Genomic DNA, 144,179 nt, shown 5'->3' on the forward strand with positions numbered 1-144,179 from the left:
ACTATAACCATCTCATTCAATGTGATATGGGTAATTTATTGAAATGGATTTTCTGGGGGCACCTGGGTGCCTCAGTCCGTGAAGCATCTGCCTTTAGCTCAGGTCATGATCTCAGGGGCCTGGGATCGAGCCCCGCATTGGGCTCCCTGCTCAGTGAGGAGTCTGCTTCTCCCTCTCCCTCCCTACCCCCACTGCTGCTCATTCTTTCTCTCTCGCTCACTCTCTCTCTCAAATAAATAAATAAAATATTTTTAAAAAGGAATGTATTTTCTGTTTATTTTTATTTACTTACTTGAGCGATGAGGACCACACAGCACTGGGGGTTCTACTGTAGTATGGGATAAAATGAGAGTACCTCCCATCTGGGTCCTCTGACTTGTACCATCTACAAGATGAAGAGAGAAACTTCTTCTTCCTAACTCTTTTCCTCTGTTTAGTTTAGAGAGAGGCAGTCTAACAAACTTCTTGGCTCTTCCTACAGTTTGAAAGTCTAGGGCCATGAGAGTTGCCTGCTGCTGGTGGTTATAATTGACCTACGGACCCCCTGCTGTCCAGAAACAGCTTGCCTTTGCAAATCAGCTTAGCCACCCAATTAATGAATCCTTTCAAACATGTTGCAGGCACAATAATTAAAGCCTTTATTTTTCCCCTTTACTAGAGAAATTCCTCCGGTTACAAGTGTGCACCAGCAGGCCACCCAACTCCCTCAGACACTGACTGGAGGTAAAGGAAGAGTAGAAATGTGCTTCTGGACAAAGCTTCCAGTATTTGGGGTGTCTTTGTTCCTCCTACTCAGCCTCGTTCCCTCTACTGAGACAGAGAGACCCTCGAACCAGGACAGCAGCAGCGCCTGGAGCCCAGGCCACCTGATGGAAATACTGCGAGCTCTCTCTGCTGGTGACCCCCCACCCCGGAACCATTCTGGAAGCCTCATCCAAACATTGCTGGAGAAAACTGGCTGCCCACGGAGGACGAAGGCAATGCAAGGAGACTGCAGTCTGGTTAGTGCAATAGAATATGGGATCAGGTGCCAGGCAGGTTCAAAGAGGAGCAATGGATTCTCTTGCCATTTATTTCAGTAAAGCAAACACTAATGCAGTACCCAAGTGGGCGGCGCATTGTGGTATAATAACTCCCATGGTCAGGATATTGGAAGCCATTGAGCATTCCGGGTATAGCATTTAAAAACACGGAGAAGTACTTTTATTAAGATGGTAATGTTTATGAAAGCCTGTCTGCAACCCGCATGTTAAAGGGTATTAAGTTGCAAGTGTGAACTTTTAGTTCTCTCTTCTTTCTGATTAATTTTTTTTTTTTTTTTTTTGTGGTTAGAGAGAACTTGTGCATCACTGGTTACACGCTATTCCTTTTTGAGAGTATAATGATAGTGACAAGATATTTGTCAAATGTTGAATTTTTAAGTACTTTATCCTGGATCTTGATTGGTGTTTTCTAGTATTTTACATGGTAGATCGCTAATGAATTGCGATAATCATCCTCTTAAAAAATCTGAGGGGCGCCTGGGTGGCTTTTTTTTTTTTTCCACAGAAAGCTGAAAAATAATTTATTCCAGTAGATGGCAGAAATAAGAAAGTCATCCTGAAAATATACTTTGGTGTAATTCTGTTGGGACAGATATTCCCTCTGAACATGCTCTCCTACTGACTGCCTTGTCTTGTGACAGTTTTTAAACACTTTGCTGATTCCCATGTTGTGACCAGGCAGGAGTCATCTTCAAATTCACAGGTGCCAAGGAGAGAGCAATGTATTTCTCAGTCAGTTAGGCATCTGATTCTTGGTTTTGGCTCAGGTTATGATCTCAGGGGCTGTGAGATGGAGCCCTGTGTGGGTTCTCTCTTCCTCTCCCTCTGCCCCTCCTGCTCATGCTCTGTCTCTTTCTTAAATAAATAAATAAATAAATAAATAAATAAATAAATATTTTTTAAAAATGACACATCTGAACTGGGAAAGAGAAGTGTTGTAGACGGAGCTCAAATGAGGCCTATGGCTCATGGGCCACGATTCCCAGCCTTACCTGTGGCTCTCAACCCTGTCCACACCTCAGCATTGCCTGGGCAGCTTTCACCAAATACTACATTGGGGCTTCTTCCTCCCTCCGTAGATAAGATTTAACTTGCCTGGGATGAAATTTTTTAAAAAGCCTCTACAGGCCGCTTCAGTGTAAAATCTGTTTTAATGTAGAATCAGAATGTCTCCGTGAGGGTGGAAGGATCCACAGGGACAGCACCAGAGTCAGGAGCGTGTATTGTAAACGATAGCAAATGGGAACAAATGAAAACCCATTCACCATCCCTTTCCTGATGGATGAGACTTTTTTTTCAGAATGAACCTACAAATAAATGAATAAATAAATAAGAAAAGAAGCAAATAACTGCCTCCAGAAAAAAAAAATTGGCAGATTTTCTCAATCGTGCTTAGGTCTAGGGGAAACATTTCCTGGGCCAAGTGTTTTGTTTTGTGTTTTTTGGTGTGTTTGTGTGTGTGGTTTTTTTTTTTTTCATGACAGAGGGTCTTACTAATAGAGAATTTTTCTCTGCTCTGTACAAACAATAAATAATTCAATAATTAGTGAAATTCCCAAGGGCTCCCAGAGAAAACATGTGTTATAATAGGCAACTCATCTGTGATGACATTAATTTATATATATAGCAACATAAGACTTCCCCATGGAAATAAGTAGGAGTCATATCTTATTAATGTCCTCTGAGAATTTGCTTCAGGGAAATGTTTTCCCCTAATGACATAAAGTGCCTTATTAAGGCTGATTGAATATTAGTCTAGCTAGTGAGAATGTAAACATGCAAAATTGTTCTGTTTTTTTGGGGGGGGGGCAGGGCAGAGGTTGTTTTGTACTTTTTGTTTACTGTGACATTAATTTGGCCAACTTAGCTTCTGTCTAAGCTATGTCTTTGTCCCGGGAAGTGAAACACTTGTCTTTAATAGTCTCCTTGCTGCTGCTATTTCTCTGTGGAAAAGACTGTGGTTTAAAAAAAGAAAAAAAAAAAAAAAAAGCAAATTTCTACTTCACCTGCTCAGAGGGCTACACTTCACCTGAATCACCCATAAGCAAGGATCCCTACGAAATCTCTCCATCTCATTCATAAAAAGCCAGGGAGAAACAGTGTCCTAGGGCTTTACAAACAACTGCAGTCTAGCACAAACCACAGGGCTTGAGCTTGTTGTTAAATCTCTCTTATGTCTTTTTAGGGACTTTTCCATTTAGAGGCAGGGTGTATATTAGAAATTCTCTGATAGGGGACTCTTGGGTGACTCAGTGGTTGAGCGTCTGTCAGCTTTCAGCTCAGGTCATGGTCCCAGGACCGTGGGGTCGAGTCCTGCCTCAGGCTCCCCATATGGAACCTGCTTCTCCTCCCTCTGCTTATGTCTCTGCCTCTCTCTCTCCGTGTTTCTCGTGAGTGAATAAATTTTAAAAATATTTTTTAAAATTCTGTGGTAAAAAGGGGGTGGGTGGGGTGTAAGTTCCTATCCCTAAATGTCTGAAAAAAAAGAGGGAAGTGGGGAGAAAAAATGTTTGCAATTGTATTTTCAGACTTAGGTAAAAACTGAATGGGAGTGTGTGTGTACATAAATCAATCTGAAGTATCTGAAAGCACTGTGCATTTAAAAATAAATCCATTCAAGCTTTAGCCTTTGAAAATGGATAGTCTTGCCTGATCATGGCCCTTTTTTCTTTTTTTAATGAGAAGGATTAAAATGGAGTTTTAGTGAACTTAATGAGGGATTAAGTTAACTCTAAGAGAATGAATTCCACTTCAGTTATGGTGAGAACCATGAGCTTACATAGGTTGCAGACATGGTGAAGGGATAAGAACTTGGATGTCTGGAGTCAGCACGGGGCCCAAATCCTTGTTCTGGTACCTTCTAGTTGATAGGACATATTGAACATCAGTTCTCTCATCCGTAAGACCCAAGTGCTGGTTCTCTCCTCAGGGAGCTGTGTGTGAGGACAGCTGGGGCAGGACAGCTCAGGCTCTCTCCATCCCCTCATGTTTCCTATACATCATGGGCATTTCCAACCCCTGGACACCGGAGCAGTGCTGGTGAGGTACCTGCAGTGCTGCCAAGAAATGGAACCTTCCTCAGTATCAACATTCTGCCCATCCCCAGACCTCTCCCCTCTCTGTCCCAAGGGTTAGGGGTTTTTATCCAAGATCTCTAGAAGATTCTCAGATACATTCAAGGTAAAGAACCACTACTTTAAGGTCCTGCATTTCATTCAACCTCCCTTCCCCCATTTGTCATTTCTGTTATAGGATAAAAAGGGGTTAGCTCAAGTTTTATCTTAACTTTTTGATCTAACAAATTTTTATTACCCTAAGATTTATCTCTGTCAGTCAGAAATGCCACAGAATTTGGTCTAGATCCACAAAAAGCCAGTGTCTGCCATCAGCCAACATCCTTCCAACTCTTGGTTTGTCTGGAAAAGGAAGAAATGTAATTTCCCTTTTATAGTCGACACAATCCCCCAAAAAGACCTTACAAAAATCTTAGAACTTGAAAAAAATCCAGTGGATTTATCTATAACCCAAAATCAAATTAAAGTATCTTTGGATTTAAAATCTTTAAAGTTTATCCTACAAGTCTGATAACTGTCCTATTAACGTAGAAGAAAGATTTCATATCGCTTTTTGTCAGTAAAGCTTTCTTAGCATTAGCAATGAACAAAACTGAATGAAGCAACTGGGGAAGATGATCTGATTTGGCTAAAGGAATCCAGAATCTGTGTTTTTACCCCCCAAAACCTTGTGCTTCCACCTGACAAGATTTTAAAAAATCGATGGATTATTCCTGAATGAGTCCATTCTTCTTTAACAAAGACTCATTTCACCAGACGGATGACGGATCTCAATGTCCATGGGGTGGAAGTATTTGCAAAATTTTACTAAATATTCTCTCCCCAACACAACTTAGCCACTCCTAAGATCCCTAACAACTAAAACAAATCTAGTGACAATGAGTTGGAAAGTCCAATCCCCCACCAATCCCCATAGTGCTTCTTGTCATGTCAAAGTCTGTTAGCCCCTCTGATGATCCCTATAATTGTCTTTCCTCAAGCCACTGCCTTCCATACAAAAATAACTTCTTAAGAGTCAAATATCCTAAAAAGGCAGAAAAATTTCAGCCCACAGACATTTGATTCACAACTGAGCTTTATTTGAGCAAGCCTCAAAAAATTAAAGCAAGGTTTAGGCAACTTCTGTTCATTCAAGATGAAGGAAACTTCTAGTTAGAAAAAATGAGATGCTCCACAGCTATTTAAAAATTTTCAGTTACAAATCAATTTACCTTCCATGTTATATGCTTTTCACAAACCATATCTTACCCTATCCTCTGTTGCCCCAGGCCACATCCCTCCTACCCCAATCCTAGAAGGGTATGTTGAGAAGGAACCACAAATAGAGAGGGATCTCGGGCACCTCTAATGGGATGAAATGTGGCTGCGTACTCTTGTGTGTGGTCAAGCAAACCCTGGCCACATGTGTCTGGTCTGGTGGCCTCATGGAAGTCCCACTTCTCGTGTCACTGGCACTCTTTTTCCAACCTACCCAGCCTCTTCAAACAACCTGAGCAGAACTTGAAAGTCTGTCAGCAGGAACTCCTTCAGTCTTCTAGTTGTACTATGTTCTCATTGATTTATATTACAGCCTTACCTATCTCTTGGTCTCCTAATTGACCTCTTTTTCTATCAAAGAGGAGGGAGAGAAAATTACTAGTTGAAGGGGCTGCACATGAAGTACATAGGTGTGTCTGTAGCTTAGTTCTTCAAGGCACAAAATGAAGGGATAAGAGAATAAAAGCCTATCTTTGGTGGGGGGTGAGGGGATTAAGATTGGGCCACCACTGTTAGCCTTGTGACCTTAGGTACATTACCCTTTCTTAGACTTGCTTTTCACATGTGCTAGAGATATAACTTTCTTATAGAAAGAAGACATAATTCATGCTGGATTCTGTGCAGTGTCCTTGCATACTGCATAGAAATGTACCCGTTATTCACTATGCATTAAATAAATGGGTAATTGGTAGTCTCAGTGCTTAACATTATGCAGAAATATTTGGTGGGTTATCAAATAGGCTGGAGATATTTTGTTTTTCCATTTTAAAAAATGGAATGAGGGACACCTGGGTGGCTCATTGGTTGAGCGTCTGCCTTAGGCTCAGGGTGCGATCCCAGAGTCCTGGGATCGAGTTCTGCATCGGGCTCCCTGCGGGGAGCCTGCTTCTCCCTCTGCCTATGTCTCTGCCTCTCTCTGTGGCTCTCACGAATAAATAAATTAAAAATTTTTAAAAAATAATGAACTAATATTCTTACCATCAAAAAATTTGTTATCTGACATTTTTTCCAGAACCAATTAGATCTATTTACTGAGGAATACCTTGGTACCTAAGGTGTTTAGCACTGTTCTGGGCACATGGCTTCCAGTAAAGGATAGCTAACACTATCAATAGTTTGGTTTCAGGAGGTTATATGTTACAAAGAATGGCTTTATTACCCTTTTGTTTCAACTGATTCGCCTGCTTGAGTCTTGGCGTCAGCCCTGCCAACAGCTACCAACCCATGCACTTTTCTTGTGGGCTAATCAAGAAACAAAAGGGCTGGGTTGGTTTTAGTGGTGGAGCTTAATGGTCACAGTGAGTTAGTCTTGTTGGGAAGCCCGGGTCCTTCCGTTTGCTGAGTTCTTATCCCAGTACACTTGAACCAGAGAGAGAACAGAATCCATATGGCTTGTGAAGAATGTGATTAGTGCTTTGTTTTAGAGACAGATGACATGTTTCTTCCTGACTCAGATAGTGTGTCCCAGATGTTACCCAGTGGGACACACAGCACATATGGAATTAGGATACCTGAAACTTCCACCTCAGAGAATAGATTAAAAGATGTGATAGTAAATTGTCCCATAGTGGGAAAAATCCCTCTGGGGCTCAGGACAGGCATCCCTGCATGCCTTCACTCTGAAGCTGGTACTGTGCAGTGGGACACTCCTGGGATCCTAGGAGAATTTTTAGGAGCTCCTCACTGTCTTAAGTAAGACCATTCCTGTCTTGCCAGGAGAGCTTCTGCTCCACAACCCCGTGTGTATCTTTTTCTCATTGTCCCATCACATTACCCAAAACACCTTCTGCCTCATAAACTTCCCTGATGAGACTTGCCGGGCATCTGGCTGTGGGTGTGAAACAAATGAAGCATCATGGAAGTATTTTTAGCAATTCTCTTAGGTAGGATAAAGGCGAGGCAGATGGCATTCATTCATTCCATTTCACGCCTTGTAATTGCCAGGCATTGTGCTAGATGCTGAGGATAGAACTGTGCACAGACAAAACCTGGCCCTAATGGACCACTTATTCTCAAGGGAAAAGACAAACGTGGAGAGAAAGTAATTATAGAACACTAGTGCCACAAAGAAAATAAACATGCTATGTGCTGGGGCTGCCACTAGCTCCATGTGACTGTTGGGCACTCGATACATGGCTTGTCTGAATTGAGACATGCTGGGAAGTGTAAAGTACACTCCAGATTTTGAAGGCTTAGCATGGCAAAAAGAATGTCAAGTAGCTAATAAATAATTTTTAAATGGTGATGACATGTTGAAATGATCATATCTTGCACATGTGTTTCAACAAGGTGCATTACAGTCAATATATTATTAAAATTAATTTCACTTTTTAAAATGAGGCTACTGGAAAATTTAAAGGGATGCATGGCTCACCTCTGTAGCTTGGGTCATGTTTCCATCGAACAGTGCTACAGTGCCACACTGGAGAACATGGGGCAGGGGTTGGAGCTTTCTACTTTAGATACGGTGCTCGGGAAGGCATCTCCAAGGGGGTGTCACTTTCAGCTGAGATCTGAGAAATGAGGGGAAAGAAGATCTGAAAGGTGGTAGGAAAGGGCTTGGTGGGACTGATGGAAAAGGTCAGTGAGAGAGGTAGGGGGAGGTTAGGATGAGGTAAGGGAGGTAGGTAAGCAAGAGCCAGACCAAAGAGAAAGCTGTGTGGAGCTTGGATTTCATTCTAAATGCAATGAGGCATTACCTTAAAAGCCAAAGAGTCAACTGGTTTTAGTCAAGCCAGCCATTAGACAATTGGAGATCGGAGGACTACTGTCCGGGAATAAGGCACCACTGAGGTATCAAAGTCCAACCAGGACTGTCTTATCTGAAGCTGAGTGTTGGGCCTGCCCCCATGCCCCTCCTATTTATAAAATAATAGGCAGTGGCGATCCGGTGGTCGTTAGTGTTCCAGGACTATCTGCTAAACTTTGTCTCTACTTTTGTTTTATTTTTTGTTTTCGGAACAGTGCTTTGAACCAGATGCCCTATTACTAATAGCTGGAGGAGATTTTGAGGAGCAGCTCCAAGAGGAAGTGGTCCAGAGAGTTTCTCTTCTCCTTCTCTATTATATTATTCATCAGGAAGAGATCTGTTCTTCCAAGCTCAACATGAGTAATAAAGAGTATAAATTTTACCTACACAGCCTCCTCAGCCTCAGGCAGGATGAAGACTCCTATTTCCTTTCACAGAACGAGACAGAAGATATCTTGGCACTCACCAGGCGGTACTTTGACACTTCTAGAAGCCAGGTAAGAAGGGGGAAGGTGCCAACTGGCTTTGCTGCTGAGATACGGTCTGAGAGCCTCGTTTTCTGTCACTTATTTATTCCTAAGACAGTCAAAGGCTTCTAAGAGAGGTATTTGTGGGTTTCAGTTATGGGGTGGTAAGTGATGTCATTTAAAATTCTGAGTATGAAAGGGGGAGATGTGATGAGTAATTATTGTAAAATAAGTTCCAGCCAGAAGGTGGGTGGGTGGGTGGGTGGGCAGGAAAGCCAGGTGACAGGGCAGCTCTCTTCTCCCGAACACGAAAGTGAGTGATTCACAGCTCCTGATCATTCTCCAAGGGCTGACCCGTGGTGGGGAGGGCACTGTGCCTATTTGCCTTGCCTTCTGGCCAGGGGAAAAGAAGGCAGTACCATTTGAGAGAGATGAATTTATCATTAGTCAACAGCTTGCAAAAAGCATTATTCATGACAGTCAGCACAGACAGTATCTCTTCTGCAGCTTTTGATTCGTGCTGCTTATGTTCAAGGGATCTCTCGAAGTGGTTTTCTCCTCTCGGGGCTCCCACCGTGAGGACCTGGGCTCCTGGTCCCTTCTGGCCTTCGTTACCGTTCCAGCAAAAGCTGGCCTTTCAATTACCTTTATCAGCTTTGCAGTGGGGAGTTTGAGCAGATAAAGTGCTCTGAACATAAAAAAAAAAAAAAAAAGAAAGAAAGAAAGAAAAGTTTTTAAAGCCACATTTTCTTAAAGAACTAATTGAGCAGCCTCTGGCACATTTTGAAGAGTATCGTGAAACGTGATTTTTTTCTCTTGAATTTTTCATTGACCTGTGTCTTTGAGCTGCTCTAACAAAAATATCATCGACTGAGTGGCTTGAAGGCAATAGAAATTTCTCATAGTTTAGGAGGCTGGAAGTCCAAGATCAAGGCACTGGGCAGATTTGATATCTAGTGAGAGCCCCCATCCTGGTTCATAAGAGGGATGGTTCCCTCTTAAGAGAGTTTCACCTCTGGCAGAAGGGGTTGGGAAGCTCTGCAGGGTCTCTCTTATAGGGCATCAATCCCATTCATGAGGGCTCTATCCTCATGACCCAATCACCTCCCAAAGGCTCCATCTCATAATATCATCACAGTAGGTGGTAGGATTTCAACATGAATTTGGGGCAGGAGAGGACACAGACATTCAAGCAATAGTGACATGTACAGGTGAATTTGATTTTTAACCTCCATTCTGGCTCCTGGGAACCCAAAGGTATCTGTGCAATCATGCTGTGGCCTACCAGCCAGCAAACATAACCTCCGTTTGCCATAAAAATGTTAATTTCTCTTGTGCTTGGCACACAGATGGAAAGACCGTTTTCCTAAGGGCTGTGTGAGCATCACTTTGGTAACTCTCATTTCATGAGTCTCAAAATAGGGCCATATTTTTGTTTCTACTTCCAATTGAGAAAATGGGTTCCTTTCTGGAATTCAGTTTCTTCTTAAATAAGGAAATAGGCCCACATATAATTTTTTCAGTGCAACATCTATATGATACAAGATCGGTTCAAATTAGCCAACAGGATTTTAGTCATCCCATCTGTTACTGCGTTTTGATGCAGATTAAATGGGAATGAAAACCCAGCACTTAAAAGCAGATGGTGTGTATATATTCAACGCAGATTTCTGGTTATCCAACACATACTGCAAATACCTGGGCTTCCAAGTATATGTGAGATTAAACATTCCTAGAACAGAATAAAATAACTCTATTATGTGTCGACCTACTTTCTCCATCTATTTAGTCAAGGATTCGGATCTCTTGTTGAGTTGCAACCCTTGCTAGGCCTTAGACCAGTTGTCTCCGGAGGCTGGCACTGTCATTCTTTAGCCCATACACGTGGGCCGGAATGCCCTTAGGAATCATTAGTCAGTCAAGCCAGTCTTTTACAGGAGGCTGGGCATGTCAGTGGAGGATGCCACTCTCTCCGACTAGAGAGTGTGAGGTCACAGAAGGTGCTGGTAGACCAGGCCCACTACTACCAGCATCTCTAGTTCTTGGTCTGCATATTCAGTCTCCATATGTAAAGCCCTAACAGCTGCTCCAGGATGCAGCTCTACACAGTAGTGCCCTAATCTGGCCACCCTCCCTAGTAGACCAGAATGTAAATATCCCTCCATTCCTTCCTTTTTTTTGTCCAACTACTGTTTTATCTCCTTGACACAGTCTCTTGCTTCCACCTCTCTCTGTTCTTTCTACTGTTTGCTGTTTCCATGATAAATAAACAAGGATCTGTACAGACTTCTCCACTAGCCCTGACTCTTATAATGGAGGCATAGTGGACGGTGTTGCCATCATACAGTTGGCAAACCCAGAAACCTGAGCCATTTTTAACTTTTTGGACTCCTTCACATTTTCTTCCAAGTCCTTTGTAATATTTCTTAAGTACATCCACTTCTTTTCATCTCAAGTGCTACCATCTTAGGTCAAGAAGTATCTTGGATTAATCAGTAACTTCTTAACTAGATTTCCTGCTCTTAAATTGAGCCCTGGCAATTTATTTACTACTTTGCCACCAGAGTGGTATTTCTATAACCTATCTTACTGTATTATTCTTTTGTTTATAACATTAATGGCTCCAGAGGAGCCATTCCCTTTAGGGGGAGTTTTCATTACACTGAATATAAGGCTCTTGTCACCTCTTCAGCCTACTGTTTATCAGATGCACTACTAGACACTGGGACCAACAATAATAGTGCCAAAGATTAGCCGACCATGTCCTAAATGTACCAGCTACTATATTAAGAATTTCTCACGCATTAGCTTATCTAATCTTAATAACCTTTGTGGTGGGCAGCATTGTCCTTTTCTGCTGATAAAAAATATGAAGGTTAGCAAAGTTCATCATTTTGCCCAAGGTTACTCAGTTACAAATAGCAGAGCTAATATTAAAGCCTTTTCTATCTGTCCTAAGCACTATGTGATGGAACTGGCTTTGATGGTATGAAAGTCCCATCACCATCCTCCGTTTCCATTTATTTCCATGTATAAGGGGAAGAGTATTTAAGAGCATAGGCTTCGGAGTCAGATGTGCATGCACACTGAGACTCTGTTACTGGCCAGGTGATCTGTGTAAAGAGTATCCACTGCACAGAGCTCTGGGAGAATGAAAAGAGGACATAACGTAATGGACTTCTCATAGTGTCTGGCACATAACAGGGACTCAATAAACGGTTGGATGAGTGAATGATATGCTAGTGGAATGCAAGGAAAGATTCTCGCTTTCCAGATGCTCATGATTCAATTGAAGAAAATTGATGTACACGTGGAAAAGATCCTAGATCCTATGGGAGTTCAAAGAACACAGACTGTGCTAGCTCTGATTTGCACTTAGCATGCATTGATCTTGAGAAGAAAGGCAAGGGTGAAAAGAAAAGTTTTCTGTGATGACTCAATGCACCAGAGCCAGGATGAAGTCAAGGGCGGGAATATAGATGTGAAAGTCATTACACTGCGGGCTGTACTTGAAGCTGGAGAGAAACAATTCACCAACTGGACGGTCATGAGCAGCAAGAGATCTTCTTGGAGAAAACACATCTCTGAGGGAGTAATGAGCAATGTTAGGTAAATAAGCATCCGTAGGATGGGAGCTAGAAAATCCAGTGTTGGGAGGATAAAAGAAATGGGTATTTTCCAAACAGAATTCTGAGACTAGAGAATGATGGTCATCATGTTCCTACAAACAATTCAGACCTCTTCAAGGTGAAGAACTATTTCTTGTCTTTTGGAGGAAATCCTAGAGATACTTGAATCACAATAACTTCAGAGGTTCAAACTTTTCTCTTTCTGGTGTATCTGATTTCAGTGTATGGAAACCAAAACGCTGCAGGAAAAGTCTGGAATACTGAGCAGTGATGGTGCTGATGAGAACACACTTCCTCAGCTGGCAGTGACTATCATCGCTTTGTCCCTGCAAGGTGTTTGTCTGGGGCAAAGAAACTTGCCTTCCCCAGACTATTTCACGGAATATATTTTCAGTTTTTTGAATAGGACAACTACTCTCCACATCTCGGGTAAGGGTGCTTTTCATGAATTTCACTGCCAAGTCATACCTACTAAATGAATTGAATTATTTGTTGTTGTTGTTGTTTTTTTTTTTTTTTTTTTTTTTTTGGTGTCAAGTTGTATAAATTCTTTATATATTTGGGGCATTAACCCTTTACCAGATTTTCATTTACAATTATCTTCTCTTATTCAGTAGGTTGTCTTTGAGTTTTGTTGTTTCTTTTGATGTGCAGAAGCTTTTTATTTTGATAAAATCCCAATAGTTTATTTTTGCTTTTATTTCCCTTGCCCCAGGAGACATTTCTAGAAAAATGTTGCTATGACCAATGTCAGAGAAATGACTACCTGTGCTCTCTTTTAGGATTTTTATGATTTTCAATCTCACATTTATTTCCTTAATCCATTTTGAGTTTATTTTTGGGTATGGTATAAGAAAGTGGTCTAGTTTCATTCTTTTGCATATAGCTGCCCAGTTTTTCCAAGACCATTTTTCCTATTGCATTCTCTTGCCTCCTTTGTCAAAGAGTAATTGACCATATAATCATGGGTTTGCTTTGGGGCTTTCTAATCTGTTCTATTGATATAAGTGTTCATTTTAGTGCCATTACCATTTTGATTACTATAGCTTTGTAAGTATAACTTGAAATCTTGGATTGTGATCCCTCCAGTTTTGTTTTTCTTTTTCAAGATTGCTTTGGCTATTCAGGGTCTTCAGTAATTCCATAAAAAATTTAGTATTGTTTGTTCCAATTCTGTGAAAAATCCTTTGATAGGCATTGCATTAAATCTATATACACATTTTAATAATATTTGTTCTTCCAGTCCATGACCATGGACTGTCTTTCCATTTGTTTGTGTCATTTTCAATTTCATTCACCAAAATTTTATAATTTCAGAGTACAGGTCCTTCACCTCCTTGGTTAAATAAATTTATTCCTAGGTATTTTATTATTTCTGGTGCAATTGTAAATAGGGCTACTTTCTTAATTTCTCTTTCTACTGTTTTTTATTAGTATATAGAAATGCAACAGATTTCTGTATAGTGATTTTGTATCCTGCAACCTTACTGAATTCATTTATCAGTTCTAGTTTTTTGGTGGCGTCTTTAGGGTTTCTATATATAGTATCATCCAATCTGCAAATAGTTAAAGTTTTACTTCTTCCTTACCAATTTGGAAGGCTTTTATTTCTTTTTCTTATCTGATAGCTGTGCTAGGGCTTCCAGCACTATGTTAAATAAAAGTGGTGAGAGAGGATATCCTTATCTCATTCCTGACCTGACGGAAAGCTCTCAGTTTTTACCAAGTAAGGATAATGTTAGCTGTGAGTTTTTAAATATATGGCTGTTATTATGTTGAGGTATGTTCCCTCTAAGCCTACTTTGTTAAGGGATTTTTATCATGAGTGGATGTTGTTCTTTGTCAAATGGTTTTTCTGCAGCTATTGAAAAGATTACATGGTTTTTATTCTTGCTCTTGTTGATGTGATATATCACATTGACTGCTTTGCAAATATTGAACCACCCTTGCATCCCTGGAATAAAGCCCACTTGATCATGATTTTTTTTTAAAGATTTATTTATTTTAGAAGGAGTGAGTGTGCTTGTGCAAGCAGGGAGAAGGGTAGAAGGAGAGGGAGAGAATCTCAAGCAGACTCCCTGCTGAGCATGGAGCCATACTTGGGGCTCAATCTCAGGACCCTGAGACTGTGACCTGAGCCAAAGCCAAGAGTTAGACATTCAACCAACTGAGCCACCCAGGTGCCTCAGTAAATGATTTTTTAAATGTATTGTTGGAATCAGTGTGCTAATATTTTGTTGAGGATTTTTGCATCTATGTTCATCAGAGATACCAGCCTCTAGTTCTTTTTTTTCTTTGTGGTGTCTTTATCCGGTTTTGGCATCAGGGTAATGCTGGCCTCATAGAATGAATTTGGAAGATTTCCTTCCTCTTCTAGTTTCTGGAATAGTTTGAGAAAAATAGATGTTAACCCCTCTTTAAGTGTTTGGTAGACTTGCCCTGTAAGGTTGTCTGGTCCTGGAAATTTATCTATTATTTTTGGTTGTCCAGCTTGTTGCCATATTATGATTTTTCATAATATTCTCTTAAAATCCTTCATATTTCTTTGGTGTTGGTTGTTATTTCTCCTCTTTCATTGCTGATTTTGTCAATTTGAATATGATCCCTCTTTTTTTTTTAATCAAGAGTCTCAAAGGTTTACCAATTTTGTTGATCTTTTCAAAGTGCCAGTTTCATGATTTCATTGATCTGTAGGGTTTTTCGTTTCTAGTTTGTTTATTTCTGCCTTAATATTTATTATTTCCTTCCCTCTACTGGTGTTAGGTTTTGTTTCTTCTTCTTCTTGCTCCTTTAGGTGTAAAATTTGGTTGCTTAATTGAGATTTTTCATGCTTCTTGAGGTAGGCCTATATTACTATAAAATTCCCTCTTAGAACAGTTTTTGCTGCATCCCAAAGATTTTGGATGGGCTAAGCCAAGAATGCATTTGGATGCGCAGATCTCCAGAAGTATATAGGGGTGAAGACATGGTGTTAGCAAGGCTTGCCTGGGTCTGCTGTGGGAGAGGACCTGGAATGGAGGCCTGGCTGGAGGGAGTGTGTTTGCAGGGGAACAAGGGGCAGGGCATGCTGTTTACAAGTCACACAGTGAATGGAGGTGCTGCACTGGGCCCCCCATGTGTCTGTGTGTCCAGAATGGTGTGGGGAGGTGATGGAAGGAGGGAATGGCACCCACCAGCTCCTTTGTTCCTGGAAAAGTCTCCCAACAATCCCTGCTCCTTTAGTTTGAGCTCTGAGATTAATAAACAAATCTCTCCTGTGTGCTCCAGGTATTTTTCAAACAGCTGCTTCCATGCTGTATCATAGTGGGGCTATTTACTGGGCTGTTTAAGGGCCGGGACCGTTTCCTCTTGCCCTCCCAGTTCTCCCAGTTCTCCCAGAGCTGAGCCTGCTGATTTTTAAATTTCCAGGTTTTAAGCCCCACTGATTAGAAGAACTTGTGAAATCTGATCCCTCTGGTTTTCAAAACTGAATATTATAGGTATTTGTCTTCCCTGAGTGGGCTCCTTGGTGAGAGAATCTCTCCTCTCCTGCTGATCCCTCCCTCCTGCAGAAGGCCCTGCAATCTGTTTAGCTCCTCACCACGTCTCCACCCTTCCTACCCTCTTCAAAGTGGCCCCTTTCTCTACATTTAGCTGTGGTCAGTTCTTCTAGTCTTCAGGTCATTTTCTAGGTTATTTACACTGCTGTGTTATCCAGTTGTATCCATGGGACAAGGTGAATTTAGGGTCCTCCTACTCTGTTGTCTTCCCCAGAAGTCACTTTTAAGTGTTTTTTAAAAAATATTTTTATTATAAAGATTCTGTATAATAAAACAAAAGTGACATACAATAAAAATATAATATAAACAAAAGCAGAAACAGTAATATAGTTAACCCCCATGAACACAGGATCTAAATCTCAACAATTGGATAATCTTGTCTTTTATTTGCCTCTACCCTTTCCCATCACTTGATTATTTTGAAGCAAATATTAAATGTTTCTGTATGAATCTCTAATAGAGAAGAGTTTTTAAAAGCACATTATCACCAATATCATAACTAAAAAATTCATACTGATTCCTTAGTACCACAAAAAAGTTCATTAATGTGCAGTTTTCTGATTTTTAAAAAGTATTTTTTTAAATCAAATTAAATCTAAATAAGGTTCACTAAATGTGAATTGTTGGTGTATCTCTTCAGTTTCCTTTATAGATAACATGCCTCTCTCCTGACTCCACCTTCTGAATTTTGTTGCAAATATTTTATTGGAAGAAAAGGAGGATTGTTTATTGTGTCTGGATTCTGATGACGGCATTTCTAGTCATCTAACATGTATTTCTTTGTACTGTGTTTCATGTAATTGGTTACAGAGGTTTGATTAGGTGGCTTATTTATTTGGGGGATACTATCTTATAGTCAGTACCTTCTCTATCAGCAGGTACATAACATCTAGTTGTCTCTCTCTTTTTGGGAAGTCATAAGGTATTGATGATAATTGTCTAGATTGATTATTTATAGCTAATGAAATGATATTCTTCTAATTTACTCATTTATTCTTCATTTATTAGTGTAATAATTCTGTAATGGAAAGCCTCCCCTCATCACAATTTCATTTTATCGAACTTCTTAAAGTAAGAATAAATTCTTGATTCTTTACCACTTTTCAAAACAATAACATTTCCTCACATCCTTCAAAGGAGAACCATGAACATTTTATATCATCATGATTTCATATCTCTCAATCTATTGTCATTATTATCCTAATTAGTGTTCATATTGTTTTCTCTTTGCCCAGTAGAATCATATTCAAGTTGACTTCTAAGACTTTCTGACAAAACTCTTAGGACATTTTGAATCTTCCTTGTTCTCTACTATGATATATTTCAGGTTTATCTTGTACATTTCCTGTCTAGACTTGGAATCAGTTTTTCTGTAATTTTTTTTTATTTTTAAAGATTTATTTATTTGAGAGAGCATGAGTGCATGTGCATGTGCACTTCAGTGGGGAGATGCAGAGGGAGAGAGAATCTGAAGCAGACTCCCTACTGGGCATGGAGCCAGATACAGGGCCTGATCTCAGCACCCTGAGATCATGACCTAAGCTGAAATCAGGAGTTGGATGTTCGGCCAACCAAAGGTGCCCTTTTTAATCTTTGTATAAACAAATTAAAGACTTTTTTAAAAAAGATAGATTTATTCATTCATTCATTCATTCATTCATGAGAGACACAGAGAGAGAGAGAGACAGAGTCATAGGCAGAGGCTTCCCTGCAGGGAGCCTAATGCGGTACTTGATCCCGGGACTCCAGAATCATGCCCCGAGCTAAAGGCAGATGCTCAACTGCTGAGCCACCCAAGCATCCCAGTCAGACTTTTCTTTTAGTGCTTTCTGATTTTGACTTATAGTTAAGAAAGTCTTCCACATTCCTAAGTTTTAGACGAAGTCACCTATGTTTTCTTCTAATATTTGTATGTTTTCATTTCTCATTCATTTTGGATTAATTCTGGTATATGTTGTGAAGAATAAATCCAGTTTATTTTTTTCTATATGACTGTTCACTTTTTTTCTATATGACTATTCACTTTTTTATACTTATTATTTTAAAAGCAGTGGAAATTATTTCCTCCACTGATTTGCGATACCACTTCTATATAATACATTGATAAATGCAATTAGATCTATTTCTGTTTCCTATTCTACTGTCCAGCTTGTCATATTTATGTGCCAATACCATACAGTTTTACTTATAGTGGCTTAATAGTATATTTTACTGAAGATAGCCTTCTTCATTGCTCTTCTTTTCAGCATATTCCCGGCTTATTTTTCCTTCCTAACAAACATCATCAAAATGTCACACTCTGGAAAAAAGCATTGTAATATTGCATCTTTATATCCATGAATATAGGATGTCTCCATTGTTCTTGTCTACATGTGTGTTTTTGTGGAGTTTTTACTCTCATAGGTTTTAGACATTTCCTGCTACATTTATACTTATGCTTTTAACGTTTTTCTTGGTTTTTTTAAATGGTGTCCTTTCTTTCATTATATCTTCTAACTGGTATTTGTACATATCAAGGATTCTGATTTTCGTAGACTAATTTTATAACCTCCATTATTAAATCTTTTATTTTTACATTTTTTTAGGGTTTTGCCTCTTGCTTTCCAATTCTTAAGTCTTAATTAAGTCTCTGCTTGCTTTCTTATTTAAATAGTACTAAGGATAAATAGTAAATAAAACTGTGGGTAGTCTGCATTATTATCATGTTTCTCAATTTGAAAGAAAAGCCTGTAGTGTTTCCTGAGTTTAGAATAAATGAGAAAAATATAAATTTGTCTTTTATATTAGCCTTATACTTTATACTTATATTTTTAGTGCTCTTCATTTCTCCCTATAGATTCAATCTATCATTTAAATCATTTCTTTTCAGCCTGAAGAACTTCATTGAATATTTCTTTTTTTAAAAAAAAAGATTTATTTATTTATTCATGAGAGATACAGAGAGAGAGGCAGAGATACAGGTAGAGGGAGAAGTAGGCTCCATGCAGGGGATGTGGGACTTGATCTCGGGACTCCAGGATCACGCCCTGGGCCAAAGGCAGGCACTAAACCGTTGAGCCACCCAGGGATCCCCTAATTTAGTATTTCTTATGAGGCAAGTCTTCTCTCAATGAACTTCTCATTTATTTTTTATCTGGGAATTATTTTATTTCACCATCATTTCTGAAGAACTGTTTTACAATATAAAAAATCTTGATTGACAGTCTTTTCTATTTGCACTTTGAGTATGTGATTCCACTACTTTCTGGCCTCCATTGTTCAGATGGGAAGTAAGCTACTGATTGTATTGATGGTTCCTTTTATGTGATGAATCATTTTTCTGTTGCTGCTGTTAAGATTTATCTTTTTCTTTGACTTTCATCAATTTGGCCTCAATAGGTCTAGGTGTGGATCTTTTTATATTTAACCTTCTTGATGTCTGATGGACTTCTTAAGCCTTAGATTAAGGTTTTTACATAAATTTAGATAGTTTTTGACATTATTTCTTCCAATATTTTTTCTACAACTTTCTCTTCTCTGATTGCCATTGTATATAGCTTGGTATACTTACTGTTGTCTATGGTCTCTGAGCTTGTTCTTTTTGAAAATCTTTCCCTCCCTCCCTCACTTTTCAGACTGGATTATTTATATTAATCTATCTTCATCTTCAGTAACTCCTCCTTTTACCATTTCACATATGCTGTTGAGCTTCTCTAGCGATTTTTTTCATTTCACTTACTGTATTCAACACCAGAATTTCCATTTGGACTTTTAAGTAATTTTGAATTTCTTATTTATTCTATTTGTTGACTTGTTGTCACACTTTAATTTTTTAAATATGCTCTCCTTTAGTTCCTTAAACCCACTTATAATAGCTGCTTTGAAGTCTTTTTCTGTTAAATCCAACACCTGGGAATACTTACAGGCCTATTTAATTAACTGTTTTCCTCCCTAATTCTGGGTCGTATTTTCCCATTTTTTTTTTTTGCAAGTCTTATAATTTTTTTTTTCACTGAAAGCCAGTCATTTAAAATAAAATATTGGGGATGCCTGGGTGGCTCTGTGGTTGAGCGTCTACCTTTGGCTCAGGGCATTTTCCTGGAGTCCCAGGATCGAGTCCCACATTGGGCTCCCCACATGGAGCCTGCTTCTCCCTCTGCCTGTGTCTCTGCCTCTCTCCCTGTGTGTCTCATGAATAAATAAATTTTAAAAAAGTATATTGTAGTAACTAGTTTCTAATTTTTCCTGTCATTGAGGATAACATTCAGGAAAATTCAAGGACATTGTATTCATAAGCAAGATGATGGATAAACCCAAAGAAATTCACCATTATATTTAATTATTCTCTGTGATCAATTTTTAAAAGCCTAGAGCTCTACTAAGGGAAACTAAACTGTAATCTATAAACTGGCAGCCATACTGCAGTATCACTAGAAAACAAAGTCGGCTTATCTCTACAACCTGAGATCCCTTTCATTTCCTTTCTTGTTTCTGCATAAATAAATCCTTAAAATGAAAATCATTTTATTGACTTAATCAAATTAAAGTTGTAGTTAATCTACTAAGGATGTATATAGTACCTCAAGGAAATAAAATTCTTAAGGATTAGACCAGTCCTATCTTTTGTTTGCAGTTTTATAGGGAACATTCAGAAAAAGAGGTAGTTGATTTAAGAGAAGTTATTTTTTACAGGAATTGCCCATTGTATCATCCCTACGAGATAAAAATGGTGGGATTATCTTTGTAAGGCTGATTTAGCCCCAAAGCTTAAAATTGTGCAAAGGAATCAATATTCCCATGAAGTTTAAGTGTTCTTTTAGTATTATTCAGAGTAACATCTTGACTTTTCATCAGAACCAAATCTATTTAGCAAAATATCTATGCTGTGGCCATAAGAAATTATGATTATCCTAAGATTCACCTGTCTTTATTCTATGTGACGCCAGATTTTGTATGAAATTTCTAGAACTAGAGCAACTCCTCAATACTCTCTGGACCAAAAGTACCTGTATCAGAAAAGATAAAATTCATCAACTTCAAAGGAAACAAAACAACCTAACAATCTATGATTGGGGCTCTAATCTATCTGTATCAATGGACCAAGAGTCACATGATGGTTCCATTTCCTGGTATGAGGTATGGTCATTATTCTTATATCACAAGTTGCTACTGTCAATGTTGTAAAAGTTCTATAAGACTTGTGGAAAATTTAAAGGATAATGTGTATTTTCTTAAATGTAAAAATACTCTATTTCTAGAGTGGTCATGGATTTTTCCTTCTATAAATAGATCTCTGTATGCATAAACATGAGGCCAAGATATGTAGGAAAAACATAGAGTATATATAGGTATAAATATAAATAAATGTAAATATAAATATACTCTTTCCTCCCTTGTGTCTGTATTGAATGCATAAATAATTAATTCAGCAAACATACTGAGTATTTACTACCTACCAGTCACCATCATGGGCATTAGGGATACAGTGGTGAACAAAAATAGGCACAACTCCTTTGGAGCTTGCCGGATAGTAGGAGGATATAATTTTTCATATATATTTACAATGATGAATGAATGCTTTAAATGCAGGTTAGGGGACGCCTGGGTGGCTCAGTGGTTGAAAGTCTGCCATCGGCCTAGGCCGTGATCCCAGGGTCCTGGGATCAAGTCCCAAATTAGGCTTCCTGTATGGAGCCTGCTTCTCCCTCTGCCTATATCTCTGCCTCTCTCTCTGTGTCTCTCATGAATAAATAAATTAAATCTTTAAAAAAAATTAAAAAATTAAAAAAAAGAAGTCTGATGACATCAAAATAAGGATATACATATATTGAAGCTTTATATAAAGGAATAAAGATATGTTAAAGATTATTGGCTGGATAATCCAAATTTTCATTCTATTTTATTCTTTATTAAAAATAGTTTGGGTTTCAAATTCATAGAATATAATGAGTCACCATCAAGGACATTTGTATGTTAGTGATTTCAGAAGAAATATAAAACAAACAAATGACCTAAAAAGCCCAGGAACAGCAAATAAAGATCAAGGGCACAGAAGCTTATAATAGAATATCCTTACTCTAGGAGAAGGTAGTCTAAGACCAGAACTATTCAATTTCTTGACAGTGACCTGGGGAAAGAGATGCATGGCACTCCGTTCATGTTTGTCTCCTCACTACTTTACCTACCAGTCAGGCACTTTTCAATGAGAATATTGCAAAGGACTCATCATCAAAAGTTTATTGCCAGTTTCCCTTTGTGGTCAGTATTTTTAATGATGAAGTAATTCTATTCCATTAGTAACAAACGGTGCAAAAGAGAATATTGTCTTTGGCACAAATTTTTTTGACAAAGGGAAAAAAAAACACACCAAGTTTAGCTTTCTGTTCTTGCTTTTTGTAGTAGAAATCTTTTGGAGTTTTGCCCAGTCCTTTTCTGAGAAATGCCTTCCTCGCCCACAGGCGTGAGGCTGGCAACCATGTCTGAACAGTATGATCCCACCTCCCATCTCGCCGGCAAAACTGAGAGGGACGTCTGACCCAAGAGAGCCCATCTGTGGCTTTGCTGAAGCAATCAGATCTCTGTCGGGACTTGCAGACTCAACTCAGTCTTGGGTTTGTGGGCTGAGAGGTCACTTCAGAGTTGGGGCTTATATGGCCATGTGTTTACTAAGGGAGAGAACACTAGACCACGAAAGGAAATAGATATATTCAGAGGGAAACAGAAAGGAAAATACTTGGCCCCAAAAAGAGAGAGACAGAAACATCCTTGGTTCTGGTTTTCTAGCTTCAAGTTGAGTTCCTCCTGAAGGGTGGCTAGTTTTTCAATCTTAGACATCCTTAGTGCCTTCTAGTGCAATCTCCTCTTGGTTCTCTCTGGTTCGAGTTGGTTCCCTTCCCTACAATCAAACATTTTCTAAACAAGATAAGACATTTTTTATTCATGGATTCAGCCCCACAAAAATTACACGGGACAGCCCAGCAAATATGTCATCATTTTCTGATCAGTGATGTGCCTTTGTTAAAAATCCCTGCATTCTCCAGCAGAGCAAACCACACGAGCCTCGTAAATGAATGATTTTCTTCAAATACCTCATAGATTTGTGACTAAAGCACAAAAAGACATTGCGCAAGGCTCTGATTTCAGTAGAAGACGCCATTTGTGCTGGTGGAACTATAGACACATTAAAACTCTTAAATGTAATTTTTGATACACAAAATCAGCCCCAAACACTTCTGAGATACACAGATTCCTTGTAGCAAATTTGAGAGACCTAGTGCATTTGTTTATCTATAATCCTTATCTCTTATAAAGATGTCTATGCAACGTAGAAAAACTGCAAAGATTTACATAAGCAGCGGTAGAAAATAATAACTATTTCAATTATTTTTGTGGAGATGGGAGGTCAGTTACAAAGATATCCATATTATTTAGTGTTTACACACACACTGGTTGACACAGCATTCACTTTTTAAATTATTTACTTTACTTTTATTGCTTTTGAAAATATGTGTTGCCTACATAGGCTTATTAAATCAGAGAATATTAAAGGCAATGATCTCATTACCTCAGAGCTCCTGTTTATCATATAAAATCTTGATTTTGTTGATACAAAGCCGTCCCCACTGAAGAGCAAAAAAAAGTATCAAAGCTTCCTTAAACTGCTGGTTAGAAAACCATTCAACACATTGTAAAATACAGTGCATGTTTTCAGAAAAGATAAAAGGGTGCAAAACTCATACTACATAATACTCAAAATGAAAGTGAGATACAGCTGACTTTGATTAGAGGTTTAAAATAATCTTGGGGGATCCCTGGGTGGCGCAGCGGTTTGGCGCCTGCCTTTGGCCCAGGGCGCGATCCTGGAGACCCGGGATCGAATCCCACATCGGGCTCCCGGTGCATGGAGCCTGCTTCTCCCTCTGCCTGTGTCTCTGCCTCTCTCTCTCTCTCTCTCTCTGTGACTATCATAAGTAAATAAAAATTAAAAAAAAAAAAATTTAAAATAATCTTGGGAAATTATATATACACAAAAGATTGCAAAGGGAAAATGTAGCAATGGCTTCTTGTGTCCTTTTTAGCCATTCTGTTTAGTTCTGACTTCTCAGGAATGGCAATTGATGGGAAGTTTGTTTGCTGAGATTAGTAACAATGATGTTTTCCCCATAGTCTTGCTTCTCTGCAGGGCAACTGGTGGAGATATTTCTACAGAACAGCCTTTCACCCATTTCCAAGGAGGACTTTAAGCGAATGAGTCCAGGAATTATCCAACAATTGCTCAGCTGCTCTTGCCAGCTGCCTGAGGACCAGCAAGCAAAGCTGCCACCGACCACTCTGGAGAGTAAGTTGTAGTTCTTCCCCAAGAAAGTTAGTGCACGTAACATAATAATGACAGTGACCACAGGATACTTATATATCAAACACTGTTCTAAGCATTTTACATTCCTCAACTATTCAATCCTCACAAGAACCCTGAGCTAGATAATAATAATATCTATTTTGTAGATTAAAAACAGGCACATAGAAGTTAAGTGACTTGCCCAAGGACACACAGCTGATAAGTGACAAAGTTGGGATTTAAACCCCAGGAAGCTGGCCCCAGAGTCCTCGTTGTCAGCCATTATGCTACAATACCATTCATTGAATATTTTCTATTGTGTGTGTAAGTTGCACAAACTGATTTTGTCCTCTATGTATGACTCAGTCATGGATCAACGTCAAAGTTCCTAGCTAAGAACTGACATGGTATAAGAGAAAGACCATTAGTGATAGGATCAGAAATTCAAAGTTGAGTCGTGCCTTCTATCTCCAGCCAACTCTGGGATCTTAAGCCATCTCTATTTCCCTGGGCCTGTCTTTTTTTCTGCAGGGTGGGACAGCAGTGATACCTCCTTACTATCCTTTCACACATCATGACACACATAAAAAAACGAAGACATGCTGTGGTAAACCAAAGAGCTCTCTGGGGTGGAAGTGACCATAGAGGGAGGTGCCAGGCTCCCAGACCTGGCTGGAATCCCCAGGAAGCGAAGAAAAGATATTTGCATTCACCTTACCCCACTGAATCACTGTAGTAGGTGAGCTCTGCTGTAGGGCCTCACAGGGTAGCTCTCAGTTTCAAATGGGAATAATGTGTATAAAAAATATGTTCTGTAACTTAAAGCACTTTAAAAGAGAAAAAGCGGCCTAAGAACATCCATGATGGATAGCAAAAATGTGACAGTTAACACCCGCACCCTTTAAAATACTACCAGCAATCTGAGAGCCTATGAATGCTTTTTCAGAGCATTTTTCTTTCTCTTTGAGATAGTCTTGCAATGCCCATCAGGGAAGAACTGTCCAGCTATGCACTTCTAACACACAGTGAATTCTGCAGCATCAAGTGGTTCATTTGAAGATTTTATGTGAACAATAACCTGCCAGACCTAAATATCTAAGACTCCACATTCCCTGAAAGGAAAAAAGCTTCATTAAAACTGAACAATTAAATAATTCAGCACCTGGTGGTCCGCGATGGCTCAGAAATGGGTAAGGGGGACAGACCATGGTATCTAGGAGCCTCCATGAGGATATTTACATGGCCATCACTTGCTGCGGTATCCGCTACATACGGACTGCTGCAGAATAGCTTTATGAACTGGAAATTGGTGAAAAATGTTTATCTTTCTAATGGATGTCTAGACCCTTCTGGAGAATGGTCTTCCTGAGAAAAATTCAGAGAAATCACACGTACTATAGAACCCCCAAAAGCATTGCTGTGCTCAATTTAAAATGTTGCATTTGTAACTTAAGGGAAAGGCTTAACTATAGAAAATGTGAGATGAAGACAGAGGCAGGGGAGAGGTTATGAAGAGCAGTGTTTGGTGTGCTGGCACCTGACCCCTAATAAGCATAACCTTTACAGGAAAGACTGTTGTGGCCAAGTATAACAGGTTTCAGACCTGTTCGAGGGAGTTGCTCAAGAATGGCTAGGAATTCAATTATTAGGGAATGTTTTCCATCCCACTATTGTAATGATGGGAAACATTTATATGGAACCTGTCTGCAAGCTGCCTGACTCCAGTCAAGACGCCATGACACCTCTCTGAGGACCTGGGGTAATTAGCAGCATCCGTGGCCACCAATGGCAGATTTTATGGTTTTCAGGCTATCTTTGCCACACAAGAGCAGGTGAAATCTAATTCACAGAGGACCTAAACAGATTTCTAAGCTCTAAAATTAGGAAATACCCTTTCCTCTCCAATACCACACCGTGGATCCCTTCAGGACAAAGGGGAGAGGAGTAGAAGAATCAAAGGACTGAAAACTTTGCCTTTTGCCTGGGAAGTGCCACACCCTAATTTATCCTTGTGAATTCTCAACATTTTCTGATCTTTTGTAGCTATCATAAAAATGTGGCAACTTTGAATTTTATTAGACAATCCAGGTGCTCATGTTAAACTTCAAATGTCTTTATGTATTCAATGAGAAGAATGACATTCCCACATAGAATCTATTTGTGGAAGAGTGGGATATGAACCTTGGTTAAGTAGCTGGGATGTTTTTATAACACAGATATTTTTACTAAGTCAGAATAAAATAAGACCTCTAGGTGAGTATATGAGGGTTCCAAACCATTTGTTATTTTTTTTTTTTAGTTTTTAATTGTGGCTAAAAAATTGAAACTGAGATGAAACTTAGCCATTCTTAAGTATATAGTTCAGCAGTATTTTCACATTATTGTGCAATACATTTCTAGAACTTTTTTATTTAGCTTGCAAAACTGCAACTCTATATCCATTGAACAATTGTCTTGTAGAGGTTCACTAGAAGTGAAGGGGTGGTGGTAAGCCTGGGAAAATTAAAATTTGAAAGTTTTTTGCTTCTTTTGAGTACACTGCCAACTCTATTTTAATATTAGACTCTTATAATTTAGAACTTATGATTCAAAGAAGTCCTCCTAAAAACGTAAGACCATGTTACCAGCTAATATTAATACAATATAATGTAGAGGGTGAACCTTCCAGAAAAGTATAAGAATAAGAATAGAATACTTTTTATTTCAACAAACTTTAAGATGATAGTTTCTTAAAATCTATAATGGGCTTTAATTAGTATGATAACTGAATTTGATTTAACTTATTATCTGCAGTCACTAAAGGAAATGATAGTTTAATTTTGTAATTACCTTCCTTCACTGTTTACAAATCAATTTGCCATGGCTTATAAGTAATTTCTAAATAAGTAGAAGACAGAGTATTTGCACTGAATATTTGCAACCAAAGGAAAATGGCGGCCTGGAAAACTCTTTATCCCCCAATTGTTTATACAGTTGACCCTTGAACAACATGGGTGTGAATGGCACAAGTCTACTTATATGCATATTTTTAAATATATATACAGTACCATACTGTGAATGTATTTTTCTCTTATGATTTCTTTTCTTTTTAATTTTTATTTTAAGTAGGCTCCATGTCCAACATGGGGCTTGAACTCATAACCCTGAGATCGAGTTGCACGCTCAACCAACTGAGCCAGCCATGCACTCCTCTTATGATTTTCTTAATAACATACCCTCTATGAGGATCCCTGGGTGGTTCAGCGGTTTAGTGCCCTCCTTCAGCCCAGGGCGTGATCCTGGAGTCCCGGGATCAAGTCCCACATCGGGCTCCCTGCATGGAGCTTGCTTCTCCCTCTGCCTGTGTCTCTGCCTCTCTCTCTCTCTCTCTCTCTCTCTCTCCCTCTCCCCCCCCCCATGTCTCTCATGAATAAATAAATAAAATCTTAAAAAAAAATGCCCTCTAGTTTAACATTGTTCAAGGGTCAACTGGACCCTGAAAGCCATTTTTTTCTGTCTCTTTTAATCTTTTCTCTTTCCTTCTTTGCTGCTTTGTCCTTCATACATATTTGCTTTTGTTTGAAAAAAATCTTAAAAATTGCACTTCTTGAATATTTTTTGAAAATTTAGGAGCCTAGAAACATGAGATAAATTTAGAGGTTATAAAAAATTATTGCAATAATTTAAAATGTAGGCTGTCCAGGGGCTCCTGAATGGCTCAGTTAAGCATCTGCCTTTGGCTCAGGTCATGATCTCAGGGTCCTGGGATCAAGCCCCTGTGTTGGGCTCCCTGCTCAAGAGGAAGCCTTCTTCTCTCTCCCCTGCTCCCTCTGTGCTTGATCTGTCATTTTATGCACCATGGATAATAAACACTTTTGACGTTATGAATAATTTTGAGAACTTTTGGAAGGTTGTACTTCCCTTGTACAGAAACATAAGTCTTCTAGGGCCCAAACTACATGCTTCCTCTGTAACTCTGCTTCCTTGACTTTAGAATGTTTAAGTGGGATTCAAAGGAAATCTTTACCAGTGTATGGCAGCAGTTGCTGTGGTTTATAGTGAAAGAAGTTAATTTCTTTGGTAGTGAGAGGTAAGCTAGGTCCTCGCTTGCTTTACTAAGGAGTCATTGGGGTAACTTCAAAGCGACAAGATTAATGGCGAAAGTCTTTTCATTCTTTTCCTTGAAAAATAAGACCTTTATACTCATAGAACAACTCCATATCCCTATAAGCTGTACTGTAAGATGGATTCTTCTGGCATTTTCACTGGCTGGGGCTCTGGTAGTGGATGATGAGCACTGACTCCTTTGCAATCTCCATTTGGCTTAGAATATGGCTACAGCACAGTGGCCGTGGCTCTGCTCACACTGGGCTCCATGCTCGGGACAACGCTGATTCTGTTCCACAGCTGTGAGGAGAACTACAGGCTTATTTTACAGCTGTTTGTGGGCCTGGCCGTTGGGACACTTACTGGGGATGCTCTGCTCCACCTTCTCCCTCAGGTAACTCTTTTCTGTTTTCAATGGTGTGCTTCTAATTTCCATTTCCATTTTATCACTGGAGATGTTGATGCAAAATTTCACAGTGACTTGGCCAGCGTCTTCCTTGGAAATAAGTATTGTTTCCCCAAAACACTTATAGGGGAAAAGAGAACCAGTCCTTAGGTTCACCACATGTTATTGTTATTTTTGAAATAGACCAAAAAAGGGTTGCAGATGCAGATTCCTATTAACAAAATTTCAGGAAATATTTACTACTTATCTGTTAAATGAAAATGAATTGGGCTGCAAGATGTTGGGCTGAGTTTTCTCCAGTTGTTCCCAACTCTCATCAGATCCCTTCTCTGCCCTCTCTGCTGCTTTTTTTCTGTCCCAGAAGACTGCTCCTCCTCAGCTTCCTTGGGAGCTGAATTTTGTTTGGATTGAGCCAATGGGAGTCACAACAGAAAAGCCAGGGTAGGAAGAGAGAGAGGCAGGGATATTTCTTCCCCGCACTCCTGGCTCTGTACTTGCTCTAGAAGCAACTGATTACCTACAAGACTACAGCTCCCATGGGAGGCTCCTCCCCAGCTCCACCTCCCACTGAGCTACAGACTTTAGTTCCAACCTTCGCCCTTTCTGCCCTAAGAGAGGAAATGGTTTCCTGAGGTTGCTAGCTTCCAGGTGTCTCATTATCCCTTGTTCCAACCCTTGTTGCCCACACCTCTGTCATTGCCCCATCAGTATTGTCTCTTCATTTGAACAATCAAAATGAATTTCCTTTTTTTTTTTTAGCCTAATAACATCTAGATTTACCTTAAGAAAAACATAAGCACCAGGAAGCTGGCTCTTTGCTGAATTCTTCTGAGGCTCTTTATTTGTCAGAAATGAAAGGACAAAGACCTGAGATGCAAGAGTTCAGACAGAAGGGGCTCTTAGATGAGGTTACTTCTTCCCTCTGAAATCTCTTGGGACAGTTAATGATGGGCAAATGAGCCATCTCCCCTCTTGCAAAGCTGGAGATGTTAAAAATTTCCACAGGCCTCTGGCAATTTCCTACTGGGTCACTGTTGTTGCTCAGGGGCTCAATGATTATTAGATGTTCTGAAAATCACAAAGTGAGCATTGGAAAATGAAACAAACCATTATTTGTTTTAATTTCCCCTGTAATCTAATTTTCTGGAAATATTTCAGGGTTTATTGGCTTGAGGCAGTGGCCGAAGACTTTTCCTAGGTCCCTTTCGTGGTTGCAGAGCTATTCGCTGCCCAGGATCTGCAAAACAGCAAAAGGGTCTTATGGCTTCCTGTGCCTTCCCCCACTGCCCATGGGGGACATGTAACTCCAGACAGCAGGCATGGACTTGGGGGTAGGAGGAGGGGCTGGGGCCCTCAACTGGTTCTGCAGAGACATGTTCCAGAGAGGAGCTTAAAAGATTAGTTAGGTTTCATGAAAATTGGAAGGCAACTGCTTTACTTGAGGGAAGAGACGTGGACAAAAGTTATTGGGGAAAGAAAGAAAGGTGCAGTACAAATGTGGTGGAAAGCTAGAAACATCAGTGGCTCCCAACGGTGATCCATGGTTAGTGTTCAGAGGACTGCACAGAAACAAGAAAAACATGACTGCCATGATTTCCTCTTTTTCACTAGCAAAATTTACTCAACTTAAAGGTCTACATTTTATTCTGAGATTGTGGGGTTTTCTTCTGTTTTGTTTCATGAACTTACTGTGTCCATTATTTTGTGAAATTACAGTAATTACAAATATTAGATGGGTATCTTTTAGTGTCTTTACCAAAAGGAAAAGTTGACTAACATATATTGGTTTTGAGTTATGTTACATCAGAAACTCAATGTATATTCTTGCATATATATGTACACTCACTCACGTACTCATGTGCACATACGTGTATGCGCCTAAATATACATATGCGTCTATGAACACACATATGTGTACAGTATGTACTCATAGGATTGCTTTTTCCTTTTTTTACTTTGATGGTCAGTAGCATCCTAAATGTAGAAACCACTGAGCTGTTTCCCAAACTGCCTTCTCCCGGGGAGGCAATATGATACATGATGATTTACTGGCTCACAAGAAATCATGAGGTCAACCAATGGGATGAGTCAACTAAAGGAAAATTCTTAATGCATTTCTTGTATCCTTTTGTTTCCCAGAGAGCTGACAGGATTGCTGGGTACACAGTATACATTCCATGAAAGAAATCTTTCAGGCAGATTTCTTACTTATCTGAACATTTTTAAAAAGTTTTGTTTAATTACAATGGGGCATAGGGAGAATAAGCCCCAGATGAAATATATCTTTATATTTCTTCTGGATATAAAATAAGTTGATCTGTTATAAAGACTTGCTGTGCAAACAGATACAGATTAAACTCTGGGGTGGAGGGAAGGACTGAGAGTATATGAAAATTTGGTTCTCCTGTCTTTTCTCTTATACACATTTTGTTTGACTCTGATTAAATCATATAGTGGCAGTATTTGTACAACTAAAAGCAAACTTGGCTTTGAATGATTCCAGCAGTTGTCATGTCCTCCCCAGAAGGAAAGGTGAATATATTCATTACTGGACCTATTAATTAATATTGAAATCATCAAAAGTTATTTCTTTGTGTATCTTTTTTTTTTTTTTTAAGGTTCTTGGTTTACATAAGCAGGAAGGCTCAGAGTTTGGACATTTCCATGAAAGCAAAGGCCATATTTGGAAACTGTTAGGATTAATTGGAGGCATCCATGGCTTTTTCTTAATAGAAAAATGTTTTATTCTTCTGGTATCACCAAATGCTGAGGTATATTTTAAATTTTATTTATCCTGTGCTTTAAAGCTTCTTAATATTCATCTTTTATTTAAAAAGTCCATGTTGAAAAGTAGTTGACATCTTCATAAAGTTCTCTGTAAGGGATGGGACTCTGATTTCCAGAATACACACATCATTCTGAATGGCAGCTTCCCTACAAGTATGGTTATTAATTTTTTAAACCTCTGTTGCTGGCCTGTTAAGGTACTTGTTAAAACCTGCTCTTTGACCTTCGTGGCTAGTTTAGAAACAGGAGACTATTTCATGTCTGAGAATGAAGGGACCCAATGACCTAGCTACTAATCAGCATTTTGGATGTCTTTCCTACCCAAAAACATATAAACATGCAGGCAAAAACTTTGAAAACTCGCAAAATTACCCATCATTTTCTATCCTAAGAGCATTTAAAATTATAAAAACAAAGAGCTCAGAAATGGGATTTGTGGCAGATCTTTTTTTTTTCAGCTGAATAATTGCATCCATTGTGCCTGTATTTGATCAATTTCTATGTCTGTGATGAAACGTAAAATGCAATATGGTTTTTTAATGGATTTGTTTTGCTCTTACACATTATCCTATCAGACAATAGATTAGCTGGTGGGTTGGTTAAAAAGATAAATGCTTGCAAACAACTCTAGGAGACTAAAATATAGCAATTTTTCCTTCAAAGTCCTAGGGCTCTATATCCTCCATGGTTTTCCAGTTATTTTCTGGCTTTCTCCTTGTTCACGTAATTTATAATATGTGTGCTCAGGGAAAACTTTAGCAGCCTTTTAAAATATTCAGCACTTGTTTATTATTATTCCTAAATTTTATCCAAGATCCAGATTCTATGCGTCAAAAAATAAGATGGTTTTATGGATGAACAAAGGGATGATAGATGAAAGAAAGGTGGTAAAATGGTTGTAGTCAAATGTTAATTGTACAATCTTGGGAGTATTTGAGTGCTCTCATTACAGTTCTTTCAGCTTTTCTGTGTATTTGAAACTTTTCACAGTAAATAAAATGCTATAGAAATTTTCTTTTTAATGAAGCAGGGTTTTTCTTTGTCCTGGAGCTCAATGCTATAGTAATTCAGAAATTAGGAATGTAGCTTTGATTACAGTCCCTACCCTTGCACGCTCAACAACTTAACCTCCACAGAAGAGGTTCTAATCTCAATAAGCACAAAAGACAATAACAGATCCCCTTTGCCACAATAGATTAGCTTTCTCAGCCTGGGAAATTTAAGTGACAAAGTCAACATATCAACCTGTGTGTAATAATTAGAAAGGTAACCAGGATAGAAATGAGTGAAATAAATTCTGGCCATCCAAAAATGTAGAGTTCATTCAGATGGTCCTTGAATTTGTCAGGGAACTTAAAATGAGGGTTTTTTTTTAATAAGTTTTAAGCATAGAATTTCAAGACTCATTATGTTGAGTAAAATCAAAGAATGCAAATGTTTTAGAAGGTTCGAGTGCTTTAACTGATGAATGCATTTCTGAAGATATTAAGGAGTTCTAGGGTATAATATAGTTTCAATTATCATCTCTTTTGGTATCCCCATCAGAAAGAATTCAGAATTGAATTTTATAGTAAATACAACTTTTCAGTAAATACAAGACAATATAAAAACTACCACCACTCAAGTCTTTTAAAATCATAACTAGACATACCTAAAGTTTCATTCTGAAGTCATTTGGAGTACGAATGATGTTTCAGAGCAGTCCTGTGCTTTTCCAAGGTGAGACATTTTAGTAAATATTTATCATGATGAATTCTCTCAATGCTTTTTTTGTGTGTCACCCACCACTTTGGCCATTAAGCAAAGTGTTAACTAGAACCATGGAATTGACACAGGCTGCACCTGTGTTCTTCTGGCTTTGGTGCTAATTTTAAACCATCCTCATCCAGCAGGGTGTATCATTGGTTAATGGGCATGGGGGACACTCCCACCATCTTGCACTCAACTCTGAACTAAGTGACCAGTCAGGCAGAGGCAAATCTGCTTCAACACTCCAGTTGGTACGTTACTGATCTGAGGTACTCTACTGATTTGATTACCTTCTTTCCTTTATTCTCTGATCAATACATGAAAATCAGTAGGCTAGATAAACAAAATCCACTCCTGATTTGCCTTTCTTAACCATGCTAAGTAGTTTGGAAAGCTTTGCCAAGCACCCACAAGCTGTTTTAAAGGGGAAAAAAACTTTTCCACAAATTCAAATCCTTGCTATCTATACCACTTTGAAACACATATGGTCAGTCTGACACTACATTTATCTTGATCATTTTGTTTACAAGTTTTCATAAACCACTTGACCTTTAGGTTTTCCATCCTGGGTAATCCTTAGCCATGACTAGATGGGGCCAAATAATTGCTGAGCAAAGAATTAGTGCACCTAGGAGTGGGATGGTCATTTTATATGGCCGAAAAGAATTGATTCTGGCACATAAGCTGTCTTAAAATAAATGGCTTCTGTTACATTGAGTTTTCTGGGACAAATATTCCCTATGAATTTGCAAAACACAACCTTCAGTCAGGTTTAAAACAAAGTTCCCACTCTTTTTTTTTTTTAAGATTTTATTTATTTATTTCTGAGAATACACAGAGAGGAGAGAGAGAAGCAGAGACACAGGCAGAGGGAGAAGCAGGCACCATGCAAGGAGCTTGACATGGGACTCAATCCCGGGTCTCCAGGATCAGGCCCTGGGCTGAAGGCGGCGCTAAACCACTGAGCCACCTGGGCTGCCCCAAAGTTCCCACTCTTATTCTCAAAGTACCAAGTAAAGGGACAGGAAAAAATATGAAAGTAAATAACAGAAAGCTTGCCTCCTCTAACCAAGGCCTTGGGGGAGGTGTTTACAGTTCAAGGATAGATTCCTAACCAAGTAGAGATAAGTAAGCTGAGCCTGAGACATTGCCACAGCTAAGAGAAGTCTGCTAGTAGATTGTGGATCTAGAGCTAAACTCAAATATGAACAAAGCCATCCCTTTAAACAAGTAATTTTGAAAGCCTTATTATGTCTATTGCCTAAATACTAAACATGTGGCTTGGAAGAAGATAATTTCAGGCTGAGATTAGTTTTAAAATCACTTTCAGGCTGACTTTATTCCTTCTATTTCAGTGAAGAGGTTTCAGAATCCCAAGATCCGTATAAGCAAATATCTGATGCTTAGTGAGTTGAATTTTTTTATAAGATTTTATTTACTTATTTATGAGAGATGCAGAGAGAGACAGAGACATAGGCAGAGGGAGAAGCAGGCTCCCCGCAGAGAGCCCAATGTATGACTCGATCTCTAGACCTGAGGATCATGCCCTGAGCTGAAGGCAGCCGCTCAACCATTAAGCCACCCAGGCATCCTGAATTTTGAACTCTTTGAATATGCTAGCTCACTAAGAATATATTCATTATTCCTTTTGTTATTTTAGCCCTAAGATCAACCTTAAGTGAATAGAAGTAATATGAACTTTTAGGATTGTTTGGTTCAATTTCTTGGTATTTCAGGATGGAGGGGAACCCCTAATTCTCACCAATCAAGGAGTCTTGGATGCTTGCCTCTAAATTCCTTTACATAGTATAAAGGTTTTGGGGGGAAAAATCCTAGAATAAACATTTGAAATCCTGTCTTTTAAGAGAACTATAGAAATTTTTTATTTTAATCAGGCTTTCGATGTAATGTAAAAAAGGTTTTCTTGTTCACCCTGTATCTTTCGGGCCCTACCTTACTTCTCAGCCAGTTATCCCAAAATAGCCCATTATTGCATCTTTTGAGTAGCTCCTACTGTTGTAATATGTGGATACGAGTTTACTTTCTCTGTTTCACATTTTTTAAAAAGATGCTTATGCCTCTCATTAAATTTGTCTCAAAATTCTCACAACTTTGGGCAATGGAATCATGAATAAGCTATTTTTTTTGGAAATTTATTTATTTAAGTTATTGCTACACTCTACGTGGGGCTTGAGTTCATGACCCCAAATCAAGAGTTGCACACTTTTCCAACTGAGCCCGCCAGGCGCCCTTATGAACATGCTTTTAAATGGACGTGTTCTGGGATGTCTGGGTGGCTCAGTTGGTTGAGCGTCTGCCTTAGGATTGGGTGTGATCCTAAGATCCTGAGATTGAGCCCCACCTAGGGCTCCCTGCTCAGTGGGGAGCCTGCTTCTCCCTGCTTGTGCTCTCCTATCTCTCTCTCTCTCTCTCTCTCTCTCTCAAATAAAGAAGATCTTTAAAAATAAATAAATAAAAATGAAAAAATAAAAGGACATGTTCAATTGGCAGATACAGGTTTCCCTCACCATCCGAAAACAGAGCCTTCCTATGAGTTCTTTGTAAGCCAAAATGGTAAAAAAGTGAAGAAGCAATTACCATTAATTTACATGGAAAAACAGGTGAGCATCCCCAGACACAAAAAAACTTACCTGTCTTAGGACTTTTTAATATCTTAGGACCCATTTTGCTAACTAACAGGTGCACATGATAAATCAAGATAAAGCACCAATGCTCACAGATAATAGGTCAAAGTTCCAGTGGCTTGATGCCGAGATGCTGAGTGGAGTTCCTGGGGAACGAGCTTCAAGCACCACTCACTGCTGGGGTGCTGCTGCTTTAGCCTTCTACCAAAAGGAGGCTGAATGCTGTTTGTGTTTTTTGGCTTTTTTTTCATAAAAGCAAAAATCCTCTTTGGGCTTCTTTCAGTTAGTGAAAACAGGCCCTAGTGTAGGTTTTTCATAAAATCAAAGGCGTGTAGTATGAACTTAAGAAAAGCGGAGGCTACTTATGAAAAGCCTTCTTTTTCACATAATAGAATGAGAATCTGAGGCACAGGGATGGAAATGACTTTCCTGAAATTGGAACATGAGTCAGTCTCTGAAATAAAATCACATCATCTGAACTCCCAGAAGTCAATTTCTAATTCTTAATTCTCTGTCTTAGGAATGTATTAAAGAAGTTTAAAATGTATGATATTTCTCTTTTGTAAGCCTGTTGATTTACTTCCTTAATCGGCAAGATTCTTTCACTCATGGGCAAAGCCCCCAACACAGAATATTATGCTATCATGAATACTGTGAGGCATTGCATGGGTTTGTTCTCTCTCTGCAATATGTGATGTGCTTTAAGATCCGAAAATGAATCCTAGACCTGCAGTCCACCATACAGAAGTGTTAAATTAGGTCAAGAATCAAGAATAGGGTTTTTTTTTCAGCTTTTGGGTTTTATAAAGGCTTCCATAATTTAAGAGCTTGAGTTACAGCCTGTCTCAGGAGCCTCCAGCTCTGTGTGGAAGGTTCTGATCTACATAAGAGTGCTATTTTCATCTAAGGGTACACAGTGCCAAAGGTTTCCTTCTGGCCCATCAGCTTTCCCTTCTATGCTTGCCTCTGAAATTTCGAAGTTCTAGTACACCTTAGAGTATTAAAATGTTTAAAAGTCCACCTTACTCTCCAGATGTTTCACTTTTACAAAATGATGAACATTGCTGATCTCTCATCAGTTATTTTTAATTTAAAATAGAAAAGCCCAGAAGATTCACAGGCAGCTGAAATTCCTGGAGGCAGTATGACAGCCTCCAACAGAAAATGTGAGTACCACTTTTCAAGAGCTAAACGTTAAATATAGAAAGTACCACAGAAAAAGGTTATGTCTGCTTGAAAACAGTGTGTGGAAATCATACAGATTTCTCACTGGGTTTGTGTTTCATCATTGCAGCCTTTACGAGAAAATGTTTAATACTCATTTCTAGGAGTTTTTCACACACACTGTGCATTAACATCAATCTTATTCCATTCTTTAAAAATGATTTTTCCCTAAACTGTTTAAAACTGATCCTCTGAGGACTGCAATTAGTGTAAATCTGTATGTAGTTATCAAGCCTCCTTTAAGATCATGAGCGTAGCATACAGGATAGACTTGTGGAATCACTACATTGTGCCCCTGAAACTAATGTAACATGTGTCAACTAAACATCAATAAAAAAAATTCATGCTTATGTGATGATTGAGCCTTTTACTTCTTTCTCTAAGAAGTCTGGAGATTTCTGCACAGTCTACTGAAATTTAGTGCCAACATCTGTTAATGTGTGATCTTGTCACTGGAATGGTGGAGTTCAAGTGCAAGATAACTCATCAATCGTATCTTATTCTATAATTCACCTGTTCATATAAATTCTAACCAAACTTTTTCTATGATTTTTCCCTATTTCTGAATTTAATATATCCATTTGGTATACAATTTTGCTTTCAGGACATGGCTAGTAATATTTCTCCTTCTAAATGTTTAGTTCCAGGAGAGATTCTAGAATGCCTGGCACCTAGTAGGTCTGCAATGGACATTTCTTCACTATTGATTTTGAAAGCAAAGAAGAGGAAAGAAGGATACGCCCAGGCACGTTATGAGTGTGGTGGCAGATGCTAGGTCACGGAGTAACGATGGTCCTACTCAAGTATTTTGGAGGCCTCGTATCTTTCCACTTCAGATATCAAGCTTGGCATACAGAATGCACAGTGAACAAATCCAAATTTGATTACTCAACTGCCCTTTTCCAGGGACATATTGAATTAGGTTCAAATATTTGATTACTTGTTTCACATTACCTCATTGGTGGAACTCAGCTTGTGTTTCAAAAGACAGGATGTGAAAATCCTACCCACAGTCTGATTTAAATAAACAAAAAGCAACATGATACAAGGTCCAGCCCATGCTTCACCATGGAAAACCTCTGATAAGTTAGAAATGTGGAAATGAATCTGACTGCCAGGTACATAAGCAAAGATAAAATATTATTGATAATTCTGTAATAAGTACACTAGATTACCAATGAATGCTGGTCTTATCTTCCACTGAATAATATTTAAATTATCTTAAACAATATGTACAGTGTGTTCCTTGAAGTTTACATGCAAACATGTATATTTGCCTTGTGGCTTGTTACATGTCCATGATATGACATTTAGAAACCCATAATTGGAGTTAATAAAATAATGGATAACAAAAATAGGGGCGCCTGGGTGGCTCAGTTGGTTAAGCATCTGCCTTTGGCTCAGCTTATGATCTCAGGGTCCTGGGATGGAGCCCCAAGTTGGGCTCCCTGCTCAACAGAGAGTCTACTTCTCCCTCTCTCTCTGCCTCTCCCTTCCACTCGTGAACTCGCTCTCTCAGATAAATAAATAAAATCTTTAAAAAACAAAAAGGACAACAAAAATAGGTCACACTGTTAGCAGAGTATAAGTTGAGTAAAAATTTTCCACTTGAATATATGCTACAAATATCAAAAACTACGTAAAAGTACATGGAAATCACAATTTATTTGCATGCTGCAATGTTGCCAAATGTATTACTCTAACTTGTTTTATTTTCGCGAAGAAGAGCTTTATTTCTGAAAGTTGGCAGCAAAGTGACCTGATAGGATGATGATATTCTAAGAGCTTCCAGGCCATGTCAATAAGAAATCCCTGAATTCGATAATTTGATATTTATTCTGTGTTTCTATGATCATTGCTTGAAATTTTCTCATTTTAAATAAAGAGTAAAATGAAGTAGTAAACCACAAGAAGGATATAAGTTAGTTTTATAGTAATAGGTCTAAATAAGCCATGAATTTTAGAAGTGAAATGCTTGCATATATCAATAACTCTGTCTCCTGGCTGATAGTCTGGGCTATATCTGCCGTTTACTTCATTGAAGTTATTTGATGGTATGGGATATGAAATGAGTCGAACCGTATTCCCCAAATGAAACAGAAAGCCATATTATAAAACAGTGCCCCTATAGTCTTAGACCATGTAACAGAAACCAGGAGGTAACCTCTTTCTATTTTTTTTAGAAGATTTTATTTATTTATTCATGAGAGACACAGAGAGAGAGAGAGAGAAACAGAGACACAGCCAGAGGGAGAAGCAGGCTCCATGCAGGGAGCCTGACGTGGGACTCGATCCTGGGTCTCCAGGATCATACCTTGGGCTGAAGACGGCACTAAACCGCTGAGCCACCTGGGCTGCCCACCTCCTTCTATTTTTACTGAGTATATAATTATTAGAATATTGGGTTTAGTTCTAACAGCAACAACAGCTAGTATTGACATCAGGCACACAGTGGATAGAAACTGAGTAATTAATGAAGTCTTAGACTATGGAAATTGATTTGAAAGACTATTCTTATCAAATGGATACCTAAGTGGCTTATTGTCAGGATAAGTGTTACCCACGGAGTACTTTTTGAATGTATTAATTGTTCAATTGCACAAGGGGGTTATACTAATCTAAAATGTCAGGGTTTTTGAAAACAGAAATTCTGTCCATGAAAAACTTGAACCCAATTATGATCAAAACTATGATATTAGTTATTTCAGTGACTCTCTACTAATCAGATAATGTATATTAGGTAAAGGAATCCCGTGGAAACAGCTTCTCTTTATTTTATTCAACGTCCAGCTGGTCTAGTACTGAAAGTTATTTTTCAGAAAGACAAACTAATTGTTCCAAGGCTAATTTGGGGGCCAGCAGAGCTGATAGTGGTTCTGTGGAGGTCACAGCAGGAGAGTGATCAAGATACTTTGGGAGGGCCATGAGTGCCAACCAGAAAGGGGAACTCAATGAGCAGAAGATGGCAGGAATGCACTCCAGCAGACTCATGCCAGGGACAGTCTGACCCAGAGACAGTTTTGGAAAATAGCCTCCATTTTAATGACATTCTACAGGGAGGGTCCTAAATTATTTTAAAGTGCTTTACAAAAGATGCACATGGAAAGGTCATTGATGGTATTTTGGAAGGCTATAACGATGCTTCAATTTTTTTTCTTTTGGGATAGTTGAACAAAGTGACAGAACAGTGAACACTGGTGCATAATTTATCTCATTACTAGTCAGATCTGTTGAAAAAACAATGACCGTACAGCCTGAAGTGTCAATTACCATTTTTGTGTCTCCAGTCTTGACTTATTTTAAAAGCCGAAACAAAGTGGGGTTGCTTAATTTGGTGCAATTTAAGAATGTCTAGGGTGGGTGGGAAAGTTGGTTGTGTGTGAAGGGTTCCGGGAAATGTCTAGAGCCCTGTTAATGCTTCTCACACCTTTATTTGGTTCTTTAGGCAACACCATTAGCTTGCTAGCAATAATGATACTGGTTGGGGACAGCCTGCATAATTTTGCAGATGGCCTCGTGATAGGAGCGGCCTTCTCATCTTCATCTGAGTCAGGAGCAACCACCACGCTTGCTATCTTGTGTCATGAAATTCCACATGAAATGGGTAAGTCGCATAGGATCATGGCTGTCCCTGCTTGTTGAGAAGCCGTGTTTTTCTAGCTATGGTCTGTGGACATCTTTTTCCAACACACAATTGAAGATGAATACTTTCCATTCATAATTTATTTAAATGATTAGAAGACAACTAGAAAAGTAAACTTCTGTACCGTGGGATAAAATTCATTTAGACTCTTTATGATGTTTACCTAGGGTCAGAAGTCACTTGTTTTGGATTCTGGAGAGTTCTATATGGAAGAAAGTCATTAAGAGAAACCTCGTTTTAAAGAACTTTGGCAAGGACTTTAAGACCTGCATATTAAATGTGGGGAAAACATTAAGAGGGGAACTTTACCCATTATGTCAGCAAACAGGCCAATGAGATAAAATAACATTTAAATTAAAGCCAAACCATGGTTTCATCAACTTGATTTATATAAAATGTCTAAGGCCAAGCATAAAATTGAAATGACGGGTGTATGGTAGCAGATGCACAGAAGGCTCTTTTTCTGGATAATCTTAATAGCCCTGTAATTCAAATTCTGCCTCCTGGGAAACAGGAAGAGACAGACTAGGCATTTCTGAAACAGGCCCAGGAACAGCAGAGGCTGGCTCCAGGCACACACATGACCTAGAGAGGGGGCTCTTGTCAATCTTATTACCCCCACTTCCAGGTCTACATTGACCTTTTGGGCCACCCCAACCTCTGGTGTTCAGTGTCTACTGCCCGAAATCCTGTCACCAACTCACCATCCACCCTTCCTAGAGCAATTTACCCAAGAACCTTCCTGAAACCATTAAAATGTAGCTGGTCCAGGTGCTGTATACAGTGGCCTTGCTTTTTAGACATCATAATAAAACCACAGAGGAGTGTGACAGTCTATAGCAGGCCAGCAGAGACATTTTTAAGACCTGTTCATAAGACCAACTTGCAATAGAACTAAGGAACTGAGTAACAAGACTGTCTCTTTACTGAATTTCAGGTCTCCTCTATCTCCCAAACCAAGAAATAGAGGCTCTCAGATCAAAAGATCATTCTTCTTTAGGAGGAAAGGTATATAGAGAATAAGATCATTTTTCTATAATCATCAAGGCAGTAAAACATTTTCTAAAGGAAAAAATTTGTTTTCCTAACCAACTTTTCCAATGATTTTAAAATCTCATATTAAGTAGTTGTCTGTTTCCCCACAGGAGTTCTTGCAGACATAGATAACAAAAGCCAACATAACGTGATTTCGCCTGGCAAGTTTTCAGGCAAAAAGGTTTTAAAACCCTGAAACAGCAAGTCCTTTATTCTGCATTTATCTAAGTTGAAAATGTCACAGAGTGCCAGGAAATAAAGAATATGTCATGGTTCTCCCGGCGTATATTATGTTATCTTAAGGAAAAGTAAAAGGAAGACAGCTCTTGAAATGTAACTTCCTAATAGTATAATAAGAATCCTAGAGAAATATCAGAAAATGTTTTATCAACTGGTCAGTAAACTTTGCTTATAAAATGGGCCCCAGTTGCTGAAATTTGAAACAACCTAATAGCAGATTAATCCAGCAAAGTCATCAATTATATAATGATTATATTTTCTTTTTCCCTTAAATTTTAGGAGACTTTGCTGTACTCTTAAGCTCTGGACTTCCTATTAAGATTGCCATCCTTATGAATTTTCTAAGTGCTCTAACTGCCTTCATAGGACTATACGTTGGCCTCTCTGTATCCACTGATCCATGTGTTCAAAACTGGATCTTAACAGTTACTGCGGGGATGTTCTTATATTTATCCTTGGTGGAAATGGTAAGCTTTGTGGCTTTTCTATGTTGTTTTTCTAAACTCTGAAAATGTAAAACAGAGACAAAGCCATAAAATAGAAGGATAGATGAGAAGAGAAGAATATATTTAATAATATAAAAGACTAAGGAAATATTCTGTGTAATCCAAGAAAGTAAGCTGTAGGCAGAAGAAACATAATTTGAGATACAGAAAATATTGACATCCTTTTAGTGAAATTAAGTGAAATGAATGAACCCTGTAGAACTGCCAAAGAGTGATCATCAGTTCATTCTGCTCCAGCTTTGCATCTCTACATAATGCTTATCCTTCTAACTGAGGAAAGCTCTATAAAACAGCTACCTATATTATTTATGCTTTGGAAAATAGTTCAACTGAAGTTGTCATTAAATTATTTAGCTGTTTGACTTAATTAACCAACTGTATTTTTAAAAATAATGATTTCAACTTTAAGTTTTACTTACCAAAGGGCTATCATGCTGGTGAAAAGAGAAAGATTATACAATCGAGTCTCTAACATTACAACATGTGTTTCTGAGAGCGGTCCTTGCGGGCACTAATGGTAACTCTGTTATCACTTTTCATTCTCTCTAATCTCTTGAAGCTGGAAATTTTTACTTTTTTTTTTTTTTTGGCCTCTTAAATTCTGGAATCTGCAAAATAAACCAATCTTTTTAAAGGTCCCCTTCTATTAGACTTGGTACAACTTAGATGTGTTCATTTAAGTCCTAATATCCTTTCTTCTGTGTTGGAATCATGTACATGATACAGATGAATGAAAGAAATATTTAAGAGTGAAAAATCAGTAGAAAGCCAATCCAAATGGAAGGAAGATGTGTGGTTACATGAATCGTAGAGCAGAAAAGTAAAATACGCAATCTTGAAGGTAATATGTGGAACAGGACCCTTGGGATTGACTTGTGATAGGGCAAAATCTTGCTATTGTCCTGGAAGTAAGTAAAGAGAAATGTTTCATGAAGAAAAAAATCTGAAAGGCAGGAACCTGTCCTAAAACAACTAGATAACCGTGAATTCTGGAAGTAGAATTCAGTAAGAAGGCTCTTCAAGTAAACACAACCATTTTAAACCTCAGTTTAAATACTTATTTTTGGTTGTTTTTCTTAATTCTCCTGAGATTCAGATAGAGGAGGCAAATGCCAAAAGGTACTTCTGTGCTTAGAAATGTTCTTAGATATTATTTACGATACTCGGGGAGTTTCCTAATCTTGATTGTGAAGACAGTGCTAGTGGCGCAAGTTCAACCCACCTCTTCTGAGCCCCAATCCTCAAGCCAAGGTCAGTATGACAATCCTGTGAGCCTTCCACTTTGAGAAATCTGGATTGCTAGCCTTGCATGGTGGCTTCAAAAGAACTCTGTCGCTCATCACTGAATATTGCAAGCTACCTTTTGTTTAAAACGTCTGTGTATCAGTCCTCAAATTCACTCATGAGTCTCCTGATTTTGTTTTCTGCTGCTAACTTCCTCTTTATGACTCAACTGGGGGCAGCTGCTGTATTCTTTTGAAGTTTATTCTGTTTTCGTTTGTTTGTTTGTTGTTGTTTTTTTAAAGTCTGGATCTCTCTTCAACTATGATGGATGTATATTTATCTAGTTAATGCTTTTTCTTTGTTAGAGAGTCTGATCTCCCGAAACAGACCTGAGGACATTATCAGGAACCATTTTTCACGTAGAACCCTCAGCTAAATACATGATTTTCCCCCTCACTCTTTTCTCCCCTTGGTCTTGTAAGCATAAGCAATCGCTTGTAAGAAATGTGGAAGATATCCTCTGAGATTCCAACTAGAATGAATCTTGACCTTGTTGCAAATTACTATTGGCCAAGGAAAAACTGGCAGCCTGGCAAGAAGACAGGAAAGAAAATACTCTGGAGTTTCCTGGGGCTACTTCCTATAATCCAGGTCGCCTGCTCTCACGGCCTTTTGAGTAACTTCTAAACAAATAGGACTCTCACAGAGCAGCAACTTTAACCGTTGCTGTGCTCTGGGGCTGTGCCAGAGAAAATAGTTTTTTGTCATTTAAAAGGAAGAAAACAAGGTTTCAAGACTGTAAAACAGCAAAGAAAATAAATGACAGTAACTAAAGGGTAAGGGGGGGGGGATACTCTCATACACTGGTTATTTCCTAAATGCTGGAAATTTACCAAGCACCTTCTAAGCAGGGCTAATGTGAAAAGACTAGCTACATTTTTGTCTTGCTTGTTTGTTTCAAAGAAATTGGGCGTGTTATTTCAAACTCCCAGAAGAAAAAGAACTAGGAGCAAAAAGGGGGCCATTAGCCGCGAAGTCAGCAAAGCAGAAAGTCTTCACCAGGGAAATCTGGCAGCCTAAATTCTCCGAAGGGGTATGGCCTTATCCAAGCACACTGACTCTCAGAGGCATTGAATGGTTTCTAAGGGAAGTTAGGAATGAATGCAGGCCTGGGTGGCCAGAGGCAATTCATTCTGTCGTAAAGATCAGTGTGCTAGCCTGGGTTTGCCCCAAGCAGAGGCTAAAACCTTTATTTTTACTTTTTTATTTTTTTTATTGGAGTTCAATTTGCCAACATATAGCATATCACGCAGTGCTCATCCCACCAAGTGCCCCCCCTCAGTGCCCATCACCCAGTCACCCCATCCCCCCGCCCAACTTCCCTTCCACCACCCCTTGTTCATTTCCCAGAGTTAGGAGTCTCTCATGTTCTGTCTCCCTCTCCGATATTTTCACTCATTTTCTCTCCTTTCCCCCTTTATTCCCTTTCACTATTTTTTATATTCCCCAAATGAGTGAGACCATATAGTGTTTGTCCTTCTCCGAATGACTTACTTCACTCAGCATCATACCCTCCAGTTCCATCCACGTTGAAGCAAATGGTGGGTATTTGTCATTCCTAATGTCTGAGTAATATTCCATTGTATACATAAACCACATCTTCTTTATCCGTTCATCTTTCGATGGACACCAAGGCTCCTTCCACAGTTTGGCTATTGTGGACATTGCTGCTATACACATTGGGTGCAGGTGTCCTGGTGTTTCACTGCATCTGTATCTTTGAGGTAAATCCCCAGAACAATTGCTGGGTTGTAGGGTAGCTCTATTTTTAACTCTTTAAGGAACCTCCACACAGTTTTCCAGAGTGGCTACACCAGGTCACATTTCCACCAACAGTGCAAGACCTTTAAAGGCAGATGTGAAGGTGGTTCACCCGGGAGGTGATCCCAGGGGCAGGAATAAAGGGCAGGTAGAGTGGAGTAGAAAATGATGATAAGTCAATAAAATGATGCATTTTTGTAAAGTCGATCTCCACTCTGGGGGATCTGCCAACAGGACCTTCTGAGGCGGCTCCAACTCCATCGTTCAAAGCCCAGGGCAAGAGAATGAGGAATGCAGGGTGGGCTGAAGCAAAGTTCTGTGTAAAACTAATCAACAGCCCCTCGGAAATGGTCTCTGGACCAGTGGCTGAGCATCAGAGATGAGAGGATATGAGGAGCCCCCTCAGGAGCAGTAGCCAGCCAAAAACTCAGGAAAGACTTAATGCCTGATAGCTGGTGAATCAGGCTCCAAACCCTATCGGTCTGGAGGCAGTATTTGATATTCAACCATCTTTGTCCTCTAGCACTCAACTTTGATTCCCCTCATCACCTGAGGAGGTAATCTTGGCTGACCCAGAGTTCTCTCCTAGAAGGGCAGCCCAGGTCTTCCCTGATGGTTCTGCTTTGCCCTGGTTGGGCCATGCTTCCTGCCAGCCCCCTAACTTATGGTAGCCAGTGGCAATTATTCCCACCAGTTTGATAACATCTATCTCTGCTGGTTGATCTATTGGCAGGAGGGGCTCAACCCTACTCATGGGTTCAGGTTCAGTGGAAATGCTCCCTGGTGTGTTTTCAGAAACAAAGATCTGTGATCTGACAGTGCTAAACTTTACAGGAATAGGAAGCACAAATTTTATCAGTGGAAGAGCTAGCAATGATGGTGGACCATTGCTTCATGATTTCTCTTTCTGCTATTTCTCCGACTCCCTTCCTTCTATTCACTTTGCATTAATTTTCTGCTTATTTTCTGCTTTTGTGAAACAGAATAACATATCATTGATTTTAAATCTTTTCTTCCTTTATTTTTCTTAAGATTGTATTTATTTATTCATGAGACACACACAGAGAGAAGGAGAGACACAGGTGGAGGGAGTGGCAGGCTCCATGCAGGGAGCCCAATGTGGGACTCGATCCTGGGACTGTGGGATCACGCCCAGAACCAAAGGCAGATGCTCAACTGCTCAGCCACTCAGGTGCCCCAAATCTTTTCTTCTTTTAAATTTAAAGCTGTAAATTTAAAGCTTTTAAAGCTATGAATTTCCCATAAGCACTGTTTTGCCGGATCCCATGTATTTTAATATTCTGTGCTTCTAATACCAATAACTTTGAAACGTCTTTAAATGTCTCATGTAATTTTTTTCTTATAAAAGTATGGCACCTAATTGCTCAATATTTATAACTTTTAAAAGTAGCTTTTAGTTATTTAATTTAATTCCTTCACTGTTAGAGAAATACTCTATATTATTTTAGTCCTTTGAGATATTTTAAAGTATGTGAATTTTATGGCCCATTGTATGGTCTATCCTGGTAAATGCTCTCATCTACATTTGGAAAGTCCATGAGTTCAGCAGTTGTTGGACATAGAGTTCTGTGAATGTCATTTAAGTCAGACTGGTTGATGGTTTTATTCATATTTTCAAATTCCATACTGATTTTCTTTCTTCACTTGTTCTGTCAATTATGAGGGAGTGATGTTAAAGGACAGACCTATATTTGTGGGCTTGCCTATTTCTTTCTTGGTTTTATCAATTTTGTTTCATGCTCGTGAAGCTCTGTTATTGCATGAATGCACATTTAGGGTTATCATGTCTTCTTGATTGAATTGACACTTTTATCATGTGGAAAGATCCCTCTTTACCTCTAAGAAAACTCTTTATCTTGAAGTTTCCATTGTCTGATGTTAATGTAGTCACATCTACTTTTCTACTTATTGTTTGCACAGGACATCTTTGCCATCCTTTCATCTCCCCCTTTCTGTAGAAAGTAAGTGATAGGGTCTTGAGAGAGTATTCGAAGTTCTTATAGAACTGTAAGATAATAAATTTGTATTGTTTTAAGCCACTACCTTAGTGGTAATTTGTTAACATCAACCATAGAAAACTAACGTATCCCTACTACTACTCCTTAACTACCAACCCTGGTTTAGATGTGCTTGGGAACAGAGGCAGCTATGTAGGACTGTCTCATTCTATGTGAGAACTGGAAGTTCCTTCTAAGAAAAGTCTCAGAACTAAAAAGTCCTATTCACCGTCTCTAAAGTTTACAAACTTTCTCAAATAGAAGGAAGAGACAAGCCCTGGAAGTACTATTTTTCAGCAGTTTGGGTAAGAGGCTTTATTTCTAATAAATAGGATTTATTATTTAAAAAATAAATTAACTCATTTGAAAGAACATAAGAGGTTATGGCATGGGAAGGTTTATTTTGGTTCTGAAGCAAGTTTCAGACCTTTAGGCATTTTTCCTAAGGTTTTAGATCCTGCAAAACTGTTTCCATAACAACAAGTCCCTAGAAACCTCCAGGGACTATCACCACAGATGTAAGTAGAGATGTCCCTAGAATTGGCGACAATCAGAACTGGACAAGTGCCCAGGACCCAATACATGAATAGCACCCAAGCTGATAGTGGAGAGGCTATAACTCTGAGAGGTAGGTAGCAGAGAAGGAAGTGATGAGCTCACCAGTTCATGCCAAAACAATATACACCAAGGCCAACTAATTGAGAATAGACCTTATTTCCAGCCGCCTCCTCTATCAATCTCCCTAACTATGTAGTTCTCTGGATCTCTTTCCCTCCCATCTACACTTTGTTTGTTTGTTTGTTTGTTTGAGGGGATGCTCTTTTAAAACTTCTCTTCCTCTTCTGGATTATTACTAATGTTCTGACTTCTCTTACATAATGGGGGAGAAAACTGCAAAATTGAAGAGCAGTCTAGACTACCTTGTGGCTCTATCCTCTGGGAAGTATCTCCTTGGAGTAGTATCACAGACAGACTTGTGTCTAGAGCATTCTCCAATTTCTAGATATTTTTTCTTGAGTGAAAGGCAGGGTAAAGAGTATTTTGAATCTGACCTCAAGATCCTCTGCTTTTAAAATAAGCCCAAACACACAAAAATATATTAAATATATTAAACCCAGTCAATAAATAGGAATTAAGTCAGAGGAAGAGCATCCATTGGCTTCTCTATGTTTATTTTAATTCAGCAAATTTAACTAATTCATGATAGTGGATTGGGTGAAAAGGACATAACTTGACTGACAAAACAGTCAACTTTCTAGCAAGGCATCTCATCTTTTCTTAATCACCTGACTACAAAATTAAACTAAAATAGAATCCTATACTTTTAGGATACTGATTCTTTCCCACTTCCCCGTTATTCTTTATCTTCCAATTTATTGATTTTGCTGGAGTCTTGCTTTCTCAGAGAAACCTAGATATATCCAATGTAATTCAGTTAATAATCTACAATCACCAAGTTGGTTCTGGTAAGAGTCATTTCTCCTTCAAAAAAAACTATTAAGCTATCTTTTCTTTGAAGTTTGATAGTACCAAGGTGTGATACACTTTAAACAATATGCATCTATATAGAAAGCAGATATTTTATTTGGAAGATAAAAATTACTCGATATACATATTTGCTTTCAACACATATTGTACTGAAATCAATGAGTGCAACTGACATCATTTAAAATACTCTTTCTGTGGGGGGAAAATGACAAGCATTTAAAAACCATTTCAGGCAGCAAATTAATGTAATTTAACATTCACAATTATTTCTTCACAATAGCAAGAAGTATGAATCATACCAACAATTTTGAAAGATTTTTATTCTCTTTCTCTATAAATCTTTCAAACTCTATGCTTAGATATTTGCTACTGAGAAAATGGTTAATAGACCCAATTTTGATCAGTGTTGAACCCTGTGATTTCAAAAAACTTGACCACCAGAAACAATTGTATTTTTCTGCTCCTTGCATTTTTTCTCTTCTAACCAGGCTCTCAAACCATGTGCATGCATACACATCTTCCAAAGTAATCCATTTCTTAGGAAAATATTAAAATGGCTAATGACTCTCTTTCCTGAGCTATGCAATTAAGAATTTGCCTAACTAAATCACTTCCCCTAAGAAAAAAATGGAGACATGAACTGTTAAATCCAAGTTAAAAGTAAATAACATCCTTGTCTCTCTGAGTTGTTATGTGACATTGTGGTCTTTGTCTTACAACTCAGTTTTCAAAACAGGAGATTTTATTTTCTGATGTAAATGGCTCCATAAATTCCCTTGGAAAGATAAGATCAGGAAATCAGAAGTCTACAGTATCCTGTACCTGAATATTTAAATAAAATATCTAATGCTACATGTTAAAAAAAAATAACCTTATGATAAGCCTCCTCTTAACTACTTTGGTGATCCCAAGTACACAGAAGCTTGTGATCCTTGCTTTCTTGCTTGCAAGAGAAAATTAAAACTGCTCTATTAAGTTGTTTTGTGAAAAGAGCTTCTAATTTAAAAAGACAAATTCGGGGATCCCTGGGTGGCTCAGCGGTTTAGCGCCTGCCTTTGGCCCAGGGCGCGATCCTGGAGTCCCGGGATCGAGTCCCATGTCAGGCTCCAGGCATGGAGCCTGCTTTTCCTTCATCCTGTGTCTCTGCCTCTCTCTCTCTCTCTCTCTCTCTCTCTCTCTCTCTCTCTATCATGAATAAATAAATCCTTAAAACAATAAAATAATTAAAAAGACAAATTCAACAAAGGACTTGCGTCAATGGGAACAAATCTCCCAATTTTAGGAGTTGGTCAAGTAAAAATAATGATCTTTGTTGAGAGTGTTACTATTAGTAATCAAATATGATGCTAAAATAGAACACACATTTTTTTGTCATATAGAATCTGTGAATTTTATTTCAAGACAGTATTATTATTCTGGCAATTGCTTTTACCCCCATGGAATTTCTAATTCCAGTACAATTAACATACAGTGTCCTGTCAGTTTCAGATGTACAATATAGTGATTCAACAATTCTATACATTACTTAGTGCTCATCTTGATAAGTCTACTTTTTAATCCCCTTCACCTGTTTCACCCATCCCTCCCCACTCATCTCCCCTTTGGTGACCATCAGTTTGTTCTCTCTGTTTAAGAGTCTGGTTTTTTGTTTGTCTCTCTTTTTTTTTTGTTGTTGTTCATTGATTTTGTTTCTTAAATTCTGCATATGAGTGAAATCCTATTTGTCTCTAACTTATTTCTCTCAGCATTATACCCTCTAGGACCCATCCATGGTGTTGCAAATGACAAGATTTCATTCTTTTTTATGGTTGAGTGATATTCCAGTGTGTGTGGTGTGTATGTTATGTGTGTATATATATATATGTTGTGTATATATATATAACATGTATATACATATATATGTTGTGTGTTTATATATATACACAACACACACACACATACTACATCTTCTTTATCCATTCATCTATTGATGGATGAGCTGCTTCCATAATTTGATGATTGTAAATAATGCTGAAATAAACATAGGGGTGTATATATCTTTTTGAATTAATGTTTTCACATTCTTTGGGTAAATACTCTGTAGTGGAATTACTGGATCATATGGTAGTTCTATTTTTAATTTTTTGAGGACCTTTCATACTGATTTCCCAGGTGGCTGTACCAGTCTACACTCCCACCAACAGTGCGCAACGGTTCCTTTTTCTTCACATCCTCACCAACACTTGTTGTTTCTTATGTTTGTGATTTTAGCCATTCTAACATGTGTGAGATGATACCTCACTGTGGTTTTGATTTACGTTTCCCTGATGATGAGTGATGTTGAGCATCTTTTCATGTATCTGTTGGTCATCTGGATGTCTTCCTCAGAAAAATGTCTGTTCATGTCTTCTGCCCATAAAATAGAACATACTTCTAACCTTCTCCTTTAAATTACTGTCAAAAGAAATGACTAAGAAAACGAATTCAATAAGACAAAAAAAAAAAAAGGAAACATATAATAGACAAAAGGATAGATTAGGTTGAAACATCAAACTTTTATTGAATTTAAGTTTTTGGAAATTGTTAGAAGCAAGAATTGATAGAATGTTTTTCAGCAAATATTCTAAGGAAAAATTTCATTCTCCAGGATATTGCAGAAAGAGAAATCTAGTAGGACCTTCTTGAGATTTTGCAGCTGGCAAAACCTCATTCTATGGATAAGCAACCTTCCCTAACTGGTTACAGCCAGAGAAACGGCCAGGTTCCTTCAAGGAAAGGAGACATAGACTTCTCTCCATCATGTAATAGCTGACAATCGCAAAGACATTTGAAGTAGTCCACAATGCAAACTAAAAAAGGGGATTCTAATCCTCTATAATTGGATTATTTTACGGGTTAATTGTCTGAATCCATTTGGGCTCCTATAATAAAAAAACATACACTGGGTGGTTTATTTATTTTTTCTTTTTCTTTCTCCCCCGACCCCTGGGTGGTTTAAACATTTATTCTCACAATTCTGGAGGCGGGGAAGTCTAAGATCCAGGTGCTGGCAGATTTGGTATCTGGTGAGGACCTGCTTCCTGATTTTCAAATAGATGGCTGTCCTGCTGTGTCCTCACACGGAAGAGCATGGAGAGAAGCAAGCTCAGGACTCTGATAAGGGTACTCATCCCATTCAGGAGGGCTTCATTCTCATGACCTCATCTAAAGCCACACCTCCTAATACCATCACACTGGGGCATAGGGTTTCAACATGCACATTTGGAGGGAAGGAAAACATTCAGTCCTTAATATCTATGCTCCAGGACTTTGAGATCTAAACATACCACATGATTCTCACTGCAAAGTGATGATAATGAATCCTTACCAGGCAGTGAAAGACACCTCTTCTTATTAAATGCTACTTATTTTATTTTTTTATTTATTTTTATTTTTTAAAGATTTTATTTATTTATTCATGACAGACACACAGAGAAAGAGAGGCAGAGACACAGGCAGAGGGAGAAGCAGGCTCCATGCAGGGAACCCAACGTGGGTCTCAGTCCCGGGTCTCCAGGATCACACCCAGGGCTGAAGGTGGCGCTAAACCACTGAGCCAGTGGGGCTGCCCTAAATGCTACTTATTTTAATATTATAAGCTAAAGAGTTAATCAAAGCATTCCTTGTGTGTGTCTGCATGTGTGTATGTGTGTTTGCATGTATGTGGTGTTAATTTTGGTAAAATACATATAATGTGAAATTTACCATTTTAACCATTTGAGGTGTATAATTTAATGGCATTAAGTATATGCACATTGTTGTGCAATCATCACCACTATCCATTTATATAACTTCTTTCACCTTTCCAAACTGAAACTCCATACTCATTAAATACTAACTCCCTATTCTCCTTGCCCCTACTCTCTGGCAACCACCTTTTTACTTTGTCTCTATGAATTTGGCTACTCAAGGGACCTCTTTTAGGTGGAATCATAGAGTTTTGGTCATTTTGTGACTAGTTTCTTTAGCTTAGCATAAAGTTTTCAAGGTTCATTCATGTCAGCATGTGTCAGAATTTTTCCCTTTTAAATGCTGAATAATATTCCACTGTATGTGCACACACACATTTTGCTGACGCATTTATCCATCAATGGACATTGAGTTGCTGAATCATATAGTAATTCTAATTTTAATTATTTGTTTTCCATAATGGCTGCATCATTTTACCCTCTCAGTGTCTCTGCATCATCACCAATACTTGTTATATTCTATCATTCTGAAAATAACAATCCTAATGGATCTCAAATGGTATCTCGTCTTCGTTTGTATTTCCTGAATGAGAAGTGATGTTCCTCAGCATCTTTTCAGTGCTTATTGACCATTTGAATATTTTCTTTGGAAAAATGTGTTTTCAAGTCCTTTGATCATTTTGTTTCGATTTTTGTGTGAATGTGAGTTGTAGGAGTTCTTTACATACTCTGGATATTAGCCTCTTATCAGATGTGTGATTTACAGATACTTCTTCCTTCCCATGTTGCCCTTTCACTCTGTTTATAATGTCCTTTGGTGTATAAAAGCTTTAGATGTTAGTAAAATCAAATTTAATCTATTTTTATAATGTTTTCTTCCCTGAGTTTTAAACAATGTACTTAAGAAATCATTGCCAAATCCAATGTTATAAAGATTTCTGCCTATGTTTTCTTCTAAAGGTTTTATAGTTTTAGATCTTACATTTAGGTCTTTGATCCATTTTGAGTGAACTTTTGTATATGGTATAACTAAGAGTCCAAATTCATTCTTTTGCATGTAGATATCCAATTTTCCCAATACCATAACTTGAAAGGGCTGTTCTTTCCCTACCAAATTATCTTGGCACTCCTGCCAAAATCAATTGTCTGTGTTTGCAAATGTATTGCATTCCATTGGTCTATATGCCTGCCTTTATGCTAGGACCACATTCTTAATTATTGAAGTTTTGAAGTTAAATTTGAAATCAGAAAGTGTGAGACCTCCAACTTTGTCCTTTTTTCAAATTTGTTTTGGGTATTTGATGCCCTTGAGATCTTTAAAATAATTTTAAGATAGATTTTTCTATTTCTGTAAAAATATCATTAAGAATTTGATAGGAATTGCATTAAATCTGTCAATCACCTTACCTAATATTGATACCTAAGCAATATTAAGCCTTTTAATCCATGAACATGGGATGTCTTTTCCTTTATTTGTACCTTCTTGGTTAAATTTATTCCTTAGTATTTTATTCTTTTGATGCTATTGCAGATGGAATAGTTTTCTTAATATCCTTCCTTTTCAAAATGTTCATTATTCGTGTATAGAAACACAGCAAATTTTTGCGATGATTTTGTATCATACAACTGCTGAATTTTAAATTGCATTTTAACATCTCAAAAGTAAAAAAAGGTATTAGCACTGGGTAACAAATTATTATTAGAAGGACATGTTTAATATGCAGTATATTTTTAAGGTAATGTTACAGTGAATACAATTGTTTAAATTAAAGACATTTACAAGTCAAAAGAAGTCCATCATTAACCACATGAGCTCATTTCTCTTGTTTTTTTTTTTAATCACCAGAAATCTGTGTTTATTCATATTGTTTCTCTTTTCCTTCAATTTTAAGGTACATGAATGGATAAACATGCATTGATGAGAATAAATAAATAAATCTTTATTTTTTCTTAAAGTTACAAGGGACGATGTTTTCTTAAATTCTTAATGAAGACCGTATGACAAATTTGATCCTTGTGTGATTTTTCATTTACTAAAGTAACTTCCTTGTTAAATCTATGAAGTCTGTGACAGTGAATGCCATATACAATCTTGTTTACTTATCAGCACTAACATCGGTTGTTTACACTTCAGTTCATCTGAAGTTTATTGAATGCATAAGATGATCACTGCTATGAAGAAACAGCCTATGTATGGCTTTATGTTGTCAACAGTCTCAGAGAAAAGCAAGAGGGTCATGTGATTGTTCCTGCGGTTGAATACTTACTAAAATGAGTAAGTTGGTCAGCTAACAGATGAAAGACGAAAGACAAACACAAATCAGTCCACCCATTTTTATTGGATATATAAAGGCCAACAGTCTAATTTCTCCATTTTTCAGCAAGTTGTGATTTCATGGATTACTTCTTCGGAAAATTTTTTTGGAGACAGTGTATGTATAAAGAATCATATAGACTGAGTGTTAGGCTTCACAAACAGTGGGTGAAATTTGGGTGTTGTTAAGAACCATAACAAACCTATCTACCTATTCAATGGACAAACTCCTACATGTCTCTCTGTAATCATTTTTTAGATAATATGTTATTAATGAATAATTATCAAATGACCCTTCCGAAAAGCAAAAGAAAAATTAATTGATTGCCTTATTAACATTGTTGTAAATATGTGGATGAGTGAATATTCAAAAGCTAATTTTTTTCTCATGCGTTGGACAATATACAAATGTTCCAGTGCTTCTTTGTAGCAATGATGATCATTTGGGAAAAAAAAAATCTAGATATATTAGTAGTATAAGACTGTGGAAAATATTTGGAAAAAAAAATCCTTCTGTCCTGAGTCTAAATAGAAGACTTTGAAATGGCACTATCTAGTTTGTCCTAAGCCAGTAAACAATCCAGTAACTCAAAATATGCTTTAGTTTTTTCTTTTCCTTTTTTTTTTTTTTTACTATTTTTAGAATAATAGGAATGTGTGGGTGGAACAGAAGAAATACAACATGATACATAACCATTATAATTCTTCTCCCAGTAGGCCTATACCTCCAGCTAAGAGTGTTTCTTTAATTTATGTAATAACTGGGGAGCCTGGGTGGCTCAGTTGGTTAAGCTTCTAACTTGGGCTCAGATCATGATCTCAGGGTCCTGGGATTGAGCCCTGCTTTGGGCTCCCTGCTCAGTGAGGAAGCTGCTGCTCCCTCTGCCCCTCCCCAGACTGTGCTCTCTCTTGTTTTCTCTCTCAAATAAATAAAACCTTTTTAAAAATTTATCTAGTGACTTAGATAATCAGCCTTTCTTTTTTTCTTTCTTTCTTTCTTTTTCTTTTCTTTTTTTTTTTTTTTTTTGTCTGTACCATCAGCAGTAGTGGCCACTGCCCATGTGTGGCTGTCTCATCAAACACTTGAAATGTGGTTACTGTAACTAGGATATGGATTTTTTTAAATTTAGAAAAACCTTTTTTTTTTTTTTTATGATAGTCACACAGAGAAAGAGAGAGGCAGAGACACAGGCAGAGGGAGAAGCAGGCTCCATGCACTGGGAGCCAGACGTGGGATTCGATCCTGGTCTCCAGGATAGCGCCCTGGGCCAAAGGCAGGCACTAAACCGCTGCGCCACCCAGGGATCCCTATTTTTAGAGGAAAACCTATTTTTTAGAGGAGTTTAAAGTTGAGTAGAAAATACAGAAAATTCCCAAGTGACATCTGACCTACACATGCATACCTTCGCCCACTCTCAACATCCCACACCACAGAGGTACATTTGTTATCACTGATGAAACTATATTGACATATTATCACCTAAAGTCTGTAGTTTACATTTGGATTCCTGTGTGGTGTGGTGCGTTCTATGGGTTTTGGCAAATGACACGTATTCACCCTTGTCATATATAGAATATTTCCCCTGCCCTAAAAATCCTCTGTGTTCCGCCTCTTCATTCCTCCTTTTCCATTAACCCCTAGAAACCACTAATCTTTCTTTTTTTTAAATCTCTGTAGTTTTGCCTTTTCCAGACTGAAATGTAGTTGGAATTGTACAATATGTACCTTTTGAAATTGGCTTCTTTACCTTAGTAATATACTTTAAGATTCCTCCAGATTGTTTCATGGCTTGATAGCTCATTTCTTTTTTAGCACTAAATACCATTGTCTGGATGTACCACAGTGCGTTTATCCATTCTCCTACTGAAGAACATCTTGGCTGCTTCCAGGTTTTGGCAATTATGAATGAAGCTGCTATAAATATTCATGTGCAGGTTTTTGTATGAACCTAAGTTTTCTGTATATTTAGGAAAATACCAAGAAGTATAATCACTGGATAGTATGATAAGAATATGTCTAGTTTTTCTTTTAAGATTTTTATTTATTTATGAGAGAGAGAGAGAGAGAGAGAGAGAGAGAGAGGCTCCCCGTGGGGACCCCGATTCAGGGCTCAATCCAGGACCCTGTCAAAGGCAGATGCTCAACCACTGAGGTGTCCAGGTGTCCCAAGAATACATCTAGTTTTATAAAAGATTTCCAAATGTCTTCCAAAGTGATTGTACCATTTTGCATTCCCACCAGCAATAAGTGAGAATTCCCATTGCTCCAGATCAGCATTCAGTGTTGTCAGTGCATGGATTTTGGCCATGCTAATAATAGTTGTGTAGTGATATCTCATTGCTGTTTTCACTTGAAATTTTCTGGTGACATATGATATTGAACACTTTTTAATATGCTTATTTGCCACCTGTTTAACTTGTTTGGGGAATGTCTATTCAGGTCTTTTAGCCATTTTTTTTAACTGGGTCATTTCTTATTTACGTGCTTCAAGAGTTCTTTGTATGTTTTGGATAACAGTCTTTTATCAGATGTGTCTTCTGCAAAATTTTCCTGGTCTCTGGCTTATCTTTCATTTTCTTGATAGTGTCTTGTGGGGAAGAAAATTTAATTTTTTAAAAATTTTATTTATTTATTCATGAGAGATACAGAGAGAGAAAGAGAGAGGCAGAAACATAGAGAGAGAAGCAGGCTCACCTCAGGGAGCCTGATATGGGACTCGATCCTGGATCCTAATATCACTCACTAAGCCAAAGGCAGACACTCAACTGCTGAGCCACCCACGCATCCCAAGAAAATGTAATTTTAATGAAATTCAGCTTATCATTTATGTCTTTCATGAATCATGTCTCTGGAATTGTATCCAAAAAGGCATCACTATACCCAAGATCATCTAGGTTTTCTCCTTTGTTGCCTTCTAGGAGTTTCATAGTTTTGTGTTTTCCATTTAGACCTATGATTCATCTTGACTTAATTTTTGTGAAGGATAAAAGTTCTGTGTATAGACTCATTACAGGGTGTTTTTGTTGTTGTTTGGTTGGTTGGTTGGTTTTGGGGTTTTTTGGATGGCTGATAGTTCCAACTCCATTTACTGAAAAGACAATATTTGTTCCATCTTATAATTTTTCTCCTCTGTCAAAGAACAGTTGACTATATTTAGGTGGTTCTACTTCTGGCCTCTTTATTCTGTTCCATTAAACTGTTTTTTTATTCTTCCCCAGTTCCACATTGTTGTAATATATTTATTTATTTTTTAAAAGATTTTATTTATTTGAGAGAGAGAGAGAGAGAGAGGCAGAGACACAGGCAGAGGGAGAAGCAGGCTCCATGCAGGGAGCCCGACATGGGACTGATCCCGGGTCTCTAGGATCAGGCCCTGGGCTGAAGGCGGCACTAAAGTGCTGAGCCATCTGGGCTGCCCTTGTGATAGATTTATAATAAATCTTAAAGATTTATAGTATCAACTCTCCAACTTCATTCTGCTCCTTCAATATTATGGAGGCCATTCTGGGTCTCTTGCCTCACCATATAAATTCTGGAATCAGTTTGTCAATATCCATGAAATAGCTTGCTGAGATTTTGAATGGGATTGTGTTGAATCTATAAAGAAACTGACATCTTGACAATATTGTGTTTTCCTACCCATGGACATGGAATATCTCTAGATTTATTTTGTTTTTTTTCTTGATATCTTATATTAGAATTTTATACTTTTCCTCAGATAGATCTTGTACATATTTTTGAGATTTATACCTAAATATTTCATTTTTGGTGCTAATATAAATGGTACTGTGTTTTTCATTCAAATTCCACTTGTTAATTCCTCAGATGTAGGAATTGACTTTTGTATATTAATGTTGTATCTTGCAACCTTGCTGTAAGTACTTATTAGTTCTAGGAGGATTTTTTTAATTTTTTGCATTTTATACATACAAAATCTTTTTTGCATTCTTTTTATTTCCTTTTATTCTCTTATTGCACTCCCTAAGACTTTGAGTTTGATGTTGAAAAGCAGTGGTGGGGGATCCCTGGGTGGCTCAGCGGTTTCGCGCCTGCTTTTGGCCCAGGGTGCGATCCTGGAGTCCTGGGATCAAGTGCCGCGTCAGGCTCCCAGCATGGAGCCTGCTTCTCCCTCTCCTCTGCCTGTGTCTCTGCCTCTCTCTCTCTCTATGTCTATCATAAATAAATAAAAATAAATTTAAAAAAAAAAGAAAGAAAAGCAGTGGTGGGAGGGGACATCCTTGCCTTTACCTGATCTTAGTAAATTTTCTAGTTTCTCACCATTGGGCATGATGTTACCTGCAGGTTTTTTTGTTACAGATGTTCATTATGAATTTGAGAAAATTTTTCTCTATTCTTAGTTTGCTAGAAGATTTTATGACAAGTGGGTGTTGAATTTTGCCAATGCTTTTTATGCATCTATGGATATCTTCTTTAGCCTGTTGGTTGATGTTGTAATGTAGATCATATTCATTGATTGTTAAATGGACCAGCCTTGTATAATTGGATAAATCCCACCTGATTGTGGTTTATAATTCTTTCTATATATTGCTGGATTCAATTTACCGATATTTTGTTGAGGAGTTTTCTAGTTCTGTTCGTAAGAGATATTGCTTTATAGTTTTCTTGTAATGGCTTTAGTTTCAGTATTAAGACACTGCTGGCCTCATAGAATGAGTTAGGAAGTATTCCCTCTGCTTCTATCTTCTTAAAAATTGTAGAGAATCAGTATGATTTCTTCCTTGAACGTTTGGTTGAATTCAATGATGAATAACCTTTTGGAGGATTATTAATTCTTGATTCATTTTCTTAAATAGATAGAGGCATATTCATATTGCATTTTAAAAAATATTTTACTTATTTATTCATGAAAGACACAGAGAGAGAGGCAGAGAGAGAGAGAAGCAAGCTCCATGCAGGAAGCCCAATGTGTGACTCAGTCCTGGGTCTCCAGGATCACACTGTGGGCCAAAGGCAGGCGCTAAACTGCTGAGCCACCCAGGGATTCCCACATCGCATATTTCTTCTTGTGTGACTTTGGCAGTTTTTAAAAGAATTGATGGGTTTCATCTAGATTATCAAATTTGTGGATAGAGAGTTATTCATAGCATTGCTTTATTATGTTTTATTGTCTTTGGTATTTGTAATGATATCATTTTCATTTCTGATATTAGTAATTTGTGTTTTCTGTCCTTTTCTTAGCCTGGATAGAGGCTTATTGATTTTATTGATCTTTTCATAGAATCAATGTTTGGTTTGGTTGATTTTCTTTATTGATTTCCTGTTTTCAGTCTGATTGATGTCTGCTCTACTGTTTATTATTTATTTTCTTCTCCTTACCTTGGATTTAATTTGTTGTTCCTCTAGTTTCCTAAGTTGGAAATTTAGATGATTGATTTTAGATCTTTCTTTCTTTTCTAATACATGCATGCAATGCTGTAGTTTCCCTTTACTCACTGCTTTCACTGAGTCCACAAATTCTGATAATTTTTATTTTTATTTTCTTTTAGTTCAAATACTTTAAAATTTTTCTTAAGATTCCTTCATTGATCTTTGTATAATTTAAAATTGTGTTGTTTAATCTCCATGTATTTGGAGATTATTCAGCTACCTTCCTGTCATTGATTTCTAGTTTAATTCCATTATTATCTTAAAGTAGACATTGTATGATTCCTAATTTTCTAAATTTATTAAGGTGTGTTTTATGGCAAAGAATGTGGTCTATGTTGGTGAATGTTCCATGTGAGCTTGCAAAGAATGTATATTCTCCTGTTGTTGAATGAAATAGTTTATAGATGTCAATTATATCTAGTTGATTGATGGTGCTCTTTGATTAAACTGTGATCTTACTGATTTTTTCCCGGCTGGATCTGTCCATTTATGGTAGAGGAGTGTTAAAGTCTCCAGTTAGAATAGTGGAAACATCTCTTTCTCTTTTCTGTTCTACCAATTTTTGCTTCACATATTTTAACACTCTGTTGTTAAGTGCACACACATTAAAGATTGTTATGTCTTTTTTGAGCATTGAATCTTTTATTTTCATCTAATGCCACCTTTTTACTTGATACCATTCCATGCTCTGAATTCTGTTCTGTTTGAAATTAATAAAGTTATTGCTTTCTTTTGGTTAATGTTAGCATGATATATTTCCTTCTCTGTACTTTTAATCTATATGCATCCTTATGTTTAAAGTGGACTTGTAGACAGCATATAGTTGGGTCTTATTTTTTTATCGTTTCTGAAAAATCCTTGCTTTTTTTCTGTGTATTTAGTCCATTGACATTTAGAGTAATTGTTATTATAATTAGATTAATATCTCCCATATTTGTTACTGTTTTCTAATCGTTGCCTGTTGTTCTTTGTTGCTACTTTTGTCTTCCACATTTTTTCTTCCATGTGATTTTAATTGAGCATTTTATATAATTCCATTTTGACACATTTACTAGCTTATTAATTTTACTTTTTTTTTAGTATTTTAAGTGGTTCCTCTAGAGTTTTTAATATACATTTACAACTAATCCAATTCTGCTTTCAAATAACACTGCTTCATGGATAATAGAAATACCTTATAATAAGAAATTATTCTGGGGATCCCTGGGTGGCTCAGCGGTTTAGTGCCTGCCTTTGGCCCAGGGCGCGATCCTGGAGTCCCGGGATCGAGTCCCGCATCTGGCTCCTGGCATGGAGCCTGCTTCTCCTTCCTCCTGTGTCTCTGCCTCTCTCTCTTTCTCTATGTCTATCATAAATAAATAAATAAATAAATAAATAAATAAATAAATAAATAAATCTTAAAAAAAAGAAAGAAATTATTCCTAGTCCATCCTTCCCATTCTTTGCATCATTGCTGTCAATCATTTCACTATTATATAATCATACATAAAAATACACACACACGCATACATAATCAAGTACATTTTTGCTATTATTGTTTTAAATAAGCCATTATCTCTGATCAATTAAAAATAAGAAAAATAAAAGCTTTTATTTTACTTTCACTTATTTACTTTCTGATGCTCTTTCTACCTTTTTTTAAAGATTTTATTTATTCATGAAAGAGGCAGAGAGAATAGCAGATACATAAAGAGAGGGAGAGGGCTCCTGCAGCAGAGATCCCAATGCGGTACTCAATCTCAGGATGCCAAGATCATGACCTGAGCCAAACAAAGTCAGAGAGACTCAACCATTGAGCCACCCAGGTGCCCCAGTGCTCTTCCTTTCTTTATGTAGATCCAAGCTTCTGCTTTTGTTATTTTCCTCTCTCCAAAGAACTTCATTTAACATTTTTTTTTCTGGCAACAAATTTCCTCAATTTTTTGTCTGAGAAAGTCTTATTTTCCTTTCATTCTTGAAGGTTAAGTGTGGGGGTACAGAATTCTAAGTTGGTAGCTTTATCTCTCAACACTTTAAGCATTTAACCTCACTCTATTTTTGCTTGCATAGTTCCAGAGAATTCAGATATAATTCTTACCCTTGCTTCTCTAAAGGTAAAATTTTTTTTTTGGTTTTGTTTTTTTGTTTGTTTAATCTGGCTTCTTTCAAGGTTTTTTCTTACCTTTGTTTTTTTAAAGTTTGAGAATGATATGCCTATGTGTAGAGTTTTGTGTTTTTGTTTTATGTTGTTGGCATTTATCCTGCTTGCTATTCCCTGAGCTTCTTGCATCTGTGATCTGGTACCTGACATTAATTTGGGGGGAAATTCAGAGTCATTATTGCTTCTAATATTGCTTCAGGTAATAAGGTAATATTTTTTCCTCTCTCTTCTTTTTCTGGTATTTCATTACACCATTACACCTACATTACACCTTTTCCCTCCTGGTTTGGATATTGTATTTTGGGTTGTTGGGTTTTTTAGTCTTTTTTTTCTCTCTGCTTCTCAGTTTTGCAAGTTTCTACTGTCATATCTTCAAACTCAGAGTTTTTTTCTCAGCCACATCCAATCTAATAATGAGCCCATCATTCTTCATTTCTCTTGCAGTGTTTTTGATCTCTAACATTTCTTATTTATTAGAATTCCTATCTCTATGTTTTTATAACCCACCTTTGATTGCTTATGTTGTCTATTTTCCCATTAATTCCTTACCATATCAATCATAGTTTTTGTTTTGTTTTGTTTTTTAATTCCTGGTTTGATAATGCCCATTTTCCTTCTGTATCTCACTCTGGTTCTGATGGGTGTTCAGTCTCTTCAAACTGTGTTTTTTGCCTTCTAGTAATTCATGTTATTTTTGTTGAAAGGATGACATGATGTAGGGGGTAAAAGGAACTGCAGTAAATAGTCCTTTAGTAATGTAATAGTAAGGTATGGAGAGAACAGTAGCATTCTATAGTCCTTTGATTAGGTCTTGGTCTTTTGGTGAGCCAGTGCTCCCAGATGATGAGCTTCTTGTCTCCTCCCCCTTTAGGTGGATGAGAATGGCTAGAGGAGGGTGAAATTGACTATTTCCCTTCCCTAGGTATAAACTCTGATAAAACCCCAGCAGTGTAGGCTCTGATAACATAGCTTTTATAAGGGAACTCCTTGTTAAGATCAAAATCCTCTGGCATCTCAAAATGGTTCCTTTATCTCCCTCCTGATAAAAGCATGAGAGGATTCCCCCACCCCCCAATATTCACTGTGAAAATTTAGTAGAGCTCTTGGCAGAAAAATCCACAAAAGTGGAAATTAAGACTTAAGACTGGATCCCCCTAGAGTTTTTAACTTTTAGGCTTGTCTACACTAAGCCTCTAATAATTTGTCAATTACAGTTTGCTTCTCTACCCTGCCACACAAATTTCTGCTTGTAGGTTTTTGCTCAGGTAAGTTGTGATTCTCTGTATACACTTGTGTTTCTCTCCAATGTTTGGGCCAGCCATTTGACCTCACTTTTCTGTTATATCTGAAAGAGCTGTTGATTTTTCAGTTTCTTCATCTTTTTACGTGTTGAATGAATTGGTGACTTATAATCTTGTATGACATACCAGAAACCAGAGGTCTTTGATGTTAAATTTTTAAGTATATTGTTTGCGTATGCAAACAGGAAATTGCAGATTTGGGAACCAAATCATGACTTTGACTAACAAATTTCCATTTTGTTCTCAGATGTTGGTCTTCTGCAAAGACACAATTAAACTCTTCACAAATGTGACAGTAAGAGCAGTCCATGGAATATGTGCCCCAAGAGAGATTAAGCCTTATTAGGACAGCCTATAAAATAAGTTTTTGAGGTTTTCTCTCTCATCATATTTCTTAGGAACAAGAGTGGCTCCTCTTAGCAAATGCAAATGTATACCTAATTCAGTATGCACTATGGATTTTAGGGACTTTCTGAAAAGAGGGTGGTATGTCAGTTATCAAGGGAGCTTCATGAATGGAGAAGCAAATCATCTCCCTTGAAAGTGGACAATGCCAAAAACTATTCCTGAGCATTCCTGAGAGAGGAAAAATATTTGAATTACAATCTTACCTTCAAAAGAAACATCACTGAATGTCTTCAGTAAGTGAATGTTGAATATTTATATTTAAATTGTAAATTTTTCATAATGAAAGGACTTTGATTTTTTTAGTGCTTTTTTTGAAACACTGGATGCTGAACTTTCTTTTTCACTATGTACATTTATGATTCATACTGAAAGTAAATGTTGAAATATCTAGTGAGAGATCTTTAACACCAACCATAAACCAGTTTCAGATTAAGGGTGGAAGTAGACAGAGAAGGCTTTGCATGGCAAGACTGAGCTTAGAATTGTAAAGAGAGACCAAAGATCTTAGTTTCAGAGAATGTTTTATAGATCACCCTCCTTTGTGATTAGTTTTTCCTAGTACATAATTACTACATAGCACATGCCTTTAGAATTTATCCAGTTTCTTGCCTGGTGGATTCTAACATTCTCTGTGAGTATTCCTTTTAAAACTTTAGCTTGACTATGTATATAGCTATAAGCACTGACTCAAGTGTATCATTTACTTAATATCACTTTCTAAAATGTTCAAAAATTCTAATGAGCCGTTGGTCATCATATCTACATCTCAGGTAGTTAGAATTATAGGGGTCATTATGTGCAGACAAGTCAGGTACTGTGTAGGCTTGGTGCATCTCAGGGAATTTCTCTGCTGTGTCTGATTTAAATTTGAAAACAAAACAAAACAATGGCATGATAAAGGGCTATCTTTTAAGTAAAGATTTTTCTTCTTCTTTTTCTTCTCCTCCTTATCCCTCTCTCCTCACCCTCTTCCCCCTCCCCTCCCTTCCCCTCATCCTTCTCCTCCTCCTCCCTCCCCCTTTGTCGTGGTCATTGTGCCTTTCTTTCTTTCTTTCTCTCTCTCTCTCTTTCTCTCTCTCTCTCTTTCTTTCTTCTTTCTTTCTTTCTTTCTTTCTTTCTTTCTTTCTTTCTTTCTTCTTTTTTCTTTCTTCTTTCTTTCTTCTTCACCAGAAAATTACTATCATGTTTTGGCATCTGCTGATTTGAGTTGGGGAACTTGCTAAAAAAGTAAGTTACTTTCCACCTCAAGGTTTCCAAGTTTCTGGTAGAAATCTAAAAAAATATATCTTAGCTCTATCTCTGGGCAAAGGTATTTTGCTAACATTTCTTCTCTTTTTTCCTGACCTTTTTCTTCATTATTCACATGCTCTATCCAACATTTCAGCCCCTCTAGTCTTAGGATAAAAGAAAGTTAAGATCTGTAAAACTGCTCAACAAAAGAATTTAATTGCCCTCTCTTGAAATCCAGGGAAAATGGGGAGCACTAAAACTGATGTCAGAATTTTTTTTAAAGAAAAAACAAAATACATACCCTTGGAAATAAACTCTATGGATCTTTATTTTCCTTCAAAATTTACTGACTGCAATGATAAAAAAAAATACATAAGTAAGTGAAATGTGGCAGACGTTGTTGAGATTTGGCATTTTATATATGGATCTTTTAGAAAGACTTTTTGTAAGACTCTCTGGTATTTGGCATTTTGGTGTATATCCAAGAAATATTACAATTTACATATTCATCCATAATTATCCAAAAAAGAACCAAGTATTGTCTCAAAAGCAAGCTTAGCTGGACTTTCTTACCAATCTCATTTATGTGCAGACATGAAAAGTTCATATAGACAATCCAGAATAAGATGATCCATATCACAATGAGAATCTCCTTAAACTTTTTCTGAAATGTTGATTTTCTCTGTCTATTTCTATAGGCTTACAAAGTAGTCTTTTTTCAGTAGCTTTTTTCAAGTACATGTGGTCTGCCTTGAAAACAGAACCTAATAACATATCTGTTATAACAAAAGCAGTATGATATCTATATGTTGCACAATATATTTTCTCTATGTTTTTATCACATGCAATGACTTTTATGTTTAGTTGTACATTTTTAGCATTGATATTTCCACTTTTTTCTAATTAGGTAGAAAGGAATTGGTCATAATAGAGATGAGTTTCAGGTAGAATGCTGGTCTTTACAGGTCTTTGAATGTCCTTGTTAGAAGGTAGGGGAGAGGGGCATCTGGGTGGCTTAGTTGGTTAAGTATCTGTCTTTGGCTTGGGTCATGATCCTGAGATGGAGCCTGAGTTGGGCTCCCTGGTCAGTGGGGAGTCTGCTTCTCCCTCTCCCTCTGCTGCTGGCCCTGCTTGAGTTCGCTCTCTCTCAAATAAATCTATAAAATCTTGAAAAAAAAAAAAGAAGAAGGTGGAAGAGGGACACTAACTGAGAAGGCACTTGGAGAATAGAAAATGAAGAGGCCATTCCATTTAGTTTACATAGAATCTTATACAGGGTAATTTACTGACAGAGGGTAGGGGTGGGGGGATTGGGCAGGCAATGATCCACAGCAGCCGCATAGCTATTCTCTGCAATATCCAGACCTTAGGGCACAGATTATATAGAGTGAGGGGACACACAGAAGGGCATTGTCACACATACCTCAAAGGACTTTCCTGCCCCTAATTAACAGCTAATCTTTAATTAGATCTTGGGCATCACCTGTGCATCAGGAAGGAGGAATAACTATGTTATCTCTAACAGATTCAGGGGAGACCAAAACAAGCCTTCCCCAAATCCCAGCCTGGGTGGGCATTTCTAAGGTATGTATTAATCTCCAAGGGGCCTGGAACATGTAGCCCCAAAGGAGGTCACTGAGCAAACATGAACATGATGGAGGGCCAAAGATAGAGCCAATATTGTCTGCACTCCTACAGTCCTCTACAGTAATGAGATGAGCTGACTTCTTGTCCTAGTTCTGACATCACATCTATATGACTTTGAGTAAGTCATTATCCTCCTTGAGCCATTATTTCCTCAAAACTAAAAGGAGTTAATAGTTTTCTCTCCTGCAGGATTATGAGGAGTAAATGGGACAATATAAGAAAGCACATGGTAAGACAGATGTAAATGAAAGTAAGTGCTGCATAAGACTATCAGCCCCAGCATCCTGGAAGACCTCAAGGGAAAGATGAGCTGCTGGAAGGCACACCTACATGGATGGCAAGATATTGTAGAGCCAGTTCTTTGATTAAAAAGTAAAAAGCAAAAAAAAATGCCCCCCAAAAAGTAAAAAGCTGGAATCTTGTTGCAAAATTTCCCAGAAAACATTGAGTTCATGTGAATGGTGGCTCCTAGAGTTGTAAAATACTCATGATGTTTTCCTGTGGATAATGCCATCCACATACTCAGAATATAGAATTCTTGGTGTTCTTCCTGGGAGTGGGTCCACTGACATAGCCTAGAAGCCCTTATAAACACATTTATTTAATGCTACCATGTGTTGCACACTACAAACCAACAGATGCTCTATAAATTTAGGCCGGTGAAAAAAACAATAGGTCAAACAATTGTTTTAAAAATTGTGGTATTTTGATTTAGTTGGGACAGAAGCTAATTGGGATTATGAACGACATCCCAAGACACTAATTTAATCTCTGCAGTTTCATGTTGAGGCTATTAAATCTACCTAATTAAGACCTACTTCTTTCCAACTGAAGATTCTCAGTAGAAGTTCAAGGCAAAGATGGAATTAGAAAATGAGCTTTCTAATGTGTAGGTTAAGACATTGATGGTTTGAAAATATATTTCAAGTTCTATCTGTTGAACTAGAACCATTTCCACCACCATGCTTTATATCTTGTCTGTTTTTCTCAACAATTCACTGAAAACCATCATGATGGTTCAGTCAGTTATTCATATTTTGTGAGTACTTGCCCCAAAAAATCTTTTTAGAAATTACTTCCACTTCATCAGAGATGAATAGCCAGGTGGCACTAGACACAGTAGACATAAGGTAAGCTGTTAAGTCATCCATATCTTCCGATGAATATTAATTACCTTGCTTGAAAAACAAGAAGGTGAGGGAACAATGCAATGTCTTAGTGTATTTGGAATTAAGGTTAATCAAAGTTTGAGCCTTTGACATAAAATGGCATAATTGTGTCTCACAGATGGTCTGATATACAAATTATTGAGACAGAAGGAAACTGGCCACCTACATCGTCTGTCTTTGAAGTCAACTCTTGGAAATTGCTTATAGACTGTTGAGAATCAGATGTATTGGGTAATTTTAATGCCTGTATCTTGTTAATCCCTCAAGAGTACCATCAATTAATTGCCAGCTTTTTGGGAACAGTATATGGATTTTCAAAATGCCATTTAAATGTATAATAGATGATGAACCATACAGGGTTACTCTAAAGAAGCATGGTTAACCTCATGTTTAAATATGGCAGAAAAACACCAAAAGGACACATATTTTGTTTAAGGTCATCCACCCAGGACAGCATTTTTGGATCTTACTTTGCCTTTTGTTCAACTCATCCATGTTAGGGTGTGAGAGCAGGTCATAATCATCCTAATCTTAATTCTGTCAGTTTATCTAGTTAAAAGGGAGAAATACCCAAAGAGAGCACTCAGAATACTCTTGTACAGACATTAAAAAAAAATGTCAACCGAGCAAAAGAATACATCAACCTTTTTTGCCATGTACCTAAAGCCCTTGCATATTTTATATTTTTTTTCTGTAAATAATCCAGTAGTTCTCAAACAGAAGTGATTTTTTTTGCCCCCCCTCAGGGGACATATGACAACATCTAGATACATTTTTGGTTGTTACAGCTGGGGTCAGGTACAGCTGACATCCATCCGGTAGAAGTCAGGGATCCTCTAACACACAGGAGAGCCCCCATAACATAGAACAAAGAATGATCTGACCCAAAATGTCAATAATGTCATTGTCAGATTAAGTCTTTCCTCCATGTTGACTTAAGCCAGATTTCCAATGGAAATGACCATGTCGTACAAGAGATACACTCACTCTCATCTCCTCAGGATGAGGGATTCAAAGGAACGTGAGATGAAAACATCATGGGGATGAAAGATACAGCATAGGGAACATGGTCAATGGTATTATAGCCTTGTAAGTTGACAGACGGTAGCTACACTTGTGAGCATAGCCTAAGGTATAGAGATATTAATTCACTATGTTGTACACTCAAAGCTAATGGAACAATGTGTGTCAACTCTACTTCAATTAAAAAAAAATACAAAGAAAAAAAGGACACGTTGAGGTGCTTCCCCAAGATACCCACAAGAACATTCTCCTCTACATGGTGTTGAAGTCATTCCACTAACGATACAGCAGCCACTTGCCTCTCTGAGAGTCACGTACAGTCTTAGGGCATGATGTCTTTATGATTCTAAAGGTCAGGAAGACCTTGTGATCTCTTTGAAAGGAGACAAATGTGTACTTTGTACCAACCACTGCATTTAACGGCTTCATAAACCTAGCAGAACACTCAAAAATAATACTTTCAATCTGTTATCTATTTCACATTTAAGTGCTTTCTGAACACAGAAGTAAAAAGTTCTGGGTTTGCTTTCAGCTGATCACTATGTCATTTTAAGACTTCTGGCAACCCCTAGGATCCTTCTAACCACAGCCGAATGACTTAATTTATCTTACATTTTTAAATTTTGGTCAAGAGTAGGTATTAAGCATTTTGTAACTGTTTGGGGAATTTGAAAGGTTATTAAGTTCTGAATAACAGAGCCTCTCATGTTTTCCCACCAAACTTTTCCCAGCAGTGAATATATCTGGATCTTATTCTGGTTTTTTATTCTTTTTTTAGCTTCCTGAAATGACTCATGTTCAAACACGGCGACCCTGGTTGATGTTTCTCCTGCAGAACTTTGGATTGACCCTAGGTTGGCTTTCTCTCTTGCTGCTGGCTATATATGAACAAAATATTAAAATATAAGTTGAGTCTCAAAATCCTTCACAAATAAATTTATATGGCTTCATTTTGTTGCTTTTGTTGAAAGTGTCGATAGTGGCTTGTAAATTAAGTCTTTTTATCTTAGAGGAAGGGTGTATGTCTTTTAGTTCATTAACTTATTAATTTTATGATGCACTTTTGTTTTAGAATATAAATGTCAGGTTGTCCTCAATTGAGATTTTGATAGTAGAGCCCAGCACCCTGATGGAATTCATATCTTTTTTTAGGAATTAGTAAATTCTGAATTAATTCTGGTAAATTTTCAAACAATATTGTTTTGCCAATAAGGAATGTTTGAAGCAGATAGATGCCTCTTGGGATCAAATTGGCTGCAACTTCTTCTATGTCAATAATGTTTTTCTTCTTGTAAGATGATAAGCCATAAGCAAAATAAATTACAAATAAATGTAATAAAGTCTAGTGTTGATGTTATGATTTGTATGACCTTCTGTTACTGGGTGTCAGATTCTGAGTCAATCCTTATAAAACCAATATAGTATTTTTCACCTGGAAGCATTACCCACAGGCTCATGAATGCTTATAAGTCAGCAAACTCAGGAAGCCTAAAGGATAATGGGTCAGCGTCTTATCTAATCACCAAGTGAAATCTATTCTATGTAAGGAAAACTGGAAACAAAAAGGGAAGTTAAGAATTTTAAGTAATAAAGCTGCAGTGAGGCAGTAGATCAATGCATAAAGTCACACAGATTCATCAGAGTGTACTTATGGATCTAATATTACTGACAATGTGATATAGTTTGTATTTGCTTGAGGAGACCTAAACATTGTTCATGAAATGTTCAAGCAGCATTACTGACAACCCGGCAAAATTATTAAAATAGAAAATAACTCTGGCTTTAGTTATTTTTCTTGGAAAACAGTGGCCTAATATTTTTCTTTTTTTTTTTAATGATATATCTTGACTAGGGAAAAAGCCCATTTTTCTGCCAAAATGACTCATGACAATCAAATACATCTCTTGCCTCTTTCTTACTAGTAGGCAGATACTCTTTGGCATGTCCCACCCAAGCACAGTCTTTTTCAACCACCTTTATTTGATTTCAAAATGAGGCTGGTTTCTTCTTCAGTTGTCTTTAGAGCTTGATTTAATAAGGGGGCCTCATGACACAGTGCAGTCATTCACAGATGTTGGCAAACATTAGGCTCAACTAGAGGATTTATTCAAACACAGAATGTTCACCTCCATCTTGGGAGTTTCTGATTCTGTAAGTCTGGGTAGGCTTTGAGACTTTGGTTTTGAACGACCTCCAGGTGGTACCAATGCTGCTGGTTGGGCCCCCGCTTTGAGCTACACTCGTGTGGTGGAATCCAGGCACACAAAGCTGTTGCCCAAGAGCTGGTGATTCTGATTAAACTGATTAATACGGCAAAGCTCAAACCAGACCAGTGCTCCTGGGTTGAAACTCATTCCCCTTTACATCCTTGCCTGGGAGCATCTGACCAGTCAGAGGAGTCCATGGATGAGGAGTCCACAGAGAGGCACTTTTCTTTATGTTTGCCTTAAAGGTAAGCAGACCTGACACATTGAGTTTTGCCCTTCTTTTGTTAAAGAATATAGTAATTTGTAGTTGAACAAAAAAAAAATGCCTTTGTATGGGTCAACACAGCACAGAGGTTGCATACAAGAAGCACCTGGCATCATCTGTGTTTTGGTTTCTATGACCAAGTTCTGATTTTGACATTAAGCCTTAATTTATGCCAATTTAATTAGAAAAGCTCTGATAGATGACTTTATTCCAAGGTCAAGTTTAGAGTGGTTTGGGGCCAACTAAATTAAAATGTTTGATGTGAGCTACTCCATAACCTTCAAGTTAGAGTGAGTGTCACCTGACCTCTAGGATGAGGATGTGGGCATAGGTGTTTGCAGGGAGTCATGTGTTGGAATGATTGGAGGGACATCCTCCATGAGCATTTTGCAAGCCTACAACTAAGGCCTTGATTGTAAGCAGAGTGCCAGCCATCATAGGCCACCTGTAGAGGTAACCCTAAGAATAGCATGATGTAATGGCTTCTGATGGCACCTTTCTGGGCTCACGACTACTTCCTTCTCCTACCTTAGCTGGCTGTTTGCTAATCCACTGAGTAATCCAATAGTCTGAGATGGAGCTCCAGCCACAAACAATCATAGAATTGCTAGAAATTCTCTTGTTCCTCAAAACTGAGTGATAATGATAAACCTATTAGACCAACTATTTGCCTTCTAAATATGCACAGAGCCTAAATTTGGGATGGCTGAATTTTGTCATCCCGGCAAGTCATTTAAATTATGTGTTACTCACTGAGATTTGGTGTAATTGGTGTGTTCCTTAAAGCCAGATTTCTCAATAATGTTAGAGTATTTCTGTTTGCCAGGCCTAAATTTAGGATTCCAGTGTATTTCTACTTGGTGATTGATTTGTTTTGTAGTCACTGAGCTAGAAATGGTCCACAAAAAAAATCAAGGGACAAATCACACAGAAATCCTACTTGAACATCTGTCACCCACTGACAGCCATGTTTAGGGAAAGGGGAATTGGCTCCACGTCACTGTGATGCTAAGTGCAGGGCCTGGGAAGATGGTTTCAGTGCTGTAAGCTTACCAGTATGAGACTGTTATATGTATGCACGTAGAAATTGTGGCCAATACCACTCCTCCCAGAACTCACATTTTGGAGGTGAGACTGTGCCTATTTCTAAGACACCTGTCAGGATACTGCACACTTACCTGTTCCTTTCTCTTCAAAGCTGGAGGGTTTGAGGCTGCTACTCACCAGGTAGACTGGACTGCTACTCACTAGGTAGACTGGACTACTCAGTTTGGGGCTCTTGTGTGATCGTTTAAAAAAAAAATCAGGTTTTAAACTGGAATCTTGGTTCAAATCCCAGTGCTGCCATTTAGTGGCCTTATAATTTCTTTGTACAACTATGTCTTCTCATGTAAAATAAAACTAACAATGGAACCTAACTCATAGGATTGTGGTGAGGTCCATATGAGATACCTACTGCTCACAAAGCACTTAGCACAGTACCTGGAAAATAGAAATGGCTCCAGAAAGATGAAATTACCCATTGTCATCAGTTTCACAGTTTACTTCTCAGGGCTATATTTTGGGTCAAGGAAATGTCTTGTCTTGTTGGAGAAAGGAGATCAAGGCTTTTTATGTAATGTCTGAGATCCTCTGGTGATGCCTACAAGCCAGCCCCCACCAGTTCTGAGCTGTGTGCAGGTACTTTCACCTTTACTCACTTCCAGATCCAGAGAGATGGGGCCCCCTTGGGCTGACCCTCCTCCGCCCATCTCCCTGGGAAGCCTTCATCCACATGTCATAAGGCTTGCGCTCAGTGTGAGCCCCTCTCTCCTTCCCTTTCTCTCTCATAATAGATGAAAACCTGTTATGTTCTACTCCACTCATACTTCTAAGGATGTAGAGGTCGACTCATGGAGCCCTGAGGTTATGGTTACTGTTATGACTCAATCTCAACTCCGGGAGAGCAAAAAGTAGCTCAGTAGATTGCCCATGTTGCCAGAGCACCTGCTGTCTAAACAGTGAGGCCTGGCCTGTCTAAACTGCCTGACCTGCCCCCTGGCTGGCAGCACACATAGCCTCCACTGGACCCCAAGGACACCATGGACAGTGGTGCTCATCTCCCCCAGATGCTGAACATAGCCATAGTGCCATAGCTCTCTTCAATGTGGGGGGACGAGCCCCACATTCTCATACTTTACTTACATAGGCACCTCTCAAAACCCAACTAAAACTGTAGGGAGTTTGAGAGGCTAAAGAGACATTACCAAATCCAAAGGGATACCCCGCCCCATTGCTCCTTGAAGGGCCTACCTATGGAATGTATTTGCACAACCTGACTGTACCCATGCACCCACCCACCCTACCCTGCCCCCGCCACAATATCCACATCTCAGAGCAGGATGTTTGTCATATAGATCTTCCCCTGCACACTCCTCCATGCCCCACACCCAGTTTTGCAAAGTCTCTTGCATCTCAGAAGCTTCTCTTATATAACTCCCTCCATGTCCCTAATCATACTTAACAACATCAAAAAATTTCCCTCTTCCCCTGCTCACAGAGAGGGATGCTTTACCTGCGCTCCCACCAATTCCCATCTGTACCCTTGGCTTCACTCAAAATTTTGGAAAATATCTAGGATTTCTGTTTTCGAGGTATGTTGTCTCATGGTCTCACCATTCCCTTAAACATCAAGCAAGGCCGAGTGCCCATTGACAGCCTACTGGATCACATAATGCTGGTGCGGGAACTGAAGTCAACCATTTAAATCAACTCTTTGATTTTATAGTCGTGTCATTACAGCAAACGTATTTATAGCACTCTGTGCCAGACACTATTAAAAGTGCTTTATGAGAGTCATTAAATTCTCTTAAGAACCCTGAGAATGTAGGCCTTATACCATTTTCACGCTCCCTTTTACAAATAAACAAACTGAGGCCCAGAGAGGTCAGTTAACTTGCCCAAGTTACAGAGCCAAGGCAGGCTGGCTACAGAATCTGCGATCTTAATCCGTATATCACATGGCTTCTATAGAGGGGAAACTGAGGTTCAGAGAGTCTAAATGATTTCCTAAGCTCTTACCCCTGGAAAGGAATTGACATAGGACTTCATTCAGATCTCTGGCTCTAGTCTAGCCATCTTAACAATCTCCAGGCCTTGCTGGTCTTGCCCAGTCAAACTCTTTACCTGCAAGATCTTGGTCATTTGAGGTTACTTTAAAAAAAAAAAAAATTTATTTATTTATTTATTTATTTATTTATTTATTTATTTAGAGGTTGCTTTTACTACCCAATTCATGTTAATTTCTCCCCATGAGGATGTAGAGTCTAAGCAGCAAGATTTTTTTAAATTGAAATATAACTGACATATAACATATTTCAGATATACAATAAGATGGTATTTGTATGTCATGAAATGTTTACCACAGTAAGTCTATCTAGTTACAATCTATCACCACACATAGTTACAAATTTCTTTTCTTGTGTCGAGAAGTTTTAAGATCTACTCTCAGCAGCTTTCAAATGTACAACAGTGTATCGACTATAGTCACCATTCCATGTTACATCTCATGACTTATTGATTTTATAAATAGAAGTATATATCTTTTGACCACCATCATGCGTGTCTCCCACCCCCATCTCTCTGCTTCTGGCAACAACCAATCTGTTCTCTAAACCTCTATGTTTCCTTGGGGGTGTTTTTTGTTTTAAGATGCCACTTATCAGTGAGATCATGCAGTATTTATTTGTCTCTGTCTCACTTATTTCATTTAATGTACTCAAGATCTATCCGTGTTGTCAAAAATGGCAGGATTTTCTTTTATTTGTGGCTGTATAATATTCCATTGTGTTGAGTTTATATAATGAAATACTAATATATATGTAGAATATATATTATATATGTAAAGGAATATTGATATATATGTGTGTGGTGATATATACAGCCCATCACCACATAATATTTGTATGCCATCATACATATATATGTGGATATATATATATATACATACATATGTGGATATATATACATACATATATGGATATATGGATATATATATCCACATATATATCACCATATATATGTATAAATAAAAATCTCAAATTTTCTTTATCCATTCATCCATTGATGGACACAGGTTTCCATATCTGGGCTATTATAAATAATGCTACAACTAAAATAGGGGTGCAGGTTTCCTTTTGAGTTGTTTTCATGTCCTTCAGATAAATACCCAGAAGTGGAATTGCTGATCATAAGGTAATTCTATTTTAACTTTTTGAGGAATCTCCATACTACTTTCCCTAGTGGCCTCCCCAATTACATTCCCACCAGCAAGATCACAAGGGTTCCTTTTTCTCTGAAGGGTTTTCTTTCTCTGAAGAAAGGAAGGTTGGTTTCTCACCAACCCTTGTTATTTCTTGTCTTTTTCATATTAGCCATTCTGACATATATGAGGTGATAGTTCATTGCAGTTTTGATTTGTATTTCCTTGATGATTAGAGATTTTGAGCATTTTTCATATACTTATTGGCCATTTGGAAGTCTTACTTGGAAAGATATCTATTCAGGTGCTCTGCCCATTACTTAATTGGATTTTTTGCAGGTGTTTGTTTCACTTTTTTTAAAGATTTTATTTATTTATTCATGAAAGAGAGAGAGAGGGAGAGGCAGAGACACAGGCAGAGGGAGAAGCAGGCTCCATGCAGGGAGCCCGATGTGGGACCCAATCCCAGGTCTCCAGGTTTAGGCCCTGGGCCGAAGGCAGACCCTAAACTGCTGAGCCACCCAGGGATTCCCTGTTTGTTTCACTTTTGAGTTGTAAGAGTTCATCTACTTTGGATATTAACCTCTTAACAGACATCTGATTTGCACATATTTTTCCCATTTGGTAGGCTCCTTTTCATTTTGCTGATGGTTTCCTTTACTGTCCAGAGCTTCTTAGTTTTATAAAGTCCCACTTGTTCATTTTTTGCTATTTTTATTTGGGCTTTTGGTGTCAAATCTAAAAAGCCATTACCAAGATTGATGTCAGGGAGCTTACCACCTATGTTTTCATCTAAGAGTTTTAACATTTCAGGTCTTATAATCAAGTTTTTAGTCCATTTCAAGTTGGTTTTTGTATATAGCATGAGGCAGTGGTCCAGATTCATTCTTCTGCATGTAGCTGTCCAGTTTTCTCAACACTTTATTTAAGAGATCTATCTTTTTCCCATTGCGTATTCTTGCCTCCTTTGTCATAAATTAATTGGCCATATGTGCATGGGTATATTTCTGGCCTTCTATTCTATTGATCTATTGATCTGTTTTCATGCCAGTACTAATCTGTTTTGATTATTCTACCGTTATAAAAGGGTTGAAATCAGGGATCATAATGCTTCCAGCTTGGTTCTTCTTAAGGATGGCTTTGGCTATTTGGGTTCTTTGTGGTTTCATACAAATTTTAGAACTATTCTATTCTTGTGAAAAATGCCATTGGATTTTGCATGGGGAAATCACTGAGTCTGTAGGTTGCTCTGAGTATTATGGACGTTTAACAATATTACTTCTTCTAATCCATGAACATGGAATATCTTTCAACTTATTTGTGTCTTCTTCAATTTCTTTCATCCATATCCTGATAGTTTTCAGTCTACATTTTGCCTCTTTGGTGAAATTCATTCCTAAGTGTTTTATTATTTTTGATGTAATAGAAATGGATTGTTTTCTTAGTTTATCTTTCTGGTAGTTCATTACTAGTATAGAAATGCAACAGATTTCTGTATATTGTATTGCTGTGTATTTCCCTGTTTAGGGCTGTTAATATTTGGTTTATATATTTATGTGCTGCTATGTTGAGTGGCTAAATATCTGCAAATGTTAGGTGCTCTTATTGGACTGATCCCTTTTTCATTCTCTAATGGTCATCTTTGTCTCTTGTTACCATTTTTGTCTTGAAGTCTGTTTTGTCTGTTGTAAGTATAGCAATCTTAGTTTTCTTTTGGTTTCCATCTGCATGGAATATCTTTTTCCATCACTTTACTTTCAGTTTGTGTATGTCCTTCCTTCTTAAGTGAGCCCCTTGTAGGCAACATATGAATGGGATTTTTTTTTTTTACCCATTCAGCCATCCTATGTCTACTGATTGGAACATTTAGTCTATTTACATTTAAAATAATTACTGATAGGTACACACTAACTGCCATTTTGTTAATTGTTTTCTGGCTGTTTTGTAATTCTTTTTTTGCTTTCTTCTCTTGTTCTCTTTCTTGATGATTTTATGGCTTTCTGTGGGAATCTTAGATTACTTTCTCTTGCTCTTATTTGTATCTAATATAGATTTTTCCTTTCTATTAGCATGATGCTTACATTAAAAAAAAAACAAAAAACTTACATTTATAACAATCTATTTTAAGTTAGTAACAAGTGAAGTCTGAATGTATCCAAATCTCTACATTTTTATAATCCCTCTCAATATTTTATTTTTATATCACAATTTACATCTTTTTATCTCATATATCCATTAACAAATTATTGTAGTTTTAGTAATTTTTACTACATTTGTTTTTGACTTTCTATGTGAAAGTGATTAATCCATCACCTTTACATTAGATTATTCTAATTTTATCATTCATTTACCTTTACCAGTGAAAATTATACTTCCACTATTTCCCCTTCACTAATTAGCAGCATTTTGTTTCGGCCTAAAGGAGTCCCTTGAATATTTCTTGTAACGTCTGTCAGGTGATAATAAGCTTCTTCAGTTTTTATTTGTCTAGAACTCTTTATCTGTCTTCCAATTCTGAAAGAAAATTTTGCCAGGTAGAATATTTTTAGTTGGCAGTTTTTTTCTTTCAGCACTTTGAATATATCATGCCACTTTCTTCTGACCTGCAAAATTTCTGCTGAAAAATCTGCTCATATTAAATGGGGATTCCCTGTACTTAACAACTTATTTTTCTCTTGCGGCTTTGAAAATTTTCTCCTTGTCTTTGAATTTGACACTTTAATTAAAATGTGTCTCAGTATAGGTTTCTTTTGGTTTCTCTTCTTTGGATCTCTTTGGGATTCCTGAATCTGTATGTATGTGTCATTCCCCAGATTAGGTAAGTTTTTAGCCATGATTTCTTCAAATAAATCTTCTGACCATTTTATTTTCTCTTCTCTTTGGAACCCTATAATGCAAATGTTGGTTTGCTTGATGGTGTCCCATAAGTCCATTAAGCTATATTAATTATTTTTCCTTTTTGATTTTTAAAAAAGATTTATTTATTTATTTGAGAGAGAGAGATCATGAGCATGAACATGAGCAGGGCGAGGAGGCCAAGGGAGAGGGAGATGCAATCTCCTTGCTGAATAGAGAACCCCATGTGGGGCTTGATCCCAGGATCTTGAGATCATGACCTGAACCAAAGGCAGACACTTAAGTGACTAAGCCACTCAGGTGCCCTCTTTTTTCTTTTTGATGTTTTAAGTGAGTTGGTTCCACTGTCCTGTAGTTGAGTTCATGGATCCTTTCTTCTGCTTCATCTAATCTTCATCTGAAGAGGATTATGGTCAACCCTTATGTGTGTGTTTAATTGGAAACCTGTCCCTCAGGCCACAGCTGTGAAGACAAGTTGATGGGTTTCTTGAACAGAAAGACCGGTTACCTCAGTCTGTTGCCTCTCTGCTATGCTTTGTGGATTGGATGGTTAAGAACTCTTTCCCTCTTTGCTACAGTTTTGTGGGATGCACTAGCAGAAGCCTCACTGGCCACCAGAGCCAGGCAATCTAGAGATTTGTCTTGGGCAGCAGCTGTAAAAATCAGGGTGCCAGATAAATATAGAAGATCCTTTTTGGGAGAAACTGGCACTGAACTGAGGCAGAGGGAGAGCACTAATATGGTGCTTGCCAGCCTCTGTCTTTGAAGAGTATTTCACTAGGCCTTTAGCTGTGTGTTAAATTGGATGCCTGCCTCTCAGGCTGATGCTTTAGAATAAGCAAATAAGTCTCTTTCACAAAAAGTTTGGGCACTTTTCATTCAACTTCCTCTGCCCTGGGCCCTGGCATGGGCTCTGTGTAAGCTATTTAAGAACTGTTTCTTAGCTCACCGTAGGTTTGTGTGCCTAGTGGGGGCAAGCCTCATTAAACTGAAAAAAGTTTTGGGGGCTCATCTCTCAGGTAGAGCTCTTAGAGTTGGGATGCCAGATATTTGAGTCAAACCTTTCATTCCTCAGAAAAAAGGTCGGGATTGAGTTCTCTCTCAACTTAAGTTATGCTAGGGGTAAGGTTTATGGTAAAATTGTTACTCAGCCTCTCCACCCCACCTCATTATGGGTTTTTTTTTTTTCTGATTTGCCCCATATGGAGGAGTCACTCAGCTAGTTTTGGGACTTTCTTTTCAGAAGAAATTAATCCTTATGTAGTTGTAGATTTGTCTGTGGGAAGAGGTGAGTTCAGGATTCTTTTACATCCATATCTTGAATGAGAAGCTATTTATTTATCTTGTGATTTGGAGCAATATAGTAAGCAATTACAAAATGTTAGGTGTGTAAGGTCACCTAATGTGTTTATTATGGCTTAAAAAACTGGTCTCTGAGTGACTCAGTTGGTTAAGCACCTGCCTTTGGCTCAAATCATAATCTCAGGGTCCTGGGATCGAGCCCCAGATTGGGGTCCTTAATAAGCGTGGAGTCTGCTTTTCTCTCTTCCCTTGCCCCTCCACCCTGCTTGTGCTCTCTCACTTGCTCACTCTCTCTCAAATAAGTTTTAAAAATCTTTTTTAAAAAATCCTCTAAATCTCATTTAGAGTTTTCAATGAATTGCCCTTAAAAAAAATGCAGAGAGAAATACCTGGCTATCAGGCCAACCTGGAAAAGATAGATGACCCTGCGGATACTAAGTTACCCAGATCATCAGTCACAATAAAAGAATAGATAGGAATAGATGACAAAAATTCTGTAAATATTTTTTTCTGCTCGAGAGAGAGTTTCCTGTGATAGTGTTATGTGTGATGAACCCAAGTAATAAGTGCAATGCTGAGACCAACATTTAGAGAGAGTTCATGGAGATAAGTTTTGCTTTATTTTTTAATGAAGCAAGAGCAGAGGGTATATCCAGAATTATACTTTAATAATAATTGTAATAGCTATTACTCATTGAACTTCTTTATACAAGGCATGGCTTATTACTTTACCTATACTATTTCTCTTGTAATTTAAGACCCATATTAAGCCATTTTGGAGATGAGGGGCGTGAGTCAAAAAGCTTAAGTAACTTACTAAAGATTACACAGCTCATAAATGGCAGAGCTACTGTGGTTCCATGGTCTTGGGTCTTTCCACTACCTCAAACAAGGAACTCAAAAGGCAGCACTAGAAGAGGTCCTCCTGAAGTGCTGTGTGGGAATCCCCTTTCTTACACATCAACTTCCAACAATGGAGCAAGATGCCTTGGAATGAGGGGGTTCCCCAGTTGGGAAAGGCTTTTAATAAGGAGATGTGGAGCTAGATGACCTCTAAGCACCCTCAACCACCATCACCACCACCACCACCACCAAGCTAGATGCTGACAGTCATGCAAAGGCATTTTGTTGGAGGGAATGGAAATTGACAACACATTTGTGTTCTAAAGACTCAAACTTCATACTACATACAATTTAAGGGAGAGAAGCACTTTCCCATCCATTTTTGGAGCTATTTTAGGCTTGCCAACTATATCTGAGGGTTCTTTTTTTCAAATATCCAGGTTGCTATCATAGCACTCACTGAAAACTTTGAAGTTAACTCTTTCCTTGTCTGTGTTTTCCATTACACTTTTAGTTCTTCCAGGGTAAAATGATCTCTCTTATTCACATTTATACTCTTAGAACCTAGCATATCACCCACAAGGTGCTAAATAAAAATTTGTTAAAATGAACTGTCTAAAAACAAGTCAGAGCATGTCATTCCCTTAATCAAAATATTTTGTTTCTCCCTGTTGCCTTCAGGAAGATGTCCAAGTTACTTAACATGGAATACCTTCACAAATCCATGATCTGTCCTCTTTCTACTTCTCCTGTGGGATTTTCATTCCTTCTTTGTGTTTTATGTTCCAATAGAATTAGAATGCTTATGTATTTTCTTTGAGGTATTGCTGTTTCTCATAGCCATGTGTTTGCAAAGTGGTTTCCTTTCTCTGGCATGCCTTGGGTATGACTTCCTCTAGAAGTTCTCTTCATTCTTCCTCCTAGGTCTTACAAAACCCAGTGGGATTCTATCACCATCTTTTCTCCTTCCATTAACTCTCTATCATGGTACCCATGGCTCTGGCATATCACTGTTTAGACAGCACTTTTTCCCACCAGAAGGCAATCTTCTTGAGAACAGATGCTACATTTTTTTATCCTGATATTTACAGAACCATGATCTTTACCTGGCCCATTGATGGCATTCAGTAACTATCTGATGAATAACTGAATGAATCAATTAAAGTGCTTTGGCAATTGAATTGGAAATCAAACCAATATTTAAGTTTCTAAGATATTTTCAAAGTCTAATTGAAAACAAACAGAAAACATCATAGAGATGCCAAATTGCTTTTTCTTCACAGATAAAAAGCAGATCTAATTTACCTAAATGGCACTGTTAATCCCGGGTGGAGTTGTGCAAATCTTTAGGCTACAAAGAATTACTTATGAGGTTGTTTTTTTTTAAATAATGGTATACAATTCTTTTTTCAGTGTTGTTTTAATGCAAGTATTTGAGGAGGCTTTGAATATCAAGAGATTACAATTATCTCTTAAATTCTTCTCATGGAATGAAGATTATAAACCACTCTCCATATCTGAAACCCATTGAGTAGAAAAGATGAGACCAATCTAATGAAATTCCAGCCTAATCTTTTGGATTGGGATCACAAGTAGGATATTGAAAGTATTTACCTGTAGTTGTGCAAATATTAGTCTGATGTTTTTATAAATCATTATTATTTTTAAAGATTTATTTACGAGAGAGGAGAGAGAGAGAGAGAAAGAAAGAAAGAAAGAAAGAAAGAAAGAAAGAAAGAAAGAAAAGAAAGAAAGAATATGAGTGGAAGGGGCAGAGGGAGACAGAATTCCAAGCAGACTCTGCACTGAGCATGGAACCTGATGTGGGGTTTGGCCTCATGACTGTGATCATGACCTGAGCCAAAACCAAGACTTAGATACTTGACCAATTGCACTACCCAGGTGCCTCCTTTTTTGTTTTGTTTTTGTACATCATTTTTAAAAAATCTTTTAGTTATAATTCCAATAGTGTCATGAGGTGGATAAAACAGCCTTGTGCTATTGACCAAATTTTGTTTGTATATCCCCAAAATTCATTTGTTGAAATTCTAACTCCCAAGGAGAATTTTTGTAGATGTGGCCATTGGGAGTTGATTAGGTAGTGAGAGTGGAGCACTCATGAATGGGATTAGTGTCCCTATAAAATGGAGTCCATTTTATAAGGACACTTATAAGAAAGCTCACCTCACCCTCACCATGTCAGTACACAGTAAGAAGACAGCCTCTATTAACCAGAAAACATGCCTTCAACAGACACTAAATCTGTCCAGGACTTGATTTAGGATTTCACAGCCTCCAGAACTGTGAGAAATAAAATTCTTGTATGTATAAGCTACCCAGTTTACAGTATTTTGTTATAGCAGCCCAAACTGACTAAGACACTTTGGTTTTCAGGAAAGGTGATGCTAGTGAGTCACCAATAGATTCTTTTGTCAAACTCAGAGGCTACAGCTAGCTCTGGAACTCAAGAGTTGGTGTCTCATTGTTCAGAAGTTTCCTTTCTGACCAGCATGAAAAAAGATAGGTAAAACATGCAACAGGATCTCTGTTTAGATACCTTTTTTTAGAAGATAGTGATTTTAGAGATGAGAGGGGAGCATTCCACATCTTCATCATATGACATAATGACAATAACGCTCACACCACTGCCAGTGCCATGACCACTAAATAAGCACTGACTATATACCAGGCACTGTTCCAGGTGTTGTTAAGTATCATCTCCATTAACCTTAGTACAATTTTAAGATAGTTATTCTTTTTTTTTTGAGATAGTTATTCTTACATGAGTATACTGATGTTTGTAAGAAATTGGTGGGCAGTTAACATATATCTTTTAGGATTAGTATAAGAAGTACAGGAGAAAGTGCATTTGAGAGTATTTGCAAAGAGTAAATATCTAAACGAATAGATTATTTTATTCTGCACAATTTATTTAAAGAGGAGACACTCAGATTGAAGCGCATGTAATAATATTTGTCTGGTTGTCCAATTATGTTCTGCATCAAGACTATTGTTGATCTGATAAGTCAGTACATTAAAAGTTAAACAGAATTCTTCTCTGAAATAGATATATGATATGATTATATCCAACTTCATGTATAGAATCGGAGAATGCTTGGTCTGGAAGGAAACTTTGACAATTGCCAGCTCAATCCTTTATTTTACAAAGGTGGAACTTAAAATACTAGAAGGCTAGTATAATGCAGTGTGATCAGAAGTATGTTGGGGAAATACAGGTTCTGGATGACAAAATGTTGGCAGCAAGGGAAAGAGAACAACGGAAAGAGGTTTGGAGAAACTGATTTGGCATTGGAGACAAGGAGTTGGGAGTGGGAGAGAAAGCTGCCCAGACACAATATTGGAAGGGGTGCCATAGCCTCAATCTTAATTCCAGAAGCCTTCTTTCCATTTAGCATCAAAGAATCCAGACAGCAGTCAGATGGGCTGGGGTTTGAGGCTCTGACCAGGATGATGGATGAGTCACTGCATCTCAGGATTTAGACGGGTGTCTCTGAATTTCAACACCACCTCCAAGTCTCACTCTACTACTATTGGCTCATCAGAGGATTCGGGAATCCAGGAAATGGAGGTTGGGGAGTCACACTGACCTTGGCCAAGGTGTTGCAGTTGGTGAGTTGCAGAGCTGAGCCCAGAACCCAGCTCCCCTGACTCATCCTCTGTCTTCCACACTGTCTGTTTTGAGTCTACGTTCTGCTATGGTCTTCTTTCTGGAACTTCCATTGTCTCTTTCTTCAACAAGAACTTTTCTTGCAAAAGGATTAGCGATATTACTTATGTAACCCTGTAACTGAAAGAATGAGAGGTTTGAGGGATCATTCTACTCTACATCATATCACATCATGGGAATAGCTGCCCCCTCATACCACTGCCAACCCTAGGGCCACTACCTTCATTTGTGAAGCACCAATGTGTACCGGGCACTATGAGAGTATCTACTACTTGGAGGTAGTTATTTTTACATGAGTTCACTGATGTTTAGAGAACATACATAGCCACATATGGGTATCATTCAACAGTTCAAATGAATTTACTTCTTTCTGTGGTCTGTTCAGGGATCATGAAATTTGTTTATTAGTTCTGGCTTCCATAGCCTGGCATATTGAAAGAGCATGGGCTATGAAGCCTGCCTCTGATACTTATTTGTTGTGTTAACTTGAACAAATTCCTTAACCATTCTGAATCTCAGTTCCCATCTGAGGCCAGTGTAATACTTTCTGCCTTTCAGGGCAACATAACATAGTTCCTAGCATATAACAAGCAGTCCATAAATGATAGCTATAATGTCACTTCTGTTAATAATATTTTGATCAGCCCAGGTATAAGAAAATGAGTAAAGATTAAATTGAGTTCAAAAGCAATAGTAATACTAACATTAGCAACATTTGCCAAGCACTTTCTATATTTTGGGCACTGTTTTATAAATAATTACCTGTATCATCTTATTTAATCCTAACAGCGACCTTTACTACCTAAAGTTCATTATGAGAATCAAGGAGTAAATACTTGTAAATAGCTAGCATAGCAACTGGCATATAATAAAGCTGTGTGTTTATTAATACAAAAAATATAAATACTATTATTTTCCTCATTTATCAGGGATATTGACTCACAAGAGTATGTGACTTGGCCAAAGTCACACAGCTAGCAAGAGGTGAAGCTAAGACCCAAATCCTGGTAAGCCAAATCCTACATTCCTCACACGGAAGTGTCACAGCAAATAGTCCTGGTAATTCCCACAGAGTAGAAGGTTGTGTACCCTGTGTTGGAGATGAGGGTTATCTTCCATGAACTGGTTGACATGTCTTCCATGTTACCTCTTTCTCTCATCTCCTTAGATAATGATTTCTTCCAATCCCCTAATATCTAGTTCTTTCTCTCTCTCCATCTGCTTGAGTGGTCCTTTGTCTCTCAGAAAACAACTCAACCATACAGATCCCTTTACTCTTTCTGCTCACATGGAGACCATGAAAAGTTACCACTCTCTCAAGAGATTTATAGCTTTAAAACAGCACCTTTTCATCCATACCGCACCCTGCAGGTCAACCCAGATCAGAAATCTATGTGCCTTTTGGTCCCCTTCTCTGAATCTTTCCAGACTGTTCCTAATTCCCCTTTGAGCCAAATCTCTCTATCCTTTGCCCAGGGTCTCAGGTAACACATTCCTAAAAACGTGCATTTGTGTTACAGAAGTGTGGAGACATGTTACCGCCTAGCTGCCTGGGTGCAGAATGTCTGCTCATTGTTAGTACAATCCTTTCTACCTCTTCTGCTGTGTAACCTATATTGCATATGTTTGCACAGAAAGCCTCGTTTGTATTCCGAGTCTGTTATTTTGATCTGCACGATAAGACAATCACTGTCATTTGAATCCATAGCTTGCGGGGCCTCCTCTGCTTTTCAAGTACGATAAGTTCTTAAACACAAGCGAGATGAAAAACATATTGCGCTTCCCTCAGGGACTATTTAAAATGTAAAATATAAATATTTCTCCTTTGAATGTACTTAACTTAGCAAGCCTGTATCTGGTTTGTGTCCTTTCAGTCATCACACTGACACTGTGTTTGCTATTCCTTCATTTAGCTGAGTCGAAATGAGCTGGAGAAGCGAAAATCAGCACTTCAGCCCTTTCTGCGGAGCTGAGCGCAGGAAAGCTTGCCAAATCTTCCTTGATCACATAATGCCTTTCAGATAAGGTTAACTCTGCAGTAGGCCCTGCCTCGTGTTAGTGTTTTATGGTGACAGATCTGCTGGCTTAGGGTCTCCTGTTGCAATGAATCCAGTGTGAGGAAAAGCTAGCAAGACAGTTGGCCATTGGGAGGGCCATGCTCATCTCACTGGGCTCTCTGTACCCGGGGCTTGTGGTCTTTGTGGGGTGGGGGCCACCTCAAAACCACCGCCTCCCTTCCACGCCTGCCCCAACCAGGGCGTCCTGGAGAATTCCTGAACATGGAGAAACTAACAGAGTGGCAACCTCTTCCTTCCAGCACCCTTGTGCTTTGCCAACCCAGCTGCTGTCATTCATGTCAGAGGGAGGACAGTGCTTTTGTGCCACCCAGTTTTTAGAAATCTAGCACCGGCTCAGGACAGGTAAGGAGACTGAGAAATGGAGTGTGGGCTCTCTTGATTCCATTCTGCAGGTAGAGTGTGAGATTTTGATGCCTATGGGTCTCAGCAGATGAGATTTTCTATATATTCTCTTCGCAGGTCTTTCTTTTGTTATAAGAAAAATAATGAAAGAAACTTTATCAGGTGAAGGAATAAAATGTCTTTGTTAAGAGAGAGGACACTTAACACTCCAGGGGCAGCACCGGGGGGGGGGGGGAGTGACTTCTCAGTCTCCCAGCCCCTGAATTGTTTTCCTCAAGCATGATCTCATGCGGAAGCCCCCATGAGGATGAGAATCTGGGGGGACAGGGGCATGAAATATATTTAATGTAAAATTTACCACTTTAACCATTTTTAGGCATACAATGCAGAGGAATAATGTCATTCACAGTATGTGCTACTTTCATCACTTACATGTCACACTCCTTCTACCACCAGAAGCTCTGTGGCCATCAGGCAATGACTCCCCATACCTGCCACTGCCTGAGTAAACTCCAGCATATGTTTCCAAGGTTCATCCAAGTTGTAGCAGGTGTAAGAACTTCCATCCTTTTTTTCGAAAAATGGAAATATAATTAACATGCAATGTGATATTTGTTTCATGTGTACAATATAATGATTCCATGACTATGCATATCTCAGTGCTCATCATGATAAGTGTACTCTTAACCGCCTTTTCTCTTTTGTCTCTCTCATCTATTTCTTTTTATGATTAAATACTATTCCAGTGTATGGATATACCATACTTTGTTTATCTGCTCACCTGCTGATGGACCCTTGACTTGCTTCCACATTTTACCTATTATATGGAATGCCACAATCATACAAGCATCTGTTGGTGTCCCTACTTTCTTTCGTTTGGGGTATACACCTAGGAGTGGGATTGCTGGGTCATTTGGGCATTCTGTGTTTACCTTTCTTGAAGAACTACCAAACTGTTTTCCACAGCAGTTTACATTCCCAACAACAATGGGAGGGTTTGGGTTTCTCCACATCTTTGGTAAGTGGCCAACATTTACCATTTTCCATTTGATTATCATTATCATCATCATCATCATTATTATTATTGCCATCCTAGAGGATATAAATCTCATCGTGATTTTCATTCACCTTAATGACTAAGGATGCTGAGCATCTTTTCATGCACTCGTTGGCTATTTGTGCATCTTCTTTGTAGAAATTTCTATTCAATTCTTTCGCCTTTTCAAAATTGCGTTGAGTTTTTGTTGTTGAGGTTTAGGATCTCTTTATGTATTCTGGAAATATAATCAGGTATATACCAGATATATATACTTTGCAGGGTTTTTCTCCCATTCTGTAGGTTGATGCACAAAAGTTTTTAATTTTGCTGAAGTCCAATTAATCTACTCCATCTTTAGCTGCTTGGGTTTTCAGTGTCATATCTCAGTATCCATGGCCAAATCCATGATTATGAAGATTTACTCCATGTTGTCTGGAACTATGTTTAAAGACATTACTTCTCAGGCACGTCTCATATATAATCTTATTAATCTTTGTAGCAAACCTATATGGTATTATTGTGTCTTTTTGGTTAATGGAAGACATTTAAGCTTAAAATAATAATTTGTCCAAGAATGTGCATCTAGTAAAATTATAGAGCAGGAATTTGAACAGTGCTTCCAAATTCCTAATAGATATTAATTTGGGGGTTCAGAAATGACATATCATAATTTACAAGATTTCTTAGGAATTCCCCCAAATTATAAGTAATTCTTAAAATACTTCCAGCATTTTTTATGCACTTCACTCATTATCATGGATATCTAAAATTTTGTGTTTAATAAATAAGAAATATTAAGTTTAATAGTATTTATAAATTGTGACAAAAGTTCAAACATTGGAAAAAGCCAGCAAACAGCATTGGCTAGTATTCAAATAATGTAATATTTACATCTCCCAGCAAGATTAAAGAAATGCAAATATTCTTGTATAGAAATTGCCAATTTAAGGATGCATTTGCCTCTAAGACTTGTTATTTCTTAAAACATCATCCACAGGATTTAAATGAAGCATACAATGTGTATAAACTTATTAATATTTCTTTTATGTGCCAGAATGACTCACTATTAGCAGCAGGTAGAGCCAGAAGCACACCCTTATAGCAACATCTACAAGACTGACTGATTAGATCATAAATATTCCCTTCCTATGCTGATTGCTAAGCTTTCATTTTTGCTAGAGAATTATATTTTCCCCTTTCCCCAGTTTCTCAACTGACTTTTCTCAGGATGTAGAAAAACATAAATTTTCTGAGAAATGACAAAAAAAAAAAAGAATTCTTGCATGGAAACACTAATTAGAACCAGATCTGGATTTTCCCCTCAAAACCCATATTTTCCCTGTGGCTATGTCTGGCAGCCTCCCAAGAGAGGCTAAGAAGGAAGGGGCAAAGGAAAAGACCACTGGGTATTATGACCATGAGTTCTTCCATATAACATGTCGAGAGTGTTTATTGCATATATTTGTTTTCAATTGTTGTTGCTGCAAGTTACCACAAATGTAGTGCCTTAAATCAAAGCAAACTTATTTCCTTACATTTCTGAAGGTCAGAACTCCAGAATCCATCACTGGGTTCAGTCAAGGTGTCAGCAGGCTGGTTCCCTCTGAAGGCTCTGATGATTTCTTGCATTTTTCAGCTTCTAGAAGCCACTTATATTCCTTGGCTTGTGGCCCTTTCCTGATCATCAAGGCATATCACTCCAGTCTGTTTCCATGTGAGGTCACCTTCTCTTCCTACTCTAACTCCTTCATCATTGCTCTTTAAGGACTGTTATGGTTATATTGGGCCCTTTGGGTAATCCGGAATAATCTCCCTTTTCTAAAGACCTTTAAATTAATCACCTCTGCAAAGTCTCTTTTTCTGTATGAGGCAACATTCATAGGTCTCAGGAAGAAAGTGGAGGACTCAGCTCAGGGACCACTATTCAGCCTCCTGTAATGGGCATTGTGGTCTACTCTTCAAGTCAGAATACAAGGAAGATAGGGATGGCCAGAACCTGACAAGAGGTGAGCTACCTACCGCAGGGTACCAAATGTGCCCAGGTGCCAGTAGGGCTTTATTGTACCAGTGCAAATTCAAGGTCTAACAAGTACTCAACAAGCTGCTATCCTGATCAAAGTCAAGAGCTCATGAGAGGTCTTAGCTGAATTACAAAGGGTTATCATGCAAAGAATGGATCCAGGAATCCAGATGGCTGATGCTCTGAAGTTTAAGTGAACGGCCATTGACGGGAATCTCAAGAGAACCAGAGCTCCTGCGTAGGCTCAGATTTACAGGATCTAGTCTCTTTGAAGGAAAACAGAAGAATCAAGTCTGTCTGCAGGATTTACAGGGTAACCAGGAGAGCCAGTTTATGCCTGTACTGGGAATTCAGAATGTGGAAAAATGCAAAAGCATAGTTCTTTTGGCCTGAGTGTGTTAGAAGAGTGTAGGTGTTAGAAATCGCATTATCTCAGCCTGGCATGGTAAGTTTCGTGTGGGGTAGGTGAGCTGGGACTCAAGATAAATACGAGGTTCTCTATGATTATAGCTAGGAATAGGCTCAGGCAAATCAGATTTGTAGAAACAAAGTTTTTTTTTCATTCTTAAGGCTACTGAACATTTATATGTGGCATGAGTGTGTGTGTGCACACACAGGGGTATACGAACTTTAGAAAGTATATATATTTTATTTATCCGCTCTCCCAAATGATACATAGCAAGATTCCCTGTAACTTCCTGATACCAAAACCAATATTGCAATAATTATCCTCAAATCCTTCTGCTTATGGACCCAGGCAAGGATTTCTTTGATAGTATACCTGGAACAAGATTCCTGATTATAGGGTAGGTATATATGCTACCTCCAGAATGACAGCACCAGCTTACATTTCCCCCAGCAGTGCATGAGGATTCAGATATCCCCACACATCCCTGCCAACATTTGTCATTTCCCAGCTATCTAATTTTGCCAATTTATTGTGTGATATGTCCTGTCTGTGATCACTATCACATCATTGTTTCTTATGCTTTAGAGTCATGTGACTTCCCTCTGTTATAAATTGCCTCGGTGTATCCTTTGTTGACTTTCCTATTAGAATTGTTACCTTTTTCTTTGTTGATACGAAAGTGTCTCTTGTATTCTCAGATATTGATCTTCTGTTGATTTTAGCCATTACAGATCATTTTTCCATTCTGTGAGTCTATTAATTTTGTCCACAATGTTCTTCACTGCACAGCCATTTTTCAGTTTGATGTAATCGAACTCATCAAGTTTGAGCTTTATTGTTTGAAGTTTCATTTAATAACTTACCCCATTAAGAGTCGCAAAAATACTCCTCTACATTTTCTAATAACTTTAGGTCTTTAATCCATTTGTAGTCCATCTGGCTGGTGCTAGCTAGCAATTCAGGTTTACTTGCTTCTGATAGTGATACAGTTTCCTAAACTAGCTACTAAATAATCTATTCTTTCTCCATTGGTTTGTGGTGCCAATGGACTATTAAATTCCCTGATACACATGGATCTGTCTCTAACCTCTGTTTTCTGTTTTCTTGGTCATACTTTGATGCCAGACAACACTATTTTTGTTAGTGTGATTATGGTAAGTCTTAATAATTGATACATGTCCTGCTCATAGATTTTGTTTTAAGAGTAACTTAACTCTCAAAGACTTATATTCTTTTTTTTTAATTGAGATATAATTCACCTATGGTAAAATGTACCCTCTTAAGGTGTATAATCCAGTGGTTTTAGTGTGTTTGTAATCATCACTATACTCTAATAAGAACCTTTTTTCTCACCCTGAAAAGAAACTTTGTACCCACTAGCATTGACTCCCCATACCCCCTTCCCCAAGCCCCTGGCAATTTCTAACCTATTTTCCATGTCTATGGATTTACCTATTATGAACATTTTACTTAAATGGAATCATACAATACGTGACCTTTTGTGACTAGCTTCTCTCACTTTGTATAGCATTTTCAAGGTTCATCCAGGTAGTATGTATTAGTAGTATTGAGTATTTTTATTGCTGAGTAATATTCCACTGTATGGATATACCACACTTTGTTTATCCATTCATCAGCTGATGGATATTTGAGTTGTTTCTGCTTTTTTACTATCATACATTATGCTGATGAACATTCATGTACATATTTTTGAGTGAACATAGTTTTCAACTCCCTTGGCTGTATACCAAAGGGGTTCTATTGCGGTCATATGGCAATTCTGTATGTAACTTTTTGAGGAACTCCCAAACTTTTCCAAAGTGGCTGCACAATTTTACATTCCCACCAACAATGTATGGGGGTTCTATTTCTTCACATCCTTGATTACTGTCAATCTTTTTGATTGTAGCCATTCTACTGAGTATGAAATGTTACCTCATTTTGTTTGGATTTCATGTTTCTAATCACTCATGATGTTGAGCATCTTTCCATGCACTTATTGGCCATTTGTGTAACTTCTCTGAAAAATGTCTATTCAAATACTTTGCCTATTTTTTAACTGTGTTACTTGTCTTTTTATTGATGAATTATAAGAGTTCTTTATATATTCTGGGTATTATACCATTATTAGATCTAAGTTGTGAATATTCTTTTCCACTCCATGTTTTGTGTTTTTACTTTCTTCATGGGTCCTTTGAAGTTTTCCCATGTCTGTCAGAGGCTACTATATGCTTTCATTGTTCATTCCAAAAAATTTAGCATCATTCTTGCCTCTTTTCCTGCTCTTTTAACCTACATCCAATCTGTCAGGAAGTCCTATTGCTCTGCCTTTGAAGTGTGAACAGACTCTGACCCCCTCTTCACCTCATCCGCTCTTAGCTCCAGCAGCATTCCTGTATTTATCTGGATCATTTGGTAGGGTCCTAGCTCCTTTTCCTGCTTCTGCACCAACTTTCAAATTTTGTCTTCTCAGTGCAGTACTAGAATGATACAGTTACAGTCTAACTCAGATTATATCACTCCTGTGATCAAATTCTCCTCAAATTACTAAAAGTCAAACTCCTTGCAGTGCCTTAGGACACCTGCAAGTCCTGCCCCAGCTCATGCACACTTTCCCTGCCATTCACCCCTCACCCTTCACTCAACTCTGCCCTGCCCACACTGACTCCTTGTGGTCTCTCACCTCTGGGCCTTTCCACTTGCTGCTCCTCTTACCTCAATACAGTTCCACAGATGATCCCAAGATTCTGATTTTTCAGATGTTTGCTTAAATGCCATCTTTCAGTGAGGACATCCCTGTTCACTTTATTTAAAAATCACAACTTATCCTCATCATCCCTGCCATGGCTCTTCCTTTCTTGTTTCTGGTTAATTTTTCTCTGTAGCGCTCTTCTCCTTCTAATCACTGTATGTGGGGCTTGGTTTTTTTTTTTAATAATAAATTTATTTTTTATTGGTGTTCAATTTGCCAATATACAGAATAACACCCAGTGCTCATCCCGTCAAGTGCCCCCCTCAGTGCCCACCACCCAGTCACCCCCACCCCCCTCTCGCCTCCCCTTCCACCACCCCTAGTTCGTGTCCCAGAGTTAGGAGTCTTCCATGTTCTGTTCTCCATCCCTTTCTGATATTTCCTACCCACTTCTCCCTTCCCTTCTATTCCCTTTCACTATTATCTATATTCCCCAAATGAATGAGAACATATAATGTTTGTCCTTCTCTGATTGACTTATTTCACTCAGCATCATACCCTCCAGTTCCATCCACGTTGAAGCAAATGGTGGGTAATTGTCATTTCTAATGGCTGAGTAATATTCCATTGTATACATAGACCACATCTTCTTTATCCATTCATCTTTCAAAGGACACCGAGGCTCCTTCCACAGTTCGTCTATTATGGACATTGCTGCTAGAAACATTGGGGTGCAGGTGTCCCAGCGTTTCATTGCATCTGTATCTTTGGGGTAAATCCCCAACAGTGCAATTGCTGGGTCGTAGGGCAGGTCTATTTTTAACTCTTTGAGGAACCTCCACACAGTTTTCCAGAGTGGCTGCACCAGTTCACATTCCCACCAACAGTGTAAGAGGGTTCCCTTTTCTCTGCATCCTCTCCAACATTTGTGGTTTCCTGCTTTGTTAATTTTCCCCATTCTCACTGGTGTGAGGTGGTATCTCATTGTAGTTTTGATTTGTATTTCCCTGATGGCAAGTGACGCGGAGCATTTTCTCATGTGCGTGTTGGCCATGTCTATGTCTTCCTCTGTGAGATTTCTGTTCATGTCTTTTGCCCATTTCATGATTGGATTGTTTGTTTCTTTGGTGTTGAGTTTAAGAAGTTCTTTATAGATCTTGGAAACTAGCCCTTTATCTGATATGTCATTTGCAAATATCTTCTCCCATTCTGTAGGCTGTATTTTAATTTTGTTGACTGTATCCTTTGCTGTGCAAAAGCTTCTTATCTTGATGAAGTCTGTGGGGCTTGTTTTTGTTGGTCTCTTGCCGCCCCCTTCACCCCCGCCCCCTTTAGAAAGTAAGTTCCAGGAAGGCAGGGATTCAAAAGACATTAAGGTGCACAAGAACTCCTCCAGGACTTTTTGAAGCTTTTCTGTTTGGAAATCAATATGGCAGCAGTTCAAAGTGTTCGTCTTTCCTGCTTAGCATGGATTTGAGTGTGGTCCTTCCCGTTCTTCTGTGCAGGGCTGCTTCCAGCCCAGCACTGTGACTGCCACAAGGGTGAGTGCATGGTTAATTTGTTTTTGTCTGTTTGCTTTTTAAAATCAAAAAGTGAGTATGTATTTTGAATAAGAAATGGAGTCATTGAGTCCTTAGAAATCAGTTCCTTCTCTCCTTTTTCTTTGTAGGCTATTTTTAAGAAATATTTTATTTATTTATTCATAAAAGACATAGAGAGGCAGAGACATAGGCAGAGGGAGAAGCAGACTCCCTGCATGGAGCCGGTTTAGGGCTCGATTCCAGGACCCAGGATCCTGATCTGAGCTAAAGGTAGGTGCTCAACCACGTAGCCACCCAGGCATCCCTTCTACAGGCAATTTCTGATGGAGTCTGTCCTCCCTTCCCCATTTAGAAGGCTCAGCTGCTCCTTAGCAGTTCTCACACTCATTGGAACCTACAGTGAGGGGCTCTAGAGCATTAGCTTCAGGATAAATTGCTTTCTGCTACCCCGCAATTCTGCTTCCTGTATCAAGATCATTCCTTCACATTCACTCTCTGTAATTAGTATCTTTTAAATTTTATTAGTGTAGCATACATGCTGAAAGCACACAAATCATCAGTGAATGCATCAGCCAGCACTCAAATCAAGAAATCAGACACTACCCAGAAGACCCTGATGGATTTTTGCAGTTTTAGCTGATGAAAGAGACCAGGACAAGAAAACAAACAAAGAAACCATTGTATAGCACATTTTGTAGCTTTAAAACAAGACCATACCTTTTCAAAAATGAGCTCCCACTGAATGTGCCTGATATTCCTGAATTTCTGAAATAAGCACATTTGATCTCCATGCATGTTTTTGGTATACAATTTATACTAGCATTTTAGCTTTTCTCTCATTTTAAAAATAAACTGAATGTTTTATTTAGGGGGAGCTAATTTTGAATGTATGTGGTCAGCTTGTCTTTTGATATTGCAAGTGGATGGCTCCCAAGACAAGAAGTGCAGCAAGGCGCCGTCCCACTTTACTCTAAGATAACAACACTCCCAAAACCTTGTCAAACCCTAGTCCTCAAGCTTTGCCTTGGATTCAGACTCTCTCTACAGTAAGCAAAGTAGACAAATATCAATGCCCCAGAAGTGCTAAGAAAGCCTCAAGCTCAAAATATCTCACTGAGTCATTGAATTCAGCTTCCCTAAGCTTTAGGTTCATTATCTACAACCTAGTACCAGAGTCCCGAGGCTCTGTAAAATGGAAATAATCATAGTAATAATGCAGTGGAAATTAAATAATATGTTTGTAGTAGGCAGAATAATGCCCACGCCCCCCACCACCACCACAAAGATGCCCACACCCTGATCCCAGGAATCTGTGAATATGTTGCCTTTTATGTCAGGAGGGAATTTGTTGTTGATTATAGTTAAGGACCTTGGGATGGGACAGTGGCAATGGGGAATTAAGGTTCCAGGTGAAATTAAAGGTATAACTCAGCTGACTTAAAATAGGGATATTATCCTGAATTATCTGTGTGGATCCAAGTGTTGTGATAAGGACACTTAAAAGTAGGAGAGGGAGGGGGCGCTCCTAGATGGCTCAATGGTTGACCATCTGCCTTTGGCTCAGGCCATGATCCCGGAGTCCTGGGATCACGTCCCAGGAGGGACTTTCTTCTCCCTCTGCCTATGTCTCTGCCTTTCTCTCTCTGTGTCTCTCATGAATACATAAATAAAATCTTTAAAAAAGTAAAAAAAAAAAAAAAAAGGAAGGAAGAAAGAAAGAAAGAAAAGGAGAAGCCTTTGATAAAAAAAGATACTAAACCCATTCTTGGGCTCAAGCAATGTCAAATGGATGCACTCTATGTTATTGGTTACTAGGATAAAAGTGCAGACCCCATTACCTGTCACACTGATGGTTTTGACAGCCTACCAACAAGTATTCTGAACATCGGTGGCTATTGCTTTCCAATCTGCTTCCATGCATCTTTATGGAGATTCTTAAAAATAAAGATCTGGTCATGTCATCTCTGGTGTATTTAGTGACTTCCCATACGTTTTACCAAAGTCCTAAGCTCATCAATGATTTTCAAAGGACTTTACAATCTGTTTCCATCCCCTTGCCTTTCTAGAAAACTTTAGCTCTCACAGCTTGCCCACTTGAGCTTTGTGCTCTGGCCTGCTAAGATAACTAAACATGAATTGCACCTTCTTACCTCATTACTTTTGTCATACTGTTCCCTCCCCTGCAAATATCGTTCTCTACTATTTTGGCAAGTGTAACTTTTATCCAACATTATCTAAAGCCTTGGCAGTTGAGCCCATCTACAAGTAGCCTCCCCTCTGAATTCACAGAGTATGTCATAGTGCTCACCTGTTGCCTTCTAAAACAGTGATTTTCCTACTGCCTTAACTTCTCTAGAACATATAAAACTTGTAGGGAAAAAACATGGGAGTTGGGGGTACAGTAACTTACATACTGATAAATCTCACAAAGTAGCCAGAGTTATGTCTTCCTCTCCAGTACCCAGGGCCACATACAGCCATTCAGATTTAAATTAGTCATATTTAACAAATTAAAATTTCATAGTCATCCTAGCCACATTGCAACTGTTCAATAGCCATGTGTGGTTAGTGGCTACCATACTGGAGAGTATGGATAGACAACTTTTCCATTATCAGAGAGTGTTCTAGTGGTCAGTGATGACCTAGAACACAGTAAATGATCATTAAATACCCAAGGAGAAAAGAAGGAAAGAAATAATAATGAGAAAGAAGAAGGGAGAGAGGGAAGATAAATAAGATTCCAAAAGGAAGTCAGGAGAAGTGGTCCAAACTTAAAGGTGGGAAAAAGAGCTTACCAAGCATCCTTTCAGCAAAGGACTGGCAAGTCCTTTGGAGATTTTCTGATTCTGCAGCACTGTGTACTTCTGATTGACTTTTTATTATCTAGGCACTTCTACATCTCTGCAAGAGAAGAAATTAGCTTTCTGAAAATTAATAGCAACACAAAAGATTCTTGTCCACAATGATGCAAAAAAATATGTTGTTATACTTAGAAAAAACTCACTTCCTCCTGGTATAAAAGATCATATCAAGCATTATATCTGATTGCCCCATAAGATATGAACACATTTTACTTCTATTAACAGCTTTATTTCAGCATTGGTAACTGATTATGTACCGCTCTGTTCTTCAGTCTCTTGAAATAGCCTTAGTATCTTACTGGTTTCTTCATTGATTGTGAAGTTGGTTAAAATCTTGGACATGTTCTTTTTTTAAGATTTTATTTAAAAAAATTATTTTTGATCTCAACACCCAGTGTGGGGCTCAAACTCACAACCCTGAGATCACGAATCATATCCTTCACAGATGGAGCCAGCCAGGCACCCCATGTTCATTTTTGATACATGCATGAGATATATGTTTTCAACATTTAAAAAAAAACTGTATCTTAAGAATTTTGGAGGCTGCAGTGCCATGCCTAAGTGGGCTCCAAATAGAAGCCTGGTAAAATGCACCACTTGAGAAGCCCCTTAAGAGCTGTGTAAGCCCAGCCTTGTCTTTTCTTGGCTCCCAGAGTGAATAGCACAAAAGCAGGAGCCCTTTAACTTTGCAGACTCTCTGTTCTTTAGGTTCTTTCATCCTCTCTGATGCTTTTGGTTTTTGGAATGTGTCTATGTTGTGCTTGATCCTAGTTCATGTGTGGCCACTATGTCATTTCCCATTGGTTGCAGCAATGATGAGGGATTTAGTTTTATGGGCTATTTGATGATTCTTACCAGATGGATGATGAAGAGGAATGAGAGCCTCATTCATCTTCAAAATGAAATTTTTGAAATTTTTGAAAATTATACTCTAGCAGGCAAAGTGAGTGACAAGTAAAGAGAAGCTCCTTTGCTAGAGGTCCTTTTTGAGATATGGTCCCCATACATGTTATTCAAGATCAGAGATGGCTCAGGTGGTTAAGTGTCTTGATTTTAGCTCAGGTCATGATCTCAGGGTCGTGAGACTGAGCCCTGTGTCAGGCTCTGTGCTAAACAGGGAGCCTGCTGGAGATTCTCTGTCCCTCTCCTCTCTCTCCTTCTCTCTCTTTCCCTCTCTACCCCCCCCCCCCCCTCCTCATGTGTACTCACACACACTCTCTCTCTCAAATAAATAAATTTACAAAAAAAAAGAAAAAAAAGAAGAAGAAGAAATAAAGAAAATCAGAACCTAGTAGCAAAGTGGTAAAAAGAGATTTTATTCAAGAATGATTGCAATAAGACTGGGCTCAGTTCTGAAGACAGATGCGCAAGTGGAGATTGATAGCCCAGGAACATGGTGAGGGTCAGTGGATGGAACATTACTAAGGAAACATTGGGATAAAGGGGGTTCTGGCTAACTCAAGTTGACAGAATTTTGCTGAAGATAGGATGTGTAGTTAGACATCACTTGGGGGGAGTTGGGAGACCAAGAATTTGATCAGACATTAAAGTGATCTGTTATCGAGAGTGTGCGAATTCTTCTACCCTGACTTAGCAGGGGTTTTGCTAAAATTAGATAGGCAATGCACAGATGGATGCAGAATTCCAAAGATTGAGGCCTAATTGAGAAGAGGGTCCAGAGCAGCCTGGTTCAAGTTTGTTCAAGGAGAGAGTTTTCATAACCTGAACAAAGATGAAAGTTTGGGGTGGCTAAAGGCAGGGGCTAAAAAGTGGAAACCTTTTGAGTTTATTTTTTGGTTTGAGATGTTAACAGGAAGGAAGAGCCTTTAAAAAGAACCCCATGTGGTCAAGATAGAAGTTTGCTATTTTGATTGTATTTTTTTGTTACTTTTCTATTTTGAAATGTTATAAGAGGCGAGAAGCGATAAGAAATAAAGAGAATATAGCCAGAACAGAGATTTCTTTGATGGGTTTAAAGAGAAATAGGAATAAATACAGTGGTGTCAGGGAGGAAAGTCTAACCCCTACTGCCTTACACTGAGACCCGGGGATGCTGCCTATTAGACTAAGAAAAAAACAGACTTGCAAGAGACAAGGTGCACAATTTTTATTAATATTTAATGCATGGGAGTTCACAAAAAGAAGTAAAACTCCAAGAAGTGGTTAGACTCAGGGGTTATATACACTTTTAACAAAAAGCAGGAGAGACTGGGCTTCAAGATATGAGACATATTGGGGAAGTAACTAGGAAATATGTAGGAGAACAAATGGAAGAGAAAGTTATTTTAGTAAGATCTGTTTATGCAAATTAATCTTGATGTTGACTCCCCTGTCTCTGTGATCTAAGATGTTGCTCTTCTCTTTCTGGGCTGGGTAGGGAAGAGAAAGGGGAGAGGGAGGGGAATCTTCACCAAGAGAAACGTATGCCCTGCTTTTAGGCAGAGAAGTGGGGGCAGAGAACTCTTCCTGCATCTGTTGATTCTTCAGCTCAAAATAATCCTTATGCCAAAGTGGCATATTTCGGGATGACATATTCTGATTCCCTTTGATGGCTTTCTAAATCTATTAGGTAGGTTTAGATGTGTGAAGTTTAATACAAATTGAAGAAAACAATTATCCATTCATTTATTCACTCAATACATTTTTATCGAGGGCAACCGCTGTGCCAAGCACTTGGCCAGGAGCTAAAAATAGAAGGATGCTATTCTTTGCTCTTTAAGGCTTTCACACAAGCAGGGGACAGATAGGGAAGAAAATTAAGTGAACAACAGTGACAAACGTGCTGCAATTTAGGGACATGATAGAAAAGGAATACAATAGGATAAGTGGTCTATTTTGGTCTGAGGAAAGCATGTAAAACAATACAGGAAAATCTGAATATTGCAGTTATTTTCCATAGTTTTAGACAAGCCCTGAGTGCGATCTGAAATCAGTCACTCTGTGACTCACTAATGACTACTGTCAAGCGGCAGACTTAGCTAGCAAATTAGAACTCACCGGAAGCCATGTTCAATAATTCATTTTGTGATGTTACTTTGGTTGAAAATGCGTGTCTTTGAAAGGTTTACTAGTTGCTTCTTTTCTTCAAAGGGAAGTGAACCAACAAAATGGTAGTTAGTTATATTCATATACAGTCATCTACCAGTGTCTATACCGAATACCTGTATCTGACTTCTAGCCCAGTCTGGGAGAACTTTGGATAAAATGCTTTGGATTGAATTTTATGTAGCGACATCTGTTCCCTGTGTGAAAATGCATTAACCAGATCTGTTTACTTATTTCTATGCCTCCAGTTAATCTTTTTTCTTAGAAGTTACCAATAGCTCGCATGCAAATTCTCGCAAGAACTCAAACTTCCATAATAGGCTCTTCTCTCAGCTGGCTAAACTTCTCTGAAATCTGTTGTTTTCTTAACTGCTTGCTATCTCCCCGCATACCTATTATAACCCATTCTCAAATCTATTACAAGTAAACTTTACCTTTTTTCAGCTGTCAATCCACAGACAGGATCTCTTTGAATTAAATCAGTTGCCCTGAGCAACCCCGAAGTGCTACATATTTCGAGGAAATCTGCGTGACTCTTTGAAGTAAAAAGGGATAATTTTCCATTCTTTATGCTGGTACAAAAAGCAAGCCTCGGTGTGACAATATCAAATGTGTTGATCTTCAATCACAATCCAACTCAACGGCTACTCAAGCCAGCAGAAAGGTTCTTTTGTATGAAAATTCTTTCTGTGTCTTTGACCATACTGTGTTGGGGGGTGGGGGGCAGTCCAGGAGGCCATGTAGGAGGCCCTATTAGGAGATGACAGCTGTAAATGGCCACTTTTTTAGAAAGCCAAGCTGCTCACTCCTGTTTGCAGAGAATGCAGCAAGTATTTGAAATTACTTCTCAAAATCTTATCTCTGACTTCAGGTTTTTCTCTTTGAAAGGCTAAGTTCATTGTAGCCTGTACAATTTACAAAAGGGTTTCCAGGGATCCCTGGGTGGCGCAGTGGTTTAGCGCCTGCCTTTGGCCCAGGGCGCGATCCTGGAGACCCGGGATCGAATCCCACATCAGGCTCCCGGTGCATGGAGCCTGCTTCTCCCTCTGCCTATGTCTCTGCCTCTCTCTCTCTCTCTCTCTCTCTCTCTCTGTGTGTGACTATCATAAATAAATAAAAATTAAAAAAAAAAAAAACAAAAGGGTTTCCAGAATTAATTTTTGTCTGACACCATTTTCTCTCAGTGGGTGTTTGTGTCAGGCTGCTCTATGATTCTTTTCGAGCATGGTGTCCTCTCTCTCCCCACCCACCATTTTACAGACCAGGAAACAAATCCTGGGGATTTCAAGTTCCCAGAATTGGCAGACTTGAGAAGAGGGCCCAGGGGTTCTAATTACAAATCCCACTCGAAGTGGGCCTAAATATCTCTTCTAGAGAGTTTTGTTTAATCAGCTGCACTCCGAAACTTGTTACCACATTACACAGCTCTAAAGAGGATCCCCAAAGCCTAAATATATATGTGGGGTTGACACTTAGGAACACCGTTCCCTTCTCTCTCAAGCCTCCACCTCCAGTGAGCCATGAGGAGACAGTGAACCTTCCTTCCTTCCTCAAAATCCTCCCATCCCTTCCCTTGACTTCCTTCAGCCTGTGCACCTTCCTCCTGAGCTGTTGGAATGGCAAGTGAGGTAGAGCTGCCTTGTTTTCCCCCAGGTCACCCTACTCAGAGCCAAGCAAGACATAGCCTAGCTATATTCACTCTTGGGCTCCCCATCCCTGACACTGGACTCCGTGGTCTTGGGGTTTGGTGACACCTCCTCAGGGATCCCTTACTTTCTCAACATTGAATAATGTGTCATTATGCTGATAAGATCAAAAATTGAAATAAGTATTGAATCATCTGGGCGCCTATAACCTAGGGTTGACAATTTGTTTGTCTCTGTGTTTATTTGTCCCTTACAGAGCTGGTCAATAAAAAATTAGTGTAATTTTTCCTAAACTTGGGGTTAGAACTGTAAGGGACTTTAGGCCAAATGAATTAAAAAAGCAGGATTTTTAGAAAGTCCATTTAGACATGAAATGGGCACAATTTTCAAAAATCGGTACATTTTACCAATTTTTCAAGGATTGAATACAATCCTGCTCAGTGGTAGATGATTCTTTTGGAATTGTCTCCACCATTAAAAGCATCAGTCAGATGGGCCTTTGTCCTATTTGCCCTTCATGGTACAACATGGATCTAATGTGCTTTCTCCCATTAGTTGGTTTTCTGGCTTTCTGGCTGCAGAGGCTGCGAGTTTCAGGGCTTTGTGCTCAGCGCCTCAGGGCTGCAGAATTTTATGATATGTTTCCCCACTGCTGAGCCTCAGCCCAGCCTCCCACACTATTGTCTGTTCTTAGAGTCTGGTGACTACGTTTTTTGAACCGTTAGGTGCACTTTTCAGTAGAGCGATCACTTGTTTGCTGGCTTCTCATGGCTGGTCCAGCTCCAGATCACTGTGTTTCTTCTCTCACTTCTTTCTGGTTTCAGGATACCTGATGCTTTTGTGTCTTCCTTCCTGGGAGCTCTGCAAAGTTTGGCTTGATGGAGAGGGCAGGGACAGGGAGCATGTTTGGTTCTTTGGGGAGGAATTATTTTCTGTAGCTGGAAAAGTCTTCTCCTTTGTGATTTCTCATAATCTTCCGTCTTGCCTTTGCCTACCTTCTAATACCTCCTCTCCTGTCTCTGTCACATGCATGTGTGTGTTTGTAGTGTCTGATAAATCATGTAAATTACTTTTGACTTCTAATTCCTCTCCTACATAACAACACCTTGGAAAAAATTAAAGCGATCGCTACAGCATGTGAACTGGGTCAAGTCCTCTGCTATTAACTTTCATACACTATGTCTGTGACACTTTTAAGAAATCCAACCCTGCCGTCCAGGGAAAAGAGGGGGTATCTTGGCTCCTATCTATACACCAGCTCCATTTCACTCAAAAAAAAAATATCCCTTTTGCATTTTACAGCCCAGGGTTTCAGCCGTGGGAGGGAGACTAACCATACTCATTCTTCTCATTGTTTTTTTTTTTTTTTCATTTAAATTCAATTTGCCAGCATATAGTATAACACCCAGTGCTCATCTCATCATGAGCCCTTTTTAATGCCGTCACTCAGTCACCCCATCCCTCTGTGTCCCCTCCCTTCTACAACTCTTTGTTTCCCAGAGTTACAAGTCTCTCCTGGTTTGTCTTCCTCTCTAATTTTTCCCCACTCAGTTTTCCTCTTGTCCTGATGGTCCCTTTCACTGTTTCTTATATTCCACATATGAGTGAGGCCATATGATAATTGTCTTTCTCCAATTGACTTATTTCACTCAGCATAATACCCTCCAGTTCCATCCATGTCGAAGTAAATGGTAGGTATCATCCTTTCTGACAGCTGAGTAATATTCCATCGTGTATATAGACCACATCTCCTTTATCTATTTATCTGTCAGAAGACATCGTGGCTCCTTCCACAGTTTGGCTATCATGGGCATTGCTACTGTGAACATTGCAACCATACTCATTCTGATTGGAGCGCAAAATGAGATAGCAGGTTGGCTTCACCTGGCCAGATGCCCACCCTGGAACCAATCCACTGGATCACAAGACAGGCATGTTTTTTTAATGTGGCAGCTCCTGTATGGCCTCAGGGTAGGACGCAGCGGGTAGGAAGGAAGGAGGGGCTACTAAGCAAATCATTGTAGGAATCCATTTCATATATGGCAGAGTATATAAAAATCTCAGTGATCACAAGAAATCAGTATTGCTATTCCTGTTTTACAAATCATGAAAGGTCCTTGGAGAAGTTCAGCCACATAGGTGATAAATGGTTGGTCAAACTGACTTCTGCATCAAAATTTATCCCATTTCTGCTATTCTGTGACACACAATAATATTTCGTTGGAGATGAACATGGAATTGCTTTGCAAATTAAAGGAATTCTTAACCAATTGTTATCCAGTATCACTCACTGAAATTCACCAAAAGTCAGCATTTTCTTAGTTGCCAGTTACCTTTATGAATCTAAATAATATGACATTAGAGCCACAAGGGACCATGATCCTCTCTGCTGAAAACACTGCTGGAATTCCCACTGCCTTCAAACTCCACGTAAGCACCCTTACTTCCTGTGCTCCCATCGCCCAGTACTTGGGCCCCCTGAGCTCCAGTAACCTCCTCCTTCTCTCACTCTCCACTCTCCTCATCAGACTCCAGATATTATACCCCACAAACTGGCTCCTTTGTAAAATCTTAAATCCAAACCTTGCACTCTGACTATATCTTCCCCTCATTCTAGCCCTCTCAGGCATTCCCACTACACCAGCCAGTGTCTCAATGAGGTATCCAATCTACCCCCAATTTCCCTACAGTCTTTATCTCCTCCTGCCTCCCCTTACCTTCCCATCCAGCCAGAACAAATGCTTCTTCATGTCAACTAGTCTTTACCAATCTCCTCTAGACATGGTCACATCTTGCTGTGGACCCATTCCCCAAACAACTCCACCCATTTGTAGTCTTCAGAAATAAAGTCACCAAAAGCACAGAGTGGCACCACTAAGAACTAATCCCTGGACCACTGCCCCATTCTCCACAGTGACTATTTCAAGACTTCATTGCTTTTCTCAATTCTTCTACCCTACAGCACCCTCCTCATGTTTAGCAGGTGACCTCAACTGCTGCTTCAGAGGGAAAATTGAAGCCTTTTTAATGATAATTCTCTCACCTTCCAACCTGGGAATATTCCAATATTCTCTAGTAAATGTTTTATCACAGAGGAAAACCTGACCCCCTCTCTCTCTCTGGCCTCTGGGGGCCGGCTCCCCTTCTTCTCCGACAGCAGTTTATAGATTTTCTTCCTGCTTTCCTAAATCTTCAATATCTTTCTATCTATAGCTCATTTTCCTCAGAAATAAAAAACACTTAGACCCATCAAAACAAAACAAAAAATATAACTTCCTTCTTTAGACTGTTGCTGGTGTCTCACCAGTAGGATACAAGCTCCTTGAAAAGAAAGAGGATCTTTCCTCAACATAGTCCCTACTCTTATTAGAAATATTTATTAATATGGGGCACTGGTTGGTTAAGCATCTGATTTTGGCTCAGGTCATGATCTAGGGGTCTTGGGATCAAGCCCAGAGTCAGGCTCCTTGCTCAGCAGGGAGTCTGCTTGTCTCTCTGCCCCTCCCCATGCTCATGTTCTCTCTCTCTCTCTCTCTCTCTCTCTCTGTCTCTCAAATAAATAAATAATATCTTAAGAAAGAAATATTTATTAGTAAATGTTAGATAAAATTAATAAATGGGTGTACTAGTTCAAATGCTCAATTGATAGATAAAGAAACTGAGGTCAGGTTAACGCCCAGGCGTATATAATGCCCAACCAGGTTTTATGAGATCTTTGTAAATGATAGGTATTCAGTATCTCCAACACTTCTGCCGATTGACGTAAGAATAGATATTCAAGTACGATATATAACATGATTTATACTAGTTTGGAATGCTTTTGAGATACTCATTCTGGAGCTGCTGAAGAATAACATCATAATGTATAAAGTAAGCTGATTTTGGATTCACTAGAGTAAAGCAACTGCTTACAAGCAGTAGTTATTAAGGAAAGACTACTGTCAACATGGCAGCCAGAACTTTTAAAAATCTATTTCAGATTATGACCTTCCTCTGCTTAAAACCCTCTATCACTTCCCACCTCACTCAGAATAAAAACCCAGGGACACCTAGGTGGTTCAAGGGTTGAGTGTCTACCTTTGGCTCAGGTCATGATCCCAGGGTCCTGGGATAGAGGCCCACATGGGGCTCCCTGCAGGGAGCCTGTTTCTCCCTCTGCCTCTCTCTATGTGTCTTTCATGAATAAATAAATAAAATCTTAAAAACAACAACAACAACAACAAAAAAAAACAGAACAACCAAGCCCTGACCATCCCCTCCAGGGCTCTCCAAGATCTGACCTTTCTTCTCCAGCCCTATCTCTTCATTCCTCACACCCTCAGAACCTGCTGGGCTTGCTCCCTCCAGAGCCTCTGCCCTCCTTCCTTTGCTTGAAAAGCCCTTACCCAAGGGACCCACAGAGTCCCTCCTTCACCTTGGTTTGCTCAAAAGTCGCCTTCTCAGTGCCTTTAGGGGGCTCTGTATAAGTCAACAAAATTTAAAGAATGAAGTTTTCTGCTTAGAGAAAACCATCTGGGAGGACATCTTCCTGTGTTATGGGAGAAGATGACAGCTACCAGGGCCTGAGGAAAATTTGAGACAGGCCTCCTAGAATGGCTAATTTCCCTTTTGCCTCTGAATGCGCCCCCTTATCTCCCTTCCCAGGAGAAAAGAAGCCGGTGTGCTGATGCTTCCCTTGGACTCCTCAAACCCTCAGCACTCCCTCCCAGACATTCTATTTCCCCAAGAGCCTTTCCATTTTGCTCTTTCCTGCCCCCACCCTCCATTCAAAACCTCCTTTTCCTCAGAGCAACTGAATTTGTGGAATGTTCTAAATCTGTGGATGTTATAGGTAAAAAGTTTGTTATGTTTATTTCCCACACAGGTTATTTGCATCTTAAAAGCTGAGCTTATTAATTCAAACAAATAGTGAATGAGTAGATGATATAATGAAGCTATTTTGGGCTAGTAACAATCCTGTGGGGACCTGGGCCTCCTTTGGGATACAGTCCAACACTGTAACAAAATAGCAGCAGTGAGTGGATGCCTTACTTTCTGGAGTTGATCAAACCCTGATATGAGAGGAATTGTTTTTAAAGGTTCCTAAAGAAGTAAGTAATTGATAAACTGAGATTTTATTAGCAAGATGCCCTAACTAATATTATTCAATTTGGCATTTCACATATATATTTTTTCCAAGTTGTCTTCTTTTTCTTTTTCTTTTTTTTTTGGGGGGGGGGGGAGGTAAAGCCAATACTACAGCATTTGAGCAGGGACTCCAGTCCTGCATTATTTTTGGCTGAAACTGCTCATTAATTTCACAGAGAAGTACTTGGTGATCATGACCTTAAGGATGTGTTCTGTTTTTAAAGGAAATGTTTGACCATGGAACAGGACAACTTATCACAGGCACTTAATTTAACATGGAAACCCAGCTGTTGCTTTCTCTGGAAGTCTTAGTAACTATTAAGGAAGGTAAAGTGGGAGAATTGGAACCTGAGCTCTGGTTCATGGGCCAAAACTATTTTCAGAAGAAAGGCCTCCAATTGGCCAAAAAGAGAGCTCACCACACGGCGCACACCCCCAGAATGAGAAGCCAGAATTTTCAGAGCATTTCAGAGGAACACAGCCCAGCCTCCTCGAGCTGGCTCTAGCTGGCAGGGGGCCAAAAGAAGATATGCGAAACTCCTGGGAAGCACGCCCAACACAGAGTTCAAAGCTCCCTTTTTGAACAGATTCCGAGTACCAGTAGATAAAAGGCTGTCATCATTTTAGAAAAGACTAGGGTGCTTTGCTTTGTGGCCTGGTCTCCAAGTATTCCAGAATGTGCTGGGTCTCCCTGTACCTAGTACTCCTGTCTATTTGCCTTTAATCAGCAGCTTTACCCAGGCTGTATTTTGGGGGTGGGTTTAACAAAATATCATAGCTTTAGAAATTACAGAGTACTTAGAACAAAGGCTTTATGTAGAAAGGAGCAGTTGTATATAAATTCCCATAATGTAATTTCCCCCCAAATGATAGGATTCCAACTTGCGGCAGATGCAGATTTCAGATTGGATTACGGGGTTTGATGTGTTGGGAGGGGGCCGACTAGAATGCCTTCCCTCAAATTTTAAGCTTGATAGCTTTAGAGATTCCCTTACCTTGCCATCATTCTTTAAAGATAAGCACAATATACTAATTGTTTATTACCACTAAGTGTTTGGCTTTAAATTTATGAGCTCCTTTGGGGTAATAGTTGAGGGGATCTGAATGATTCTTTGTATATCAATGAGATTTAAGGACAATAATAAGATGATCGAAAAATATGTCCTTCAAAGATATTGTGTTAGCTCCTTGAGGGAAATTGCTATGTCTTATTGAATGGTTCCCCCAGAGCCTAGCACAGTGCCTGACAGGTTGTAGGTGCTCAGTGAGTGTGTGTTGAATGAATGAATGAACAAACAAATCGATGAATGAATGAATAGGAATATTTTAAGACAACATTGGAAAGTCTATATGTTGAGAAAGTTCGGCTAAGTTACTTATGGAGAAACTGTCTGGTAAACCTCTGAACAGTTAGATCGTTGGCTGTGCATCGCAGAGAGATGGAACACAATAGAGCTGAGTCAAAGCCCATTTAGTTCACCCAAGAAATGGATGTTGGATAGATTTGGGACCAGTCATGTGGGATCTTTGGACAGTTGGGAAAATATTGGGAGTTCCTAAGTAAAGGCAACTGGGACATAGTTTTACCAACCGCCCCTGCCAAACACGCATGGAAATGTGCACAAGGGACTAGGTCAACACTTTTTTGAGTTTCAAGGTCCTGGCTAAGGGTTCCCCTTGAATGCCTGGGAAATAAGCCCAGGCAGGTTTGCAATTTGCCTCCTCTCCTGCTCTTTTCAAATGCTGACTGTCTGAACTGGCAACATCACCTCTTTGAGCTCTTCTAAGGAAGACTTTAAAACCCAGGTGGCCTAGGAAGGGTCTCCACCAAGTAGGTGCTTGAGTGCTGTCCAAATGTCCCATCTGCCACTTCGGGTGAGTCTCTCCTGGAATCAGTGACAAACAAGCTTTGCTCTACACACTTCATTTATCATCTGTTGTTTACTGTAAGTGTGACTGACTCAGCCCCATCATCAGGCAGGCTTAGTGAATTGGTGGCTCGTGGGGTTTACTGAGCTCTGCCCTCAGAGGGAAGATAACGGACCTGATAAGGCATGCATTGCCAGGCCCTACCCAGCCCTTGGGAGAGGGAAATGTGAGGAGGACAGTGGGGCTGGGAGGGTGCAGAGGAACTCCAAAGAGCCTCTGAGTAACTCTTGTGAGAAGCAGTATCATAAAGGGGAAGATGTTTATGACTGAGATGTTTTATTCTGATGTCCTTGAGATGCGGTCAGAGGCTCCCAAATCATTTTCATATACTGTTCATCTCAGATACTGTTGCATTTGACCAACACTGGCAGCACCCTTTAAATTTCTTTTCCTTCCCATGTATCCCTCACACAAGGCACTTATTTCCTTTTCAGAGCCTTTTGGTCATCTGTTACAATTCTGACATTAATGAATGAGTTCATCGGCCTGTAGTGGTTTCCTGCTGTGAGGTCAGCACTGCACTGGCCCCTGTGCAGACCCTGCTACGTGGCCAGCCTTGAGCCTCATTCACTTCAAAGAGATTATCACCTGAGTGAAGAAATAGAACTAACATAGCAGAACCCAAAGCACACAGGAAATCAGGGAAGAGGGGCATCTGTGAGGGCTGGGCCAGCCCGAGAAGGCTTCATGGGGAGCTGGAGCTTGGGGCCTGGGAGAATGAGGAGTTGGAATGGGAGCAAAAGCAGCACCTTGGGAAGGATAGATAGCCCAGTGATTGGAGGCCAGTGGTGTGTGCCTGTTGGTGGGGCATGAAGGCTTGAGCCATGCTGGCAGAGTCACGGAGTCCAGGGACAAGTTGCTATACCAATTCAGGCATGTGGTTATGAGGACTTGGGCCAGGGTGTTAACAATGAGAATGGAGGGTAGCTCGTGTCATTGAAATACATGAAAGGAAACTAAATAGGAAATCCTTTATATTGACTAAATGTAAGAACTGCTCATTATTTCTTGTTTTTCCTTCTCCCTACAATTTTATGCTCCAAATATTCTTAAACATAATGTTTTCTGAATTCCTGAGTACATTGAAGATTACATCCTACTTAACCAATCTTCTAGCTGCAGCATGTAATAGAAAATAGAATGAGGGTATACAGTGTCAAATCACAGGAGCCTATCTATGTTCCAGGCTGGGCTCTGAGTGTGACCTTGGGCAAGCTAGTGAACTTTTCACCATCTCCAAATTGAGGATAAGAATGTTCTCTGAGACAGTTGTGAGGATTAAAGGTAGGTGAGGATTCCTAGCATATAGGATCCCTTTCCTTTTCTTCCTCAGAAAGCTCATGAAAATCTGGAGAACACCTGGCATGTTCGGTCCCAAGATGTAGACCATGGATTTGCCAAATACCGGGCATAGACTTCACAGGACACACTTGCCCTTCACCTTGCGATGCCATCACCCCAGTGCTTACACAGTATCCTCTCTGGAGGCCCGCTTTACACACTTAATTTTTTTTTGCCTTTCCCTCTACCACAATAGATACTAGAGCTTGCAACTTAAAAAAGTGAAAAATGAAGGCACACAGTTTTGTAACCTAGAAGCAAATATCATCTTTGCCTTCCAGTGGGTCTTCTTACCAGGCCTTGGTTTGGCCTTCCCTATCAAGAATATCTCTGTATTTTCTGCAACTATCTTGTAAATGAACTCATCTTTCCTAAGTGGGTGCCTTTTTTTAAAATACAAAAATAGAAAGCATAACTTCTGCAATAACAGAGTTGAGTGTTAAGCTTATTACATTCTGGAAATACACCAAATAGCACTGATGTAAAGAACAAGAAGCAAACATTGCATTTGAATCATTTTTTTAGCCTTCTGATTATTTCAAATTATCAGCCGGGTTTCATGTGTAACCCTTACCCACCCACAGGCTAGGTGGGGCAGACAGGCTGCTGAAAGGGTATTTGAGATGTGAGGAGATACATTTTCTTACAATCATCAAGAGTAAGTTCTCCTCGCTAAGAATAATGTACCCTCTATAAGACTTTGAGTCACGAGCCAGATCAGATTTTGTTGGGCAAAGCTGAATATCATGAGCTTTCTGAGGAAGGCTTCTGTGTTCAGTGTCAATTCTTTGAATTCAGTTTGCCCCTAAATTGTAAAAGAACAGGCTTTTATTGCAGACTCACTGTGTGCTAAGTGTTGAAAATTCCAGGGATGTTCCCGAAGAGCCTAAGTGGTTGTGTAAGCAGAAGAAAAAATGCGCTTATTGTCAAAGCTGGCAGAGTTTTGGACAGACTGCCCTAGAAGGACAGAGCAAGGCTTAAGGGAAAGATGGTCTTTATATGGGAAAACACCTAACAGGCCATTAGATTCCTCAAATAAATTTCAGAGCTAGTCCAAATGAGAGAAGGGGAGAGGCTGGCCTCCTAATAGGTAAGACAGGAAAGATACCTGGATAGAGAGAAGAGCGGAGGTTGGTGGGGATGCCCTTTCTCTGAGGAGGAGGATGGCCCCCAAGAACGTCTCTCTGCTACAAATGACATGGGGAGTAACAGTGACACCCAGTCTTCAATTCCAAGCTATCCTCTGCTTTTCTGTGTTGTGTTGCTGTCCAGGACTGGCCCAGTTTTTACTAATCCTAAAATACAATAAATAGATGTTTAAAATAACTTTCTTTTGGGGCACCTGGGGGGCTCAGTGGTTGAGCATCTGCCTTCGGCTCAGGATCCGTGGGGTCCTGGGATTGAGTCCTGCATCGGGCTCCCCAGAGGGAGAAACAGGCTCCCTCTGCCTCTCTCTGTGTGTCTCTTGTGAATAAATAAATAAATAAAATCTTAAAAGAAAAAAAGAAGATAGGGGCCACACTATGAGAAAATATGTATAGACTGTGTACAATAGAGAAACGTAAATAAGCAAGGATTGAGAAAATATGAGAAGATGCCTGGCTGGCTCAGTTGAAAGATGTGACTTTTGATCTCAAGGTTGTGAGTTCAACTCCCCCTTTGGGTGTAGATATTACTAAAAAAATAAGTAAAAAAGAAAAAATTGTTTTTAAAAAAGAATATAGCAGGAGTTAGAATTCATAAGAAAAGAAGACCACAAAATAACCGTCTTTCATGCAGAGCTTCCACAGAATTCTTGAGAGTATATGTTAGAATTTTCACAAAGGGCTGTGCCTTAAGATAGTTATTTGAATATTAGAATAGGATAAAGCATAATCCCAGAAAGGTAGAAGACCTGGATGCTACCATAAAACACAGGTAAACGGGTAATTATAACACAGTCTGATAATTGTCAAATTGGAAGCATTTATAAATTTCATGAAATCATAGCAAGGACCCCTAAATCTGCCGATTATGTCATTCAAGTTTTTATTTAGAGTTCTGTTAGTGTTGGAAAGTAATCAAATTTTCAGAAAGAAAATAACAAATATTAATAATTATTTACATCTTTCTATTCATTTACCTGTATATCCATCCATCCATCCATCTATACATCTTCCAATTTTTCTTTGGGGACTCTTCTTATCAGAATAATTCCCACCATGGATAGATGGACAGACCACTAATTGCTTTTGAGGAAGAATTCAACATTGACAGAGTAACTGAGAATCCTTCACTTGTCTGATATGAAAAGTGCCTTTTTAAAAAGATTTATTTGTTCATTTGAGAGAGAGAATGTGTGTGTGTGTGAGCAGGAAGTGAGGCAGAGGGAGAGGGAGAGGAAATCCCAGACTCCATGTTGAGCCAGAAGCCTGACCTGGGGCTCCATCCCATGACCCTGAGATCATGACCTGAGCCAAAACTGAGAGTTGGATGCCCAACCAACTGAGCCACCAAGACACCCTTGAAGTTTCTTTTTTGAAATCAATTAACAATGTCATGCCTCTGGGATGAAAGGGAGGAAAGACATCCAGAAAGGAGGGCTAGGGTGGCGTGGTTCTCCAAGGAGCCGCAGTCCTCTAAGGAGTCTCAGTGAGGACGGGGCTAGAGGAGTAGAGGTTAGGATGTTGTTCTGCACAGAAAAACCTCAGGGTTTTGTCTCAGACTCTTCAGTACCCTTTCTTTTTCTTTGCGCAGCCCTCACTCCAGCCTCCCTGGGAATTATCACCTCAAATTGGCTTTGCCCTAAGGGTAAATATATAAAGCCCTTATGAGAAGAATCTCAGCCATGAATATCAAAATCAGAGGTGGCCTTGTAACCAGATAAAAATAATAAGCACAAGGTCACATGGACTGGACTTTTCATCCTAACTCAGTGTTCCCAAAACGTAGTAAATTCTTAACCTCCCTCGAGATTCCTCATATATGAAATGCTGAGATAACAATGCTAAACTTAGAGGTTATCTATTGGTAGGTAGGCAGGTAAACAAAGATAATTCCTAGAACTTGGCATATGGTGGGTGTTCAGTGTGATTTTCTCTTTCCCTTATACAGCCAGCTCCGGAGAATACACTAGATCTGAGAGAGGCTACAAAAAGATTTCAGAAAAAGGAAAGATGAGATTTCCAAACAATTTTTTTTTTTTTTGGAGACATAATGAAGATTTGTGGCTTGGGTTTTTCCGTCTTTCTTTAATTAGGTTTGTACCTGTCCAGGGACAGATGAGTGGTCAGTTCTCAGGGGCATTCGATTTGGTTCCTTGGTTCTCTAACCTCTTTTGGCCTTATTGTAGTGATAAAAGAATCCTGACCCAGGGCAGGCCAGGTGGCTCAGTGGTTTAGTGCTGCCTTCAGCCCAGGGCCTAATCCTGGAGTCTCAGGATCAAGTCCCACATCGGGCTCCCTGTATGGAACCTGCTTCTCCCTCTGCCTGTGTCTCTGCCTCTCTCTCTCTCTCTCTCTCTCTCTCGAATAAATAAATAAAATCTTTAAAAAAAAATTCTGATCCATCAGTAGTCTGTCCTCCATTGGTTATTGACCAGCTCTCTGGCAAATATGCTGGGCTGCTGGAATTGTAACCTTTGAACATGCATGTGAAAGAATCACAAGTGAAGGACGAGCAAGTGCTGTCTTTTGTACTCATTCTTCAATGCCAGTACATTCTAGATTTGTTTGTGGCAGGTAGACTCAGCCCCAAGACTCTATCACCCCCACAACTAGTCATCTGGTTGACTCCTACCCACAAAACTGCCTCTAGCTGGGAATAATGCCTCCTCCTAATCAGTGAGGATGACTCAGTCTGAGCTTTTTTGTCTCCGATGATTTTCCTGTAATTTTGACTTATATAGTATAATGCCATGGCCCTGGTAACATTCCTTTTATCTTCACAGTACTATCTGTAAACACATTGCTATTTCAGAGAGTGGCATCAAAGCCAAGGCGAGGAAAAGAATTTCCAGAATGTTCAATCAGAAGGTCACATTTTAAAAGGATTTTCAGGCCTGGCCAAGAGCACTAAGTATTTCAGTTCCATTCATCCTTCACTTCAACACTTCTTGCAAGGTCACTCTAATTCCTGATTTGGGAGCGTATAAAGCAACTCAGCCTGCTGGAGCTGTGAGGACCCTGATCGTTGATACTTCAAACACTGTGAAATAGTGATATTATTGGACTCTGTGTAGGATTCATTCATCTAAGGATAAATGAGTGATTTGTGGTCTTGGGAATATGCTGAATAGGGTTGTCTTAAAAAGAGGAAAGAAAAGGGAATGTTGAGTAAGGTTTTTGTGAGAGGAGTCACAAGGTAAGTCAAAGCCCAAGACTGAGTGCTTTCTGGCTATGGAAGGCAGGTGACAAAAGATACTCTGGCCCTGTTTAAAGAGCTGGCCAGCTTTTGTCCATGCCCTGCTGATAACATTTCATATTGCTTAGATTTAAAGTTTCTCTAGGCAACATATTTCTTAAATTATTAAACTCTGGAGGGAGGTATAGATTGCAGAAAATCACATCATTGCTTTCCTTTGCAAAATAGGAATACTGTCCTCATATCTGCTTTAAAGAAATGTTAAAAGCTTTTTTGTAGAATACTTTGAGTTCTGCAGAAAGAGAAGCTCTGGATATAAATTGTAATTTAACATGTTAGTAAAATATTCTATTAAACAGTACTTGCACATGTGGATTTTCTCAGATTTTCAGGCCTTATTCTCTTGATTCTGATCAATTCCCTTAAAGTGAATTTTCACAAATTAGTTTGTAAAAATCAAAACCAAGCCACAAATAAGATTACTCTTATACTACAAGTAACAAATGGAAACAGATACGGTCCTTGTATCCACTAGAACATGTTCCATGAACTCAGGTAAGTCCCCTGTATTTCTCACAGGTTTCTTAGTTCAGTTCTTAGAGGCTCTAGGGAACCACACCTTCTTTCTTGAATCAATAGCATTTCTGTTATAATAACTAAGCAAATCCCCAGAGTGCAAAGCACATTCAAACATACTCTTTTGCCTCATCCTTTATGTTCTACCAAAATTCTTTTTGAAAGTGCTCAGGGTCCTTTAGAGAAGAGAATATGAACAGGATCTCACACTTCATGGATCGTCAGAAGTATGAAGATTAAACATTGTGTGCTTCTGTCAGAAGCAATTAAGTTTGCTTAGATTTATCCCCACATACTTACATGGGTTCAATAGGAATATTTCCTCAGCCAGATAGAGAATCCCTGTTATTTTTCTCGATACTTAGTTGTCAAAACTTCTAGGTACTCTTGTGATAAATCATTATAATTGTATATTACAATAATAGTAATAATATTAGTAACTACTGTATTGAGAAGTTGGCAGCACCACGAGAAAGACTTCACATGGTATTATTTCCTTTAACCCTGACAATCACCTGTGATGCAAGTATTATTTCCATTTTACAGCTTAGAGAGAGAAAATAACTTGCCCAGGACACACATCCAGAAAGTGGCAGACAGTTTTTGCAGACAGTTTTCATGCAAATAATTAGGGGCTGGTAGGGTATTTTTGTTTTTGTTTTTGTTTTTGTTTTTTCTGTTTTTAGTGATCCCATAGAGTAAAATGTCTGCAGGTTTTCTGTACATGGTGCCTCTGATCAGCCAGGGGACCACAAATTAAGTCAAGAATGTCACCGAGCGTTTGTCTTCTGTTACCCTGTTCCATTGATACACAAAGGTCTTATGGACCTGGTGATACATCCATTAGTTGATTCAACAATTGTTTCTAGTATGAGTCTTCTGATTTTATTTATCCTCAAGCTCCTGCTCCAATCTTCCTCCTCCACAAAGCCTTCCTCAGTTTACCTTTATTGGTTCTTATATCCACTTATTTATTATCCCTTTATTCCTAAAATGTGATATGTGGACCGCTGGGGAGATCTGAGATGGTTCTAAGTGATGTACAGACAAAATTTTTAAGTTTTAATTTTATGTTGCTTATTAGAGAAAATCTAGCACATTAAATCTGTTATTTCACAGATATTACCATTTATGACAAAGCAAAATTTCTTTGTCAACTAAAGACACTAAATAAAGGACAGTAGCATTGGAAAAATAGCATGTGACTTCTGATGTTAAGGAGATGTTGGAGAATACTGTATACAATAACAGGTTATTATATTTTATGATGTCTAGTTTTCACTATATTTAAGTTCTATTTTGTAAGCATGACTGTTATCTTCATTAATACTTCTGAATACTTGCTACATGTCCATTCCTGCACTAAACACATGGATATATTACTTCAATTCTTTCTTATGACGACACTGTAAGGTATGTAGTCTTATAAACCCATATTATAAAAGAGGAAACCGAGGGTCATAGACATGAAGAAATCTGCTCAAGTGCACACAATAAACAATAGTTAAGATCCAGTTCTATCTAATGCCAGGACTTATCACCACCTATATGGCCTCCTTTATGTTTGCATATTCCTCAAGTTCAGAAATTGTTGGTGAGAATTCTAGTGTCTGAAATTATTGCTAAAGTACTTTGACTTTTCAAGAAAAGTTTAGAAAGCTACAACACCTCAGAAAAAGGGATACAATTTTTTAAATAATAAAGATTTTTCTCTTTTAGAAGAACATAAAATATCCTTTCCAGTAATAAGCAGAGTGAGCATAAGTGCTAAGATAATTCTGTGTCTTTAGTGATTCTTTAGAGACACTGCTGATTGAAAAGGAAAAGAAAAGCCTAATACCTTTGCTTCAGTATATACACACTCATATACTCACACGCACACACTACACAGATGTGCACACACACACAAGTACACACACAATCCTTTCTTAAATGTCAAGCCAAAGTTCTGTTTGAAGCAACTTGATGTGGGGCATAGAACTGGCTTGGGAGTTGGGGCATAGCCACTCTGGGAACATAAGCAAATTTTGTGGAATACACTCACTCTGTCAATTTTCCTATTCCATTGCTTGAACTAGGATTACCAATCCTCTCTATACTAAACAGGAGGTAAGAACATCAACCAGTTAAAATCTATGTTGGTCTAAAAACCAGAATGAAACAAAACTGCTAAGGCCAGATTGACTTCCTTTCAAATCCTTTTAGTGGTTAATAGAGAAAAATCTCCTTTATGTTTTATTGATGAACCCTGGAGATAGATTTGGGTTTTTGGTACATGGCATTCTCAATTATTAAAATAGGTTCATTATGGTGCTTATGGGAAGAAAACTTCATCCTATTTTCCCCAAGTCATTACCTTGATCAATTTTCATCTGACATTGGAATGCTTAGTTCCTTAGGTAGGTAGCAAATGGGCTGATCCCTCCAGTCTTGGCCTAGGTATATGTATTAATCAGGATCCTCCAGAGAAACAGAACCAATAGCCTGTATGTATATTTGCATGCATAGACAGACATGGTATTTATCATAAAGAATTGGCTCATGTGATTATGGAGATGGTAAGTCCCAAGATCTATCTGCAAAGTGAGTTAGCAAGCTGGAAACCTAGAAAAGTCAGTAGTGTAATTCTAGTTCAAAAGTCAGCAAGGTTAAGACTCAGCGCTCACATTTCAGTGTAAACCCAAAGACAGGGGAAAAAATGACATCCTAGCTCAAAGGCAGTCAGGCAGGAGGAGTTCCCTTTTATGTAGGGGAGAGTCAGCCTTTTTGTTCTATTCAAGCCTTCAACTGATTTGACAAGGCCCACCCACATTAGGGAGGGCAATCTTCTTTACTCAGTCCACAGATTCAAACGTTAATCTCCTTCAGAAACAGTTTCACAGACACACCTAGAATAACATTTGACCAAACCCACGTGACCCAGTCGAGTTGACATATAAAATTCACCGTTACTGTTTACTCACCACACTACGTGGAACGTCTCTAGGTAGTACTTTTTTTTTAATTTTTTATTTATTTATGATAGTCACACAGAGAGAGAAAGAGGCAGAGACACAGGCAGAGGGAGGAGCAGGCTCCATGCACTGGGAGCCCGATGTGGGATTCGAACCTGGGTCTCCAGGATCGCGCCCTGGGCCAAAGGCAGGCGCTAAACCGCTGCGCCACCCAGGGATCCCTCTAGGCAGTACTTCTAATTCTAAGCCCCCAACTTTGCAGAATTTCCCTAACCCTGGACAAGTTCCAAGCCGCTTCTATGCGCTTCCCAATGTTAGACCTTTAGTAAGGAATCAGTAAATGTTGCTGAAATTGCTTTTTTTTTTTTTTAAGTGCCAGGGATGATCAAAGCTTGAGAGAGGGAGAAGGTGACAATGGACTCCATCAGCTAAACTTCTCTTTGCTGTACACTCAATCTAGGTATTAGGAAAATAGAATTCCTTGAAGACAGTAACAAATGAAACTAGCTGAGTGCGTCACACACTGTAGATAAGAAATAAATGTTTATGGTATTGAGGGTGTTAAGGAGCGTTCTGAAAGGTACATTGTCTCCAACAAACCATATTTTTAACATTTGCATAATTATTAAAATGAGATTTCAGAATTATTAAAATGTTGCTTTCAGAATGACCTGTGGTACTTGTTCCAAAAAGAATGGTCAAAATACTTCCACATGTTCTAGAAAATGAATGAGCATGCAGAGTTTGAGGATGAACTATGACAATGATTTGCATTTTCTTCCTCATTGCCAAAAATAATGTTAGTGCCTCCTGGTGTTCGCGGCGGGCAAAATAAATGCCTTTTGTCTTTCCCCTTGTCAGAAACACACTAAATCATTCAGGATTGTTTGAAGTAACTTCTTCTATTTTTGGTCCTGTTTTCACAAGCGTGAAATCTCCCTTTAGAACCTGGGGAATGCTTTCTGTTAAAATGCCATATTACAATATGTTGATCCATGATGGCTATTTGACTGTGCATCCCATGGTCTTGAGGGAACCAAGTCACTTTGGGAAAGTGATGCCCTCCCCTTGACTTGGGCATTCAGCCAGAAACCAGGGGTTCATTTGTTCCTCTTTCCTGAACATCTACCGGTCACACAAAAGCTTAATAGCACCCTGTGTCAAACTAGCTTTAAAGAAAAATGAGGAATGATAGCATTCTGCACCAGACAAATGACAGAAACTTGAAGGTTTCAGACACCAACAACCTCTTGTTCTCTCAGGGTCTTTGATCCTCACATCCTCCATGAGTCTAGTCCCAACGTTTGTCACACTGCCCTCTGCTGGCCTGGCCTCTACTTGCTGATACAGAAAATCAAAAACAAGATTTTTAGAAGGGAATCTGCCGAAACCTTCTTTGGCTCTAACTGCTGATTCTAGCTCTCCCAATGTAATCCATAAGCCCATCCGAAAAATGCTATTGATAGAAGACTCAAGGATCGCCTACTCTTTGCCAGGCAATACAAACACTGAGAATATAACAATGAACAAATTGCAGACCCTGCTCTAAAGATAGTCTGGTAAACTAGTAATTATGACAAGAGGTAAAAATGTCCCCATGTGGGTCATGACGGTGTTGGTGGTCTTCCTGATTGTGACTATTGATCATACTCATTCTGTTGGTATAAGAAGACCATATCCTGGTCTTGATGTACTTACCACAAATACTTGACATTGTAGATTTGCGACACTCCATATTGTCTTTGGATGTGGGCCTGTTCATTGTGTTTCTGGAATATTAATGCTTAAGGACGCCTGTCCAGCAATTTGGACATTTAGATAAAATGCAGGGAATAGCCAGGTCCAATGTTGTAGTTCAGTGACAGAGACATTCAAAATCATTGAGCTGCATCTAGAACAGCAATCCAATTTCTAATACATGTGGTGTTCTGTACCTTCTGACCAATATTCCTCAGCGAACAAACCACACAAGAAATACAATTTGATTGGTTAAAGTTTAGAGAACAACAAACTAGTCATTTGCAATTATATCAAAAGTATGACCATAACTTAATTCAGAGGCTTTTGGGTTAAATCGAAGGATACAGGTGATTGATGTGAGGTTGGAACAAGAGTTCCAAAAACAAGAGCTTAGGTATTTTTTCTCACTAATAACCAGCTTGCGGGGATCCCTGGGTGGCCAGCAGTTTAGCGCCTGCCTTTGGCCCAGGCATGATCCTGGAGTCCTGGGATCAAGTCCTGCGTTGGGCTCCCTGCATGGAACCTGCTTCTTCCTCTGCCTCTCTCTGTGTCTCTGTGTCTCTGTGTCTATCATGAATGAATAAATAAATAAAATATTTTTTTAAAAAAATAACCAGCTTGCATTAACCATGGCTTAGTTCAACCTAGTTTTCTTTTATACTTGAGTAGAATACGCCCACCTAACTCACCCTGGTCTTTTGTTTTTGTTCAGTCTGTTTTAGCATGTCCATGGCTTCAAGATCTCTATAGCTATCTCTTCATAAGCATTTTACATTGGAATTTTTCCTCTTGTTCTGGATTTTACTTAAGTTAAAAACCCAATAGCTCCCAACTTAATGAGAGAAGCTACTAATGTGCCTACTTAACACTCGTAATTAGTCCTTCAAGTTCTAAAATTTTCTGTCATGTTCTTGTGACATCCACTTTCGTCCTCCCTATTCTAGAAAAAAAGTAATGGAAACTATCAGGGAAAGCATGAATTGCAGAAAAAAATACACTTGGGGTAAACTAAAGGATTCATTTTATTATTTAGTTTTCTTATTAGAGAAAGGTTTCCACTGTGATATAGTAGCACTCCTTTTGCTGTTTCTCAGCAGTTGAGCTTAGATACTGGGGGGAATCTACCATTGCAGGGGAGGCTGAGATAAGGCTTGATCTGTGTGGAGAAATTGTGCTTGGTTAGAGGTCTACCAGCAACCAACTCAAACTTATAACTGACGTCTAGCAATGTACTTAGGGTACAGCAAGTGAATGAATGTTTGTCGAAGGAATGATGAAATGAATGAAATCTCTTTCTGGGCCTTGTTTAATTAAGGGCTATTCCTAGTCCAAGGTCATACAACGACTTATCCAGAAACGAAGCCCAATTTCTTGGCTTCCAGCAAATGTACCCCCTATTCCACTACCCCCTGCACTGACAAGGACCAGATGTCACTTCACTCAGCCCTCCTCTTATCTGCTTTCATAGTCGGAGTTGACTGATCGAGTGCAAGGGTGGAGGAGTGGCATCTTCTCCATCCTTTCTTTGGATTTTTCAAAGTGAATCTTTCAAAGTTGTTATCTTCTATGGTTCTGTAAGACAGTAAAGAGTGGAAAAGGTAGAAGTTCAGAGAGTCAGACATTGAAAATTAGCCAACCTAAATCTATTTCTTAGATAGGTTTATATTTGACAAGAAACTGAAATATTATCATACCATATTTTGTACATCATAAAAAGTCGAGCCGTTTTTAGATCTGGAGAATAGAGGATTTTATAATTACTGGTCTTCCCACCACTCACAGTGTTTCACCCTATCAGGATGGTGATATTCAGTAACAAATTTAGTGTATTTAAGGATACCCATAAATCCACATTTCAATTTAGTCTTGAAAGGTAAAACCTTATAAATAGAGTGCAGGTTGGGTCCTGAAAAAAAAAATCTCAGAATCTTTAATAACAAATGAAGTTAAATTGCTCTTAATTTATTTAAGCTGAAAAATGTTCTTCTAAAAACAGACTTAGATCATGGGACCCGTAAAGAGCGTATCTGAAGATTCCGCTATCAGAAATAGCCAGCATAACACAGGAAATGTGATCCTTTTTTGGGCATGTAGTGAAGGCGTAAGTGCAGGTACTTTGACATTCTCTGATAAAGTAAAATGACTAAACATTTATCTGGATTAGGAGTTTAACAAGGGGAAGAGTGGAAGCCGTGCGGTCAGAAATGATCTACGGGATAGGAATGAAGACCAGCTTTCTTTTGTGAGTGCTTTTCAAATGTTTGTATTTCTATGTCTCTAATAAAATAAATAAATATTCCCCAACACTTGGGATTATTTATATCACTATGACCCCTTCCTAATCTGCCCATGTTTTAAAATCTTTTTCATTATACTCAGGTTTCTACTTAATTGCCGGCATTGCCTTCTTCTACCACTGTGGATTTCAAAATTTCGTTTTAGTTCTTTTAGCTTTCTTACAAAAAATAATAATAATAATTCAGTGCAACTCTTCATTGTTTTCATCTACTAGAATACTCAAAATGTAGTAACTCACTGAGGTGGAATGCAAAACAGGGACCCCATATGTTCTGTTCAGATTTAAGTCCCAGCTTGGCCACTTGCTCAGATCTTTGATCTTTGGACATGATTTAAGTATTTGTGCCAACACTTTTGCATATTTAACATAAATTTTAAAGCTCACATGGAGTTGTCATGAGGATTAGGGGAGATAATCTATGTTGAATCTTAGTTCAGTAATAGGTCCTTAACAAAGGTTGGCTTTTATTGTTATAATTTCCTTGTTCCTGCTAAGGATCTAGTGCTCTGGAGTTAGCTAAAATGTTAAGAAGGCATTGTGTGAGGAGGTGAAAGTGGGCAGTGCTTCCTCTCAGCCGTTCACAGCTTAGACTCTGGACCTCATAAAAGGAGGGGAGCGTGAGTGTGTGTGTGTGTGTGTGTGTGTGTGTGTGTGTGTGTGTGTTGTGTTGTGTTTAAGAGACAGAGACAGAAATAATCTTGAAACTTCTCTTTTGTTTCCATGGCACTATTTCTGAGTATCCTTTAGTTTTTACACTGCTCTTTTTTCTTGCTCCATTTTTTTCTGCCCACCCCTTTCAATCAATTCTTGGATCTCTTGTTTCTCTCTCCACACTGTCCCTAGATGCTCATGGTTTCAAGTCTCTCATGTCTGGTGAGGAAACCAAACTCTCTCCTTCCAGCTCTCCTGAGTGTTAGATTTGCATTCCAATGGCTCACTGGGCATCTCCCTCAAATACCCCTTAGCATTTTCAAACTCAACATCTTGAAGTGTTGTCACATTATTTTAAGCCCCTCTCTCAGCTGCCAACATTCTCCTTTTGAGTTCTCTTCTTGTCCAGTAGTGTCATCATCTACCCAAACTTTCTTGCTTAATAACCTCAGAATTGTTCTGAACTTCATCTTCTAAGTCAGCTCAGCTGCCAAGTCTACCTCCAAATCAACTATTGTTTCTTTATAAGAATGCTTAGGAATGTTTTAATGAAAACCAACACAAATTAACTCCAAAAAGCATGGGTGCCATGTTGTTCTTTACTGAAATTTTCTGGTGAAGAAAGGAAACACTGCGCAACTCAGAGAAATATTTTCTTTCTAAAGTTCCAGTCTTCATGGCAGCTGCTCCAAGTTTCACCAGCTCCTCCCTCTTCCTCTTTTTGGCTCTATCTCTACCATCACCTCCAGCCTCATCCACCTTCCTGGATCATTCCCTCTGGGTGACTTCCTGGTCTTCTATAGTAAATTTTGGCCTCTCTATACTTCTTCAATTAAGAAATTATAGTTTTAAACAGTCAATACATTAGAGTTCAATGTTTAAGCAGAAAAAAAAAACACATAAAAACAAAGAAAATGATAGTGGGGGGAGTAAAAGTAATAAATCAAGATAACAGAAGCTATACATTCTTTAGCTTCATTTTCTGGCCTCTCTCATACCAATATACCTTATAAATTCATGCGTGCTGAATTCTCTATTTTAAGTGCTCTTCCCTTTCTCTGGGCTTCCAGTCCAACTTTTCAGCTTTACTTATTCGTACCTTGAGATTTAGCTCAAAGACACTTTTTGCGTTTTTCTGAAGTGCTCACCAACCCCCCCCCCACACACACACACACAACTTACACAGTAAATGACTCTTTTTTTCTGGATTCTCAAGTAACTGAACACACTTAATTGCGCCTGTACATTCTCTCCCACTAGCACATAAGCTCCTCACAAATGGGAATCTCAAATTCAGCAAATGATGATTGAGCTTCTCTACATGCCAGGCTGTGTTCAAAGTGCTTGGGAGCCATCAGTGATTAAAACAGAAAGTTCTACCCATTATGGAGCTTGGATCCTGGGTAAAATACAAACAATAAGCAATAACATTCTAAATGAGTAAATCAGACTATGTAAGAAGGTTGTGATTTACAGAAAACTGGAGATGTAGAGGGATCTAGAGTATTCGGAGGTGCAGATTGCAATTTTAGTTCATGTAAACAAGACTGAGAGGGTGAGAATCGAGAAAAATGGAAAGAGATGTAGGAGACAACCCTAGATAGACCTAGGAGAAGAGCATACAGAAAGATGACACTATTACATAGTGGTAAAGGCCCCAAGGCTGTACCTCCCTAGAATTTTGGAAGGAGAACAAGAAGGTTGGTTTGGCTAAAGAGCAGAAAGTAAGGGAGGAGTAGGTAGCCAGAGAGAAAGTTGCAGAAGTTATGGGAACCATATCACATAGTGTCTGGAAGTCAACGAGGTTTTGGCTCTTACTCACATGAAATGTGAAGCAACTTCAGCACCAGACTGACACCATCTGACTTACATTTTGGAAGGATTGCTCAGGCTGCTCTGTGGAGCATTGACTGTAAGGGTACAAAGATAAGGAGCAGGGAAGCCTCTTAGGAGGCTATTATGGTAATTGAGATGGAATGAATGATGGCTGCAAGGACCAAATAGTAGGATTTGGATATAGTAGGATATAATTGAGGGAATTCAAAGTAAGCAGGAATTTGCGAAAGGACTGTTAGGATTTTGGTCTGACCAACCAGAAGGGCAAACTTTCTATGAACTGATAAAAGGAATACTTTGGATGGAGTAAATGTGAGTTTATTAGTATCTCAGTTTGGGACACTCAACTTGTCTACTACAAGTAGACATTTGGACATTTGAATCAGTACGGGATAAAAGTCTAAGTTGGAAAAAATTCGGGCATCTTTAGTACTTAGATGAGACAGCCATGTAACTGGAGTGGGTATAAAGAGGGTAAAGGAGAGGACCTGAAACCACCTCCATTAATTGGTCCAAACACAAGGACAAATGAGCAGGGGATACTGATGAGCCACCAGCAAGGTATGGAGAAACCTAAGAGAGCATCCTGGAAGTCAAGTGAAGTGATTAACTGCATTAAAAACTGATCATAAGACGAAGACTGACTCACAAGAGTAATTTATATAGAACGGAGGGAGAAGAGGCTTGATTGAAATGGACTGAAGAGAGAGTGGAAGGAGAGGAATTGACAACAAGAATGTCAACAGATCTTTGAAGGAAGTTTACTAAAGGGAGCAGAGAAATTGGAAGCTGGCATTGGAGGAAGTAGGTTGAGAGGAATTTGTTGGTTTTGTTTGTGTCTTTGTTTTAAGATGAAAGGATATTCGTATGCTGATGGGAATGCTCAGAAGGAAGGCTGGAGGTGTATGAAACAGGAGAGAAATGGGGAGATTCCTGAATTGCCATCTTTGAGAAGGGGAGAGGATATAGACTCTAACATGTACACACCAGCTTTATTAGTTCATCCATATTAACAGGATCGAAATTGAGCTTTGTTTTCCTGAACTAGTGCCATGTTTTACCCATAGTCAATATCCAATGAATATGTATATAATTGTTCACAAATGTAGCGAAGGAAAAAACTGCACACTGTCTTATATCTTCTTCCCTCTTCTATCTATACTGTATCATATATATTACACTATATATATTAAGGTCCGTCCCATTAGTTCATCCAACATTTTCATAAGGAAAGAAGACAGATAGCAGTGGTGGTGGGTAGGAAAGGGTAGCAGCAAGTGGGGCAGGCAAGGAGGGACAGAGACAGAGACCTGTGGAACTTTGTGGAATATTATTCTTCAATTACCTGACAAATGAAAGCCAAGCAGTGAAGGGAACGCTGTGTTGCCCATCCTTGCCTTACATGTAGCAGAGTAGTTTTTAGGGTAACCTCGTGTGAATCAACCCAAGTCCTCTGTCTGGTAGCTCTGTTGCTAATGGAGGGGGCTGTTTTCCAGCCTACTTCTTCCCCCTCTCTTCTGATGCTGCAGTGTTTTCCTCTCTTTGGCTCTGTCCCTACGTTCCCAACTGTCTTTCCACCCCCACACACACAGGGACTGATTTCCTCTGTGGGACAAACTTTTTATTTTCCTTATAAAACTCGAATGTACTTTGTGTTGCTAAATTAGTTCCCTTTCTGTTCCATGTCTAACAAGCCTGTTCTAAACACTGGTGAGAACTAACTTCGTGTAGAGAGGCACTCTCAACTACTCTCCTAACATTTTCTAGTAATTAAGTATCTTCATGATCAAAGTTAAAAAAAAAATCAATCTCTAACAATGAGGCAAATCATATCATCACTAAACTACCATAAGAATAATTTAGTAAAAACTGGTATGTCTCACCTGTTATCAATATGTTTGATGACTCTGGGCTCAGTAATAAATAGCATGCACTGTAAATCTGACTATTCTGGGAAAAGCCGTCATTCCTCCTGGTCCCTCCATTTCAGGAATACAGGATTAGCCATGGATTTTGCAGAAGAGTTGATCCAGAGCTATTTTAAGATTTCCCTAATTCAGAGATTCTGAGGCCAGCAATTGACTCAGAGAATACAAGCTAATGCCAAATGTCTATGGATCTGGTATTTTCTCTTACAGATTTATAAGTAATGGATTCTTGCCATACCTTTACCTAATGTATGCAATGAGGCTTGCAGGGGCTGTATTTCAGTCTCTGAACTTTCACCCAGAAGCTGAGGTTCTCTTTTGAATTAACTTTTTTTTTTTTTGGACACTATGTGTATATTAGAAATGGCAGACAGAGAACCTGTTGAAGAAGTAGGCAGTAGTGTTGTGCCCTGAGGCACCCTGCTAAATCTGGCGTAGAGATCTTACACAGGACAGTCATTTCATATGTTGATCAGTGATTTATAATGGGGTCTGGTACAAAAAGGACAAGATGAGCCAATCCCTATCCTACTGGGAAAACTAATTAGGCAGTTAGTTTTACTAGCTACTAATGTGAGAAAAATCTGAAGTCATGATGAAGGCAAGAATGGTCAGAGAAGCCATCATGGGCATGAGAGCTGAGTTCATGAGGAAGCGTGAGTAATGCTTCACAAACCCTGGGTAATCGGAGGATACTAGCTGGTAGAAAGAAGACTTTTAACCCACAAAAGAGAAACATTGCTGCCTAGGAGATAAAAGGGTTAAATGGCAACTGGAGGCAGATCTAGGTATTCAGGGCCTGCTGTTTACACAATTCTAATTGTCTGATATAAGAAAAGGGATACACAATTACAAAGATAAAAACACTAGCAACTCTCCCAGATTCGTGGTGAAGATCTAAGCTAGTCAAGGTCCTGAAGAAAATGACTTGAATATGCAATTTTTAAAAGAGAATATACAAATGTCCAAAAACTATGAAAAAGGTGTTCATCTTCATTATCAGTGAAGCATACGTCAAAACCATAATGCACTACCACTGCCCCTGAAAATAATTCTCCATTAGTCTCTCATGTGTATGCATGTCTTGCAAGCAGAGGTAAGGAACACTTTGCCTTGAGAGTCTGTATTTTGTTCCAGACTACCTTTTCAAAGACGTCTGCATAGTGTACAGACTGGGAAGATGGAAGTTGTGTTTGTCTTTGGAGCAATACTGGACTGCTTACTGCCCATTATAAAAGATTTAGGTTCCTTAACACAGGATGCCTCTCCTGTAATGCAACTCACACCTCAGGTGGGTGCCATCTGGCTTTCTTTGCATTGTTCTGCAGGATCTGGGGCTCAGAGAATCCATGCAGAAATGTGGATATTCTAGTTACTATAATTGCTGTGAAATAAACTGTCCTTCATCTCTGACCCAGGAATATTGAATCTCTTTCCAAGGTTCATGAAGGTGGAGTAAACGAACTACTTTGAGTATAGGATAAAAATCTCAGATGTTTACAGTCCTTGACACTTGACACTGTACACATCCTCTAGAATGGTTAAAAATAAAAAAGATTAACGATGGAAAGGATGTGAAGCAATTAGAACTCTCCCTGTTGTTGAGAATATAAATTGGCACTCCACTTCGGAAAACTGTTTGACAGTATCTACTAAAGCTGAATGTCATATCCTATGACTCAGTAAATTCATCTTCTAGGTATATACCCAATAGAAATATGTCCACGTGTTTACAAAAGAAGTGCAAAGAACATTCGTAGACACACTCCTTAAAATTACCTCAAAACAAAACAACCCAAAAGTCCATCAATGATAGAAAGGACAGATAAATTGTTGTATATTCATACAATTAAATGCTATACAGAAATGAAAATGAACAAACTACAAATACAACAACCTAGAGGAAGCTTTCAAATGTAACATCAAATGAAGGAAGCAAGATACAAAGAAGACATATCATGTTATATTCAGAAAGAAGAAAACCAATATAGAGTGTCAAGAATCATGAGAGGGTTTTGTTTTGTTTTGTTTTGTTTTTTGTTTTTAATGGTGGTTTCCAAAAAGTCACGAATGATTCTGGGATTCTTCTAAGGTGCTAATAGTGTTTTCTTGATCTGAGTAGTGATTATGCAAATGTGTTCATTATGTGAAAATGCTTGGAGCTATATATACTCATGATTTGTGCACTATCCTCTATGTATGCTGTATTTCAGTAAAAAGACTAAGAAAATCACAGCTCTAAGGTCTTTTACTTAGCCTCCCATGTTACCTCAAGGTAATAATTCTAGCTAATGATAATCTCATTGAAGATTAAACTAAGCATAATTTAGAGTTCAGTGGGGTTAAAAGGCATGGTTCAAAACTCCATCAAGAAAACAATCATAGTAGGGCACCTGGGTGGCTCCATCCATTGAGCATCTGACTCATGATCTCAGCTCAGGTCTTGATCTTAGGGTTGTAAGTTCAAGCCCCACATTGGGCTCCATGCAGGGCATGGAGCTTATTTTAAAAAAAGAAAAGAAAAGAAAACAATCACAGCACTAAAATTACTTTAAAATGCAGTGCGTTGATGTTTGTATGTCTTCTGACATGCTCTATAATTTTTATATTTTGAAATGTTGCCATTCGTTATAGAAAGAATTATACTGATTCAGATTATGTTCATTAAGATAAAAAATGAGAAATTTGCTTAATTTCAGATTGTCTAGAACTAAACTTCACAAACCCTGGGATACCTTTAATAATAATAAAATCATAGTAATAATAACTAACTTTTACTGATGGCTCATTGTGTCCAAAGCAATCTTAGTTCTTGATGGATGTGGTTCTATGGAATCTTCTCAACACCATATTGAGAAAAATTTATAGTCCTTGAACCCTGCATATGGCTCCTACCCCAGTGTTGCATGTGGGTCATTTCCTTACTTTAAAGAGCATTACAGATTACTTTATCAACCATCGATCCGCCAAAATAAACATAGTAAATGTAATTTGCAAGGTGACAACAAACTATGTTAAGAAGAAGGTAGGGAATAATTTTTAAGTAAAAAAAAAAAAAGTTATTGAAAATAACCACCATTCTCCCAAAACCTGCTCTGCAAAACTTAAAAAAAGATTGATTACTCATACTACTTGCCCACTTGTGTTCTGACTCACTTGCCATTTAATATTACATTAAGTAAAGGTAAAAATGCAGAAAACTAACCCGGAACCTTGTCAAAGTACATCGTACAGAATTGTCTATAACAAATTTTAAAGAAGCTCATATTAATGGACTCTGTTTAAAAATCCTTTTTTGTTGAGGCTAAAATTCATCACTATATTACATAATACCAAAGAAACAGAAAGATTTATATCTTATAACACCCTTTTGATGTGCTGCTTTAAAGTTCTCTGCTATGGGCCTTTGGTGGAAGCCGAGGAGGGACATTTTTCATACATGGTTCTAATTTTTTTTTAAAGAGTTAGAGAGAATTTTAAGATAAAAATTAAATATTTTTCCATTTAAATGTGCAAATTCTTATGTAAAAAGGGTAGTCTTGGGATAATTTTTACTAGGCTACATATTAAATCAAGAGATGGATAATTTATGAGAGGTAATAAAAACAATTTTTTTTAAAGTTCACTTTGGAATTGATATGAGATGCCCAGAATAGGCCTATCCAGCATTACATAATCTTTAAAAATTGTCCTTGAAAAACCAGTGTTCCACATACTATACAAAAGCAAGCAATCTGTGTTAAGGACTTTTTTTTTTTTAAAAAAAAGATTTTATTTATTTATTAGACCAGAGCACAAGCAGGGAGGAGGGTCAGAGGCAGAGGGAGAAGCAGACTCCCCGCTGAGCAGGGACCCCCCCCCCCTCCACACACACAGGGCTCAGTCTCAGGACCCGGGGATCATGACCTGAGCCGAAGGCAGATGCTTAACTGACTGAGCCACTCAGGCACCTCTGTGCTAAGTACTTTTAATCATGAATCAGATCTGCCATGGTAGGAACAGAGAAATTTCTGAGGTCTCTGAGACCCCATCCCATGTCCTTCATAGGGTTCAATTTGTTCTTGAGAAAGTTTGATGGACTTACTTATTTTGGTTTACTTGTCTCAGGGATTGATTATCAATAATAACAGATACTTCTAAAGTATATAGAAGTAACTATATAAGTATAACTATATAAGTAACACATTTAAATTCTATGCATCTACTTTCATAATTCCCTGGAAAATGGAACATCATTTTCTAGGGTGACAAAATCATGTACCTCCCCCAAACCTTTGTAAGTCATCGTATTATTGCCCTCCAAATTCACACTTAAGAAGTAAAACCATGGACCCACGAATATATGGTAGTTGACTGTGTGTGGGGTTTGCTTTCACGTCCTGAGAATGAGGTCGAAGCCTTTTTCTCTTTCAATTCGGATGGTCTGAACGATGGGCTAATTTGTTGGTTCATGCACCCATCCATATGTGTGACTCTAGATGGTGGATATAAAGTTGGACACAAATAAGCAGAAAGAGGGCGTGAGCAGAGTAAAGGTTCCAAGGCTGGGGGGCAGAAGAGTGTGGGGAGAAAGGAGGGGAGCCAAGAGCCTCTACTGGGACTGGCAGGGTCTGACACAGCAGCAAGGCCTTAGCCCAGAGAACTGGGTAGAAAGTTTTCTGCATACCAGAGATGCTTGTCACAGGCAGTGTTTTGCTTTTTAAATGAATCTGCTGGCAGTGTTTAGACGTGAATGGAGAGAGCGAGGCTTCTGGACCACCGCGCTGCAGCGGTTTCCAGATGTCAAGTGAGAAATTGAGATTTGGTATTGCTGACTGGGATGATGACAGCAGAAGAGAAAGACATTTGTAAGGGAGGAATTAATGTAATGTCCTATCTGATTGGAGGGAGAGACAAAGAAGAAAGATACCACGGAAGGTTCCAGCCAAGGCAATCAGGAGAACAGAATTTCTATTGTAGAAGAGGAAATCGAGAGATTTGGTAACAAGATCTTTTAGATACGTTCGTTTTTTGTTTTTTTTTTTTGCTTTGTTTTGTTTTTATTACACAAATGTCAGAGCTGCAGTTGTTCATCAGCAAGAAGATTTTGAAATGTGATATTTTATGTTCTGCATCTCGAGCGCCTGTGAAAATATTTTAATTCAAATGAATGTTATCGTTTCATGAGTATTTGGTGGTTGGTTTAGGATCATAGCTGTGAGGCCCATAAAAAAAAAAAGATGAAGAGTATCGGTCCCCTATGTTTTAGGAATCCCCTTTTTCCCTTCTTTTCTCATTCCTCAGGATTGTGTGTGAGTGGTGAGTGTGTGGTGTATGGGAATGTGTGCTTGTGTGTGTGAAAGAGAGAGGGAGAGACAGAGGGCTAGAGAGACGCAGAGAGCTGTGGGTCACCACATTCATCACTTGGCACACAGGAAGGGGCAGTGAGTGCCCTGACCCTACAGACACCTGCAGATAGGCCTCAGAATCACTGTATAAAGAACCCAGCATTTGAAGGATTCCCAGCAACCAGCTAATGCTTTCTGAGAAGATGCTAAGGGAAGTAATCACAACAGAATTAGCAGCATGAGCTTCTCAGTTATGAGATTCTTTCCCATCCACTGCCTCTTTACTGTCGCCATATATAAGTGGAAGTTAACCAAGCCCAGGGGAATCACTCAACTCTTTCTCTTCCAACAGAAAAAAGAAGGATTAATACTTATGGACTGGTGACCATTCGTTAAACCTCCTTATGCTTATTACTACATTATTACTACATTTAGTACCCACAACTTTGAGAATATGGATCAGAAGCCTTCTCCCTAGAGGTAGAAGAATTTCTCCAAGGCCCCACAGAGCAGGATGGTATTTGAGGGTATTTGGACCAAGCCCCTGTGGCATGAAGCCATTTTGCACACTGCTGTTTTATTCAGATGAGAGGACCCGGACTCCCTGGCCTATTCCGAGCCAGACTTGATGATGAAGTTCATTATATAACAGCCTTGATCCAAAAAGATTTCAGCAGATTATTCTCTCTCCTTTCCCCCTTCTTTCCTTCCTTCCTTCTGCCCTCCTTTCCTCTTTCTTTCCTTTTATTTTTATTTATTTTTTCTTTCTTTCCTTTAGAACATTACCTTTATTTCATGGATTAAAATACAAGTACAATGAAGGACGGTGACAAAATTTCACCATATAAAATGAACAAAATTATCCATTTTATAATTAGATGATTCCAAGACAGATCTCTAATACCAATAGTAGAAATGATTATATTCCAATCAATATATATACATATATGTAATACATCTATACCTATACACATACATGTATGTACATATAAAATCAATTATATGATTGAGGCCTGCTCAGGCTCAGGCGAGATTTTTCTCCTTGCTAAGCATCTTTTTCCTCTTTATAAAGTGGAGATCATAATGGGACCTATCTCACAGAATTGTTGGGAGGATTAATGTGGGAAGCACTTGTATAGCACCTGGTACATATTAAACACATAGTATATGTAAAAAATTCAAATTGTGCATACATCTCATTGAAATATCATACTTCTGTTGCTTAGGGTTTAACTTACCTACTCATTTTTGTTAACTATGATGTCTTAGCATCCCAAGCCCATTTTTACCTGCTTGTTGAGGAATGTATTACTGCAGTCAAGCAAGCAATACGTCCAAATTGTTATCCTGTTGATGTGTGGGATCAAAGGCACACTTCTGATCTCTTTACATGGGGCTGTGCTTAAGTGTACTCATTTACCCTTACAAAACCCTTTGAGGTCTTTTAGGATGAAAGAAAGGTGCTTTTTATCCTACCATTACCATAAGGCATTTTGTATCTGTTTTATGTCTATAGTTTATGTGACAACAGTATGTCATTACTCCCAAAGCCTTCCACAGACAGTATAGAATCTATTTGCCAAAATATCGTGAGGCTTCATTAATTTATAAAGTGCTTTGGGACGCTTGAATTTAGTGTACTGTAATTGGTAGAAAATACCATTATTAGTACTTTATTTATAAAGCCCTTTTAGATGCCTCTTCATGTATGATTGGGACATTTTCCTTAAATACATGATTCAGAGAGCTAGGAATTCTGGTATCAAGATGGCCTATTAGAAGAGCATAAAATACCAATAAATGTGCTGAGGTTCACTCATTATGTAGTAAGAGAAATTAGGCTCAAGAAAATGTTACATTCTCAGGTCCATCAGCATGTACTTCGTTACTGAATGTGGCAATGCAGGTTTTAGATTCTCTTCACTACTTTATTTGGAATACCATATAAAGAAATATTGAATCATCTGGAATCTTTTTGAGAAATTCCATGTTTCCTTTGGAGGAGTTATCTCCAAACCAGACAAAAAGTAGAAGAGAGTTAACTATGAGACAGTAATTCACTTGCTTTCAATTTGTCTTCCTCAAATCTTAGGATTTCAGAGCTGAGAGGAATCTTGAAAAGTAATAAAAATTTACTCTAACTTCCCTTTTTAAATGAAGGAAATTAAAGTTAGGCAGCAGAGGTCATTAGTATTTATATCTGGAACTTGTTCTTACATTATTTGAACCACAATATCAATACTATTGTGTTAAAAACACTCTCCAGGTTACCATGGGAAGCTGCCTGTCACACGTTATGATTTAGACATCTCATTTTTCAGCCTCCAGGACCTAGACATTTCAGCTAACTGGAAATAGTTTTCCACATGTTTAGGAAAAGGCAGAAAAGAGTGGGAAGTGAGAGAATCAGTTCAGTACATTTATTTAAAATAACAAAAATACAGGGGCACCGGGGTGGCACAGTCGGTTAAGTGTCCAACTCTTGGTTTTGGCTATGTCGTGATCCCAGGGTCCTGAGATCAAGCCCTGCACCGGGCTCCATGCTCAGTGGGGAGTCTGCTTAGGTCTCTCTCTCTCTCTCTCTCTCTCTCTTTCTCTGCCCCTCCACCCTGCACGCACATACTGTCTCTCAAATAAATACATCTTTAAACAAATTTTTTTAAATAACATAAATACAGAAAATTATCTAGATTTAGCCTGGATTTACTGTGATAATTGTTCATACTGATACTCTCTAAGACTTCATGGTCTTGAAATATTTGCCTAAATTAAAATATTTTGAAAGATTCTTCAATAAGTCTCCTCAGTTTTTCTCTGAATTCAATAAGCCAGAATATCATTTACCCTAAAATGTCTGGGTTACTAGAGATTTTTGATAATGGCATTTTAAAATGTTTAAAAATTTCACATCTTAATTTTGAAAAAAAAATATATATAAAAAGCAAAACACCTTGCAGTGTTGCCCACTGAAGACTGTTCAACAATCCTAACTCAACTATTTTCACTTTTCTTAAATGATCGTAAATAATTTCACCTTTCTGTGAAATTATAAACATAGGCCACATAAACACAGGCCACATCAACACAGGCCACATCAATCTGGCAATAGATTCTTAGATGTGACACCAAAAGCATAAACAAGCATAAAATAGGTAAATTGAACATCATCAAAAATTAAAAATGTGTGTGCATCTAAGGACACTATCAGGAATGTGAAAAGACAACCCACAGAATGGGAAAAAATATTTATATCCAAAATATATAAAGAACTCTCACAAATCAACAAAAAGACAAAAAGCTCAAATAAAAATGAGCATATGACTTAAAGAGACATTTCCCCTAAGAAGATCTATAAATAGCCAGCATACAGGTCGCAAATGTTAAGCATCACTAGTCATGAGAGAAACGCAAATGAAAACCACAGTGAGATACCACCTCACAGCTACAGGACAGCTACCATCAAAACAATAGAATATAGCACGTGTTGGTAGGGATGTGGAGAAATTGGGGTCCTTATACATTGCTGTTGGGTAAGGAAAATAATGCAGCTACTGTGGAAAACATTTGGGTAATTCCGCAGAAGTGAAATAGAACTACCATAGGACCCAGCAATCCACCCCCAAGTAAAGAATTGAAAAGAATTCTCTACCCCCAAGAGTTTAAAATAATTATTCAAAATAAAATAAAATAAAATAAAATAAAATAAAATAAAATAAAATAATTATTCAAAAAAATAAAAATAAATAAAAAATAAAATGATTATTCAGACAAAAACTGAATGTTCACAGAAGCACTAATCATACTAGTCAAAAAGTAGAAACAATTCAAATGTCCATAATGGATGGATAGATAAACAACATGTGATATATACATGCAATGGATAAACATAAAAATGAATGAAGTTCTGGGGCACCTTGGTGGCTCAGTCAGTTAAGGGTGTGCCTTTGTCTCAGTCATGATCTCAGGGTCTTGGGATCGAGCCCCCTGTGTCGGGTTCCCTGCTCAGTGAGGAGTCTGCTTCTCCCTCTTGTTGTGCCTCCCCCACCCCCAGCTTGGGCTCTCTCTCTCTCTCTTTCTCTGAAATGAATAAATGAAATCTTCTTTTAAAAAAAGGAAAAAGTTCTGACCTCTGATACAATATGGTTGAACCTGGGAAGCATCATACTAAATGAAATAAGTCAGATAAAAAAGGATGAATAGTGTATGATTCCACTTATATCAAAATATCTAAAATAAGCAAATTCATAGAGATAGAAAGTAGATTAGTGGCTAGCAGGGGCCAAAGGGCAGGAGAGATGGCAAGTTACCATGCACTGGTATAGAGTTTCCATTTCAAATATTGAAAATGTTTCAGAACTAAAGGACGTGAATGTACTATCTGCCACTGAATTATACCCTTTAAAACACTTACTTTTGTGTTACATGGACTTTATCTTAATGTAAAAGAGGAAATGAAAATATCAAATTATGTGCTAGCTTGAAATAAAAAAGGGAGGTTTCACAACATGTCACAAAATACTGTAGGGATTTCTGGAAAACCTTCATTCTAACTATGCGTTAGAGATTTAGAATTTAGAAAATTCTAAAGTAAGAGTGTGGTCTCACATCCTTTAATAAAGATGAAGCTTTAGGTAAGTGAAGACTAATCAAGTGAAAGTACTAGAACAGCAGTAATTGAAAGTACAAACATAACAGAAAAACGCAGACTGTTACTCTGACAGCTGGAGTGGCATTTTACTGCGTATCTGCTTGCCAACGGAAATGTGGGAACAGTTAAAAATAGAGCCAATGAAGGAATCAGAGCAAATGCTAGGGGCACGTCTCTAATAAGATTGAGGTTGAATCATAAAGATAAATTCTTTTCATTGTTCACAATAGTGTTTATTCCAGCCCCATTGAAGCAAGGATTCATATTTTGCTTAATTTTACATGAATAACATTTCCTGGTTATTCACAAAGAATTGGAGACAATGTGTATTGGCTGAGTGATGAATCTGAGCTTGTGGAGGGCTCAGATCCTGCATCACTTAAGTTCTCTGAGCCTCAGTTTTCTCAGCTGTAAGATGAAGATGACAGTGCCCTCCTCTCAGGGTGTGGGGAGTGTAAGGAGACCATTTATTTAAAGTAGACAGCTTGACACAGAGAAAGCAATTATTAAACATTAGTTCCCCCATTTCAAGGAAAACCTTCTATATCTAAAGCTGTTTCAGTGAGGTTTTTGTTTAATATTTGGACAATTTAAGGTTTTTTTTAGGGAGGGGTGAGAGGAGAACTTGCTAAATTTTTTTAAATAAAAATCTTTTTTTTTTTAAAGATGTTATTTGTTTATTGTGGAGAGAGGGCAAAGGGAGAGAATCTGAAGGGGATTCTTCAGGCTTCAAGCACAGAGCTTGAGGTGGGGCTCAATCCCACAACTTGGAGACCATGACCTGAGCTGAAAGTAAGAATCAAAAGCTTAACCAACTAAATCCCTCAGGTAGGCACCCCTAAATGAGTCTTTTAACTAAGAATGCTATAGAGCTTTCAAGCTCAACCTGAAGCTTTTCTATGCTTTAGAAGTGGGCTACTCCATATAAAATTCATTATCCAGTTTAAGATGATCATAAAGGGTCAACTCTGAATAAGCACATTTCTATTGCTATTCCTCGTAGATATTATTTTCTTACTATGCAATCATCTAAGATTATACAGTACTGAAGCTGGGAATACAAGACTTGAACTCTTACCTTATATCATAAACAAAATTAACTCAAAGTGAATCAAAGACCTAAAGGTAAGACCTAAGAGTACAAAACTCAGAAGAAAACAGGGGAAGTACATCACAGCTTTAGCTTTGGAAACAGGCATTAAAAGAAAAAATAATCTGGACTCCCTCAAAATTAAAACTTTTGTGCATCAAAGGAAACTAGCCACAGAGTGAAAAAACAACCCATGGAATTAGAGAAAATATTTACAAATCATCTACCTGGTAAGGGATTAATATACCAAATACATAAAGAATTCCCATAACTCATGACAACAACAAAAAGCAACTCAATTAAAAAATGGACAAAATAAAAAAATGGACAAAAGTCTTGAATAGACATTTCTCCAAGAGGCTGGACAGATAATCTCTGAGCACATGAAAAGATCATCAACATCACTAACTATTAGAGAATTACAAATGAAATCACAATAAGACAGCACTTCAAATTCATTAGGGTGGTACTAAAAACAAAATAAAACATAAAGTAACAAATGTTTCTGAGGATGTGGAAAATTAAAGCCTTCACACACTGTTGGTAAGAATGTATAATGGTTACAGCCACTGTGGTAAACAGTATGACAGTTTCCCCAAATAATTAAAAATAGAATTACCATGTGATCCAGCCACTTCAATTCTGGGTATATATAAACCTAAGCATTGAAAGCAAGGACTCATACAGTTTGTTTGCAGCAGCATTTATTCACAGTAGCCCCAAGGTGAAAGCAGTCTAAGTGTTCATCAATGGATACATGGATAAATACAATGTGGTATGTAAACACAATAGAGTTTTATTCAGCATTAAAAAAGAAAGGTAATTCAGACACATACTATGACATGGATGAGCCTTGAAGACATTATCCTAAGTGAAATAACCCAGTCACAAAAGGACAAATACTGTGTGATTCCCCTTACACAAGTTACCTGGGGTAGTCAACACTTTTTCTTCATAAAGACAAAAGGTAGAATGGTGGTTGCCAAGCAGTAGGGAGAAATGGTGAGTTAGTGTTTAATGAGTATGGAGTTTCAATTTGGGAGGATGAAAAGAGTTCTGAAGATAGATGGTGGTAAGGATTGCACAAGTGTGAATGTACTTCATGCTACTGAACTGTACTTCAAAATAGTTAAAATGGTAAACTTTATGGTATGGATATTTTGGCATATTTTTTAAAAGCAATGAATCTATGCATTAACAGATTCATCACAATGTCAAAAAACCAACAACAGTAATAGACTATGAGTTAGAGTTCAAATATATTTGCTTTTGTTAGGGGATCCAAGCAGGCAATCCATGATCCTCTTGAACAGCACTGTCCCACGGACATATAGTGCAAGCCACATATGTAATGATGTAAGTGATTTAAAAATTTTTAGTAGCCATGTCTTAAAAGTAAAAAACAGGTGAAATCAATTTTAATAATTTGAATCATTTAAATAACATTTTATTTGACCCCACGTATTCAAAATATATAATTTCAACATGTAGTCAATGTAACATTATTAATTTTTTGGTATGTTGCTTTGGTTTAAAAATGCTTAAATGTGGCACTAGTTACCTTTCAAGTACTCAGTAGGCTAGTGGCTACTGAGTTGGGTACCAGAGCTCTATTGTGTTTGTTTTTCCCCCAGAGCCATTAATCTGCTGAGCCACAGGGCAGACACAATTTAAACTCTTCTAGTTCATCACTGTGGAAAAACTTCCTTTGAATGACCTTCCTCAGTTTGATGGTATCACAAACTAGTGATGTTAAAACTGGCTACTAAGTACAGAGATCCAGAGAGTACCTGTTTATGGGCCAAAAGGGAAACTAGAGAAAAAGTCTGGTTTGCTTTTTGAGATGTTTTATTTCTGGCTGGGGAGGCATAGAGTGATCAAGGAGAAGGTGGAGAGAGAAGAGAAATATCACAATAGCAGGGGAGGCAGGGAAGGTAGTGGTGAGAGAGAAATTGACAAAGAGGCATCTGTGTTTGGAAGAAAAAGATGATTTTATCTTGGAACTTTTTTCATAATTCTTTAAAAGATTTTATTTATTTATTCATGAGAGACACACATACACACAGAGAGGCAGAGACACAGGAAGAGGAAGAAGCAGGTTCCCTGCAAGGAGCCCGATGTGGGACTCGATCCTGGACCCCAGGATCATGCCCTGAGCCAAAGGCATTGCTCAACCCTGAGCCACCCAGGCATCCCTGTCTTGGAACTTTTTTTAAAAAAAGGTTTTATTTATTTGAGAGAGAGAAAGCAAGCAGGAGAGACAGAGGGAGAGAGAGAGAGAATCTCAAGCAGACTCGGCCCTGAGCACAGAGCCCAACATGGGGAGGAGGGGCTCGATCTCACAACCCTGAGATCATGACCTGGGCTGAAATCAAGAATTGGGTGCTTAACCAACTGAACTACCCAGATACCGCTTTTTTGGAACTTTTTATCTTTACATCACCATATCCTAAGGCTAGATGATTTTCTTTTCCTCAGCAAGGATATCAGAAGTTGAACATTATATATACCAAGGGCAAAAGGGCTGTCTATATAGTCCTTCCTATTAGCCTAAGGGATTACTATCCAGAATATATAAACAACTCCACTGTTGAGCACAGTACCCTAAATATTAAATCATATGCTCTATGTAAATAAAGCAAAGAATTAAAATCAAATACTGACTTCATTTATAGTGTGGTACTATAATAGTAAAAAGGTGGATCAGTCTGAAATGATGACTGTTTGTAGTTGCTTCTAAACAGTTATATTCACAAAAATTTGCTTTAGTTTAGTAAACCCTTGGTGAGTGTGGCACAGGGTAGCTGGGAGTATTAAAATGAACAGAAGAGGTGCCCTGCCTAGCAGCCTAGTGCAGAAGAGAGAAGATTGTCATTTTCATTCCAGTTTATAGGTGCAAAAAATAATATAAATAGCAAAAAAAAAAAAAAAAAGGCACACCATCCTATACTCAGGTGGTGAGGATAAGCTTCCTGGGACAGAGTGTAAAAACAAATTGGAAGTAGCCAAATGAAGAAAGGCATGCCCTCCAGAAAGAAGACAGAATGACCAAGCATGAAACAGGAGAAGTAACTCTCCATCTGTGAACAAGAACTTCGAAGATCTGCCTTGTTAATTGAGAAGCACCATCCGCTTACTACCTGATTGATTTTTAGGAGATTATTTCTCTGAGCCTTAGTTTACTCTTCCATCAAATGGGTACAGTAGTAGTAACAACTCAGAATTGTTATGTGAAATAAATAAAACCTTTTATGTGAAGTGCTTAGTATAGTGCTTGGTACAGATCAAGCATTTGATAAAAGGAAGCTTCTATTAGCAAACTTGGGTAAATATGCGTTGTTTAAAGATTCATCTTTTTATTAGAGAGAGAGAACATGTACACAGTGAGGGGAGAGGCAGAGGGAGAGAATCCTCAAGCAGACTGCCCACTGAACACACAGCCTGATGCAAAGCTCAATCCCATGACCCTTGAGATCATGACCTGAGGCAAGACCAAGTCAGACACTCAACCAACTGAGCCACCCAAGCACCCCTAATATGAGCACATATTAGAACAAATATGTGTTCTAAATGCCGAACTGATGCTCTCATGTTCATACAGGATTTCAAAAATTGAATATATTATATTCTTCTAGGAGTAAAGAAAAGGGAAACAAATACATCAACCTGTATATGAAGTTCTATTTCTCAGCCCAATTTGCTAGATGCACTACACAAAACTTTATGAAAATTACACAGTAAGATTATAACACAAAGATAACTATGATATCATTAGGTTGGGGAAGGATCTTTTTTTTTTTTGGTTCCATTTCTCAATTTCCATGATGGCTCCTGAGAAAATATTAGGCTGCTCCCAAATATGAGAATAAAAATAGTCTTCCTGAAGTCTTACTTGATTGGAGTTTTTTTGGATTAGTTATTGCAGATCATCATAAAGGTAAACATCAAGGAAACATGCATATGCCTTCTTGTCCGCAAAATATATGAGAGTTAAATGATGAAAATTACCATTTTTTAAAATAAAAGTTCACTTCAAATAGAATACTTCAATCTCTTACTAAATGATTGTGCCCCCATTTTATGAAGTTCTTGGGAGTCTAATTGCACTTTTTGTTGCTTTGCAGATTCTCATTGTGGCTTATTTTCTGGTGTGTTTTTAATTTTGGAATTTGAATTCATGCTTATCAAGGCTTTATGACAGGAGTTTCATATGCTTCTGCTAGGGTCCATGGTATTATAGCCACAGGACTACCAGAGCCACTTTATACTTGGAGGTGAGAACACCCTGCCCATGGGATTCTGCACCCAGCCCTGGCACAGCACAATCTGAAACATCTAGTCTCATGACTAACACCATTCACATCTCCCCAAAAGACTTAACCCCCATCTTATGTTCTATATCTTTCAAATAAGAAATATTAAGCCCAATGCCACTACTAATGCTGGAGATAGACACCACTTCAAAGGGTATGTGGGATTTGAGTAGTGAAAGCAAATTCATGAAGAAATCGAAATGAAAAAAATCTGAGTAGACCTAGAACTAGTTAGGAGATTGAGAAAGTAATAAAAAATCTCCCAGCGATAAATAATCCTGGATCTGATGATGGCTTCACTGGCCAATTCTGCCAACCATTTAAAGAAGGGTTAACACCAATCCTTTTCATTTTTTTTAAAAATTGAAAAAGAGGGAATATTTCCAAACTCATTGTATGAAATCAGCATTATACTAATATCAAAGCCAGAGAAAGCTACTACAAGAAAATAACAGACTAATACCCCTACTGAACATTGATGCAAAAATACTCAACAGAATACGAGCTCACTGAATTCAACAGCATATTAAAAGGACAAAATAGGACTTATTTCTGAAATGCAAGGATATTTCAACATATGAAAATTAATCAATGTAATGTACACATTAACAGACTAAGGGAAAAAAACTTATCTGATCATCTCAATGCAGAAAAAAAATTGATGAAATTAGCACCTTTCATGATGAAAAAACATTCAATAAATTATATTAATATAATAAATCCATATATGAAAAACCAACAGCAAACATCACATCCAATGGTAAAGGACAGAAAGTTTTTCCTCTAAGACAAGGAACAAAGTAATGATGCTTGCCTTCACCACTTTTATTTAACATAAAAGTCTTAGAGCAATTAGACAAGAAAAAAAAAGCAATACAAATTGGAAAGGAAGAAGTAAAATTATCCCTATTCTCAGATGTTATCATCTTAAATGTAGAAAACCCTAAAGATTCCATAGGAAGACATTAGAAAAAATAAATAAATTCAGTAAGGAATCAGGATAAAAAGCCAACACAGAAAACAATTACATTTATATACACTAACAGCAAACATTCTGGAGAGGAAATTAAGAAAACAACCCCATTTATACCAGCATCAAAAAAAAAATACTTAAGAATTAACCTTATACATAAGTCATCTTAACTTAATAAGGACCTGAAGAGGAAATTTGTAGGTTTCCTCTTAAATTCCTTCCAGTAGCACTCACAGAACTGAAAACTTAAAAGCCACTTTTTGATGGTCTTCTACACATCCCAAACTCCTGATGACCATAAAAAAAAAAAAAAATACTGACTCCTAAACTACTGTACCCTGTGAGATCCAGGGGAAATTTTTCTTAGCTTGGGTATTCCATGGAGAGTCAATATTAAATATATATGTATATATATATATTAAGAGTTTATTTATTTATTCATGAGAGAGACAGAAAGAGACAGAGACGTAGACAGAGGGAGAAGCAGTCTCTTTGCAGGAAGCCCGATGAGGGACTTGATCCCAGGACCCCGGATTATGCCCTGAGATGCTCAACCACTGAGCCTCCCAGGTATCCCCAATATTCTCTATTTTAAGATGTACCTAGAAGTGAAATGGATTTACTTCTCAGGATATCTTTGTTTCATAATTAGGGATATAAAAAATAGAGTTCAGAAAATGAATGAAATAGGATTGAAAAGAGAAGCCTTGATAAGGAAAACAAAAAGAGTTAAAGTAATGAAAGACTTATACAATGAAGA

General features: G+C 38.4%; 1 protein-coding gene across 3 annotated transcripts; it reads left to right on the forward strand.

Moving 5' to 3' along the window:
• Nucleotides 1-740: 740 nt before the first annotated feature.
• SLC39A12 (solute carrier family 39 member 12) lies at nt 741-70,401 on the forward strand. 3 transcript variants are annotated; one of them, XM_055332543.1, is made up of 12 exons: nt 741-1,001; nt 8,339-8,620; nt 12,441-12,648; nt 20,704-20,873; nt 23,904-24,075; nt 28,380-28,552; nt 31,183-31,335; nt 33,241-33,351; nt 36,845-36,911; nt 40,415-40,573; nt 42,167-42,354; nt 70,051-70,401. In XM_055332543.1, the coding sequence occupies exons 1-12, from the start codon at nt 741-743 to the stop codon at nt 70,177-70,179; spliced, it is 2,073 nt and encodes a 690-aa protein (XP_055188518.1). In that variant the 3' UTR covers nt 70,180-70,401. The 3 variants fall into 3 exon arrangements, with proteins under 3 accessions (XP_055188518.1, XP_055188519.1, XP_055188520.1); XM_055332544.1 differs by having other exon boundaries at nt 33,244-33,351; XM_055332545.1 differs by lacking the exon at nt 33,241-33,351.
• The last annotated feature ends 73,778 nt before the right edge of the window (nt 70,402-144,179 follow it).

This window comes from Nyctereutes procyonoides, unplaced genomic scaffold (genome assembly GCF_905146905.1).
Source record: "Nyctereutes procyonoides isolate TBG_1078 unplaced genomic scaffold, NYPRO_anot_genome, whole genome shotgun sequence".
Classification (NCBI taxonomy): domain Eukaryota; kingdom Metazoa; phylum Chordata; class Mammalia; order Carnivora; family Canidae; genus Nyctereutes; species Nyctereutes procyonoides.

Excerpts from the sequence above, each read along its gene's own strand:
- SLC39A12 (XM_055332543.1), top strand. The coding sequence starts at position 741 with ATGTGCTTCTGGACAAAGCTTCCAGTATTTGGGGTGTCTTTGTTCCTC. Across the intron at positions 12,649-20,703 it reads AACTACTCTCCACATCTCGG|AACTAGAGCAACTCCTCAAT; the intron begins GTAAGGGTGCTT and ends TGAAATTTCTAG. Across the intron at positions 33,352-36,844 it reads CTGCTTCAACACTCCAGTTG|AAAAGCCCAGAAGATTCACA; the intron begins GTACGTTACTGA and ends AATTTAAAATAG.